Here is a 144,179-nt window from a genome sequence, read left to right as displayed (position 1 = left end):
GGGTAAGTTTCATATGGAAGGGGTAACCGTTGTTCTTTTTGCTCAACTCGTTCTTTTATATTTCTTTTCCGTTAGTGATTTTGAGTTCTCGACAACAGAGAATTGTGGGGAACGAGGGTTTTCTTCTTCAGAACCGTGATCTAAATCGTTCGAAGGGTTGAGGTAAGTGTTGGTTGTTTGAATGGAGTTGTTGTTCTCTTCTGGAGTTCGTTTTAATTGAATATTGAGTCTGATTTCGAGTGTTGTTTGGTCGATTTTAGGCTTCGGGAGTGTTCGGGGGATGTTTAAGCATCAAAATGATATAGGTGTGTACTTCATTGCACAGAAAATGAGGTTTCGACGAAAGCCAAAAACCTCACTATCGACGCCACACGGGCGCACGGTCCCCTGTGTGGTAGGCCGTGTGCCCTAAGACGGGTATTTGTTCTACGAGGCCAGGCCATGCGCGTATGACACGGTCGTGTATGACATACGGGCTGGACTGATTTGGGCCGTGTGGGCCACACGGGCGTATGGGTCCTCACGGGTAAACCACACGGGTGTGTCAGCCCACACGGGCAAGCTATATGGGCGTGTAAGCCCATTTATCTAAAATGATTTCTAGGGTTGCACGGGTCACCCAAGTCGACTATGAACCTACTGTAGGGTCGGTAAGTGTTACCTAAACCCCTAAATGTATGATCTGAGTGTATGTGATGTAACAGCCCAGTTTAGACCTTAATCGGAATGGTGGTTTCAGGACCACAAATTCGAGTCAAAAAAATATTTTAGTATTATTCTTGGTGTTTATAGTATGTGAATTAATATGTGTGAAATTTTCGTGTGAAAATTTTATCGTTTGTGAGCTCAATTTTATAAAAGGACTTAATTGCGTTAAATGTAAAAGTAGCATGCTATAAGTTAAAAGTGTCTAAAAGCTATGGAACTTAAAAGTTAGGGTCCTTATGTGATAAATGGACCATTAATTAGTTAGTGGAAATGTTGGTTTGGCATTATTGAAATATTGAATTTGAAATAAGGTTATTTGAGTAATTTATGAATATATGTTAATATATTAATAAAATAAAAGTTAAATTATCATCTTTGATGGTTCTTTCAACCGAAAATGAGAAAAGAAAAAGGTTCATGGAAGCCATTAGGGTTCGGCAACTTCAAGCTTTAATTAGTAAGTGATTTTGACTCGATTTTTGATAATTTTTATATTTTTGAGACCGTTGCTTCGAATGCTAGTAAACCCATGCTTCAATTTTTGGAATTTATGTTGATTTTGTGTTTTGCCATTGTTGAAAGTTTGATAATTTTTGTGTTTGATGATAAAAAATAAATATGTATTAATAGATTTTTCATGTTTTGGTTAAATAATGATTCGGTTGATGAATGTGTTTTCGGTTGTGGCTTAATTGGATAAGCTAAGTGATGAATAAATCATTGCTTGTATAATCGGATTTATTGGTGCATTTACGAAGGCAAGAATATTCATGAATTATAGTTGATTTGTTAATTATTAAGTTAAGTTTAAGGTGTTTAGTTAATATGACTATTTGGTTATGAAATTGGTATAAAATATTTTTTTATATAATTTGCTAGCTGAATAGATGAAAAACAATTTGGTTTTGAAAATGATATTTAGCATGATTCATAGCATGTGAACTTGACATATTTTGATTCGGCATTGGTACTTAGTAAATGACTATTAATAGTTAAATGAGTGGTGCATGAATTATTTTTAAAGACAATGGAGATTCGGTCATTTGGTAATGCTTGTATATACTTGTATATTTTTGTCTAATAATCCGTGTGGAATAACTTGACCATTCAGTAATGGTTGCTAATATTTCATGTTTGGATGTATTAATGTATGTGCATTATATGTGCTGAATCAAGTTGTAAATAAATATATATATGTTACCGAATTGAATTGAGCTTTGGATAATTTGTTCCGAGTGTGAAATAAATTGAATAAATGGGCTACTAAGGCCTAAGGTAAATTCGGTCTAACGCGGGTTTGATGAGATTTTGTGTATTTTGTGCTATTTGGAAATAGGGACTAATTTGTGAAAATGTGAAATATTAGGGGCTAATGTGCAAATTGCCCTTTTTATGTGTTTTTGGGTGAATTTGAGTATATGTAAGATTAAATAAGTTTAATTTATATTAATTTAGATCAAGAAAAGAGGAAATCAGAATTGGATCGGAAGAAAAAAAAATCTAAATTTTTCGAATAGCCGTTCCGGTTCGTTCATCTTCGTCCATGGTAAGTTTTAAGTAGTCACCTTTAGTATATAATTGATGATGCCTTGATATGTATACATTAGATGAATTGTGACCTTTTGGTTCTACTTGAATTAAGTTTTGTGATAAATAATTTATATATATGACATATAGTTGAGTGGTCACTATGGGTTAAGCTTGAATGGTGAAATGGATAGGTGATATTTATATATGACTTTTGAACCGAAATGTAAATGATGATGTTCATATGGGACTTGTATCCGAATGTAGCAAATGACTATTAATGTGATATGTTGAATGAGATGTGTTAATATATGATTAAATATGCATGATATTTGATGTGTATCCGGGTTAAATCCCGCAAGCTTAGTGCTGGTATTATATTCGAGCTTAAAGTCCCGCAGGTTTTGTGCTGGTAACTGGATTCGGGTTCTAAACCTAGCAGGCTTAACGCCGGTGATTCAAGTAAGCTTATGAATTCGAAAGTTCGAGGTAAACTACTATTGATTATGTATGATACATTATGATAGTCAGGTACGTATTATGTTCTCGCATGTGAATTGATTTTTAAGGTGAATTATTAGTATCAAAGAGCGATATATGTGATTTTCGTGTAAGACCATGTCTGGGACGTTGGCAGCGATATACGTGATTTCGTGTAAGCCCGCGTCTGGGATATTGGCATCGATTAGTGATTTTCGTGTAAGACCACGTCTGGGACGTTGGCAGCGATATACTTGATTTCGTGTAAGACCGAGTCTGGGATATTGGCATCGATTAGTGATTTACGTGTAAGACCATGTCTGGGACAGTGGCATCGATATTTGATTACACGTAAGACCATGTCTGGGACATTGGCATTGTACGAGCTTCCAGAGATATCCGAGTATCCTCTTTGTTTCCGAATGGTTCAACTGGTAATCTAAGAAGTAAATGAATATATAAATGTGCATCCGATTCAGGTATGTTGTAATGTTTATGAAATTGAGTAATGAAAGTGAATATGATTATGATCTATGGATATATAATTCAGGTACGTGTGTTTCGATTATGAAATTCAGAAATGAAAGGTGATTATGTTTCAAGTGATAATATGTGAAATATATGACATCAAATGATGTGAATGTATAAATAAATGGTGTGATACATATATGTTTGTTATACGAATTGTGGTCCTATGTTTTGAGCATGGGAATTATGAAATGAGAAACATGGATTTAGGAAATGGAAAGTAATATATATGTGTAAGATAATATGTGATTTATAAGAAAATGAAATGTGAATATGTGCTATATATATATATGAAATGAAATGTAGCCAAATGAATAAGTTATATATAAAGTGGTTAGTGAACCATTACATGTTTTGATTATTCATGTAATGATTATGTGCAAACTTGATTTATATGATTGAGTTAACGGTTGTTTTTCGAATGTTAAAACGTGATATATATATACATTGATAAATATGATAAGAGAAGCTACTTAATGTGGTTATATGAATTTACGAGTACAAGATTGTATAAGTGATTGATGTTTGTTAAATTTGGTTTAATGATAATGATTTGAAATATCATTGAAAGGATTTATTTGCTTATGACTTACTAAGCTTTTTAAGCTTACTCTGTGTGTTTTTCCTATGTTCATAGAGTTTCAGAGACTTGCTCGGGTTGGAAGTCGTTGGAGACCACATCACACTATCTAGTTATCACTTCGGTAATTAAAAGCTTTAAGCTTTTGGTTATGTGGCATGTATAGGCTAAATTCAATATGGTTCATTTTGATTTGTATACGTATCCATGCGAGAATGGATTGTTAATGATTTAATGTTTGTGTATATTCAAGCATGGTATAAGCTTATTTTTGAGAAATATGTCTTCATGGTATGAATGAATGTGTGAAAATTTTAAATTTGTATGCAAGATTTATCTTTTGAATGTGAATGAATATTAAAATATAAGTCCGGTAATGTCTCGTACCCTATTTCAGCTTCGGATACGGGTAAGGGGTGTTACATGTGATGCATGATAAATTATGCATGACTACTGATATATGTATGTATACGTATGACTGATGGTTGCATAAAAGCATGACATATTGTATGTTTGCATTGCATTGGGTTGGGATGATGATATTTGGAAGAAGTGTACTGAAAGGCTTTAAGCCTAATATCTGGTAGCTTAGCTACAAATTACTGTTTATGTGCCGTATCTGGTACTACCTGGAGTGTAGGGATGGGTGGGTTGATTTAATCCCCACATAGAGTGTAGGGTTGGACGAAAATGGTGTGTAGAAGCTGGCTGGGTAGGACTTTACAACTGAATAATTATGACTGATACTGATACTATGATGGGCTAAGGCTCTATTGAATACTTAATACTATACTGATATGGGCTAAGGCCCAAACTGTTACTTATACTGGAAAGGGCTTAGGCCCAAAGCTGTTTTGGCTGTACACTGTGCTTTGCTATTGTTTGTTTCTGGGGGATTGCACACTAAGTTTACATAAACTCACCCTTTTGTTTAATGTGTCAGGTAATCCTCAGACCTAGACGAATCGGTACAATGGAGGACTCTACGGTGACCACATGACTATTAAACGATTTTAATTTCATTTATGGTTTTGATTCCTTATTTTGGTTGTAATTTGGGACATTTTGGACTGTTTGACTTTATGTTGGATTTTTAAACTGGTTTATGGGTTTTTAAACTGCAAAACTCAACGAAAACTCGATTTTTATTAAAAACAGTTTTCTTAAAAGCGAACAGACTTCCTGAATATCACTGTTTTAAAAGCTTCCACTACGGAACATGTTTACTCAAAGTGAACCAAATTAACGAGAAAATAAGTTTGTAACTGTCGAGAGATAAATAGTAGTTGATAAACAAAAATGGTTTTAACTTGGATAATTCGATTATAAAATTCCATTCCATGTGACATCGCCAGATTCGGCCATAATGTCTAGGCCGGGTTTGGGGTGTTACAAGAAAATACTCTCCACATCAGAGGGTTTGTTTACAAGACAATAGTTCTATAACAAATGAAAACTATACTCTGTCTAACATAGAGCAAAATGTATGCTTCTGGAGAAAGCATTTCTTCAACACTAGTAACCTACAAAAGATAGAACATGACAACTAGGTCCAAGAAAATATGTTTTATTGTCTTTATAAGGCTAAAATACATGCCAATATTATATTATATTATGTTATATTATATTATAATATTATGATGAATCAACCTAGAAACAGAAATTGCACAACCATAACATTTGACTAAAAGATAATATTTAGCTTTTAGTGGAATTTTACGGCCAGTAGGTTGCTTGTGTATCTTATACATTACGTATAACAGCATTAAAGTTTTCTTTACTCCACCTCAACCACCAAAAAATTCTTATTAGTCGTACTTTTACTAGTCAAGAACTCTCCTTTATCCCATACAATTAGCATTCTGGCATCTTTCCTCTTATGGTTGTTTCAATATTTGATTTTCTTTTTAATATCTCTACAGTAGTGTATCAATGTGATATCAGAGTGAACTTATACTAATTTTGAAATAGTTGTTTTGATTATAAACATCAACTACTAGTAGTAGAGGACGTGGAAGAGGACACTAATCCAACAAACAAAATTAGCTGAGTCAATGAATATGAGCAGAGCAAACTTTATAGTGATAGGAATCAATGAGACTGGTAGAAAATCCAAAATGCAACCATGATCTTTGGAAAAACCAAAAAGTGGTATCTTGATGATGATACCATTTATGGATTGGAAGCAAATAAACCTTTTCAAGATATTGGACCAGCAAATCCTATTCTTTATGTGAATTAGAATGGAGTTATTTATTCTGGGTAATGACTTGTAGGAAAAGATGCATGCAACAGAATGTAACAACTTGCCAAGAGAACAGCCCACAAGTTTCTTATATCACTGTACTAAACATGTAATACTACAGGTATGCTTATGCCAAAGAACCAATGTTTAGAAATTTTGTACTAATCCATAGAAGCTAATATGTGCTTTACTGTAAGTGCAGAATAAACTTTCATTCAACAATCCAATTAATAACTTCCATTATGCCACAGTTCAAGCAAACCTTAAAACTTCATGAGCAAAAAAAAGAAAAAATAAAAAGAAATGTTTATTGGATTAATGACAACTAGGAAAATTTTCAATCAAGCTTTATCACTTTGGAAGTGGTGTAACAGTGTCATAATTTCCACAGCTAAAGGCCTCAACAGTGATGTGAACAATTTAACAATTTAACTAAATAACAGCAATACCAGTCTTGTAACAACCCAAACCCAGCCTAGACGTTACAACCTAATCTGGTGATGTTATATGGAATGGCTTTGAAAACAAAGCTAACTTGATAAAAAACTTAAGCTTATAAACCCTTATTTGCTTTTATTTAAACATTTATTCATTTGCCTTAAAATCCTTTAGTGCATAAGCTTATAAAAAACTGTGATGTTTAAGCAATACAGTCCGTGATTTAGAAAACCTTGTTTAAGTAAACCATCATTTTAGAAGAAATCATTTTGTTAAAGCATGCATAAATTGAGCAACAAAAACAAAATCGTAGTTAAAGTCCATACAATCTAGAAATTACAAAATCTCCAAAAACAAATAACGAAACTTAAATAAAATCATAAAGTAAAATAAAACAGTTTTATGGTGAGTGGTCACCGTCGAGTCCTCTACTACACCGATCCGACTAAGACTGTGGATTACTTGAACAGAATAGATAGAAAAGAGTGAGTTTACGTATAACCCCACAGAATTAAGCATGCACAAAACCAAAAATCAGAATCATATACATATTGGGCTTAAGCCCAATATAGTTACAGATACAGAAGTACAAACTAGAATCAGAATCAGATATCCTACCCCATCCTCTACACACCATCTCCGACCATCCCTACACGCCATGTGGGGTTTAAAACAGCCACCTAGCCCTACACACCATGTTGTACCAATGCAGCACATAACATATATAATGCAGCCATGCTGCCAGTTAATAGGCTCAAAATGCCTTTCAGAACACTTCCTCCAATATACATCATCCCATACCCAATATCATATAACATAACATACATATAGAACTAATAGATATATCATACTTAACATGCTTTTATAAACAGATAACAGATGTACAAATATAGGCAAGCTCCTAACCATATTTCAATCTAACATATCAATTGGTTTTAGGGTTAGATAGTGTATACTGACCCTACTTAGGCCCACAGTCCATTAGGATGACTCGATTGACCCTACAAAAAATCTCAGTATAGTAGGCCCACATGCCTAGATTGGCCTTTCCCGTGTGGGCCTTGTGCCTGGCCCAATAATCAACACGCCCGTGTGCCATGCTCGTGTGGCCTACACGCCCAACTTGACCTAGCTCGTGTCGCTCACACTGCCCCACTCGAGCCACTACACGGCCGTATGCTGCGCACGGCCATGACTTCATCATCATACGACTGTGTCCTTTCATACAGCCTACCACACGAGTGACCACACGCCTGTGTGGCATCGACAGTGGCCTTTTTCAATTTTTTTTGAAACCTCGTTTTCTATGTTTTGGGTACACGCCTAGTATCATTTCGATGCGAAACCACTCCTGAGCCTCCAGAAGCCTAAAAATCGACAAGCCAACACTTAGAAACAGACTTAATTCACAACTAAATAGTAATTACGAAACCAATACCGAAATCTAACACTTACTCTAATCCCTCAATGATTCGATTAAAATTCTGAATGAGGAAAGCCTCTACTTTCCTGATTTGCTAAAGCCCCTACTTTCCTGATTTGCTACTATCAGTACACAAGTACTGCGTTAACAGAGCATTCGACAAGTTTAAAAAGATTAACAGTAACTCCCTAGCATACAATCAGAAATATCGCTTCAATGAAGCATGATTTTGTCAAAACGAGTAACAAAAGGAGAAAAATATTGCTCTTGGAAAAGAAAAAGGAAAACGGCAGTGGATAAGAGAGAATTTTGAAGAACGTCAGAATTGGGAAAGAAAATCAAAATATTTGAAAAAGATTAAAATAAAAAAAAACAAAAACAAAAATAGAATCTGATAACTTCTTAAATCCCTTAATTATCTCTCCATTAAGCCATTAACGCCCAACTCCTCAGAATTTAAATTCCATCGAAACTCTGATGTAAAACCGAGTAAAATATCACCCACACTCACGCAGGATTCAAACTCAGGACCTCCATCACACCAATTCCCTTACCACCTGAACCAACAAACTCATTCTGATATGGTTACAAATAATTAAATATAATCCCACTCCCTCGACGCAAGGCTTAGGTCAGAAAATATCAAAATTTGCCAAAGGTAGGGCTTAAACTTAGGACCTCACACTCACACCCAGAACACTTAACCACTTAAGCAAACAGATGTTTATGTCAGTTTTTCACGAAAATAGAGATATAAAACTTGGGGCGTTACAACTTTACCCCCTAAATGAAATTTCAACCTCGAAATTTACCTGATCAGAACAGATGAGGATACTACTGTCACATCGAATCTTCAGGTTCCCATGTGGCCTCGTCAATGCTATGATTCCGCCATAGAACCTTCACTAATAGAATGGACTTCCTCCTCAGAATCTTAACGTCCCGCTGCAGAATCTAAAACAGCTCCTCCTCAAAAGTCAAATTCGGCCTAACCTCGATATCCTCAATGGAGACTATGTGAGATGGATCAGATCGGTACCACCTCAACATCGAGACGTAAAACACATCATGAATACGGTCTAACTTTGGAGGTAGCTCCAACTGTTAAGCAACAGGTCCCACTCATTTCAGAATCTGATACGACCCAATGAACCTAGTACTCAACTTGCATTTACGACTGAACCTCAGAACTTTCTTCCATGGAGATACCTTAAGGAATACAAAATCCCCCACAGAGTACTCAATCTCATGTCTCTTTAGATCTGCATACAATTTTTTCCTATCAAAAGCCGCTTTCAGATGGTCCCAAATCAATTGAACCTTGTCACCTGTCTTATAAACCAGCTCAGGACCCAGAACCCGACACTCACCCAACTCAGTCCAGTATAGTAGAGTATGACATTTACGACCATACAGAGCCTCGTAGGGTGCCATCTGGATACTAGACTGGAAACTGTTATTGTAGGCGAACTCAGCTAGCGGCTGATAATCCTCCCAACTACCTCGAAAATCAATCACACAAATATGAAGCTTATCATCCAATATCTGAATCACTCTCTTAGATTGACCATCTGTCTAAGGATGGAATGCATTACTGAAGTCCAATATCAAACCCAAAGCCTCATGTAACTTCTTCTAGAACCAAAATGTAAAACGAGGATCTGTGTCAGAAATAATCGACACAGGTACCCATATAGTCTAACTATTTCAGAAATATGCAACTTCGCTAGCTTCTATAGAGAATAATCAGTTCGGATCGAAATTAAGTGAGTAGACTTGGTCAATGATCCACGACTACCCAAACAAAATCCTTCTTTGTGGGTGTCAAGGGCAACCCACTAACAAAATCCATCGTCACTCATTCCCACTTCTATAATGGAATCTTAACTGGCTGCAGGAACCCCGAAGGCAACTGATGCTTAGTATTAACCTGCTGACATGTCAAACAACGAGTAACGAAATCAGTAACTTCACACTTCAAACCCGACCACCAGTACAACACACGAAGGTTGTGATACATCTTATTACCACCAGGATGCATAGCATAAGGGCTACTATGCGCCTCCCTCAAAGTCGACTGTCTCAGATCTGAATTATTTGGCGCACAAATTCAACTTTCGAAAACACAAAACACTATCACTATTTAACGCAAAGTCAGAAGTAGTACCACTCTCAATCTGACGAAACCGTAAACCTAGAGTCTCATCCACTAACTGTTTATCTCGAATCTACTCAATCAAGTCAGCTTAACCTGCAACTCGGCTAATATACTCCTATCATTAAATAAACTAAGGCGAGCAAACATCACACTCAAATCAGACATCGCTCTTCGGCTTAGAGCGTTGGCCACCATATTGGCCTTACCAGGATGATACTCGATAGTGCAATCATAATCTTTGAGCAGCTCAATTCATCGACGCTATCTAAGATTCAACTCCTTCTGATAAGGAGATACTTGAGGCTTTTGTGATCGGCGTAGATGATACACCTCTCACCATACAAATTATGCCTCCAGATTTTCAATGCAAAGATTATCACAGCCAACTTAAGATCATGCATCGGATATTTCCATTTGTGTGTCTTAAGCTGACGGGACGCATAAGCTACAACCTTACCATCCTCCATCAGAACACAACCCAATTCAACATGTGACGCATCACTGTAGACCACAAACTCCTTACCAGATTTAGACTATATCATAACAGGAGCATGCGTTAAAACAGTTTTGAGCTTCTTGAAGCTCGATTGCTGTACATCAGTCCAAACAAACGGAACACCTTTACGTAGAAGCTTAGTCAACGGTGCAACAATCAAAGAAAATCCCTTAAAAAACGTCGATAGTATCCCGCCAAACCTAGAAAGTCACAGATCTCAGATACACTCTTAGGCTATTTTCAATCCAACATAGCCTCGATCTTTTAAGGATCAACACAAATCCCCTCAATAGAAACCACGTGCCCCAAAAAAGTTACTTCACGTAGCCAGAACTCACAGTTACTTAAATTAGCGTAAAGCTGCTTCTCACGTATAATTTGAAGCATTACTCTTAGATGCTCATCATGCTCATCCTCAGTCTTAGAGTAAACCAAAATGTCGTTGATGAAGACCACGATGAACTGATCCAGATAGGGCTGAAACACTCGATTCATCAGATCCATAAATGCAGCCGGTGCATTTGTCAAACCAAAGGCATAACTAGAATCTCATAATGCCCATAACGAGTCCTAAATGCAATCTTGTGAACATCAGCCTCCTTAACCCTCAACTGATGATACCCCAATCGAAGATCAATCTTGAAGAACACAGAAGCCCCTCGGAACTGATCAAAAAAGTCGTCGATCCTTGGAAACAGATACTTATTCTTTACAGTTAGCTTGTTCAACTACCGATAGTTGATGCACATCCTCATGGTCCCATCCTTTTTCTTAACAAACAAGACTGGTGCTCCTCACAGAGACACACTAGGATAGATGAAACCGTGGTCCACAAGCTCTTGCAGTTGAGCCTTAAGCTCAGTAAGCTCTTTCAGTGCCATACGGTAGGGGCAATAGACACCGAAGCCATACCCTGAAGAAGCTCAATCCCAAACTCCACTTCCCGATTAGGAGGTAATCCCGATAACCCTTCAAGAAAGACGCTTGGAAAATCCTTTTCTCTTCTGATATTTCTAACAGAAGAGTCCCCAAAATCAGAAACACTTACGTAGGCCAAGTACGCCTCACACCATTTTTGGACCAGTTTCTCAGCTACTAGTGTGGAGATCACATGCGACAGATAGTCTTGACGCTCACCAATCATAACCACCTCCACATCATCCTTAGTCCTCAGAATTGGCTCGGTGCTTCACAACTAGTCCATACCAAGAATTTGGTCGAACTTCCCAAATGGAAGCTCTATCAGATCCGCCGAAAAAATAGTTCTTTGCACCTCTAATAAAACATCCCTATAGAGTTTACTAACCCGAACAGACTGCCCTAACGGACTAAGTACAGTAACCTCACTTGTAATACTTTCCATAGAAATCCTCAAAGTTTTAGATACAATACTAGCTATGTATGAGTGAGTAGACCCTAGGTCTATCAAAGCTAATAAGGTACATCAAATGTAAAGAATGTACCAATGATAACGTTAGGAGCATATCTGTCCTCTTAGTGACATGTAGCAAAAACCAAAGCAGGCTGCCTCGCCTCTGTCTGACCACACCTCTACCCGGTTCTCTCTGCCCTCAACCCATGCCATTACCATCCCTAGCCTGGCCACGGCCTCCAGGTGGTTGCTGAACTGCCTTTTGAGGCTGCACAAAACCCAAAGCCTACATCTGATCTACCAGCTATCGAAAGTCTCTGATACGGTGCTCTAAAGATCCACATCTCAGACAGGCCCTAATCCTCTTCCAACACTTGCTCAGATGGCCCCTACCACAATCACCACAAGGCTGCAACCTAGTTGAAGCAGCAGGAGCCCCAACTCTAACTGGCCCATTAGATCTAGCCCTTTTTCTTAGGCCTCTACACAGAACTCGAAGGCTTCAAATCCCTCTTGTTCTTACCTCTCTCCCTCTCTTTATTTTGACGCTCCGCGCGCTTAACATCTTTGGCGATCTTCGCCTTCTCAACCAAAACATAAAACTCGCGCTCCCTCTGTGAAGATATCAAGACTCTCAGATTATGCCTCAGTCTATCCTCAAAACGAACACACCTCTCATATTCTGATGCCACTATCCTCGAGCATAGTGGCTCAGCCTCAAAAATTCAGCCTCATACTAGACCACAGATTGGTCACCTTGTGTGAGGTTCAGAAACTCACGCCTACGAGCATCGACGTAACTAGCTCCCATATACTTGCTCTGAAATGTAGTCTTAAAGAATTCCCAAGTCAGGGGATCAGGCTGAGTGCCCTCCTTAATCGTCAACCACCGCTAATAGGCCTCATCATGAAGCAAGGAGACTGCACCCTTCAATTTTTGCTCGGGGGTACAGTCTAAATCATCAATAATCCTCTTAATGGCCTCCAACCAATATTCAGCCACATTAGAGGCGACTCTTGTGACACCCTTAAAAAACTCAACTCCATTAGACTAGAGTCATTCAGGTACCGACCCTCTGCCTCTAGATCCAGAATTAGGTCAAATGACCCTCTCTAATATCCTCAGCATAGCTTGGGACAGTGCATCGTCCCCAACCAAACGACTCTGAGACCCAGCCCCAGTAGCAGGTGACACAGGTGTCTCATTAATGTCCAGATTTGGCATACTACCTAGAGATGATGACTCAGCTCGAACCCCTCTACAGCCTCTACCAATGCCTCGAGTACCTCGTCCACGAATACCTCGTGCGCTCATTGTATAATCAAGTTTATCTACATTAAGAGTTTTATGCATCTGTTCAGTATTTATTAACAAATGTTTTATATAGTAAATTTCAAAAGTTTAGTAATGTTTCCAAAGTTTTCAGTCTCTATTCATTTCGCTACAGTTTTAGAGAATACTAACTATAATGTTTTTCAGAGTATGCTATTTACAGTATTTCAAAATAACTATCTAAAGTTTAGAATACTTATAGGATTGGCGCCTAGACATTACGGCCGAATCTAGTGATGTCACATGGAATGGGTTTGAAAACAAAGCTAACTCGATAAAAACCTTAAGCCTATAAACCCTTATTTTTTTATTTAAACATTTATTCATTTGCCTTAAAATCCTTTAGTGCGAAAGCTTATGAAAAACTGTGATGTTTAATAACATAGTCTGTGATTCAAAAAACCTTGTTTAAGTAAATCGTTGTTTTAGAAGAAATCATTTTGTTAAAGCAAGCATAAATCGAGCAACAAAACCAAAATTGTAGTTAAAGTCCATACAGTCCAGAAATTACAAACTCTCTAAAAATAAATACTGAAACTTAAATAAAATCATAAAGCAAAATAAAACAGTTCTATGGCGAGTGGTCACCGTAGAGTCCTCCGTTGCACCGATCCGCTTAAGATTGTGGATTACCTGAACATAATAGACAGAAAAGAGTGAGTTTACATAAACTCAGGTGTAACCCCACAAAAATAAGCATGAACACAACCAAAAATCAGAATCAGATAGATACAGATTCGAGCTTAAGCCCAATATAGTTACAAATACAGAAATACAAATCAGAATCAGAATCAGAATCAGATATCCTACCCCCATCCTTTACACACATCTTCGACCATCCCTACACACTATTTGGGGTTTAAAACACTCACCCAGCCTTACACACCATGTTGTACCAATGCGGCACATAACAGATATAATGCAACCCTGCTGTCAGTTAATAGGCTCAAAATGCCTTTCAGAACACTTTCTCCAATATACATCATCCTATACCCAATATCCGATAACATAACATACATACAAAACTAATAGATATATCATACTTAACATGCTTTTATAAACAAATAACAGATATACAAACATAGACATGCTTCTAACCATATTTCAGTCTAACATATCACTTGGTTTTAGGGTTAGATAGCGTTTACCGACCCTACAGTAGGCCCATAGTCGATTAGGATGACCCGAATGACCCTAAGGAAAAGCTTAGTATAATGGGCCCACATTCCCAGATTGGCCTTGCTCGTGTGGCCCACACAGCCTGGCCCAATAATTGACACACTCGTGTGTTATGCCCGTGTCGGCCCATACACCTAACTGGACCTAACTCGTGTGGCTCACACGGCTACACTCGAGCCACCGCACAGCCGTGTGCTGCGCACTACCATGCCTTTGTCAATCATACGGCTGTGTCCTCTCACACGGCCTACTACACGGGTGAACACACGCCCGTGTGGTGTCGAAAATGGCCTTTTTTGGCTTTTTTTAAAACCTCGTTTTCTGCGTTTCGGGTACAGACCTGGTATTGTTTTAATGCGAAACCACTCCCGAGCCTTCAGAAACTTAAAAATCGACAATCCAACGCTTAGAAACAAACTTAATTCACAAATAAATCATAATTACAAAACCAATACTGAAATCCAACACTTACTCTCATCCTTCGACGATTCGATTACAATTCTAAACGAGGAAAGCCCCTATTTTCCTGATTTGCTACTATCAGAACACAAGTACCGTGTTAACAGAGGATTCGAGAAGGTTACAAAGATTAACAGAGACTCCCTCTTTGATAAAACTCACCACCACTTACTAAACGAAAAGTGCATAATTAGAAATATCGCATCAATAAAACACGATTTTGTCAAAATGAGAAAAATATTACTCTTGGAAAAGAAAAAGGAAAACAACAGAGGAGAAGATAGAATTTTAAAGAACGTCAGAATTGGGAAAGAAAACTAAAATTTTTGAAAAAGATTAAAATAAAAAAAAAACCAAAATAAAATCTGATAACTTCCCAAATCCCTTAATTATCTCTCCATTAAGCCACTAATACCCAACTCCTCAGAATTTAAATTCCACTGAAACTCTGATGCAAAACCAAGCAAAATTTCACCCTCACTCATGTAGGGATTCAAACTTAGGACCTCCAGCACATGAATTCCCTTACCATCTGAGCCAGTAGGCTCATTCTGATATGGTTTACAAATAATTAAATATAAGCCACTCCTCCGATGCAAGGCTTAGATCAAAAAAATATCAAAATTTTCCAAAGGTAGGGCTTGAACTTAGGACCTCACATACACACCTAGAACACTTAACCACTGAAGCAAACATATATTTCTGTTTGCTTTTCACGAAAATAGAGATATAAAACTTGAGGCGTTACAAGTCCATTGTTTCTGCTAAACCAATACCTTTTATGATATGAAACACAATAACAAACAACAAGACAAAAAACAAAAATCAAATACAGCAGAGTTATGCAGAGGTAGAAGGTAGAAAAATCAAACCGAACCATAACTAAAAAATCTCATTACTCAATACTCAAGTAAAAACTTAAAGGCCAAAAATAAGAAAGAAAAATGCATTATGTTAATGACAACTAGGAAAATTTTCAGTCACCATAGAACCAAGACTGAAAACCCAGTTAATGTGAAGGAAACCTTTTCCATCTGCTTAAATATCCAGATCAGACCTCTTTGACCAAAAAAATAAACGGATTGGTTTTCACGATTATTCTAAAATTAATTAAATTCACTTAAAAATTAAATAGAACCATTTTGAATGAAATAACCTTGATAAAAAGAAGATAGTGATATACCTTGATAGGATTGGAAAGACATATTTTTTGGGTTTTTTCAAAATGCAGACTTGGTAAGGATGATGGTCGACCGACAGAGATGATGAGGCAGAGATAAGGAGGTGAGACCAACAAACTGAGATGATTGTCACGTGTGAAATGTTATGCGAATTGTGCAAGTATACACGTCGAATCAAGTAATAAAGTGATAAGTGAGATTGTCTCTATAGGGATTGGATAGGTTTAATTTTTTTTTAAGTTATTATAGTAAAGCAAGATTAATGCTAAGGCAAAAACAATAATAAAAAAGCAGTGGCAATTAGGAGAATAATGATGTATAAAATGTACAAAACAATCAAGTAAACAATTAGAGCTGTAAAAATAAAGATGTTATGACAAAGATTAAAAGATCTATGATGTTGAATTGAAAAGATGGGATTACTAAGATTCTACCCTTATTAACCAATAATGTCTCGGCAATATCAATCTTATCCGACTGCTCAGAATAATTATACTATGGTCTACTTTTTTAGAGAGGTAAACCTTTAGGGCACTATATGTCTCTAGGCTTTGAGTCTGGTTCCTACTTCTATTCTTCTTCTTCCATACGAAATGTTGCTCGATGTCTAGAGTTTGCTATAAGTATTTGTTCAAACATTCACTCATATCATTCAATTTCAATCTAACTAACCTAACCTTGTTAGTATCAGATTAATTTTATAAACATGTTGCACATTCATCTATGTCTAGAGATTACACACATGCAATTCATAAATACCATTGAATGAAACAGTAAATTAAAACTAATCTACGCTTTAGCCATTAAGGGAAATAAATGCTTCATCAAGCAATCCCAACCCTATGAGATTAACTCATGGGCTGGCAAATAACATCAAAACTCAGAATAACATTCAACATCATTCTCTCTCGATTTAATTCTCAAAGCAGTAAATAAAGAAGTAAAAGAAGAACTTCAAGAAGATGGCTTTCACCTATCCAGCCTACAGCTTCAGTGTCGCAATATCTAATAGTGGCCAAGAGGGACTGCCTTCCTCTTCTTCCTTTCTATTATGCCTTGCTCTTAACTGTTATCCTCTATTCTTATCCAAGGATTTTTTCCCCCAATTGTCTCTCTAATCGTCCACTCCAAAAAATCCTCCCTATTTTCAGTTTTTATTTTTAGGTTTTATATTTCTTTCTCTAGAGTAGGCCCATGATCCTATGATCCCATGATTTTTTTCCTCCTTTTTAGGTTGATTATTCTGGTACACATACAACAAGGTTGATAATGATTAAATGTTGACTAGGTCTCTTCCTAGCATTGCAACAGCATTCATATTGGTAAACTGTCTAACCTTTTGCCACAACAAACCTTCACTTATTTACTTCTTTTCCTCATTTTTGCACTTGCCACTAACAAACAAGTCCTTCCCGTAAACAATTAAAAGTAACATGTAATAACATTTAGACACAGTCTAAGCCTTTTAATGTAATTCCCTAAAAACACTATTGGAGAATACTAAAATGCAACTAAACCTACCTAAGTACAGGCAATTAACCAAGTCTAAAGTCTTGAAATATAACTCTTTTCAAGAGTTATTAATGATGAGGAGAGGTGGAGGTTGACGGACAGAGAAGAAGGGATAACCACTGTGATGAGAGTGAAGAGAATGGAAAATGTCTTACAAGAATAAACTTGGTAAGACTTTTTCCACAAGAAAACATTTGATTTACTTGTGTTTTGGAGAATGTTTTCTTATATGAATTCATTTTCCACCAAACAAACACCATAAAATAAGTAAAATATTTTACGGAAAATGTTTTACTGGTAAACAAACGTAGCCTAAATGTAAATACAAAAACACATAAAATTAATAATACTAAATGAATATAATTGTTTATCATTATTTTGTCCAGTGCCAGTGTAACACCCTTCACCCGTCCTCATTGTCGGAATCAAATTACGAAATTCTACAGTACGAAAATGGAACAGTTATAAACAATTACTAGTCCAAAAGTTTAATTATTTTAATCAATTCAATCATGAATTACCATTTAAAACTTTTCCCGAGTCTTATATGAGCTTATATGAACTCTAAAGTGGACCCAAGAACTAATAAGGATCAAACTGCAATACTTTCAAAAGATAAAGGCAATTATGACAAACATGAGGCACGTGACCATGTGTCCAGGATGTGTAACTCTCTGAAGCCGTGTGGATAAAAATATTAAAATTTCATCAAAGTTACACGGTCGTGTGACTAGGCCTTGTAACAAACTAATATCGTCTGAATGACCAAATCTACAGTACTCACACAGGTGTGTCGATAGCCCACGTGACAATCAAGAATTCTATGGTATAAATGCTTCCTAGTTTCCAATAAGCACACAGTCGTGTCACCTGGCCGTGTATCAGCCTGTGTGGTGCAAAAATAGGTTATTTGATCCTTGTTACAAATCCAATTGTTAAAAGTGACCTAAAATTTGTTTTTGGCCATTATGAACATGTTCAAAACATTTCAATACCATGCCAAGACATACCATACAACATTTTCTAAACATCTAACCAATATGCCACATTTGACACCAAATCAAAATACTGAAACATGGTTTCATACCAACCATTCCACCTCTATATAACATGATATAACACCTATACAATTCATACCACAAATTAATTCATATGCACATAACCTATCATATTTGGTCACCTAAATTTGCACAAACATAAACCAAATATGAACATAAGCAATTCATCACATTCATAATTTACCATGGAAGCTCAAAATTCAACCATGCCACAATATGCCACAAAACATATTTAATATTACAACCACTTGACCATCCTATGTACATGCCACATATAATCGAGTTAAATGACCAAAAGTATATCGAATTAAGAGATGGATAGCGTGACTTCTTGTAAATCTAATTGAAACATTTCAAACATCCAAAATCTACAAAGAAAGTAATGACAATGTGTAAAACTCGTTTTCTAGTTGTGTCGAAAATAGTGATTTCGAGATCACAAATCTAACGAATAAGCCCGTAAATATTATTATTTAATACTTAAAAGTCAAATATAGTATTATATAGAATTTTGATCTGATAATTTTTTTACATTTGAATATATAGTTAAGTACAAGTGGTTTATCCCTAAAGTCAAGTGGTTTTAGAAAATGAGGTATCGAGATCTCGTTTCTATAAATCAAGCCTGTAAATATTTTTATTAAATATTTACGTAGTGATTATATAGGTGTGTTGAAATTTGGTCTAGAAATTTTAACGTTTAGATAGTTAATTAAGTAAAAAAAGACTAAATCGTAAAAGTCACTAAAGTCAATCATTATTAGTTTAAAAGGGCTAATTGAGAACAAAAACATAATTGAATAGATTTATATAGTAATTTAACCATATTCAAGATATTGGCTGTATGTGTATGTGTTTTTAGTTTAAAATATGAATGATTAAAGGTATTTTGGTAATGATTGTAACAAATAAACAAATGTAAAATAAGTAAAAACTAAGTCATCATCTTTTTAATGTTTTTCTTCCATTGAAAAACAAAAAAAAAACCCAAACACCACTAGAGAACTTGAAAGTTAGGCTAAATAAAATTAATGCATGTAAGTTAATTTTGAATATATTTTTAATGATTTTTATGTTTTTAAAATCGTTGCAACTAGGTCTAGATAACTCGTATCTCCGTTTTCAAAATTGTTAAAGATTTGAAAACTTGCCATTGATGTTTTTGAAGCTTTCTTGATTTTAATGCTTTGTTTGGAAGCTTGATGATGGATTGGAACTATCTTGTAAAGTAAGTTTGATATGTGATGAGATGATGATTCTTGACTTTTTATTATCCATTGAATATAAGGGAGTCTAGCATTTGTTGCAGACTATCATTTTATATTTACAGTGATTCTAGCATGTTACTGAGGGTGGATGTAAAGCTTACAGGCTAGGCACTTGGTGCCCAGGCGTGTTCTCTGTTGGTTTGGCTCATCTGAGCTTTTTGGCATGTCTTGGATGGATAATCGCGTATCTGTATCTATTTATATCATTCATTGGGTTGAATTTTTAATGGTTAAATAACTTAATGATGATATGTAACTGATATTTTGTTATGATTTCTTGTGAAAGACTTGAACATGTGTACACGGTTTCCGATATTATATTATGACTTGAGAATGGTTGACACTGTATAAATGAGGTGATTAAATGACTCGTATTTATGAAACTCACCTTTTGATTGGTTGTGATTGACATTGTAACATCCCAAAATTGGGCCTAGTAAGAATAGTGGTTTTGGGACCACAAATCTAACATTGAAATATTTTTATGATATTATGAGTTCTAGGATATGAAATTAAGCATGTATTAAAGTATCATGAAGAAATTCTAAGTATAAGGTGTCCAGTTGGAAAATAGGGACCCAATTGAATAAATTGTAAAACTTGGATTCTAGAAGCTATGAGCATAAAATTGCATTGGATTATTAATTAGGAGGTCTTAAATAGCAATTTTCCTAATTTCTAAGTTTTTGGACAAAAATGAGAATGCATGGAAAAATTTGAAAGTTTTGGAAGGAAGGACATTTTGGTCATTTGGTAATAAATGAAATAAAAAGGGAAAATGAAGCAAAAATTAGCCATCTTCTCCCTTATACCAGCCGAATTTCTCAAGGACACCATAGCTAGGGTTTTCAACATTTCCAAGCTCAATAGTAAGTGCTCCCTAGCCCCGTTTTTAATGTTCTTTGTATTTTTGAGATCCTCATAACATGTTCCCTCCATTTCTACCCATATTTCAAGCTAGGGTTCATGAATGAAAAATGACCCATATGTGACATGTTTGTTCTTTGATGTTTTATGGAGGAATATGAAAGTTAGATGTGTGTTAAACATCTTTTCCTAAGTGATTTTCATGAAAAACTCCTAAAAGGACCTTTTTGTAAAAAAGTGTAAAAAAGTGTGGTAGAAATGTGAAATAGAGGAAAATTTCGGCTGGTATGAGCTTAGGATACATTCGACCAGGCTTGGGTAACCAAGGAATCACATGTATTTCATTTTATGAGCCCAGGGACTAAGTTGTAAAATTTTGAAATGTTAGGGGCAAAATGGTCTTTTTTCCCAAGGGTGTAATTTAGGTTCGATTTGAATAATATGATATATTAATGATTCAATGTTGCTTATATAGACCCCAAGAGGCAAATTCCGGAGGTCAACCGTGGAAAACAAAAAGTTTCAGAGTAACCTTAATTAGATTACGAAAACATTTTCCAAGTAAGTTCGGGTAACTCGAATATAAACTATTTTAAATACATTAAAGTGTATGTTCATTTATGAATTATAATAATGATATTCAATGTATGATAATTGATAAAAAAAATTATGTTATGAGAAAATGTCCCGATTGAATAAAAAGGATTCTGATGGGTTATCCGAAAATGAATTGACGGTAAAAAGGATCTAGCCCGGACGGGTGATCCTAATGTGATCTAGCCTCCTGAAGAATATGTGTGCTAAAATGGATTTAGCTCAGACGGGTAATCTGATTAGGGTCTAAATTTAGCCTGGACTGGTAATTCATATTTGAGCTCATTAGAGTCATGTCCTTGTAAGGGATTTAGCCTGGACTGGTAATCCCGACATCTACTCCATGAGTTGTACTACAGGGGATTTAGCCTGAACTAGTAATCTCACTGTAAGAGCGAGGTTCACGGGAGTGCATACTTGAAAAGATCACTGGCATGATTTGACGGTAAAAAGGATATCCATTGAGAACCCGAGAAAATTCAATGGGACTAAAATGAGAAATGGAAATAGAAATTCTTGGAATGGATGAGCTCGTCAAATGTTAATGATATAATGTATTGACATGAACTAACTGTTTGAGTGGATATGATAGGGGAATTATTCTATACTTGTTGAAATGAATACCTAATATGAATGTATGCTTAATAATCGATAAAATTACTTTCCCGTTACCGAACTTACTAAGCATAATGCTTACTCCCTTTTCTTTTCCCTATTTTACAGAGCTCATGAACTCGTGAAGATTGGAAGACGATTGGAGTATTGTCAACTTATCAGCTTATCTTGCTTTGGTATATAGATACTTTTACTTTGTTACAATGGCATGTATAGGTTTTTGGTTATTTTGTTATAAGTGTCATTGGTTAGCCAATGTAAAGGCTTGAATGATATGCCTATTCATTTTGTATATGGCCATAAGACATGGCTCATTTTGATGTAGGTTGTAACCTACTATTTGTGCATATTAATGTTTAATTATTCATATGATGGTTAAATGTGGTATATCATGAATGGACATGTGGAATGTGGCCAAATCACTTGGAGATAGTTAGGTCATAATTTGGAAATGAGTTATAAAATGAGCCTAGATTAAGTGTATCATATGATATGGTAATCCTTAATTCAAAGAGGATAATTTAGTATGTACAAACCGATGGCATATTTAGGCCATGTTAAATGCCATTGAAGTTCACAAATATGTGTGGATGTTGAGGGTGATCATTGGCTTGGATTGTAGCCTCCAAAAAAATCCACACGGGTAGACACACGGGCGTGTCTCTAGGCCGTGTGTTACACACAGTCAACCCCATGGGCGTGTGGTACAACCATGTGTCCCCTGTACCCCAAACTTGTAGGTCAGTATGCATGGTAGTAAACACACGGTTAGAGACACTACTGTGTGTCTCAACCGTGTGGAGGGCACGGCCTAGCACACGGGCGTGTGTCTTGGTCGTGTGCCCCTAAATGCAGGATGACATCACAAACAAAATGCTCATGTTTTTGGACACGAACGATGACACAAGTATGTCTAGGCCGTATAAAGGACACGGGCCAGGGACACGGGCGTGTGCTCGGCCGTGTGAAAACCCCTGTAGGCTCAAAATGGAAAATAAATTAAATTAATTCCACACGGGTAAGGGACATGGGCGTGTTCCAAAGCGCACGGGCGTGTGCATTACCTCCACATAGGCGTGTGAGGCTTAAACCTAGGAATTTTCCAAAGATTTTTTTAAGCTCCTGGTTTAGTCCCATACCATTCTCAATACATATTTTGGGCCTCGTAGGCCCATAATAGGGACACTATGAATATGTTAAATTGGTTTTAATTTGGAATGAAATTTATAACTCGAAATTTTTCAAAAATGTCATGTTTGTGTACGGTAATACCCTGTGCCTTGTCTCGGTCTCAGGTATGGGTAAGGGGTGTTACATTTAGTGTTACCAGAGCTACGGTTTAGTCAGTTCTAGGACTAACGTAGCATGTATCGAGTATAGCTATACATGCCATTATACAAGTTATGATAGTGTGACATCTCCTAACCATTTTTAATTATATTTGAGTATTGTAAATGTCCTCTAATCAAGCCCAAGATGGGTCCAAGGGAGCTGAGAGCCATGCTCTAGCTTCCGTCCAGCGAGCTACTACTAGTAGTAGTAGAAGGCCTGTGTCTGAAGGACGAGAAGATGCAAGAGCTGCCTTTTTCGAAATGATGGATGAGTGGTTTAGTGACTATCTGAGAAACCGCCCAAATATACCACAACCTCCTCCACCCTCTGCTTGACCTGAAGAAGAAGTACCATAAGGTGTGGTACCCGTGAGAATTGGTAAGGCCCTAGTGGACAGACTTAAGAAATATAGAGCTGAAGAGTTTAGGGCCAAGATTGATGACGATTTAGAACGTGCCAAATTTTGGCTTGAGAATTCCATGAGAGTTCTCGAAGAATTTTCATGTACTCCTGAGGAAAGTTTGAAATGTGCGGTGTCGCTAATGAAGGACACTGCATATCACTAGTGGAAGACTGTATCCTCAGTGGCACCGAGGGAGAGTATCACATAGGAATTATTCTAAGTGGAATTTAGGAAGAAGTACATCAGTCAAAGGTTCTTGCATCAGAAGCGAAAGGAGTTCCTGGAACTCAAACAAGGAAATAGAACCGTGTCAGAATATGAAAGAAAGTTCGTAAGACTAAGTTAGTATGCAAGTGAGTGGGTCCAAACGGAAGAAAAAATGTGTAAGCTCTTCGAAGAAAGTTTGAATAAAGACATTAAGCTGTTAATCGGGATCCTTGAGATAAGGGAATTGGCTATATTAGCTGATCGAGCCAAGAAGGTTGAAGAGCTAAATAACGAAAGAAAGCGAGCAAAGAGGGAAGCTAGAGCTTCGAGTAAGAGATCTAGCGACAGAACACATGTAACACCCCTTACCCGTACCCGAGACTGGGATAGGGTACGAGGCATTACCGGACAAAAATACAAACATCCAACTAAAATACGGGCTATAAAATTTCATTTTAATTTTGAAACATTCATTAACATGCACATGATCCCTTATTTGGGTCTACGAGGCCCAAAACAGACTTTAGAAAGGTTTCGAGACTAAATCGAGAACTTTGGAAAGTTCTGGGAAAACGTAGAAAATTTTACCATAAAACAGAGTCACACGCCTATGTGCCTTTGACACGCCCGTGTCCTCAAGCCGTGTAACTCTCTGCTTATGACGTCAGCACACAAATTGAACCATACGGCCAGGCTACACGTCCGTGTCTCCAGTCCGTGTCCCTCACAAGGTTGAGACGCACGGCCATGTCTCAGCCCTTGCAATTAACTCTTAGGCTGTTTTCCAAGCCTTTTTGTCACCCTACATGCACCCATATGATTTTAATAACATTCAACATCTTCTATTTTGATACAAATATATCATTTGCCTACCATCATGCATGTAATACACATTCTTACATTAACTAGAACTAGACATACCAGATCTTATTCTCATTTTATACCAAGCCTAGACTTACCATCAATTCACTACATAGAACAACGTGCTTGACTAAGACGTTCCACATCAATTTCATGTTTAACAATGGTATTACTTATTCTTACCTTACGCCTTTACATTAAGAATATGGTCACATCTATTGATCATAATCTATCCACCACATAAGCATGACATATCATACATTTGACCGTATCAAGACATCACCACACACATATCATAAAACAATGGATCAAGCATGCATAATCAATTAGACTTACAACCTAATAATCGAATATAAACCATATCACATGGCTATATATGATTTAACCATAATAAGCCAATACGTTTGGCCAAATCATACTAACAACTATCATACAGACTAAATTTCTATACATGCCACTCACTTGAAAACACTTGAAGTTTATCAACGCTTCACATCAACATTTTGATAGTGTGATGCTGCCTCCGACAATCTCCAACCCCGAGCTGACCTGCCAATACTAAAAGAAATGGAGATGGGGGTAATCTTTACGCTTAGTAAGTCCATATGAAATTAATAAGCAATTTACCAATATGTTTCCTTAGGTAAAACAACTATAATTACACTTTTATTCATATACTGGTCAAGCTGTCTACTCGAGTCATAGTCGGTAATTTATTTATAACTCGAGCTATAGGATTCTAAATTAAGATCCGTTAATTTTCCCAAAAATTATACTCACATATATTCTAACCATAAAATTTTTAGAATTTTTGGTTTAGCCAATAAGTACAGTTTATTCATTAAATTTTCCCCTATTTTGCTGTTCAACAGTTCTGACCTCTATATTTATATCATTATATTTATATAAAATAGGATAAATAATGATTTTAATCATATAAATTATAACTCACAATTATTTTTTTACAATTTTTAGTGATTTTCTAAAGATAAGACAGGGGAGTCTGGAATCACTCCAACTCCGTCTCACAATAACTCAAATATCTCATAATAAAAAATTATTTTGCTTACACCGTTTCCTTTATGTGAAACTAGACTCATTAAGATTTAATTTCATATATTATTCAGCCTCTAGTTCGACTTCTACTATTTATGGTGATTTTTCAAATTCGGGCTACTGCTGCTGTTCAACACTGTTTCGGTGCAATATCACAATAGCTATCATAAATTCATTGTTACTTTTGTACTCATAGGCATGCTTTAATATCATACATGTATCTTTCCACAAATCCTCATACTTTCATCAAATCATATAACATTACCGTTCATACATAATACACAAGGATATATATATCACTATGAATCATCATAGTCATATGAGCACATAATGGCAAATACATACCTTTGCTTTCTTGCACATATACATGCAAACGTACCTGAATCAAATCTAATTTCACAAAATCATTTACTTTCTCGAAATGCTTGTTTGAACCATTTGGAAACATAAGGATACGCGAATAGATCGGAAATCGTATACAATGCCAATGTCCCAGACGTGGTCTTACATGTAATCAAACATCGATGCCACTGTCCCAGATAGGGTCTTACACGAAATCAGATACGATGCCAATGTCCTAGACATGGTCTTACACGTAAAACAAAAGTCGATGCCAACGTCCCAGACGTGGTCTTACACGATATCACATATCCAAAATCCTATGTCATGACATATTTATTCTAAGTATTCCTAAGGTTCATACGGGGCTTTTCGAACGTTGGAACTTTGTCGATACTTTCTCGGATGTCTCATTTTTCTCAACTCATATATTCATTCATCATAGTTCAATGGAAAATAAGCATAAATAAACCATTTCAAATACATTTATTTGTATATAGACTTACATCTCATATACTATCAAAGCAATAACATTAAAATACACATTGCATTATTAAAAATCATATGAACTTACCTCGTATACGAAAATGACCATTTTTACCATTTAAGTCCACTACTTGGTATTTTCTCGATTTTAGCCCGAATCTCATTTTCCTTGATCTAACATTACAAATATAGCTCATTTATTACTCACATTATTCAAATGGGTCCATAAATCATATTTTTACAAATTTGCATTTTGACCCCTAAACTTTTGCATATTTGTACTTTTTCCCTAAGGTTCGGAAATTAAAATTCATCCTATTTTCTTATGTTTTATGACATTCTGATCATTTTTCCCTTCTATAACAACATCAAATTCTCACTCTAACATGTACTTATGAACATTAGGTATTTTTACCGATTATGTCGTTTACTCGTTTTCACGTAAGATCGCTTAGCAAAAGTTATTTATCTAACACCCAACACGCATTTTCTACCATTAGACATCAAAATGTATGCATTTCATGTATGGGTCAATTTTTAAACATGAACCCTAGCTCAAATTAATTGTAGAAATGGGTAAATCGAGCTACGAGGATTTCAAAAATGCAAAGAACATTAAAAACGAGGCAAAAATGGACTTACAATCAAGCTTGGAAGTTTTAAAAACCCTAGCCATGTCTTCCATCTCCATATACAGTTATGGCATGAGAAAAATGAAGAAGATGACATCTTTTTCTTAGTTATTTTGGCTTTATTTGCCAAATTACTAAAATACCCTTAATGAAAAATAAATAAAAACATACCATGCCATGCCCATTTTTGTCCACCAATTACAAAATGGGCTATTTCCATTTAAAGATCTCCAATTTAAAAACCCATTACTCATAAGTACTTAGTACCTTTGTGAACTAGAACACACATTTTGCAACCTTTTACAATTTAGTCATTTTGACTAAATTGAGTGCCTAAACGTCAAAATTTTCGAACGAAATTTTCACGAAATTATTCCGTGAAATCGTAGACCATAAAAATATAATAAAAATAAAATTTTATTCGTCAGATTTGTGGTCCCGAAACCACTGTTTCGACTAGGCCCAAAATCAGGATATTACAACACATTCTTTTCCCACGAAGAAATCGAAGAGTCAATAGGAACGCTCACTACATCGGTGGGATATTCGGGCAAAACAAGAAGCTTTAAGTGACATAACCTAAAGTCTTCCTCCCCTAAGGTAACTAGTGTGGGGAGTGTAGATGATCAAAAGCCGAGATGTAAAAGCTGCAATAAATTTAATTTCAAAGAGTGCCGAATGAAGAGTGGAGCATGTTTTAGATGTGGTTCTCTTGACCATTTTCTTAAAGATTGTCCGGAGCGAGCCGATAAAGAGGTGGATTTAGCCGCAAATTCTAATGCCCCTAATCCTCAAGGTAGACTACCACGACATCCAGGAAGTGCAAGTGGCAATCAAACTATTACTAAGGATCCTACTACAAAATCTGAGGCTCGAGCCCCGGCGAGAACTTACGCGATACACGCTAGAGAGGAAGCTTCAGCCCCCGATGTCATTACGGGTACATTTTCTCTCCATAATACTCATGTTATTGCCTTGATTGACCCCAGATCAACCCATTCATACATTTGCATGAAATTGGTGTCTAACATGAATATGACTGTAGAACCTACGGAATTAGTAATTAAGGTGTCGAACCCTCTAGGCAAGTTTGTTTTAGTCGATAAAATTTGTAAGAATTGTCCTTTGACGATTCAAGGTCATTGTTTCTGACAAATCTTATGCTTTTGCCATTTAATGAATTTGATATAATACTTGATATGGATTGGTTAACCATGATGTGATTGTTAACTGCGGTAGTAAGTATATAGAATTGAAATGCTCAGATGGTGAAATTCTCCGGGTTGATTCGAATGAGTTGAATACACCACCGACTGTGATTACTTCAATGATGGCTCAAAGGTACATGAGAAAAGGGTACGAAGCTTACCTTACCTTCATATTGAATACTAAGGAATCTGGGTTGAAGATTAAGTCGATGCCAATAATGAGTGAATATCTCGACGTGTTCCCAGAAGAGTTACCTAGATTACCTCCTGTTAGAGAAGTCGAGTTTGGTATTGAGCTAATGCCAGGAACTACAACTATATCTATTGCCCCATATAGGATGGCACCAACCAAGTTGAAAGAGTTAAAAGCACAGCTGCAAGAGTTAACGGATAAGGGCTTCGCAAGACCGAGCTTTTCACCTTGGGATGCTCCCGTACTATTTGTAAAGAAGAAAGATGGTTCAATGAGATTATGTGTAGATTATTGCCAGCACAACAAGGTAACTATTAAGAATAAGCATCCATTACCACGGATTGACAACCTATTTGATCAATTAAGGGCAGCCACCGTGTTCTCAAAGATAGATCTGAGATCTGGTTACTACCAATTACGAGTTAAAGAGTCGGAAGTGTCGAACTCCATTGTATTGGATAGAACTCAAAGAACACCAGATGCATGGGGTTGATTTAATCAAAGAAACAGAAGAAAAGGTTAAAGCGATACGCGACTATTTGAAAGAGGCATCAGATAGGTAAAATTCATATGTTGATTTGAAAAGAAAAGAGATTGAGTTTCAAGTCGAAGATAAAGTATTCTTGAAAGTGTCTCCATGGAGAAAAGTTCTGAGATTTGGCCGTAAAGGCAAACTGAGCTCGAGGTTTATTGGACCATACGAGGTTACTGAACAAGTTAGACCTTTGGCCTACTGGTTAGTATTGCCATCCGAATTGGAAAAGATACATCATGTATTTCATGTGTCCATGTTAAGAACTATAGCTCAGACTCCTTTCAAGTAATTTCACCGACAGAAGTTGAGATTAGATCAGACATGACTTATGATGAAGAACCGGTTATGATTTTGGCTCAGAAAGTCAAACAATTAAGGAACAAGAATATAGCCTTGGTGAAAGTTTTATGGCATAGACACGGAGTGGAAGAAGCTACATGGGAACCTGAAGAAGCCATGAGAAGTCAATATCCGAACCTATTTACTGGTAAGACTTTCGGGGACGAAAGTCCCTAGGGGAGAGAAATGTAACATCCTAAAATTGGGCCTAGTCGGAATAGTGGTTTCAGGACCACAAATCTGACGTTAAAATATTTTATTATGATTATTATGAGTTCTAGGATATGAAATTAAGCATGTGTTAAAGTGTCATGAAGAAATTCTAAGTATAAGGTGTCCAATTAGAAATTAGGGACCCAATTAAGTAAATTGAAAAACTTGGATTCTAGAAGATGTAAGCATAAAATTGCATTGGATTATTAATTAGGAGGTCTTAAATAGCAATTTTCCCAATTTCTAAGTTTTTGGACAAAATAAGCATGCATGGAAAATTTTGAAAGTTATGAAAGGAAGGGCATTTTGGTCATTTGGTAATAAATGAAATAAAAAGGGAAAATGAAGCAAAAATCAGCCATCTTCTCCCTCATACTAGCTGAATTTCTCAAGGACACCATAGCTAGGGTTTTCAACATTTCCAAGCTCAAGAATAAGTGCTCCCTAGCCCCGTTTTTAATGTCCTTTGTATTTTTGAGATCCTCGTAACATGTTCTCTCCATTTCTACCAATATTTCATGCTAGGGTTCATGTATGAAAAATGACCCATATGTGACATGTTTATTATTTGATGTTTTATGGAGGAATATGAAAGTTAGATGTGTGTTAAACATCTTTTCCTAAGTGATTTTCATGAAAAACCCCTAAAATGACATTTTTGCAAAAAGGTGTAAAAATGTGTGGTAGAAATGTGAAATAGAGAAAAATGTGGGCTAGTATGAGCTTAGGATACATTTGGCTAGGCTTGGGTAACTAAGGAATTACATTTATTTCATTTTACGAGCTTAGGGACTAAGTTGTAAAATTTTGAAATGTTAGGGGCAAAATGGTCTTTTTGCCTGAGGTGTAATTTAGATTCGATTTGAATAATGTGATATATTAATGATTCAATGTTGCTTATATAAACCCCGAGAGGTGAATTTCGGAGGTCGACCGTGGAAAATAAAAAGTTTCGGAGTAACCGAAATTAGATTACTAAAACATCTTCCAGGTAAGTTTGGGTAACTCAAATGTAAACTATTTTAAATACATTAAAGTGTATGTTCATTTATGAATTATAATAATGATATTCAATGTATGATAATTCATGAAAAAATTTATGTTATAAGAAAATGTCCCAATTGAATAAAAAGGATTCTGATGGGTTATCCGAAAATGAATGTGTGTGGATGTTGAGGGTGATCATTGGCTTGGATTGTAGCCTCCAAAAAGGTCCACACAGGTAGACACACGGGTGTGTGTGTAGGCCATGTGTGACACACAGTCAGCCCCATGGGCATGTAGTACGGCCGTGTGTCCCCTACACCCAAAACTTTTAGGTTAGTATGCATGGTAGTAAACACAAGGCTAGAGACACGGTCGTGTATCTTGGCCGTGTGCCCCTAAATGCAGGATGACATCATAAACACAATGCTCAAGTTTTTGGACACGGGCAATGACACGGGCGTGTCTAGGCCTTGTGAAGGACACGGGCGTGTGCTTGGCCGTGTGAAAACCCTTGTAGGTTCGAAATGGAAAATAAATTCAATTAATTATACACGAGTAAGAGACATGGGTGTGTCCCAAAGTGCACACACGTGTGCATTACCTCTACACGGGCGTGTGAGGCTTAAACCTGGAAATTTTCCTAAGATTTTCTTAAGCTCTCTGTTCAGTCCCGGACCATTCTCAATACATATTTTGGGCCTCATAGGCCCATAATAGGGACACTATGAATATGTTTGATTGGTTTTAATTTGGAATGAAATTTATAACCCGAAATTTTTTGGAAATGTCATGTTTGTGTACGGTAATACCTCATACCTTATCCCGGTCTTGGGTACGGGTAAGGGGTGTTACAGATAGGGTTAAAGTTAGCTATTGCTTTTGTTAATTATAAAACTGTGAATATACAGTAAGTTATATCTTTTCAACCTGTGAACTTACTAAGCTCATTGAAGCTTACGTGTGCCATTTCACGTTTTCTTGTAGATATCGTTTTGCGAATCTAGGTATTCGGGTCATATTGAAGACCACACTATCTAACTATCTTTATGTAGACTTTGAAAACATTTATTTTGGGATGTGGCATGTAATAAGAGTGTCTTGTAATTTGTATATAGGTGTTCATTATAAGTGGCTTATTTTGTACTTGTTTATAAGTTGAATGCTTGTGGCAATAATATGGTTGATCATAGCTTTATTTAGAGATTTAAATCTGATATTGAAATTGATATGTTGTGGATTTAGCTTGATGAGATGAAATGCATATAAATGTGTTATATTGTGATAGGGAATTCATGAATAGGTAAACCATGGTTGGAGTTTGATTTGGATGGTATAAAATGATTTGTACCTAGTGTTTTTCTTATTGTAGACAAGTTTATAAATGTGTTTAGGTAAAGGTATAATGCTTGGTGAATGAATTATGACATTTTGGTACCTTAAATAGCCATGTTTGGTTAAGTGTGAATTTGATAACAAATAAAGTTGATCATTATATTTGATTGTTGTTTGTGATAGTGCCTTATGGCATATTGGTTAGAAATAGATAAATAACATGTTTTGGTAATTTTTTTATGTGAATTGAATAGGTTGAAAGTTTGATTAATTGGATGCTTGTGGTTTTAGTAAGCATGAATCGGTAATCTTTCATTTGAAGGTACATTTAGGCACACATGGGTTGTGACACGATTTTGACACATGGCTACATGCCTCACGCGAGCATATGGCACGGCCGTGTGCTCTGTTGGTTTTCGATAACAATTTTGTTCACACGGTCACAACGAGTTACAAAACCTGGCGAAACAACCATGTGACGTAGCTTACACAGTCTGAGTTATTTCACATGGTTAGATGGTTAACACGACTTAAAATTGTCATATGGTTTGGCCACACGACCGTGTGACCCCTCTTTCCTATTTTTTCCTTGGTTTATGATTTGTTCCAAATTAGTCCCTGATTATTCCTGAATTGCTTTTAGAGTTTCTTAGTCTCGATTTAAGCCCTGATTTTAATTGAATAGCATGTTTATTGATTGATTGCTTGATAATGATTTTTTAAATGGAAATTTGTTTGAAATTGTAAATTCTTGTCTCGTTAATTGTCGTTGATCTCATACAATATAAACAATTAACTTACCTTAACATTTAACATATACAAATCATTATGCAAAAATAATTTCACCTAACATGGCATAACACAACAACATTAGTAAGGTGAGATTTAAGATATGATCACACTTATAATTCTCAAATTGGTAATATATCAAGTTCAAACCGATATACTTCCTTCACATGTGAATTTCAATTCATCAGTTGCCTATATTGATATCTTAATTCCACATTTCATATATTTTATATTACCCGATGAAACATCATTAAATAACTCAATACACAGGTGCAATTCACATCTGATGCTCATTTAAGCTAATCACATACATTAATGTCAGGTTACCCATCCTGGATAAACCTTTATCGACGTAATAAATAGCTTGGTCAGGGCTGTATATACATGTGAGGTTACCTCTTCGGGCTAAACCTCTAAAATGACATCAAGTTACTTGTTCAAGCTAAATCGTGTCACATGTATCTTCGAGTCCGCAACAAATGTTGGATCTAGAAATTGTAGGAAATCAACCTGTAACCATGTGTACGATACTTTTACTAAGTTCATCAAGACTATCTCAACATTTAAGTTCAATAATAAGCTCTCACAATTTAGTCCAATTACAACTTAAGTACCAATTTATAAATAATCCAAACCTTCAATTGAATTTATATCTATGCATTTAGAAACAATTTAACTACGTCTTAAAATAATTTATATCATATTAACTTACCTAGCAAAATAGCAACAGATAAGCATCAGGGACTATTCAAGATTTTTCCCTTTTTCGCGTATATCCTCTGGTTGTTGTAAATCTCGATCTAAACCATGATTTAATTCAATTATTAATTTCAAACATCATTTATCAGCATACTAAATTTATGTGAAAATTTAATTTCATCTATCGAATAATCCTTTAAGTTTTACATTTTATTCAATTTAGACCTTAAAACCAAAAATGCCATAAGATTCAAATTTGAGATTCAATTTTGAAATAAATCTTAATTTCATCCTTCTACAGTCAATCAAAACCTATATTTATAGAAATTTCATGCCAAATTTGAAATTATTACACTTTAGTCCCTATGTTTAAAACTAACAACTTTTACTTTACAAACTAGTCATTTGCATATCCAAGCTCCAAATAACCACAAAATCTTCAAAAATGAATCAATGATAAAATTTTAAAACTTTAATTGTAGCACCCTGAATTTTGGGGTTAGAAGTTGATGAGTTTTGTGGTTAGGATCAGATAGAAGGGTGTGCTATTGTGTTTAGTCGCGCATTTGAGTATCAGAATGAGGTTGTTGGTTCGAGTGGTAAGGGAGTTAGTGTGTTAGAGGTCCTGTGTTCGAATTTGTGTGGGTGCATTTTGGGAGAGATATTTTTATTTTTGTTTTGTTAAATGATTTGTTAAATATTTCTTCTACTTTACTTTACTTTTATTTTATTTTTGAGGGATTTATTTTCTTTTTGGGCATGTTCTCCTCTCCCTCTCCCTCTCTGGGTTTCCTTTTTTTCCTTTTTCTTTTCTTTTTGGAAAAAGGGTTGTGTGGTGGTATCCGCGGAGTTTCATTTTTCTCTATCTTCAAGTCGGATTCTGGACATTTTTTATCATGATACAGGTGTTGGTTTTGAATCTCTGTTTAGTTTTGAATGCTGAATTGATTTTGGGTAAATCACCATAACGAGTGTGTTGTGCACTGTATAATTTGGTATTGAATTGCTTGAAATTCGACAACTTATTTTGTATGATTTGGTTATGAGCAATTGAGGCTTGTATTGGCTTTATTTGGCATAAAATTTGGCTTGTTATGGTGTGATTCTAAAATATTTGATTAGAGGTCATTTTTACTGATTGAAAAATAAGATTTTGGGTCAATTTTAGTGTGGTTTTGTGACCACACGGGTTGCCACACGGGTGTATGCCCCTACACACGACCATGTGCTCTTGGCATTTAGGGTTTACAAGCTAGTTTGGGTGTAACATGGCCTGGCCAAACGGTCATGTGGTCTATTTAGGGAAATTAGTCGATTGTCACACGGCCGTGTCCCCTTGGCACACGAGCGTGTTAGTTTGGGAATCAGGGATTGAGTGATTTAGTGCCACACGACCATGTAACTAATTGGAGATTTAGGGATCCCACACGGGTGTGTGTTTTGGACATACGGCAGTGTCTGATGGGCACACGGACGTGTAAGACCCTCACACGGTCGTGTCTGCCTTATACCCTATTTTAGTACAAATGGACAAAGAGTTGTACGGCTTGTTCCCACGGCCATGCCCCTGGTCCACATAGGCGTGTGCCTTAGTTACACGGTCGTGTGCCCCTCTTCATATAAGCTTTGGCCTCCCACACGGCCTAGGCATTTCCACACTGCCAAAGCACACAAGCGTGTGGTCCTAAGACACCAAATTTTAGCTTGTGTGCGTTTTTGTTCTGAAAATGAGTCTTTGCACTCCGACCCTTAACTAAGCTTAGTAAGGGTGGTTAAGTCTCGATATCTATGACGATCGTATGTGATGTCTAATTCTAAATCTGGTCTGTGGGGTGTGTTTGTATATCTGTTTTGTCTGGCTATCTGTTAAAGTGTCATTGTTCTATGAGTTTGTGTACATGCATACACTTGCATAAAGTTTTGGGTGGGATTGAGAAGAGAAGGGAGTCTAATTCTAATCTTATTTGGCAGTTTTACTACAACATATTCGTACAGTAATTTATCGCATGATACTATATGTACGTCAGCTTCACTGCGTACTAATATCTGATCTGGCAGTTCAAGATTGCAGTGTGTCTATACAGCGGATTACCGCATTACAATGTATAGCACATACGCCAGCTCTATTGCGTATTGATATCTTAGTGGCTTAGTCCATATATATAATGTGTGGGGTTGGATGGGCCTTCAAGGTCCTAAGTGGTGTGTTTCGGTTGGATGAGCTTAAGCAGCTTTTATGGGGTGTGATCAAGGGACAGAGAGGTGTATTGGCCGGATTGTTAGGTTTTATCACTTGACTGCATGTCATATGAATCTACTGGTTTGTTCTAGATGCTAGAATATTTGACTGTATTCTAACTGTTTGTGTGTGATATGGTGTGCTTGAGTGTTATGTTCTGTTGGGATGTTAGTTCCAAGATTTCTTTCTGTCTCTGTGAGTATTCGTAAGTCTGTTGATTTAAATTCTGCAATTCCGCTTTTAGACTTGATTCAAACTCACACTGAGCTAAAGTAGCCCACCACCTCTTAGTGTTTCCCTTTCAAGTATCTTTCTTGAATTCTGACGCTAGGCTCGGTATGCGGAGGTCTCAGACAATCTCGGAGAAAAATAAATTATCAGTTTGTATTTCTAGTTTCTATTTGTTATTCAGTTTTTGGACTGTAAGATTTTATAAAACTATGGTACAAGCTTTGTTTCAAATTTTTATTCGTTCATTTAATTCCAGTTTATAATAAACTTAACTGTAATTTTTACTGACTGAATTTAAACGATTAAATGTTTCGGTTGGATGTGATATCTTATTTTGTAAAAATTTACCTATTATCACTTTTTTGATCAATGTAACATCTGAGATTCGGTCTAAACTTCTAGGCCGGGTCTAGGGTGTTACATTTAGTGGTATCAGAGTAAGGTTTGCAAAAACTCGGCTTGTGTTTTTATGTATCCATGTGCGCACGTCGTTGTTTTAAAAAGAAATTTTTGAGAAACTTTACCATAGTAAGTTGAAATGATTGTGTTTTGGAAATGTTTTACGAAAATAAAATGTTTGAGACTCCGATGCTGGTCCAAGTGAAAATTTGAAACTGTAAGATTAGAAACATAAATTTTTGTACTTAAATTGTGTTCATTCTTTGAAAATGTAAATACTCTAAGTTAGCGACAAGACTGATATAGATTCTGAAGGTAAGCTAGGTCGCGAGGAGTCGTCAGCTTCTCTGGAGCATGTGTCTGTTCAGGAGTCGGAGGACAGTGCAACTTTACCAACTACGGGTAGCGATAACTCAGATCTTGGTACTGAGGCATTGACTTGAGTAATGATGGAAGTACTAGAGAAAGTGTTTGAGGCTGGGATAAGGGAGACTAGTGAAATGCTTCAAGCTAAGTGCGTGGATTGTAAGAAAGAAAGAGATCGCAGTCCTCCGAGGTTTGAGCCTCATTTTGCAAAGCATGTTAGAACGCATTTATGTGGCAATAGCGATTTTATGGAGGGTGCTGGTAGTAGTGCTAGCGCTCCATTCTGTGAGAACTGTAAGAAGTATCATCTGGGAAATTGTTGGAAAAAGGTGAGAGCATGTTTTAAATGCAAGTCCACCGAGTATTGGATCCGGGAATGTCCTCGATGCTTTTGTGATAGGTATGTTTGTAAATGTTTCGACGTTTAGATTAGAGTATTGAAATTGTGTGTGATAGGAAAACTATGTATTTACTTCACTGGCTAAGTGTTCTAGGTGTGTGTATGAGGTCTTAAGTTTGATTTAGTTCTGCTCGGGCTAGAGTGCGTAATGGGAGCGTAGTGGTGTAGCTCGTGTTATACCACTATTCTGATAGTTGGAAATTTTGGGGACGAAATTTCTTTAAGGAGGGGTGAGTTGTAACACCTTGAATTTTGAGGTTAGAAGTTGATGGGTTTTATGGTTAGGGTCAGAGAGAAGGGTGTGCTATTGTGTTTAGTCGCGCGTTTGAATGTCAGAATGAGCCTGTTGGTTCGAGTGGTAAGGGGGTTAGTGTGTTAAAGGTCTTGTGTTCTAATCGCGTAGGTGCATTTTGGGAGAAATATTTTTATTTTTGTTTTTTTAAATGATTTGTTAAATATTTCTTCTACTTTACTTTACTTTTATTTGATTTTTAGGGGATTTATTTTCTTTTTAGGCACGTTTTCCTCTCCCTCTCCCTTTCTGGGTTTCCTTTTGGTCCTTTTTTCATTTCTTTTTGGAAAAGGGTTGTGTGGTGGTATCCGCAGAGCTCCATTTTTCCCGTTTTCAATTCGGGTTCTGGACATTTTTTATCACGATACAGGTGTGGGTTCTGAATCTTTCTTTTTAGTTTTGAATGCTGAATTGATTATGGGTAAATCGCCATAACGAGTGTGTTCTGCACTGTATAATTCAGTATTGAATCACTTGAAATTCGACAACTTATTTTGTGTGATTTGGTATTGAGCAATTGAGGTTTGTATTGGCTTTATTTGCCATAAAATTTGGCTTGTTATGGTGTGATTTGGAAATATTCGATTAGGGGACGTTTTTACTGATCGAAAAATAAGATTTCGGGTCAATTTTGTGTGGTTTCGTGACCACACGGGTGGCCACACAGGCGTGTTCCCCCACACACTCCATGTGTTATTAGGATTTAGGGTTCCTGGGCTAGTTTGGGTGTAACACGGTAGTGTGGTCGATTTGGGGAAATTAGTCAAGTTTCACACGACTGTGTCCCCTGGGCACACGGGCGTGTGTTTTTGGGAATTAGGGATTGAGTGATTTGGTGCCACATGACTATGTAGCTAATTTGGGGATTTAGGGATTCCATACGGTCGTGTGTTTTGGACACATGACCGTGTCTGATAGGCACACGGACATGTGAGACCCTCACACAATCGTGTCTGCCCTGTACTCTATTTTAATACAAATGGACAAAGAGTTGCACAGCCTGTTCCCACGGCCATGTCCCTGGTCCACACAGGCGTGTCCCTCAATCACATAGCCGTATGCCCCTTTTCATACCAGCTTTAACCTTTCACACGGCCTAGAGCACACAAGCGTGTGGTCCTAAGACAGCAAATTTTAGCTTGTGTATGTTTTTGTTTTGAAAATATGCCTGTGCACTCTGACCCTTAGCTAAGCCTAGTGAGGGTGCTGAAGTCTTGATATCTGTGACGATTGTATGTAATGTCTGATTCTGAATCTGGTCTGTGGAGTGTGTTTGTATAGCTGTTTTGTCTGACTATCTGTTAAAGTGTCACTGTTCTATGAGTTTGTGTGCATACATACACTTGCATAAAGTTTTGGGTGGGATTGCGAAGAGAAGGGAGTCTGATTCTGATATGATATGGCAATTTTATTGCAACATATTCGTACAGCGATTTATCGCACAATACTGTATGTACGTCAGCTTCGCTGCATACTAATATTTGATCTGGCAGTTCAAAACTACAACGTATCTGTACAGCGGATTACCACATTATACTGTATAGTACATACGCCAGCTCTGTTACGTATTGATATCTGAGTGGCTTAGTCCATATATATGGTGCGTAGGGTGGGCCTTCGAGGTCCTACGTGGTTGGATGAGCTTAAACAGCTCTTATGGGGTGTGTCGGGGGACAGAGAGGTCTGTTGGCTAGATGGGTGGGTTTTATCACTTGACTGCATTTCATATGCATCTGATTGTGTGTTCTAGATGCTAGACTATCTGACTGTACTCTGACCGTTTGTGTGTGATATGGTGTGCTTGAGTGTTATGTTCTGTTGGGACGTTAGTTCCAAGATTTCTTTCTGTCTCTGTGAATATTTGTAACTCTGTTGATTTAAATTCTGAAATTCTGTTTTTAGACTCGATTCAAACTCACACTGAGCTTGAATAGTTTACCGCCTCTTAGTGTTTCGCTTTCAGATATCTTTTTTGAATTCTGACGTTGGGTTCGGTATGCGGAGGTCTCAGACAGTCTCGGAGAAAAATAGATAATCAGTTTGTATTTCCAGTTTCTAATTGTTATTTGGTTTTTGGATTGTAAGATTTTATAAAAACTGTGGTACAAGCTCCGTTTCAAATTTTTATTCGTTCATTTAATTCCGGTTTTATAATAAACTTAACTATAATTTTTATTGACTGAATTTAAACAATTAAATGTTTCGGTTGGACGTGATATCTTGTTTTGTAGAAAATTACCTATGATCACTTCGATGATCAATGTAGCATCCGAGATTTGGTCTAAACTTCTAGGTCAGGTCTAGAGTGTTACATTAACAATTTTGCAAAATAGTTCCCATACTAGCTAAATCAAGCTCTCGGAATTTCAAAAACATAAAAATTAAAAGAAAATAACTAAATTATGCTTACCAATCAAGGACTTGAACTTCAAAGCCCTAAAAACGACTCTCCCCTTTGCATAAATGGTGTTTCCCTGAATGGAGAAAAAGGTGAGAAAGTGTTTCTCTTTCTTTCATGTTTTGTTATATTTTATTACTTTAATTTTTTAATTTTAAAACATAAATTAATAATTTTATAAGTTTAATAAGTTGCCAACCGTCCACTCACCATCCAAAAATGGTCTAATTGCTATTTAGGCCTTAATTTGTTTACTAAATAAGCCCTTAAGGTAATAAAAACCTATAGCGATTCACTTTTACCATTTTTACGATTTAGTCCTTATACCTTAATTGACTATCTAATCAAATAAATTATTGTCCCAAATTTTAATATATTTCTAATATAAACTTAATTGAAACTGTGATTCCAAGCCATTCTTATTCCTTTTCAATACGATAATGACAAATCAGATTTTTTCTCCTGATTTTCAACTTTTTCCTCCTGAAAAAATTCAAACCCAACTAAAAATGCTAAAAACCAGGACGAAAAATCTGATTTGCCATTATCCTAATAGAAAGGGATAAGGATGACGTGGAATCACAGCTTCATATAATGATTTCTCTATAAACAAAAAATTGCTTTAGTTCAGATGATAAATTAAAAAGTTTAATATTTATATTGCTCTAAGTTCAAATCTTATTATTGGACAAATTTTTATTGATTTATAAAAATAAAAAAAAGACAAAAATATCCACATAATCATATAACTTATTGCAAAAAATTGATTTTTTTTATAATTCTCTAACTGAATTGAAACTCGATTAATGGGTGACACCACTTCAATAAATGGTTTAATAAATAATATAGATATCATTTGGGATTACAAGAAACCATGGGAAAAGAAAAAAAAGAAATGTAAAAGAATTACTTAAATGTAATTTGCAAGCTTTAGAAAGAGAAGGTTGGATTTTATATATATACCTTTTTCAGTGTTGGGAAAAAGAAGAGGGAACCCACGGAAGAAGAAAAAGAGAATAGAACTATTACTCCAATGCAATGGCCATATTTAATACATTAGATCTTTTAAATCATTTTTATCATTTTTCATTTAAAAATTATTTTTTTACTTTTAGAAATAGAATTAAATTGATGAATTTTATAAATGTTTAGGGATAAATTTATTGAACTTTTTTGAATTAGAATTAAATAAATTTTTTTAAATATTGAGAATTAAATTTGTTGAATTTTTAGATTTAGAATTAAATTGATAAAAATGTATAAACATTGAAGAGTTAAATTTGTAAATAAAAAAAAAACTAATGTCAGCTTTTCATTACTTATTTAGAGGAGGGTGACTGAAATTTTAATTTTGAATAATGTTGACGATGAAATTGAAAATTTTTTAAATTGAGTAACTAAAATAAAATTGGGTCAACATTTTTTTTCACAAACTTTCGCAAGTACTCTTTCGCTTTTTCTTTGCTTACTCTTCATAATATTTTGTTCAGACCTTTTATGTTCCATTTATATATAATGTATTACAATCAAAGGAATGGAGAATCTATTAAAAATAAAGTTGAAAAAAATATTAGAAAACCATATGAAAAATTAATTGAGAAGAAAGAAAAATTATGATCTTGAAAATAAGAGCCCACAATCTAGTTGAAATTGGAGTTGGAGGAGCTTTTTTTTTTTACATATTTTACAATTCACGAAAACACATTTTATAATTACCCTTTTGTTATACCTTTTCCTCAACTTGTATAACAATATTGATTTTATGTGACAAAAATGTCTTGTTTAACTATCCATCTAGATTGGAGGATTGTCAATCTTTTATCTTCTCCACAATCCACTTGATAGTTCTCTTGGCAAGTCATTTCACCTTTTTTAGATAGAACAAGCACCCGCTTTTTAGGTGTGAACACTTTTCAAGTTTGAAAACACTCTCAAGGCAATAGGAATCTACTTGGGCATAATAATCTCATATTGATCGAAGACATAATAGAATTGATCCCACGAGGCATGTCCTTCACTGGCAACTTCCTTCATAACAACCTATCACGTCAGGTTAGTGGACAAGAGGACATCTTCAATAATTGCCCCTCCAATAAATATCAAGTCAGGCTAGCGGATAAATTTATTTTTAAAAAGTAGTTTTTAATGAAAATTTGGATCAATCAAATGAAAGTTTGCATGTTCGTGAGAATGATGAAATTAATGATCTAAATGAGCCTAATGATGTGCCAAATGTATCCAATATTGAAAATCTTGATCTTAATGAAGAACAAACAATTCCTTATGATATTGGCATTGATGAAGAACAAATAATTCCCTCTTTGAATATTTATGATTCTAAAAATTGGGCTAATCTTGATAACAAAATAAGGGACATTTTAGTTGAAAAATAAGAGAAATGAATCTTGATTTTCCTCTCAATAATAATAATAGACATTTTTCATATACTTATTTTTCTAGGAAGTTGAGCAATAGTGAGATTAGCAATAGAAAATGGTTGGTTTATTCCAAACATGTTGACAAAGTGTTTTATTTTTGTTGTAAGTTGTTCAAATCTATTATTAACAAAAATTTGTTAACAAATGAGGGTTTAAGTGATTGGAGGCATATTAGTGAGAGGCTCATATAACATGAAAACAGTGTTGAGCATATGACTAGTATGAATACTTGGAATGAAATGAAAGTAAGATTGGATAAAAATGAAACAACTGATAAAAGTTTGCAAGAACAGATTATGAAAAAGAAAGAGAGATGGAGGCAAGTTTTACTATGAAATGTCTTGCTACTGATAATTTGGTTTTTCGAGGATCTAATGAAAAACTCTACTAATATAGAAATGGTAATTTCTTGGGATTGATTGAAATGATTGCGGAATTCGATGTAATAATGCAAGATCATGTTAAACACATTCAAAACTGTGAAATTCATTATCATTATCTTGGGCATAAAATTCAAAATGAATTGATTCCCCCTTTGGCCGATAGTGTTAAAGGTTCTATAATTAAAACCATCAAAGAGGTGAAATATTTTTCTACAATTCTTGATTTTACTCTTGATGTTGGTCATCAAGAACAAATGATTCTAATAGTACAATGTGTGAACATGTCAACTAATAAAATAAAAATTGAGGAGTACTTTTTAGAGTATTTAAAGGTGTATGATACATCTGGATTGAGACTTTTTTAATGAATTACAAGATGTTTTGAAGTCTCTTGATCTTAGTGTTGATGATGTAACAGGTCAGGGTTATGATATGGTTCCAATATGAAAGGGAAGCACCAAGGTGTTCAAAAGTGATTGCTTGAAACCCAAGAGCATTATATATGCCTTGTTCTTGTCATAGTCTAAATCGTACTCTTAGTGATATGACACATTCTTGCATTAGAGCTATTTCATTTTTTGGAACTGTTCAACACATATATTCATTATTTTTGAGTTTTACAAAAAGATGGAAAATTTTGCTTGACAATGCCCCTGAATTAACTGTGAAATTTTTATCTCGTTGGGAGAGTTGAATTAAAAGTGTTAATGTAACGCCCAAATTTTTGCTTATGTACTTTATTTTGTTAAATTATATCAAGTTAGGTGATTGGTTCTAGAGGGTGGCTATTTCAGTGTAGAGGTTGGGGCCGCGGGTTTGAGTCCTGGTGAGACCATTTTTAGTGTTTTCGTTTTGTGCTAGTCAATTAGAAGGGGTTGAGTTAGAAGCTAACTCTTGGAAGTTATTGGATATGGATAGGATTAGGGGGTTAGTGAGAAGTTGGTTATGATTGGAATTAAGTTAATATTAGCTTAATTATAGGGATATGTGTTATTTTGTTTTTATTTTTATTTCATTTTTCACTTTTCCTAATTTTACTCCACAAACCAATCCTACGTCCTTTATTTTTTTTCCTCACCTTTCTTAATTTCCTTTCTTTGTTTTGGCTCATCGGTTCTTGGCGTTTTTTCTTTTATTTTTCTCAAGCAAAATTAAGTTTAGCCTCAATTGCAATTCTTTCAATTTATTGGAGTTCCTTTGTTCTTGACCTGTTGTGTCTTTTTGGAATATATTCTTATGGTTTGTTTCAGTTTATACTCGGGGTAAGTAAAGAGGCTACTTTTGGATAGTGATTAGTTGTTGGGGTTTGTTTACTCATTGTACAGAAAGAATGTTGATTTTGTGTTCTTTTTAATGCTTGAATAGGGGTAAATCAAGAGGCTCAACATTGTCCCCCAGCGAATTAATTGCATTAGAAACTATTGCGGACGTTGGGTATTCGCTATCTCATAGTTGCGTTCATGTCACAATCAAACTAGATGTGTAACGAGAAACCTAAAAAACAATGAACGTTGAAAGTTGAAATTGGGTATTATCGACGCTACACGGTCATGTGGTTCGCCATGTGTGACACACAACTGTGTGCAAGGCCGTGTTGGACACACGAACTAGGCCAATATGGGCTGTGTGGACCACATGGGTGTGCGTAGGCCATGTGGGCCAAAATGGGCGTCGGGCCTAAAATTTAGAAATTTTCCCTAGGGTTGTACATGTCGTCCCGATCGACTATGGGTCCTCTGTGGGGTTGGTATGTGGGTATATAAGCTATAAAGCATGAACTTTGTTAATCTGTTAGTACAAAACTTGACGTAAATAACATTTAAATTCATGTATTATGATGAGATATGTATGATCTGTTATGTATAAATCATGTTCTACATCTGTTAAATGAGCATGTATGATAAGTAAATTCTGGTATCTAATATTTCAATTATTTCTATTCATGTCTGATTATGGGGTGGGACATGTATTATGTGGAGGAAGTGTTCTGTGTAAGGTGATATCTTGCCATTATACTAGCAACAGTGCTGCGATTATTCTGGAATGTGTCATAAGGACACTATGTGGTGTGTCAAGTTAGGTGGGTGTTTCATACCCCACATGGTGTGTTAGTGTGGTCGGAGTTGGTCTGTAGAGGATGGGGGTAGGATTATATAAATATATGCATCTATTCTACTCTGATATGATTCTGATTCTATATAAGATGTATGTCTATATCTGTTCTGCCATGTGATTAAGTTTGAAACTCTATTTTCTTTCGAGTTACACACTAAGTTATAAAAAATCACTCTCTGCCTGTCTGATAATTTCATGTAACCCTCAGACTTAGGCAGATCGGTCCGACAGGAGCTCAGTTATGTCCAATCCTGCGTAAACTATTTATACCTAAAATTTGACTTATTTAAAATTCTATTTTGAGAGTTTTGTATATTTTGGACTCTCTAGACTTTTGGGATTTATATCTGGTTTGGATTTTATTTTGGGATTTCTAGCATGACGTTTGATAAAACGACTGTTTTTCTGCAATCAACTGTTTTTGAGAAAACAAACTTTATTTTCCAAAATGCAACGTTTTTTGCTGCAAAATATTCAGTTTAATTAAAAGATGTAAACAAACAACGGTTTTTTATTAAATAAGTATGACAACATGTTTTCCAAATAAGAAACAGGTTTTCTAAGTAACAAAGGTTCATGATATTTTTCAAAAAGCGAAGGTCAGATTTATAATTATTTTTCGTAACAGTTCTAGATTCGGCTATAACGTCTAGGCTGGATTTGGGGTGTTACAGTTAAAGCTATTAGATTTCAAACTCCCCAAATAAGATTGGCTTTGTCGAAATTATATGAATCTTGTAATGATGCAAAGTCAAATAGTGAAGCACAGAATTTGGTCAATGCACTTGAGAGTTTTGAGTTTGTGCTAGGTATGGTAATTTGGTATGAAATTTTATTTGCTATAAATATTGCTAGCAAGAAATTGCAATCTAAGTCTATGAGCATTGACACTACCATAAAGTAATTAGAAGGTGTATTGTCATATTTTGAAAAGTATAGAGATGAAGGCTTTACTTCTAGTATGAATATTACTAAAAGTATTGCACATGATATGAATGTAGAGCCTACCCTTCCAACAAAGTGTCGTGTTATTAGAAAAAAATAATTTGATGAGAATAACCAAGAGGATAAAGAAATTTGGTCGACTGATGAATTATTTAGAGTTGATTATTTTTTTAGTTATTGTAGACATGACAATTACTTCTTTAAAGAGCAGATTTGAGCAACTAAAGATATTTGAAAGTATTTATGGGTTTTTTTTTATTCAAGCAAGTTAAATTCATTGGATGAAAAGGAATTTGAAAGAATGTTGTGTTATTTTTCATTCTACCTTTTCTCATGGTGATTAATCAGATGTTGATCTAAATGATCTTTTCACTAAATTAAAAGTGTTGCAATTTACTTTATCAAAGGAATTAATGTCAGGCACTAAAATTCTTGAGTTTGTCAAATCTATAGGTTGCTATCCAAATGTTTCAATCACTTATAGAATTTTTTTAACGATCCCTGTGACTGTGGCATCAACTAAATTTTTTTTTCAAAGCTAAAGTTAATCAAAACCTACTTAAAGTCGTCAATGTCACAAGAACACCTAAATGGTCCGACAATTTTATCAATCGGGAAGGATTTTTTTGAAAACATTGATGTTGATGTTATCATTAATGATTTTACATCTCGGAATGCTCGTAGAACCCATTTTTTTATGATTTTGTGTTTTTGTAGTTGATGACATTGGAGTAGATTGAATGAAAAATGTTTATTTTTTAAAATTTTGTTAGAAAATACCTTATTTTCTCAATGTCATAAAACGTATTATTTTAGTGAAATAACTAGTATATGTTTTTATTTTATTGTATTATATTTTATAATTTTTTAAAAGGGGCCCAATTTATTGTTTAGCTTAGAGTCCCAAAAATATCAATAACAGGCTTGTCCACCTCTTTAGATGAATCGATCTTTTCAACATCAGCACTTACACATTGTTTGATATAGATTAATTGACAAATGATGAGGTTGTTGGTTTTTTTTTATAAAAGAAGAATCCAAAAACAAAAATGATTGTACTGAGTGAAGTGACATGTAGGATCAAAAGGGCAATTAGGAAACATATAAGAAACGTTGATAATTAAAAGGAAACACGACATTGAATATAAATTTCTTTTTTTTTAATTTTTGCTTTTGCCATGTGTGATGACAAAACATTAAAAAAAAGGCATATTTGTAATAGTTATTGGATGTGATGCACTGTGTTAGTTTATTATTCAAACACATTGCTAAAAGAGAGAAATAATTTTAGGAGATTTTTTACCCTAATATTACATTTTATAATATTAAATTCGAAAAATGGGCTGGATGCGGGATTATTTATGAGAATGGAATAAATTGGCTGGTGGAGGGTGGTGCATAGGCAGCACCACCCCTAAATTCTAACAATCATTTTTTAGAAAATATATATTTTAATAGGTCATAACTTGTAGATAGGTGGCACCAAAGAAATACAGGTCGAATATGACTCGTATACTACCTAAACCCAACCCAACCCCGTAGCGTAAAATACAAAAATACAAAGTGGGTGATGCCACATATATAGGCAACACCAATCATGCCTCACTGACAAGTGGCAATGGTGACCACTCCCGAGAAGGCGGCACTAGAGATTTGCAGTTCCTTTTAACCATGGTCCCCTTTTTAGAGAAGAAGAAGAGAAACAGTTAAAAAAACAGCAGTGGAGAAAAAAGAGGGAGAAGAAAGAAAGAAAGAAAGGAGAAGAAAAAAGAAGGATAAGGTATTTTTGTTTTTTTTTTTTAAGAAAAAGGGATTATGATAAGGATAAACTATTTTGTTAGTATTGTGTAATTTATTTATTGTTATTTTTATATTGTTTTTAATTTATTTTAAAGTTATTTTGTTAGTAATTATTATAAATAATTTGTTTAGTTTAATGTTTATTGTGATTTGTTAGGTTATGAATGTAATTTTTTTATTTTTAATTTATTTTAAAGTTATTTTGTTAGTAATTTTTGTGATTAGGTTAATTGTTTGTTTAGTTTAATGTTTATTGTTATCTTTTAGATTAATAATGTAATCTTTTATTACTTTTTTAATTTATTTTAAAGTTATTTTGTTAGTAACTAATATAAATTTGAAAAAAAAATTTCTGTCATAGATATTAGTAGAAATGGCAATAAATCTGATATTGCCTGATAAGATAACAACTTCAACATAAAGGGAGAAAGTTGATAAGCTGATGAGAGAATTACAAGATTATAGAATGAAACCAGAAGAAGACATCGTTCAACACCTTATTACCATAAACCAAAAGATGCAAGAAGTGTTATGGAAGGGTCTTGAATTGATTAGAAAGAATAAAATGCAATACTTGACCCTTAGAGGGACATTAATAGAATGGGAGCATCAAATTATTTTAGACCAACTTTGGAAGACATTGGTACCACGAACCTATTGAAATGTAGTTATATACTTCGTGAAATTTATAATCTCTTATGGAGCAAGGAAAATAGTGAGAGAAAGTGTAGGTTCGCGAAAGTTGACCGGGAAGCAAACTGTCTTTGACATCCCATGGATGGATAAATTAGTTGTTAGAAAATTACCAAGAGAATTTATAAATTCAATACTCGTTATAAAGATTGAAGAGGAAGAAGATCCTAAGAAATTTCCAAATTGGATTGTAGAAGATGAATTTGAAGAGAATTTGGAATTTAATATAGAGAATTTCCCGGAAAAAGATACAAAATTGGAGATGGAAGAAAATGTAGAAATGAGTTTAAGTGGTTAAATGTAAAGATAAAGTAAACGTTAGTGAGCAGAGAATGTGAAAAAATGAGTTAATATGGTTGTACATGTACGAAATGATAACTGAAAAAGTCTGAGCTAATGAATGAAAAGTTTTGCATATTGATATAATGTTGGGTTTTCTTTTCATTAAATTTTTTATTTAAGTAATTTTTTTGCTATTAGAAATTGTATTGAGAATTTTTATTTCTTTTTTAACAGATTTAGTATTGAAGATGGATAATCAATTTTTCGTATGCGTTTATTTCGATGGATTAATTTTGACAATAACAATTGGATGTATATTTGAATGTCGCCAACAAATAGCAATGAGATTTAATAGAAATGTCTCGTTTGATGATATGAAGGAAAGAATTAGTGCAAAAATTGTTAGATGTTGTGGGAGAAGGATCTCGAAACTTTTCTACAAGTTTTCAGTTTCGACAGATCCAATCAAATTCATCGAGATAGAACTTGTAGACGATGAAAATATAGAGACAATGGTTGCTCTTTATTGTGGGAATTGGAGCGACTAAAATGCACCGATTCAGTTATTTGCTGAGTTAGCTAGTGTGGAGCCAACTGATATCTCACACCATTAGGTGAAGAACATGGAGCTCAAGAGTCATGTACTCTGGCTTGGGTTCGGGTTCAGGCTCGAGCTCTAGCTCTAGCTTTGGCTCGTAGGCCCCAAGTTGATGCATGTGCGGGGGGACTACAATTGATTGCCCACCAAGTAAATATGGTTTTCCCGTATTAGAGTACCTCTATATGTACTCTAACAAGGGTTGTAAATCTAAAGAAATATCCAACTGAGGTCTCCATGCCATTCGGTTGTCGCACACTGCAATATATAATTGATGCACAACCCCCAAATTTTTTTCATGTTTTCCCCTCTTGTATGCTCGAACTATACGAGTGGACATTATGCATACATTATGCTTGAACCCCAACTATACGAGTAGACATTATGCATACATTATGCATAATGTATGCTCGAACGGCGCACATCACCTCCCGCTCAGTGGCATTAATTGATAAATGCCCAAAATTGGCTTTCAGCCTTGAAAATCTCAAACTCGTAAATTTCAACTCAGCATCACCGAGCGAGATGCCTAATAGGTTATCACAAAGGGCGGCGGGCTCAGAGATCGTACTTATGCCCGTTACCGAACTCCTGTCGATTGGGAGCCCAAGTTGTAGTGCAACATCCTCCAAAGTGACAGTGCACTCCCCATACGGCAAGTGAAAAGTGTTTTGCTTATCATTAATCCAAAACAAAAAACTTAAAGACAAACATAAGTCCAAAAACACCATACAAACACAAACAAATCTAAAACACACATGACAAATAAATTACATAAAAAAAAACATAGAGGATTCTACGTAAATACAAATGTTGTTATTTAAATATAATAAAAATATAAAAAATTACAAATGAAAATAAAAAATAGAAACATACCTTACCAAAATAATACCTATAAAAAATTTTCCCTTTTTACCGAAATAATACTTTATAAAAATAAAATAAAATTTGAAATAAATAAAAAACAAAAAAATTAACATTTATAACAAAAAAACCACTAAATTTAAAAAAATATATATTTTCTGATTTTTTTAAAATACTAAACCCTTATAGCCCCAAAATGCAATCTCTTAAATTTTTTTAAACTCTAAACACAACCCCAAATTAAATCCATTTTTCCTTCCCTTTCTCCTTTCCTTCTATTTTTTTCCTTCTCCTTCTCCTCTCGTACCTATTCTGCTTCTTTTTTTTTCTTTCTTTTTTCCCTTCCTTCCCTTCCCTCCCCGCTCTCTTCTTCTTCTTCTCTTCTTCTAAACTGGTTTTTTTCTTTCAAATCAAAAAATAGAACTGGGGTCCCCAAAACATAAGTCACAGGACCGGTGACGGTCTCGTCCCAATGCTGCAATGCGGTGCAGCGTCCCATCACTACTGAAGAGACTAGACTGGCTGTCAGGTGGGCTTCACCAGCTTGGTGCTGCCTATCAGGTGGCCTTCACCTTCGACTGTCACGGGGTTGGGTTGGGTTGGGTTTGGGTCGTATACGGGTCGTATTCAACTCTTATTTCTTTGGTGTCGCCTATCTACAAGTTATGACCTATTAATTTAGTAAATTTTTAGGATGGTAATTAATTATAAAAGATTAAATCAAAATATTATTTTTTATGAATATTTTATTCCAAGAAAGGATGTTTTAATTAATCAAGCTAAACAAGCAAAATATTTTAGTAAATTTGACTGTAAATCAGGATTTTGACAAATCATGCCACATAGGATTGATGATTTAAATAAGAGAAATGTGGCCCAAGGAGGAATATATTTAGACTTAACTAATATTCCAATATCAGACTATGAAAAAGCTATAGATGATTGGGCACAATCTATGACATGGAAGAAACAGATTAAAATTTGATATAATATGTTATATTAGGAATTTAATAAAATAATTAGTTAATAATAGTCCTAACTTTATAGTATAATTTAAAACGTATATAATTAATTAAAACATATTATTAAAAGATGTTTATTTTAAGATAAAATAATGAGTAAAATTTCTATTAAAAATTAAATATAGATTTATTTCAATATATGATTAAATATAAATAAAAATTATTTTCTTAAATAATCAATTAGATATACTTATTAATATATTTATTAATATTATTTATTATTATATGGAAAATTATTATTAATAGATAATAACAATAATAACTAATTTTATTTATTATTCATTGTTTGGATATTGAAATAATAATTCCATTGGATAAGGAATATAATATCCTTGATTAGAATAAAATGATGACTGTGGAGATGTCTTAATAAATCCTTGAATAGGAGTTATTGACTTCCCTTTGTTGGGTTTTTATGGACAATAGTCCATTCTCCAACTTGTTCTAGAGGTTTTTTACCTCTATCTATAAAGCCTGCTAAGATATTCAGTAATAATATTATTAGTACCTTTGACATATAAAACTTCAAAATTAAAGGTACATAATTCATTATACCATCTAATTCTTCTAGGTACAGTTTCTAAACTTTTGTTAGTTAAAAATTGTTTAACTGCCTGATTATCAGTTTTTATGATAAATTTTTCAGGTGCTAAATATATAAGAAAAGTTTTTATTCCTTTTTTAATAATTAATAACTCTTTTTTCATATATAGCATAATTAATTTCATTTGGTTTAAATTTACCTGAACTATATCCACATACTAATTCTTCATTACAGTATAAAATTCTAATAAAGATAACAAAATAAATCTATATTTAATTTTTAATAAAATTTATTAATAATGATAAATAAATAATATTAATTAATATATTAATTAATTATTATATTTAATCATAAAAAATTTATTATTATACTATGAAATTATCAATTAGATATTATTATAAAATATATTAATAAATATTAATATATTAATAATTTTATTTGTTGAATAATATTAATAAATATATTAATAAATATGTTAATAATTTATTTAAAAGGAAAATAATTTATTTATTATTTGAAATAATAAATTTATCTATTAATTTATTTTCTAAGTGTAATGAATCTAAACAACATTCAAGAAGGATAAAGACAAAATAAGCTAGTCACGTGGAAGCACACCAAGAAATTCAAGATTGGTGGTAACTTAAACAACAAGGCATCTATAAGCAAACAAAGAGTTGATGTGATGTTGATGTGAAAAATGCCAGGCTACGTGGAAGCTACAATCAATTCATCCTTATTAGAAATACTGTGCGCAATTGAAGAAAAAATAAATAGAGTTTAAGAATTTTTGTTAACACCCCAAACTCGGCTTAAACGTTATGGCCAAATCTGGCGATATTATATGGAATGGATTTTAGTATCAAACTCATTAAGTAAAAACAATTCTGGTTAAGTAACATTTATTTAATTTGAAAGAATCGCGCACTAGATGTTTTGTTTCAAAACTTGTCCCTTTAACCAGAAGCTGTTGTGATCAATTAATTTAGGAAAAACCGTTTTTGTTGAGTTGCAGTTTAATATCCATAACACAATATAAAGTTCCGAAATAAAAACCAAACAATCCAAGTCCAGAATTACATCAAAAACCCAACTAAGTAATAAATCTGAAAATTTGCAAAAAACGGTTTAAGATTTTACGTATGGCCACCATGAGTCCTCTGCTGCACCGATCTATCCAGTCTAGGGATTACCTGTACAGATTAAACAGAGATGGTGAGTTTTCGTAAACTCGGTATGTAATCCCCACAAAAAACATACAAACAAAATTGCATCAGATCATAGTCATTTACAATCCGGGCCAGAGCCTATTACAGAATCAATTTGGGCCTTAGCCCATTCAGATACAGTCCAAACATTTTATTAGGGCCTTGGCCCATGTCAAATACAAAATGCAGATATAACAATCAGAATCCTACCCACCATCCTTTACACACCATCTCTGTCCAGGCCTACACACCATGTGGGGATTAAATCAACCCACCCATCCCTACACACCATACTGTACCGAAATGCGGCACATAACCAGAAGTTTGCAGCTGAGCTACCAGATATCAGGCTTAAGAGCCTTTCAGATACTTTCTCCAAATAATAACAACCTACCCTGATGCAATACGAATATACAATAAATGGCATGTTATTACATGGTTTCCAGTATATATATATTCAGATCAGTATACATGCAAAATATTAACATGCTCAGTACGAAAATCAGACAATCACTTCACACATTTAAGGGTCTAAGTAATGCTTACTGACCCTACAGAAGGTTCACAGTCGACTTTGGCGACCCACACACCCCTAACAATCATTTTAGAATAATGGGCTCACACACTCATGTGATCTGGCCGTGTGGCCCAAAAAGCCCACACGCCCGTGTGGGCCCACATGCCTGTGTGTCACACACAGCCTACCTGGCCATCACACGGTCGTGTCATGCACACATAGCCTGGCTCATCGATCACACGCCCATGTATCGTCACACAGCCTACCACACGGCCTACCACACGCTTGTATGGCGTCGACAGATTGGTTTTTTAGCTTTTCGTCGATCTTGTTTTCTACGTTTTTGGTACACACATGGTTTTGTTTGAAGCTAAGCTGAACTCCGAACGCCCCAGAACCTAAAAAATCGATAATCCAATTTTGATTTTAGAGATAAAAGAACTTGAATCGAGATTATAACATTGTGAAAAACTCACCAAATTAACTAGCATTAACACCCACTTACCGTCAATGAACCGTAATTCCTAATGCTCTAATCGCTATGGCGCACTAACATGTCATTGACATTCGCCTAACGAAAACAACAAAACAATTCTTCATCAACACTTAGTCCAAAAACGTCAATGCTTAAGAGAAAACCCAAAACTTACCGAGCACGCCGACGTCGAACAAAACCAACAAGTTAATAGAAAGGAAACGAACCAAAGATCAAAAGAGGAAAATGAGCAAAATTTTGGCAGAGGGGAGGAGAAAGTCAGAAAAAATTGGAGAAAGAGAGAGTGTCGAAATTTTGAGGATAAAAATAATAATAATTTGATAACCCCCTATCCCCACTCCCTTGAATTTTCTCTATCAAAGTCCCCACCACTCAGAATCCAACCTCCACACAACTCTCTCTCTCAGAACCAATCAAAAATATTACCTACGCAGGGATTCAAACACAAGACCTTCAGCAGACTAACACTCCACTTAACCACTAGACCAACAGGCCCATTCTAATATGAAATTACAAATAACTTAATATAAGCCTGCTGAACTAGTAGCTAAGGCTTAATTCAAGAAAAAGCCAAAATTTTCCAAATACAAGTCTTGAACTTGGGACCTCCCACACACACTTAGAACACTTAACCACTGAAGTAGATTTAGATTTGTCAATTATTTACAGAAAAAATTTATCAAGTTTTGGGGCGTTACAACTCTACCTCGAAATTTACCTGATTAGAAAAGGTGAGGATATTGCTGACGCATCTAATATTCAGGCTCCCACATGGCCTCTTAAGTGTTATGGTTCCACTACAGCACATTCACTAAGGGGATAGACTTTCTCCGAAGGACCTTAACATCACACTCAAGAACCTGAATTGGCTCCTCCTCGAAGGTCAAGTCTGGCCTAACCTCCACCTCCTCAACAGAAAAAACGTGTGTGGGATTAAAGCGGTAGCGTCTCAACATCGAGACATGAAACACATCGTGAATGCGGTCTAACTCCGGAGGTAGCTCCAACTGATAAGCAACCGATCTCACATATCTCAGAACCCAATACGACCTAATAAACTTAGAGCTCAACTTGCCATTGTGACCGAACCTCAGAACCTTCTTCCATGGTGAGACCTTCAGAAACACGAAGTCCCCTATAGAATACTCAATCTCGCATCTCTTCATATTTGCATAAGACTTCTGCCTATCAGAAGCTGTTTTTAGTCAGTCTCTAATCAGTTGAACCTTATCTTCAGTCTCGAAAACCAACTTCGGACCCAAAACACGTGACTCCCCCAACTCAATCCAACATAAGGGAGGTTGACACTTACAACCATATAGTGCCTTGTAAGGTGTCATCTGTATGCTAGATTGAAAGCTGTTATTATATGCGAACTCGGCTAACGGCAGATAGTCCTCCTAACTACCTCAAAAATCAATCACACAACTCCTCAACATGTTCTCCAGTATCTGAATCACTCTCTCCGACTGACCACTGTCTGAGGATGGAAATCAGTACTGAGGTCTAATCTTGAACCCAGGGCCTCATAAAGCTTCTTCCAGAACTGAGACGTGAAAAAATGATCCTTATCAAAGATGATCGAGACAGGCACCCCATGTAGTCTCACTATTTTCGATATATAGAGCTTATCTAACTTCTGAAAAGAGAATTTTGTCCTCACCGGGATGAAGTGAGCAGACTTGGTCAATCGATCCACGATGACCCTGACAAAATCCTTCTTAGTGGGTGTTAGAGGTAACCCACTAACAAAGTCTATTGATACTCGCTCCCATTTCCATAATGGAATCTTAACAAGCCGCAGCAACCCCGAAGGTAACTGATGCTTAGCTCTAACTTGTTGACAAGTCAAACAGTGAGCAACGAAGTCAGTAACCTCACACTTCAACCTTGGCCACTAGTATAATTCTCGAAGATCTCGGTACATCTTATTCCCACTAGGATGTATAGCATAAGGACCACTATGCGCCTCCCTCAAAATTAACTGTCTCAAATCATCATTATTCGGTACACAGATCCGACCGCGAAAACAAAGTACCCAATCACCTTTTATCCCAAAATCAGTAGTATCACCATTCTCAACTTGACAAAAACGCAGCTCAATAGACTTATCCCCCTACTGTTTACCTCGTATCTATTCAATCTATGTTGATTTAACCTGAAGTTCTACCAACAGACTCCTATCGTCGAATAGGCTGAGTCGAGCGAACATCGCTCTCAGATCGGTCATAGCCCTACAGCTCAACACGTCGGCCACTAAATTGGTCTTTCCTAGATGGTACTAAATGATACAATCATAATCTTTAAGCAACTCCACCCATCTACGCTGCCTAAGATTTAACTCCTTCTGAGTGAAGAGATACTTAAAACTCTTATGATCAGTGTAGTTAGTACACTTCTCATCGTACAAGTAGTGCCTTCATATTTTCAAAGTGAAGACTACTGCAGCCAATTCCAAATCATTCGTAGGATAGTTCACTTCGTGAGTTTTGAGCTGACGAGATGCATACGCTACCACCTTACCGTCTTGCATCAATACACACCCTAAACCGACGTGTGAAGCATCACTATAAACCACGAAGTCTTTACCAGGCTCAGGTTGTATCAGAATAAGAGCTTGAGTCAGAACAGTCTTGAGCTTCTCAAAGCTCTCTTGCTGTGAATCAGCCCAATTACATGGCACACCCTTACATAGCAGCTTAGTCAAGGGTGCGGTGATCAAAGAAAACCCCTCTGCAAACCGTCGATAATACCCTGCCAATCCTAGAAAACTGTAGATCTCAAATACAGTCTTAGGCTGTTTCCACTCCAAGACAGTCTCAATCTTTCGATGATCGACTCTAATCCCCTTTGAAGAAACTACATGGCCTAAAAACGTTACTTCACGCAACCAGAACTCATATTTACTGAACTTAGCGTATTGTTACTTCTCTCGCAGAATCTGTAGAACCACTCTGAGATGTTCATCATGCTCACGCTCGATCTTCGAATACATCAGTATATTACTAATAAATACCACCACGAACCGATCCAAATAGGGCTGGAGCACTCAGTTCATCAGATCCATAAAAGCTGTTGGTGCATTAGTCAGTCTAAATGGCATTACTAGGAACTCATAGTGACCATAACAAGTCCTAAATGTCGTCTTATGCATAACAACCTCCTTAACTCTCAACTGGTGATACCCTGATCAAAGATCAATTTTAGAGAAAATCGTAGCTCCTCGGAACTGGATGAACAGATCATCTATCCTCGGAAGTGAGTACTTATTCTTAATCGTTAGCTTGTTCAACTATCGGTAATCGATGCACATCCTCATAGTCCCATCTTTCTTTTTAACAAACAAAATAGGTGCTCCACACAGAGACACACTGCGACGTACGAACCCACGATCCAACAATTCCTGAATCTAAGCTTTAAGCTTCGTAAGCTCCTTCAATGTCATTCGGTAGGGGGCGATAGACACTGGAGCTGTACTCGACATGAGCTCAATCTCAAATTCCACTTCTCGGCTCAGAGGCAAACCCAGTAGTTCCTCAGAGAAGACATCCGAAAAATCCCTGACAATTTTGATGTCCTTTATCGAAGAATCCCCAGAATAAAAAACTCTCACATAATCTAGATATGCTTTATACACTTTCCTAACCAACTGTTCTGCCACTAATACTGAAATCACATTAGACAGATAATCTCGTCATTCCTCAATCACAACCACCTCGTTGTCCTCCTCGGTTCTTAAAATGACCCTCTTAGTCGTGCAGTCTAGCCTCACTCGATGTTTAACTAACCAATCTATCCCCAAAATCAAGTCGAACTCCCAAAATGGGAGCTCCAATAGATCAGCCAAAAACACTATCCTTTGGACCTCTAACGAACGTCTCTATATAATTTGCCAACTCGGATGGATTGCCCCAAAGGACTCACAATAGTTACTTCATTATCAGTACTCTCAACCAGAATCCCAAAGTTTTAGACACAGTACTAGCTACGTATGAGTGTGTAGAGCTTATGTCTATTAGTGGAAAGTAAGGTACATCAAAAATTAAAAATGTACCTGTGATGACGTCCGGAGCATCTTTGTCCTCACGACAACGAGTAGCATATACTAAAGCAGACTGTCTCGACTTAGTATGCCCAGCACCTCTGCCCAGTGCTCTCTGTCCTTGGCCCAAACTGTTACCACCCCTAGCTTGACCACGGCCCCTAAGTGGCTACTGAACTACCTTCGACGGCTGTACAGTACCAGAACCCGAAGCTTGCACCTGATCGGTCCTCAACGGAAACTCTCGAACACGATGCTCAGTAGACCCACATCTCAAACACGTCCTAGTCGTCCTCTAACATTCGTCCGGATGCCGTTTACTACAATGCCCACAAGGCAAGATCCCAATAGGTGCAACAGGGGCCCCAACTCTAATCGGCCCATCAAATTAGGCCTTCTTCTTAGGCCTCATCACAGAACTCGAGGGCTTTAAATCCCTCTTATTCTTGCCCCTCTTCTTATCCCGATTTTGGTGCTCAACATGCTTTACCTCCTCAGCTATCTTCGCATTCTCTACTAGTGCTGAAAAGTCTCGCTCCCTCTACGAAGCTAGCAGAACTTGCAAGCTGTCTCTAAGTCCATCCTCAAAATAGACACAGTACTCATATTCAGTCGCCACCATGCCTCGCGCAGAGCGACTCAATCTTAAAAACTTAGCCTCATACTCGGTCACTAAATGGTCTCCTTGTGTGAGATTTAAAAACTCACGTCTTCTAGCATCAATGTAGCTAGCACCCGCATACGTATCTCAGAAAGCAGACTTATAGAAATCCCATGTCAATCATTCAGGCTGAGTGCCATCCTTCACAGTTAACCACCACTGGTATACTTCGTCGTGAAGCAAGGAAACAGCGCCTTTCAACTTCTACTTGGGGGTAAAATCCAAGTCATCCATGATTCTTTCAGTGGCCTCCATCCAATACTCGGCCACGTTAGGGGCGACTCCAGTGACACCTCTAAATAGCTCAGCCCCATTGAACCAGACTCATTCCGTAACTGACCCACGACCCCTAGATCCAGTATGGGGTCTAGCGACCCTCTCCAAAATCCTAAGTATAGCCTGGGACAATGCGTCATCCCCAGATATGCAATCATAAGACCCAGTCTCTATAATAGGTGAAATCGGTGTCTCACTCGTATCCAAATTCTGTATATTGCCAGATGACGAGGACCCAGCTCGAGCCCCATTATGGCCTCTACCTCAACCTCTAGTACCAGACCATAAATACCTTGTGTGTTTATCGAAGATTCAAAGTTTATCTATATTAACAGTTTTATGAATCAGTTACAGTTTCGATATTAATTAATAGATATTTTATGCAGAAAACTATCAGAAGTTCAGAGTTTGTTATCGCGAATTGCAGTCTCTATCAATTTTCCCTACAGTCTCAGCGTATACTAACTATAGGGTTTTCACAACATACTGCGTATATTAGTTTCAAAGGTATACTAATTAGTATTTATAAATTAGAGTTTCAAAACACTTACAGGATCGACGCCAGAGACTCGGTGTACCACAAACTAAGTCAAATAATTTAGAATCATTTATAAATCAATTCTTTAAAGCCCAAAATCTACAACCGAGTTTTGTAACCCCGCTCTGATACCACTAAATGTAACACACCAAATCCAACCTAGATATTATGGTCGAATCTGACGATGTCACATGGAATGGATTTTAGTATCAAACTCAGTAAGTAAAAACCATCCCGGTTAAGTAACCTTTATTTAATTTGAAAGAATCGTGCACTAGATGTTTTGTTTCAAAACTTGCCCTTTAAGCAGAAGCTGTTGTGATTAATTAATTTATGAAAAACTATTTTTGTTGAGTTGCAGTTTAATGTCCATAACACAATATAAAATTCCGAAATAAAAACCAAACAGTCCAAGTCCAGAATTACATCAAAAACCCAACTAAGTAATAAATCTAAAAATTTGTGAATAACAATTTAAGATTTTACGTGTGGCCACCGTCAAGTCCTTCGCTGCACCGATCCATCAAGTCTGGGGATTACTTGTACAAATTAAATAGAGAGGGTGAGTTTTTGTAAACTCAGTGTGTAATCCCTATAGAAAACATACAAATAAAATTGCATTAGATCATAGTCATTTACAGTCCAGGCCTGAGCCCATTACAGAATCAATTTGGGCCTTAGCCCATTCAGATACAGTCTAAACATTTTATTAGGGCCTTGGCCCATGTCAGATACAGAATACTGATATAACAATTAGAATCCTACCCACCAGCCTCTATACACCATCTCCGTTCAGCCCTACACACCATGTGGGGATTAAATCAACCCACCCATCCCTACACACCATGCTGTACCGAAATGTTGCACATAATCAGAAGTTTGCAACTGAGCTGTCAAATATCAGGCTTAAGAGCCTTTCAGATACTTTCTCCAAATAATAACAACCCACCCCGATGCAATACAAACATACAATAAATGGCATGCTATTACATGGTTTCTAGTACATATATATTCAAATCAGTATACTTGCAAAATATTAACATGCTCAGTGCAAAAATCAGACAATCAGTTCACACATTTAAGGGTCTAAGTAATGCTTACCGACCCTACAGAAGGTTCACAGTCGACTTAGGTGACCCGTGCACCCCTAACAACCATGTTAGAATAATCGGCTCATAAGCCCATGTGGCCCACATGGCCCAAATTGGCCTTGGCCGTGTGGATCACACGGAGTGGCCCAAAAAGCCCATACACCCGTGTGGTTCGTCCTTATGGCCCATACGACCCAACTCAGTTGAGACCGTCTGTCACATACGATCTATTTGGCTGTCACACGATCGTGTCAAGCGGGCATGGTCTAGCTAGTCAATCACACGCTCGTGTACCGTTGCATGGGTAACCACACGCCCGTATACCGTTATACGGCCTATGACATGGGTGACCACACGCCTGTGTGACATCGATAATTTGGTTTTTTAGCTTTTCACCGCCTCTTTTTTTTACGTTTTGGGTATACACATGGTTTCAGTTGAAGCTAAACCAAACTCCAAGCGCCCCAGAACCTAAAAATCGATAATCCAATTCTGATTTTAGAGATATACGAAACTTGAATCTAGATTATAACACTGTAAAAAACTCACCGAATCAACTAGCATTAACACGCACTTACCGTCAATGAACCGTAATTCCTAATGCTCTAATCGTTGTGGCGCACTAACAAGTTACTGACCTTCGCCTAACGGAAACAACAAAACAATTCTTCATCAACACTTAGTCCAAAAACATCAATGCTTAAGCTAAAACCCAAAACTTACTGAGAATGCCGACGTCGAACAAAACCAACGAGTTAATGGAAAGGAAACGAAACAAAGATCACAAGAGGAAAAAGAAGCAGAATTACGGCAGAGGGGGAAAATGTCAAAAAAAATTTGGAAAAAGAGAGGGAGTGTCGAAATTTTGAGGATAAAAATAAAAAAATAAAAAATAATTTGATAACCCCTATCCCCACTCCCATTAATTGTCTCAATGAAACTCCCCACTACTCAAAATCCAACCTCCACACAACTCTCTCTCTCAGAACCAATCAAAAATATTACCTACGTAGGGATTCAAACACAAGACCTTCAGCAGACTAACACTCCACTTAACCACCAGACTAGCAGGCCCATTGTAATATGAAATTACAAATAACTTAATATAAGCCTACTGAACTAATAGTTAAGGCTTAATTCAAGAAAAAGCCAAAATTTGCCAAATGCAAGGATTGAACTTGGGACCTCCCACACACACTTAGAACACTTAACCACTGAAGCAGATAGAGATTTTTGAATTATTTACAGAAACAAATTTATCATGTTCTGGGGCATTACAATTTTGTTATAAATAGCAATGTATGAAGCCTAAACAAGGCATTGAAAAATAGTTCAAAAATCTTTTCTTTTACTTTCAATATTCTCTCTTTGTAAACACTTTCTCTTTGTAAAAACCATTCTTTACTTCTAATAAAATAACTATCTTCCACATCTTTTGTACTGTAATTGGTATCAGAAGCCCTAGTGTAACGATACTTGGAGAAATAATATCATAGTATTCACTGTAAGTCTTTATCTTTAATTTACAAATCAGTTTATTTTGTGGTTATTTATCTTAAAACTTATATATCTGTTATTTTGTCTAACTATTGCCTGTTTGTGTCTTGGTGAAGACTTTAGGCTTTTGAGTGTTAAGACAAAAAGGATAACAGACGGTTTTAGGTACCAGAGATAAATAATATGGAAGAAACAGATTGTTTATATAAAGATAAAATTTGCAACCATACTATGCATATTGATTCAAAGATTGAAAATAATATTTCGGCCCTTAATAAAGGATTTAATAGTTGTATAGATATAACTACTACATAATTTAATAAATTATATAATAAAGTTAGTAATATAGAAGAACAAGTAAATAATTTAGGAGTAGTTACGGAATTAGAGTTGAATAACAAATCTAAAGAAATATTATCCGAAGTTAATAACAAATTAGAGCAGGTTATTGTCAATAAAAATATAGAACTAGAAATAGATTTAGGTCCTCTATATTATGGAAATAGTAATATAATTTTTACCTTATCTGAAGAAGAAGACACTTCTTCAGAAGAATCATCTTTTATTATTAATAGAAATAAAAAATCTAAAAAACAGAAAAAAAAATATACTAGTCAACAAAAATATGATTTCCAATCCTATAAAGAGCTTATAGAACATTGAAAAATTAGATTCACTAAAAGTAATGATAAAAATGAATGGGTAGAATATTTACAATTAATAAAGAACTTTATGAAAAACATAAAGATCTATTTACTTTATTTAATTATCATTATATGTTAAATTATGATACTACAGAAAGTAGTGGTTCTAGTAATTCTGATAATTTAAAAGATTTAAGGATTACTAGTTATAAATCTGATGAAGAAAATACTTCAACAGATAAGGAAGAAAATAAAGAAATTTCAAAACCAATGGATACTGAAGAAACAGATCCTTATGGAAAAAGAAAATTAGAGTCAGATATTTAAAATGATGATTATCTAAGAGCTTTAAATAAAGATTTTAAAAAAGTTGAAGATACAATTAGAATTTTTGGTAATCAAACTGAAAATATAGCTACTAATGAAATTAAAACTGAATATCCAGGACAGTCATCTAGTCAACCCAGTCAACCTATATCACATAGGATTGATGATTTAAATAAGAGAAATGTGGCCCAAGGAGAAATATATTTAGACTTAACTAATATTCCAATATCAGACTATGAAAAACCTATAGATGATTGGGCACAGTCTATGACTATTGTCGTAAACAACAACAATACTTGGTCAAAAAAAAATTCTTAAATTATTTTGTAGGAACTTTTCAAGGTGATGTTTTACAATTTTTAAGACGATGGGAAGAATCTGATATAGGAAAAATCCAAAAAGGACAATTAATTAATCAGATAAGAACCCCTAAAGATCTTTTAAAAGGATTAACTAATATTCTAAAAATAGAATTTTATGGCTATTTTGATAAAAAAAAAGATCAGGATAGTGGATCTAGTTATATATTGTCAAAAATTAAATTATGTGATATTAGATATTTAAATCATCAATCCTATGTGGTATAGGTTGACTGGGTTGACTAGATGACTCTCCTGGATATTCAGTTTTAATTTCATTAGAAGTTATATTTTCAATTTGATTACCAAAAATTCTAATTGTATCTTCAACTTTTTCAAAATCTTTATTTAAAGCTCTTAGATAATCATCGTTTTGAATATCTAACTCTAATTTAATAATCATGTTTGATTTTTATTTCAATTTATATCTTTATAGATCATCTATTCTTAAAATATTGTGTTTTCCTAAAATGCGTGGAGATATATTATTAGGAAATAATTTTATATATCATCATTTACTATTCTCTATAGATAAAAACTTAGTAATATTATCAATAGAAAAAACTTCTGTAGAAATTCCTTTAGTAGAAAATCATAAATTTGTGTGTGACAAAGGATTTACACTAATAAGAAAAGAACAAATTAAACAACTTGGAACAAGTCATTGGTTGTTTAAGATGTTAGAAAATAATTTTAGTGAAGAACCATTAAAATTATGGCAAAATAGTCCTAGATACTATGAATTAAAATTGGAAAATCCTAATAAAATTATTAGAGTTAAACCCATGATATATACTAAACAAGATATAGATGAATTTGATATTCAAATCAAAGAATTATTAGAAAAAGGATTAATAGAAAAACTAACAGTCCACATTCTAGTCCAGCTTTTATGATAAGAAACTATGCTGAAATAAAAAGAGGAAAAGTTAGGATGGTAATTAAATATAAAAGATTAAATCAAAATATTATTTTTGACAGATATTTTATTCCAAGAAAGGATGTTTTAATTAATCACGCTAAACACGCTAAACAAGACAATTTTTACTATTATTTTTATATTCAAATAAGTAGCCTTATTGGTATTGCTGAAAAAAAAAAGATTTTATCAGTTATATCAAATTTGGATTATTCAAAGAATGATTGGAAGTCCCAAGTTATCACTGTCAAAGAAGACAAAGAACACTTGAAAAAAAACATTGACAAGTGTTATAATAATTTTAATTATTATCAGATCCAAGCAGGAATTGATTTAATAACAACAGCTCAGCACGTACTTCAACATTAGAATTATAAACTTTGGACTGATGGAAGAAGTATAGTGGCTGATGATACTGAAAATATCCAGAAAGATAGAGACGAAGAATCTCTGAAGCTGTTATAAAAGATAGCTGATATAGAGATTGATGATTTTCCGTTAGAAATAATAGAGGAAATCGAAAAAACGTGGGAGTCTTGGAATTCACCAAGACTGTCATCAGATTTATTACACTTAGATGAAATAGAGTTACTGAATCTAGACAACATCCAAGAAGGATAAAGACAAAATAAGATAACCATGTGGAAGCACACCAAGAAATTCAAGATTGGTGGTAACTTAAACAACAAGGCATCTATAAGCAAACAAAAAGTTGTTGTGATATTGATGTGAAAAATGCCAGGCTACGTGGAAGCTACAATCAGTTCATCACTATCAGAAATATTGTGCGAGATTGAAGAAGAATTGAATAGAGTTTAAGAATTTTACTATAAATAGCGATGTATGAAGCCTAAACAAGGCATCAAAAAATAGTTTAGAAATCTTTTCTTTTACTTTCAATATTCTCTCTTTGTCAATAATAAATATATTAATAAATTATTTAAAAGACATTTTAATAATAATTTTAATTATTATCAGATCCAAGCAGGAATTGATTTAATAACAACAGCTCAGCACGTACTTCAACACCAGAATTTTAAACTTTGGACTGATGGAAGAAGGATAGTGGCTGATGATAATGGAAAAATCCAAAAAGATAGAGACGAAGAATCTCTGAAGCTGTTAAAAAAGATAGCTGATATAGAGATTGATGATTTTCCATAAAAAATAATAGAGGAAATCAGAAATACGTAGGAGACTTGGAATTCACCCAGACTGTCATCAGATTCATTAAACCTAGATGAAATAGAGTTAATGAATCTAGACAACATCCAAGAAGGATAAAGACAAAATAAGCTAGCCACGTGGAAGCACACCAAGAAATTCAAGATTGGTGGTAACTTAAACAACAAGGCATTTATAAGCAAACAAAGAGTTGATGTGAAAAATGGCAGGCTACATGGAAGCTACAATCAATTCATCCTTATCAGAAATACTGTGCCGGATTGAAGTAAAATTAAATAGAGTTTAGGAATTTTGCTATAAATAGCGATGTATGAAGCCTAAACAAGGCATCGAAAAATAGTTTAGAAATCTTTTCTTTTACTTTCAATACTCTCTCTTTGTCAATAATAAATATATTAATAAATTATTTAAAAGACCTTTTAATAATAATTTTAATTATTATCAGATACAAGCAGGAATTGATTTAATAACAACAGCTCAGCACCTACTTCAACATTAGAATTATAAACTTTAGACTGATGGAAGAAGGATAGTGGCTGATGATACTGAAAATATCCAGAAAGATAGAGAAGAAGAATCTCTGAAGTTATTAAAAAAGATAGTTGATATAGAGATTGATGATTTTCTATAAAAAAATAATAGAGGAAATCTGAAATACGTGGGAGACTTGGAATTCACCAAGACTGTCATCAATTCATTACAGTTAGATGAAATAGAGTTAATGAATATAGACAACATCTGTAACACCCCAAAAATCTCATATTTGCACTCTGTTAAAATATGACATAATTGTTTATCTGCTTCAGTGGTTAAGTGTTCTGGGTGTGTGTGAGAGGTCTCAAGTTCAAGCCTTGTCTTGAGGAAAAATTTTTGTTTTCTTATGAGTAAAGCTTTAACCTAACCTTTAGGGCTTATGTTAAATTATTGGTAATTTCACATTAGAATGGGTTTACTGGTTTGGTGGTTAGGAGGAGTGTTGAGCTGCTAGAGGTCCTGTGTTCGAATCCTTGCTACAGCAAGGGTGTTTTATTTTGCTCGGGTTGGTGGCAGAGTTTTGTTTGCATCAAAATTCTAAGTAGTGGGATAAGTGGAGAGATTTGAGGGATTGAGAGTTGGGGTTTATCCTGGGTATTTTTTTTTCAAAATTTTGGTTGTTTCTCCCAAATTCCTGACGTGATTCTCTGTTCTCTGCCGTTTTCCTCTCTATTCTTCCCTTGCTGCCGAGTTTTCCCTTTCTTTTTACTGAATTTGCATTTTCCTTCTTTCCCCTTTTTAGCTTCGTTCCTAATTAGTCGTATTTGTACAATGTAGTTCACACGTTCGGTTAGTGATAAGTGAGTTCTTTCGATTTATTCAATGAATATTCATTTGACGAGAGTCACTGTCTATTTAGGCACAAATTAATGGGCTGGTGGATCCCTTTTGATGCGATGGTTGTGCGGAATCAGGTTGCTTAAGCGAGGTAAGGTTGTCGATGGTTTTTGAGAATTGTCTGTTCATAGCAATTTAGATTAAGTGACTAAAATTGGGCTTTTTATTGTCGAATATAGCTTCTAGAGTGCTCAGGAGTGATTACGCGTCGAAATCGAACCAGGTGCGTACTTAGAAACGCAAAAAATGAGGTTTCGATGAAAGCCAAAAACCATTCTGTCGACACCATACGGACGTGTGGTCACTCGTGTGGTAGGCCGTGTGATGGAACATGGGCGTGTGATAGACGAGCCAGGTCGTGCACATCAAACACGACCGTGTGTTGGCCAGGTAGGCCATGTGTGACACACGGGCTTGACTAATTTGGGCCGTATGGGCCAAATGGACATGTAAAACTCTAGACCAGGCCATGTGATCCATACGGCCAAGGCCAGTTTGGGTCGTGTGGGCCCACATGGGTAGACAACATGGGCATGTGGGCCTATTTTCACTGTTTGACTGTTAAGGTTACACGGGTCGTCCGAGTCGACTGTGAACCTACTGTAGGGTCGGTAAGCTTACCTAACCCCTGAATGAATAAAATATCTTAATGTCTGTAATACCCGTATATGATATATGAAATATCTTAATGACTGTAATACCCGTATATGATATGTATATAGATATATAACTGTATACTGAGCATGTTGTTAATACCGTACTGAATATATGCATGATGTCATGATTTGGCATGACATGACTGTATGATGCATTGCATGGGGATGGGCTAGTATTGATTGAAGGAAGTTTACTAAAAGGCTTCGAGCCTAAATTACTAGCAGCACAGCTGTAAATCACTGTCTAGTGCCGCATTCGTACTATTTGGAGTGTAGAGATGGGTGGGTTGATTATATCCCCACATAGAGTGCAGGGTTAGACGGAGATGGAGTGTAAAGGCTGGTTGGGTAGGATTTTATGATTGCATGTCTATTACTGTTACTGTACTGTGATAGGCTTGGGCCCTAATGCTTACTATACTGAGATGGGCTAAGGCCAAACTAGACTGATACTAATACTGAAAAAGGGTTTAGTCCCAGATTGTGATTATCTATTTACTGTCTGTTTGTTTGGATAGAGATTACACACTGAGTTTACGTAAACTCACCTCTTCTGTTTAATCTGTACAGGTAATCCCTTGGCATAGGCGGATCGGTGCGGCGGAGGTCTCAGCGGTGGCCACACGATCTCTTTTAAAATGTTTGTTGCATATTTATAATTTTAAGTTTAATTAGGTATTATACTGTAATTATGGCCTCTACGTGTAACAGCCTAATTTTCGTGGTGTCGGAACAGTGATTCGAGATCACTAAATCTGACAAATGAGTAGGAAATATTATTAATTTAGTGAGTATAAGTTAAATGTGAAGTTAGGAAAAATTTTGAAATAGTGAAATGTACAAAAATATATATATATATATTAAAATAATTAGAATTGAAAACGAGGTATCGAGACCTCGAGAATTTTAAATCGAGCCATAAATATTTTTATAAATATTTATGGAGTGTTACTAAGTTAGTATTAAAGTTTCGTCAAGAAATTTTAAAGTACTGATAGCTAATTGAACAAAAAGGACTAAATTGTATCAAATGTAAAATTGTGGAAAATGATTAAATAGCTTAAATGATAAAAGAAAGAGGGTTTAAAAGGAAAATAGACCCAATGTATATTTGGGCTGGACGGTAAGAGCATGAAATCACCAAGAAAATAAGGACAAAATTGCAAAATTTACTTAATAAAGCTAGGACTAAAGTGGAATTATCTAGATTTCTCTTTATTTTTCTACATTCTCATCAGCAAAAACACCATGGAAGAGTTCCCTTAAGCTGGTTTTTCATATTTTTACTACAAGTAAGTTCAATTCTTGATTATTTCTTGAAATTTTGTGTTTTTGTGACTTTTACAACTAGGTCCATTTGTTGAATTCATTAGTTCTTGATTCTATGAAAGAAATTGAAAGTTTCTATGAATATGTGCTGGAAGTATACGATGATTTGATATAGAATTAGAGCTTTAAATTGTTTATATGCTGATTTTATTGAAAGAATTGAATAGAAAGTGAATGTTTGGGACCTAAATTGTAAAAGAGTTTGAAGTTAGAGTTTTATGTGGAAATTCTGAATTTCAATAGTTATTAAATAACTTATAATGTCTAGGAAAAGTATTAATTGAGAAAATTAGTTTAATTGAGGGGTTAATTAAGTAAGGACTGAATTGTATGAACTGTGAAATTTGGGGCAAAATTAAAATCAACATTTTGCACTAAAACAGTTTTGGACAGCAGCAATAGTCTAACTTTGAAAAATCTCCAAAAATTTTAAAAATTTAATTAGAGGATGAATAAAATATGAAATTAAAGCTTATTGAGTCTAGTTTCTTATAGAAGAAACGGTGTAAGTAATGGAATTGTAAATCATGAGATATAATAAGTTTTGTGAGACAATGTCAGAATGATTTCGGGTTCCCCTGTTCTGAATTTGGAAAATCATCAAAAATTGGAGAAAAATAATTAAGGGATTAAATTTATATGTTTAAAATCCTTAAAGAGTCTATTTTCAATAGAAATAAGCGGAAACATCATCCGAATCTTGTACGATGAGATAATTAATTCTTAGTGAAGAAGGGTCGGAGCTGTCAGACAGCAGAACAGGGGAAAATTTAAAGAATAAACTGTACTTATTGGATAAACCAAAAATTATGAAAATTTTATGGCAATAAGATAAGTAAGTCTAGTTTCAGGGAAAATTAGCGGATCTTAATTTCGAGTTCTGTAGCTTAAGATATAAATAATTTAGTAACTATGACGCAAATGGACAGTTTTGAATATACATAAGTAAATAGTGAAATTATTGATAATGTTACTTGTTGCATGTTATATAAATTAAGGATGTGGAATAGAGAGGAGCAGGAGGAAAATATGTATGAATATTCAACTAGCATGGCTAATTTGTATGTTTTAGGCTCATGGACTAAATTGAATAAAAGTAAAATTTTATGGGTAATTTTGTAAAAAAAATGTTAGAAATGTCCAATTTGCATGAAATGGATTATTTTATTATTTAAATTACAAAATTGAATGAAATTATTAATTTAGCTCAAGATCAGGGAAAAACATGTTTTAAGGATTAAATTGAAAAGTGTTGAAATTATGGAAAATTCTGACATTTTATAGAATTCATAGGTTGTTATCAATTTGTGTGAGAATAACGGTTGGAAATAAGGATTAAATTGCAATAATTTTATTTTATTTAACCTAAGGATGAAATCGTCATTAATTAAAAGTTTAGGGGTAAAATGATAATTTTGTTTAGAGCATTAGTTGAATATATTATAACATGAAATAAATGAAAACGGCGATCAAATTTCTTTATAAAGATCCGGATGACTTGAATACGAGACTTGAACGTGGAAAAGAAAAGATATCGGATTAATGAAATATCTGATAAATGAATCGGTAACTCCGGTAATGCTCCGTAACTCTATTCTGGTGACGGATTCAGGTTAGGGGTGTTACATTTATTGGTATCAGAGCTAAGGTTTAATCGGTTCTCAGACCGAACGTAGCATATGTGAAGTCTAGAAATACATGCCATTATATAACTTGTAATAAGATAATTTAATATCTTCCAGCTCTGATGAGATTTATTTTACTTAAAGATAGAGATATTTTCCCAACCGAGCTAATTACGATAATGTTGAAAGCGATACTCAAATATGTGAGCAAAAGTAGATTATGATGAGTCGGAACTCATAAAGGTATGAATAAATGTTATATTTAAATTTATGTGTATAGTAAGTAAAATTTTAAGGTAAGTATCAATATTGAATTAAATTTGTATGGATATATGTGATTGATGTGAAAATAGAATTTTGGATATATGTTATATTTGAAAATTTTATTGATTGGGAATGTGATGAAATTGATATGAATATGTGATTAATTGAAATGTGTATTGATTGGAAACTGGAAAGTGAATTGAATACCCTATTAACTGTACCGGACTGAGTTGGATATAGTTGGCATGCCATAGGATTTTGAGAAGGGATTTGGAGATGAGATTTGGATATGCTGATGTTTATATCCTTCGGATTTATCCGAAGAGGCACTTTGTGCTATTCTGGTGTGTTTTGGATGGATTATATTATTCTGGTGTGTTTGGGAGGATTATATGATACTGGTGTGTTTTGGAGGATTATACTGGTGTGTTTGGTTGGACATTTTAGTGTGTTTGGATGGAATCCGTGTATCCGCCAAAGTCCGAGTCTTGTTAATAGGGGTAAATATGAATAATAAGTGAAATTGAAATGAGAATTGAATTCCCTATTAACTTGTCGGACTAGTCGGATATAATTGGCATGCCATAGGAAATAGAAGTGTACGGGATTTGTCGGCTTTACTGATCAGGCACTTATGTGTCGTATGTCAGGCACTTATGTGTCGTATTCTGATCAGGTACTATGTACCGTTTTAGGCACAATGTGCCTTACTGGTGTGTTTGGTTGGATCCGTGTATCCGTCTGAGTCCGAGTTATGTTAATAGGGTTGAGTAAATGAAATGAGAAAATCGAATGAATTTGATCGATTAAACTATAGAAATTGTGAAAAAGTGGAATTATGAAAAGAAATGTGAATTGTGCATTGAAATAGAGATATGGATTGAAAGCTTGAACCAAAGGTTCATGAATTGATTAAAGATAATATAGATGATATATGATGCCATTTGATGAAAGACTATTGCCGAGATATGAAATTAAAGCATAATTAACACATATGACTTATATTGTTACATGTTTGATGTCTATTATTTATTATAGTATTTATAATTTGAATTATGGTAATACCACTGAGTACAAACATACTCAACGTACGATTATATTACTATAATTCAAATTATTTATTATTAAATGTTAAATTTAAATTATGTATATGGTAAGAGAAGTATGAGTTAGTGATATTGAGATATTTGAAATGTGTTTATGATGAGAAGGAACTTAGAAATGTAAGAATAGAAGTTCATGATATGTATGTGACAATGTACGAAATGAGATAATCAAAAGTTGAGAAATGATGAAACGTGAATGAAATGAAAGTTTATATTGTGATAAACTTATCTATGTTTGTGTGGCATTCATATGATATTATGTGTCTGACTTGTTTGGTTAAGTAAATGCTATGAGTAAATTTACTCAAAATTCATGGAATGTATGTTTAAGTACACTAGTTTGAAATAGATAATTGAAAAGTTCGTGTAACATAATCATGTATGTTAATTTGTTTGAAGTAAATTATGTAATTGTGATGATATGATGTTGATGATAAACGCTAAGTTATATGTGTGTATTTATGAGAACTCAGTTAGAGGCTTTACGACCTCACCCTCTTACCAATGTAGTATTTTATAATGAAAATTTACAAAAAAAATGATAATTGAGTAGTAAAGATGTCTGTGTGTGATAGTTACAGTTGAAACGAATATGATCATCTTTTCTGGGTATTCTATATATTCTTTTATCCTCAGAGATATGTGTGTGTGGTTGTTCAGTCTCTAGTGGAGTTCTGATGTTTTGAGAATGCTAGTTAATTATGATGTTAGACGAAAGCCCTATTGGTCTGGTCAGTTTATGATCGTCATTTCTTCATCTTCTTGGAATTATATTTTAATATGTTGGAAATGAAGTTAATGGTAAAAATTTATGTGAGACTATTCTTATGTTTCTATTGATTATGATTTTGTTTTATACATGCGGGAAATATATTATCTCTGTTATGATGGAAGTCCAGAGTCGGTAAGCAGTGTTTTTCTTCTGGCTTTCTTTGAGAAATTATCAAGATCTTTATTATCTTCTTGTGAGTTAGATGTACTAGTGATTGCATGAGCGTTACATAATATATTTGAGTTCATGTTCAGATGTCTATTTGTTAGCAAGTAAGCCGAACATTAAGAACATTTAGGATTATTGCGGTCAATGATAATACTAGTGTGTTATGAGATAGAATGTCTATAGATTTCGAATTGGGATTGTCATTAACATCGGAAAGGAAAATGTTATTTAGTTTATGGTTGTTCATTTGAAAAAGAAAGATCTGTATGATCATTTCAGTAGGTACAGAGTTTTCATTTGACAGATCAGCTGAGTATATGTATCCCTGAGAGGGTAATTTAGAATTTTGACAGTATGTTCCAACATTGTGTTCTAGAGTTCAAAGGTGAATGGAAAAAGATATTTGAGGTTAAATCAAATTGTGATTCTGAGAAGTTAGTAAAGGTGTTTTATGAGTGTTGAAAGCAACTTTTTCTGGTAAGATTTTCGGGGATGAAAATCCCTAAAGGGGGGAGAGTTGTAACAACCTAATTTTTAGTGGTGTCGGAACAGTAAATCAAGATCACTAAATCTGACAAATGAGTAGGAAATATTATTAATTTAGTGAGTATAAGTTAAATGTGAAGTTAGGAAAAATTTTGAAATAGTGAAATGTACAAAAAATATATATTAAAATAATTAGAATTGAAAACGAGGTATCGAGACCTCAAAAATTTTAAATCGAGCCATAAATATTTTTATAAATATTTATGGAGTGTTAATAAGTTAGTATTAAAGTTTCGTCAAGAAATTTTAAAGTACTGATAGCTAATTGAACAAAAAGGACTAAATTGTATCAAATGTAAAATTGTGGAAAATGATTAAATAGCTTAAATGATAAAAGAAAGAGGGTTTAAAAGGAAAATAGACCCAAGGTATATTTGGGCTGGACGGTAAGAGCATGAAATCACCAAGAAATTAAGGACAAAATTGCAAAATTTACTTAATAAAGCTAGGACTAAAGTGGAATTATCTAGATTTCTCTTTATTTTTCTACATTCTCATCAGCAAAAACACCATGGAAGAGTTCCCTTAAGCTGGTTTTTCATATTTTTACTACAAGTAAGTTCAATTCTTGATTATTTCTTGAAATTTTGTGTTTTTGTGACTTTTACAACTAGGTCCATTTGTTGAATTCATTAGTTCTTGATTCTATGAAAGAAATTGAAAGTTTCTATGAATATGTGCTGGAAGTATATGATGATTTGATATAGAATTAGAGCTTTAAATTGTTTATATGCTGATTTTATTGAAAGAATTGAATAGAAAGTGAATGTTTGGGACCTAAATTGTAAAAGAGTTTGAAGTTAGAGTTTTATGTGGAAATTCTGAATTTCAATAGTTATGAAATAACTTATAATGTCTAGGAAAAGTATTAATTGAGAAAATTAGTTTAATTGAGGGGTTAATTAAGTAAGGACTGAATTGTATGAACTGTGAAATTTGGGGCAAAATTAAAATCAACATTTTGCACTAAAACAGTTTTGGACAGCAGCAATAGTCTAACTTTGAAAAATCTCCAAAAATTTTAGAAATTTAATTAGAGGATGAATAAAATATGAAATTAAATCTTATTGAGTCTAGTTTCTTATAGAAGAAACGGTTTAAGTAATGAAATTGTAAATCATGAGATATAATAAGTTTTGTGAGACAATGTCAGAATGATTTCGGGTTCCCCTGTTCTGAATTTGGAAAATCATCAAAAATTGGAGAAAAATAATTAAGGGATTAAATTTATATGTTTAAAATCCTTAAAGAGTCTATTTTCAATACAAATAAGCGGGAACATCATCTGAATCTCGTACGATGAGATAATTAATTCTTAGTGAAGAAGGGTCGGAGCTGTCAGACAGCAGAACAGGGGAAATTTTAAAGAATAAACTGTACTTATTGGCTAAACCAAAAATTTTGCAAATTTTATGGTAATAAGATAAGTAAGTCTAGTTTCAGGGAAAATTAGCGGATCTTAATTTCGAGTTCTGTAGCTTAAGATATAAATAATTTAGTAACTATGACGCAAATGGACAGTTTTGAATATACATAAGTAAATAGTGAAATTATTGATAATGTTACTTGTTGCATGTTATATAAATTAAGGATGTGGAATAGAGAGGAGCAGGAGGAAAATATGTATGAATATTCAACTAGCATGGCTAATTTGTATGTTTTAGGCTCATGGACTAAATTGAATAAAAGTAAAATTTTATGGGCAATTTTGTAAAAAAATGTTAGAAATGACCAATTTGCATGAAATGTATTATTTTATTATTTAAATTACAAAATTGAATGAAATTATTAATTTAGCTCAAGATCAGGGAAAAACATGTTTTAAGGATTAAATTGAAAAGTGTTGAAATTATGGAAAATTCTAACATTTTATAGAATTCATAGGTTGTTATCAATTTGTGTGAGAATAACGGCTGGAAATAAGGATTAAATTGCAATAATTTTATTTTATTTTAACCTAAGGATGAAATCGTCATTAATTAAAAGTTTAGGGGTAAAATGATAATTTTTTAGAGCATTAGTTGAATATATTATAACATGAAATAAATGAAAACGACGATCAAATTTCTTTATAAAGATCCAGATGACTTGAATACGAGACTTGAACGTGGAAAAGAAAAGATATCGGATTAATGAAATATCTGATAAATGAATCGATAACTCCGGTAATGCTCCGTAACTCTATTCCGGTGACGGATTTGGGTTAGGGGCGTTACACTACGGATTTTTGGTTTAAATTTTGGATTTTAAACATTTTTTTGTTTTATAACTGCTAGTGGTAGGTAAAACTCGGGTTTTCAAATTAGATGAACGTTTTATCAAAATACCACGTATACGTAAACTACTTTAAAAACTTCTGCAAAGTATAACGTTTTGGAAATGAATAATGATTTGTAAAGTATGACGTTTTGAAAATGAAGAACAGTTTGAAAACAAAGGACATGATTTAGAATTAATATAAGATAATAAGTGGTTGTTTAAACGGTGAAATTGTTTTAGCATCGTTATGATTTCAAAAGCACTATTATGTGACATCGCCAGATTCAGCTATAATGTTTATGCCAGATTTGTGGTGTTACAACATTCAAGAAGGATAAAGACAAAATAAGCTCGCCACATGGAAGCACACCAAGAAATTCAAGATTTGTGGTAACTTAAACAACAAGGCATCTATAAGCAAACAAAGAGTTGATGAGATGTTGATGTGAAAAATGCCAGGCTACGTGAAAGCTACAATTAATTCATCCTTATCAGAAATACTGTGCGGGATTGAAGAAAAATTAAATAGAGTTTAGGAATTTTGCTATAAATAGAAATGTATGAAGCCTAAACAAAGCATCGAAAAATAGTTTAGAAATCTTTTCTTTTACTTTCAATATTCTCTCTTTGTAAACACTCTCTCTTTGTAAAAGCCATCCTTTACTTTTAATAAAATAACTATTTCTAATATTAAAAATAAATTTAATGTTAAATTTTAATAAAATTTAATATTCCTAAAATATTATTGAATAGATTCATTGTAAATTTAAATTTAATAAAATTTTATTAAAATAAATTAAACATAATATTTGTAATAAATAGAGATTCTTCAGTTAGCATGATTTGCCAAAATCCTGATTTACAGTCAAATTTACTAAAATATTTAGTTTGTTTAGCTTGATTAATTAAAACATCCTTTCTTAGAATAAAATATCCATAAAAAATAATATTTTGATTTTATCTTTTTATAATTAATTACCATCCTAGCTTTTCCTCTTTTTATTTCAGCATGGTTTCTTACCATACTAGTTATAAATCTGATGAAGAAAATACTTCAACAGATGAGGAAGAAAATAAAGAAATTCTAGAACCAATGGATACTGAAGAAACAGATCCTTATGGAAAGAGAAAATTAGAGTCAGATATTTAAAACAATGATTATCTAAGAGCTTTAAATAAAGATTTGGAAAAAGTTGAAGATACAATTAAAATTTTTTGTAATCAAACCAAAAATATAGCTACTAATGAAATTAAAACTGAATATCCAGGAGAGTCATCTAGTCTACCCAGTCAACCTATATCACATAGGATTGATGATTAAAATAAGAGAAATGTGGCCCAAGGAGGAATATATTTAGACTTAACTAATATTCCAATATCAGACTATGAAAAACCTATAGATGATTGGGCACAGTCTATGACTATTGTTGTAAACAACAACAATACTTGGTCAAAAGAAAAATTCTTAAATTTTTTTGTAGGAACTTTTCAAGGTGATGTTTTACAATTTTTAAGATGATGGGAAGAATCTGATATAGGAAAAATCCAAAAATGACAATTAATTAATCAAATAGGAACCACTAAAGATCTTTTAAAAGGATTAACTAATATTCTAAAAACAGAATTTTGTGGCTATTTTGATAAAAAAAAAAGAGATCAGGATAGTGTATCTAATTATATATTGTCAAAAATTAAATGATGTGATATTAGATATTTAGAAGAATTTTCTAAAAAAATTCTTCATGAATATCAAAAATTAAAAAATGAAAATATAGAATTTTGAAAAAACTAATATTTTCATAAATTACCTCCACCATGGGATGAGATATGTATAAAAAATATGTATCTTATTTAGATAAACATAGTAAAGAAGCAGGAGTAGCGAAAGAAAATATAGATTCCATATGAAATAGAATAAATTTTACAAAAGAAAGAATAATTTTGTATTGTTTACAAACTAAAGCTTCTAAACAAGTAAAAAATAAATTAAGTACTAGTCACTGTTCAAAAATTTTAGAAAATGAATGGGAGTTTGGATGTAAAACAATACGTCTTAATACTTATAAAAAATATAGAAAGAAAAATAGAAGATATAAGTTAGTTTGGTGGAAACCAGGAAATAAAAAATATACTGGTTATAATAAGAAAAAGAAAAAATTTGTTAGAAGAAAAACTTCTAAAAAATCTAAAAAACAGATATGTAAATATTTTATATGTGATGTAAAAGGTCATATAGCACCAAATTGTCCTAACAAAAAAAAAGTGCTAAGAAAATGATTAAAAGTCTTGAAGAACAAGATTTAGAAATATGTTCTGAAGAGGAAATAAATCTTGAAGAAATATTATATGAATTAATATAAAAAACAAATTCTGATTCGAATGAAGAATATATATTTATGTTTAATGTAGGAAGTAGTTCTAAAAATCAAATAGAAGAAATTCCTAGTTCTGAACAACAGGATATAAAATTAGGAAATTTAATCGAAGAAGAAAAAGACTTTTCTGATGAGATGATAGAAAAAATAAATAAAAATCATATTTCTGAAGAAAAAATATATAAAATATCAAGTCAAAGACACATAAAGAAAATTACTGGTAATACAGTTGCTAAAGATACTAGAGGAGGATTAACAGAAATCCCATTATTTACTAAAAATAAAATTAAGAGGATTAAAAAGAAATACCCTCAAGTTAGATATATACATTTAAGTATAATTATGGTAACTATTAGAGTTTTATTTAGAAAAGGACATGATATACCTATAATAACAGTATTATTAGATAAAAGATTTGAAAATCCAATAAAAGCACTTTGGGAGGAATTCAATCTAATTTACATAACGGTGTAATAGGATTTCAATTTAAACCAAACTACTTTATATCTATTACAGATCCTCTAATAGAAGAGTGTTTATGTTTAAGAATTTAGACAAAAAATTTTAAAATTAATGATTTAGCAGAAGGTCTAGCAATAAGTTGGACTTCTATTAATGAATATACTAATACGGCAGAACTAGAAATTAAAGAAACAATCAAAATTATTTATAATTATTAATACTGCAAATTGGTGCTTACCACAATATTAATAATATTAAAATACAATCTTGTTTATATAAATTTCAAAATTTCATAAATTTGATTAAACTATTTCTTCGACTAATAACTTCTGTTGTTAATGAATCTAGACAACATCCAAGAAGGATAAAGGCAAAATAAGCTGGCCACGTGGAAGCGCACCAAGAAATTCAAGATTGGTGGTAACTTAAACAACAAGGCATCTATAAGCAAACAAAGAGTTGATGTGATGTTGATGTGAAAAATGCCAGGCTACGTGGAAGCTATAATCAATTCATCCTTATTAGAAATATTGTGCGGGATTGAAGAAAAATTAAATAGAGTTTAGGAATTTTGCTATAAATAGCGATGCCTATTTATTTGTTAATAACTTAAGTACTAGTTATTCTAAAAATTAATTAGTTAAATTAAGTATCTATTATCTTTATTAAAATAAACGTATTGTACAACTGATAATTTATTTTCTATTGTACAAATTCTGTTTTTAGAATATTAGTTAATCATTTTAAAAGATATTTAGGGGTTCCTATCTGGTTAATTAATTGTCCTTTTTAGATTTTTCCTATATCAAATTCTTCCCATCGTCTTAAAAATTGTAAAACATCGTCTTAAAAAGTTCCTACAAAATAATTTAAAAATTTTTGTTTTGACCAAGGATTGTTGTTGTTTACAACAATAGTCATAGACTGTGCCCAATCATCTATGGTTTTTTTCATAGTCTTATATTGGAATATTAGTTAAGTCTAAATATATTCCTCCTTGGGCTACATTTCTCTTATTTAAATAATCAATCCTATGTGGTATAGGTTGACTGGGTTGACTAGATGACTTTCCTGGATATTCAGTTTTAATTTCATTAGTAGCTATATTTTCGGTTTGATTACCAAAAATTCTAATTGTATCTTCAACTTTTTCAAAATCTTTATTTAAAGTGTAACGCCCTGAATTTTGGGTCTAGAAGTTTTGGGTTTTGAGCATAGGGTCAGTGAGGAGGTGGCACTTATGTATTTAGCGGCGCAATTTAGTGGCAGAATAGGCTTGCTGGTCTGGTGGTTAAGTGTATGCTAGCTTGACTCAGGGTCCTTGGTTTGAGTCTCTGTGTGGGCGTTTTGGAAAAAAATTTATTTATTTTTGTTTTAAGTTAAAATAGTTATTTAGTTTATTTGTTTATTATTATTATTATTATTATTTATTTTTACTTTTATTTTTTATTTTTATTCTTCTTCCTTTTCATGTTCTTTTCTGTTCCTCTTCCCCTTTTCATTTTTTTTCTTTTTGCTATTTTCTTTCTGTGCAAACAGGTTAATTGCGGATTCTGGAGTTTCACTCCTCTGTCGTTTCTTTCATCGTCAAAAACGGGTGTAGGATTCAAACTTTCTCTGCATTATTTTAGTTTTCTCGAATTCTGATTTGACCAATCGTGTATGAGTGTTTTTAACGATTTAGATTTGGTTTTCTGAATGCTGAAAGTGAGAGAAATACTCCAATTGTTGATATGTTTTCGATATTACTTAAGTTGAGATAGTTTGGTGGCTAAAGTAGAGTTTTCGAGGCTGTTTTGGGGTAGTTTCGTGACCTTTCCGATGGCCACACGGGCGTGTGCCGAGGCACACGACCGTGTGGATTTGGGAATTAAGGTTCTATGCCAATTTTGGTGCCACACGGCCTGGTCACATGACCATGTGGTCAATTTGGGGATTTTATCGTTTCTCACACAGTCGTGTCCCTTGGTCTACACGGGCATGTAAGTTTAGGGATTAGAGTTCTAGACATTTGGGGTCACACGGCTTAGCCACAAAGTCGTGTGACTGATTTGGGAATTAAGGATTCCACATGGGTGTGTGTTTCGAAACTCACGATCATGTCTGGTAGGCACACGGGTGGGTGAGACCCTCACACGGTTGTGTCTGCCCTGCATCTTATTTTGGCGAAATTAGACAGTAAGCAACACAGCCTATTCATATAGCCGTGTCCCTGCTTCACATGGGCATGTGCCTCTGTCATAAGGCTGTATGCTAACTTTCACACGAGCGTTTGGACCCCTACACGGCCTAGAATGCTCCACACGGCCAGAGCACACAAACGTGTGGCCCTATCTTGCCAGATAATGATTTTAGGTCAAATATAAGTGTAATCACAACTTTGTGTGTTCTAACCCTCGACTAAGCTAAGCTTACTGAGGTAGATACGACTCTGTTCTGACTTCGGTTTATGTTTTAGTTGTGATTGGATGTGTGATATGTTAGGCACTGAATCTGAGTGTATGGGTGTATATACTTCTGTAACAAATTAATTGGTTGTGAATGATTGTCCGGAATTGCTTTCTGAATTGGTACATCTGCATACATACATTTGCATACATACATACATATACATAAACTATTTTGGGTGGGATTTTGAAGAGAAGGGAGATTTATGAAACTGGCAGTTGATCGGTTGGTGACTGATAGCCCTATTACCCAGAGGGTCATGGTCGGTCCCAATACCCTGAGATCGTGGACAATTTGATTGTACTGCGGACTACCGCACTGCACCGTACAGTACATACGTCAGCTTCGCTGCTTATCATTGATTGAACTAACAGTTTTACTGCAACCTATCGGTATAGCAGATTACCACATTGCACCGTACCACATGTACATTATCTACGCTACGTACTACTATCTGATCTGGCAGTTCATACTGCATGTCTGTACTGCTGTTTACCGCATTGTACCGTACAGCTTATACACTAGCTTTGATACGCAATATATGTGACTGGCAGTTTATCTGCATACTGTTAGCCCCAATACCCAGAAGGTCGTGGGTAGTCCCAATTCCCTGAGGGTCGAGGACAATGCTGATGTCCATCATTGTCGGGCAACCCCGGATGACATAATATGGAGTGTAAGGTTGGATAGGCCTTATGAGATCAAGTGGAGTGTTTGACAGGACGAGCTTAAAGCTCTGATGAGGAGTGAGGGAGGACAAAGAGGTGTGCTGGCTGGATGGGTGGGAATTTTATAACTCATTTGCATTCATATACATCTGACTGATCGGTTTGACTGAATTGGAACTTGCGAATGGTTGAGAACTACTGATACCATGACTGAATATGATATTATGACTAAATGTGTTACTGATCAACTGAAAGGCACTAGTGCCTATGCGAATTCTGTAGACTTTGTCTGAGATTGCTTGACTGTACTGTTATTGTGACTGTGCGACTTACTTGTGAATTGTTGCCACTGTATCTAAATGGCACGTGTGATTGTGTGTGTTTGCTTGTTCCATGTGATCGAAAGGTACCTATGGTAATTGATTTTGGGTGAGTATGCTCAGCGGTCATCTGTCGGTAAGTTTGCTTTGCATATAGCGACCGGTGCTGATTAGTTCTGTAAGTTAGCTCTGCTTCACATCTGAAGTTGAACCGCGTCCAGGCTTTCAGTTTTTGTCCCTGTTCCAGTTTCTGTGGTTTATTTAATTTGGTCTCACACTAAGCTCGAGTAGCTCACCCCCTCTTCTATTTCCCCTTTCAGGTACAGTTATGGATTCTAGATGCTGGATTCAATACGCAGAAGTGTCAGACAGCTTCGGCAGATTGAAGTATTAATTTATGTTTACTAGTTTTTTTTTTATATTCGACTTTGGCGGTTTGGTTTATAAACCTGTGGTACAAATTTCGATTTAAGTTTTACTCATTTTTATTCCTGAAGTTTTACTGATTCGAGTTTTTATAGAAGTAAATGTTTTGATTCGACATGGTAACTTGTTTTGTAAAATTTACCTACGATCACTTCGGTGATCAATGTAGCATTTCGAATTCAGTCTAAACTCCTAGTCCGGGATTAGGGTGTTACATAAAGCTCTTAGATAATCATCGTTTTGAATATCTGACTCTAATTTTCTCTTTCCATAAGGATATGTTTCTTCAATATCCATTGGTTCTGGAATTTCTTTATTTTTTTCCTCATCTGTTGAAGCATTTTCTTCATCAGATTTATAACTGTAACCTTTAAATCTTCTAAATTATCAGAATTCCTAGAACTACTACTTTTTGTAGTATCATAATTTAACATATCATGATAATTAAATAAAGTAAATAGATCTTATGTTTTTCATAAAGTTCTTCTATTAATTATAAATATTCTGCATACTAATAATTATCTTAGAAAGTAGTAGTTCTAGTAATTCTGATAATTTAGAAGATTAAACGGTTAGTAGTTATAAATTTGATGAAGAAAATACTTCAACAGATGAGAAAGAAAATAAAGAAATTCCAGAACCAATGGATACTGAAAATATATAAAGTTATAATATTGGTAACAATATTAAAATTCCTAAACTCTATTGAATAAAATATAAAGATATTATTTACCTAAACAGTAAATTAGAACATAGGTTAAATCTTGTTCATTTTAAATTTAAATACCAATTGGTTCAGTTAATAAAGATATTTAACTTTATTTTCATATAATAAATTTAGTTTGTAAAATTTAACATAATAATAATAATTTTGAACAAATTATTATTAACACTATTTAATTTTTATTATTAATTTTTTAATAAAATTTTTAATATAATAGATGTTTGTTATTTGAAATAATTTATTTATTATTTGAAATAATAATTTAATCACCAAGACTTTTCACATCAACAAATGAAAATTGGATATTAAGGAGATAAACAATCTTCTTAATATATTTCAATATTTTGTTCATAAAGGAACAAATAGTCCTATTATGAATAAAGTATTAGAATCTGTTTATATAATAAAGTCAAGAAAATTTTACCAATAGAAATTTCTACAAAAATTAATAGAGCTATTTGCAATCAGCAAATTCAATTTCCAAAAACTTTTTCTGAATACTTTTTACAAATAATTTTTTTTTTTACAATGACTATCATAATTTAGGGGTTGTTAGAATTAAGTGACTTGAATCCTTATTTAAATAAAATACAGTGGTAAAATAAAATAAAAGTAAAATCCATATATTACTACACTTCTTTATTTTATTTTAGAATAAGGTTTTTTTAAACTTTATTAAACTTCATCTATTTGATATTGATTAGAATAAGGTATTTCAATCTTACTACACTCCTATTAGAATTAGGTTTTACAAGAATATAAGTAGACATAGTCTATTCCTCTTGTAATTATTCAAATTCGACATAGTGAATTTTCTTCTCCTCTCCCCATGGTTTTTTCCCGAAAGGGTTTCCACGTAAAAACTATGTGTTCTTTATTTTTATTTCTCTTTTCTTTGCAATATATATTGTCATTACCGACATTTTTTTTTACAAATTGGTATCCGAGCTTCCGGGTGGTTTATCTCGATCTTGGTAATGGCGTCTTTGAAATATGAAATTCTACTATTGGATTGCAACACTAGATTGCGTTGTGGAAAATTAAGATGCAAGCAGTTTTTGCGCAGATGGATCTGGAGGATGCCCTGCTAGGGATAAATAAGATGCCTTCGACATTAATGGATAAAGAGAAAAAGCTTTAGGACCGAAAGGCGTTAACACAATTACATCTGCATTTGTTTGACGGAATTTTGCAAGATGTGATGAAGGAGAAGACCACCGCTACATTATGGAAGAGGCTGGAACAAATATGTATGTCGAAAACTCTAACCAGCAAGCTATATATGAAGCAGTGTCTTTATGCTCATTGTTTGGAGGAAGGTGCATATGTGCATGAACACTTAACAGTTTTTAAAGAAATTCTCTCAAACTTGGAGGCCATGGAGGTTCAGTATGATAAGAAAGGTTTAGGGTTGGTTCTACTTTATTCGTTGCCCCTGTCTTATTCAACCTTTAGAGACACAATTTTATATAGCCGTGAGTCTCTCACAGTTGATGACATTTATGATTCTTTAACCTCGTATGATAAGATGAAACATCTTGTGGTTAAAACTGACTCTTAGAGAGAGGGTCTCATTATTCATAAGAGACAAGATTAGAATGCTGATAATGATCGTGGAAGGACACATGAACAGAATCTTCGCGGTAAATCTAAGTTTAGATCGAAGTCTTCAAACAGAGGTAAAACTTATAAATTCTACAAGAAGAAAAGGCACATTAAATCTGAGTGCTACAAGCTACAGAATAAGATCAAAAGGAAGGCTATGAATCAAAAGGGAAAACAACCAGAAAATTCTAGTGAAGCTAATATTGTAGAAGACTACAGCAATGATGAACTTCTAGTTGCTTCTGTCAACAATTATAAAGTGATTGAGGAGTGGATTATTGATTCAGGATGCATTTTCCATATGAATCCCAATTGGAATTGGTTTACAACTTACGAAACAGTATCTGAATGTGTTGTTTTGATAAGAAATAATGCTTCATGTAAAATCGCAGATGTTGGAACACTTCAAGTTAAGATGTTTGGTGGAGCTGTCAGAACACTTAGTAATGTACGACATGTTCCAAAATTGAAGAGAAACTTTGTAACGCCCCAAATTTCCCTAATTTCGGCTTTTGTAAACTTGTAACACAAGTGTGTATCTACTTCAGTGGTTAAATGTTCTGGGTGTACCTGAGAGGTCCTAGGTTCAAGCCATAACTTGGGTAAATTTTGGCATTTTTATGAATAAATTGGGTTCAGTAGGCTTATATTTTATTGTTTGTAAAAGCATATTAGAATGGGTCTGCTGATCTAGTGGTTACGTGGAGTGTTCGAGTGTTGGAGGGCTTGTGTTCAAATCCCTACGTGAACAATGATGTTATTTTTGCTCGTTTGACTGAGAGAGTTTTGGTCAAACAGAAATTTTGGGTAGTGAGATTAGTGGAGTGATTTGGGGGATTGGGCAGTTGTCTGAATATTTTCTTTTTGGAAAAATTTGATTTTTCTCTCTTTCCCCAAACTCTCTAACGCCGTTTCTTCCTCTTTTCTGCATTCTCAATTTTTTCTTTTCTTTTCCCCCATTGCTGCCAAAATCCTTATTATTTCTCCTTTAATCCACCATTTTCTTGTGAATCTACATCTTAGTTAGCAGTCACTCGAGTTCAATAAGTCTTCTCTTTTCTTTTCTGTCGTTAAATTTATAACAATTGATTAGTAATTTGGTTCTCTTGTTAATAATGGCGTAGGAGAAGCATTCATCAGTGACTTCCGTATCTCTTGTGTTAGCAACTCTAACGAAAGATTTTCGTCGGCGGTAAGTTGGGTCTCCGTTAGTTCCTAATTGACGAATTCATATATTAATCCACTAAATCAATGATTGGATTCACTAATTATCGATACTGGAGTGCTCAGAAGTGGTTAGGCATTTAAAACGATACAGGTGTGTACCCAAAACACTAAAAATGAGTCTCGACAAAAAGCCGAAAAATCCTACTGTCGGCGCCACACAGGCGTGTGGTAGCCCGTATGGCAGGCCTTGTAACTAAACACGAGTGTGTGAATGATAAGCCAGGCCGTACACGTATAACACGGGTGTATGACACGGCTGTGTGATTACCGACGGGGCCATGTGTGAGACACGGGCTTGACCAATTTGGCCGTGTGGGCTCACACGTGCGTGTAGGATTTTTGGGATAGGCCGTGTGATCCACACAGCCAAAACTAATTTGGATCGTGCAGACCACACAAACGTGTGGGCCTACACGGGTAAGCCACATAGGCGTGTGAGCCCATTTTTATGAAATATTCTGCAAGGGTTGCTCGAGTCACCCAAGTCGATTAGGACATACTGTAGGGTCGGTACGAGTTACTTTGACCCCTGATTACGTGATCTGACTATGTGATATGTGTTTTAACATGTTACCCTCAGCATGTATATCGATTTGAATGTACGATCTAATAAATTGTGTATTAGCATGTCATACTTGTATGTTGCATTGTATTGGGGTTGAGATGATGTTATTTAGAGGAAATATTCTGAAAGGCTCTTAAACTTGATATCTGGCAGCTCAGCTACAATTATCTGATTATGTGCCGCATTTCGGTACAGCATGATGTGTAGGGATAGATGGGTCGATTTTATCCCTACATGGTGTGTTGGGTTAGACAGAGATGGTGTGTAGAGGCTAGTGGGTAGGATTTTGATATTCTGTCTGCATACTGTATCTGACATGGGCTAAAACCCTAAGTTGTATCTGATTCTGTAGCTGATGGGCTAAGGCCCTAACTGTTTTTGTAAAGGGCTCCGGCCCCAAATTGTTTATTTATGACACCAAATATGTATTATGTATGTGTGATTTGTGGGGATTACACACTGAGTTTGTGAAAACTCACCCTTTCTATTTAATCTATAACACCCCTTACCCATGTCCGACGCCGGAACAGGGTACGAGGTATTACCAGACTTAAACATTCACAAACATGCAAAAATTGGGCCTTAAAATTTCTTTTAATTCAAAACATTTCAAACAAATGTATGTCATCCCTTATTTGGGTCTACGAAGCCCAAAACATACATCGAGATTGATTCGAGACTAAATTGAGAACTTTGAAAAGTTTCAGGAAAACTTAGGAAATTTTCCCATGAAATAGGGTCACACACCCGTATGCCTTTGGCACGCTAGTGTCCTCAGGCCGTGTAACTCTCTGTTTATAATGTCAGCATGCAAGTCGAACCACACAGCAGGGCCACAAGCCCATGTCTCCCGGCCGCATCCCTCACACGGTTGAGACACATGGTCGTGTCTCAACTCGTGTGGCCAACACTTAGGCTATTTTTCAAGCCTTCATGTTACCCATAATTTCTTACAAGTAATATATCTACTCATGCAATACCGAGTCTAGATTCCTTATTTCACATTCATAATACCTGTCATTTTGATGACCACTTTTACCATTATGCTATGGTTACCGACTTATCCATCGAGCACTCATGTTCAATCATTATCACATAGTGTTTATAACGTGCAATTACTACATGGCTATGACCACATCAATTGGTCATAGAGAATACATCCAACACACATGTCATATTACTAACCATGCATGGCAAACAAACATAATCACATTATAAACATTAGACATGACATGAATAGCTAGGCTTACAAGCCATAATCAATATGAGCCACATCTCATGGCCATATACATATAACTCAATATAAGCTAACACATTTGGCCAAAGCAAAATAATATATGTCAATCAACTAGATCCCTATACATGCCACTCACTTGAAATTTGTAATAAATGCTTCAATATTCCAAAGGTAGAGACTTGATAGTGTGATGTTGTCTCTGACGATCTCCAACCCCTAGCTAACCTGAAAACACTAAAGGAAGGGATTAAGCTTTATAGCTTAGTAAGACCGTATGAAAATAATAAGCGTTTTATAGCTTAGTAAGACTGTATGAAAATAATAAGCAATTTATCAACTTGCTTCTCAAGGTACTACAACCCTATTTGCATTTTCACTCATGTTCCAGTCAAGCTGTTTTCTCGAGTCATAGTCACTAAATCATTTATATCTGGAGCTACAGAACTCCAAATTAAGTTCTGATAATTTTCCCTGAAATAAGACTCACATATCTTCTTACCATAAAATTTTTAGAATTTTTTGGTTTAGCCAATTAGTAGAGTTTATTCCTAAATGTTACCATTTTTTCTGTATGACAGTTCTGACCCCTCTTCACTAAAAATTAATTATCTCATAATATGGGACTCGGATGATGTTTCCGTCTATTTCTCTTAAAAATAGATCATTAATAATTCTAAGCATATAAATTATAACTCATAAATATTTTTTTACAATTTTCAATGATTTTCTCAAATCAGAATAGGGGATTTTGAAGTCATTCTAACTTTGTCTCACAACAATTTAAATATCTCATAATATGAAATACTTTTGCTTACACCATTTCTTCTATGTGAAACTAGACTCATCAGGGTTTAATTTAATATTTTATTCATCCTCTAACTCAATTTCCAAAATTTTTTATGGATTTTCAAAGTCGAACTATGGCTGCAGTGTAATTTAACGATACTAAGTTTATCAGACCATATTAATTCATTTTTACCACATTGGTAAGGTTACATATTCATATATCATAAGTATAGACCTATAATCACAAGGTCATCACAAAATCATTCTCATAGGCATGAATTACCTATTTACATCTTCACTAAATGTGCATCATAAACTGAAATCATTTCTCATGAGCTTGGCAAACATACCTTTGTTACTCAATATGCTCATATTCCTTCCTTACAAATCATATAACATGAATTAAATTCACATCTCATCAATTTCATGTAAGTACCTGTACCACTCACAATATGGTCATAACCTTTTTCATTTAACTTAAATCGTAACTCTCACCGTTGAACCATTCGGAAAGCTATCGGATATTCACTAAGCCTTAAACATAGGGTATAATGCTGATGCCATGTCCCAGAGGTCTTACACTGACTATCGAAGTCGAGGCTGACGCCATGTCCCAGACATGGTCTTACACTAGCTCTCACATATCTGTACCGATGCCATGTCCCAGACATGGTCTTACACTAACACATCTCGTAGCCGATGCATGTCCCAGACATGTCTTACACTAGCTCTCGTCTCAATGCCGATGCCATGTCCTAGACATGTTCTTACACTGGCTCTCATAATGTGGCCGATGCATGTCCTAGACATGTCTTACACTAGCTCTCAATAACCCATACATCATGGCATGAATATCCGATTTATTCCCTATGGTTCAAAGAGAATTCTACTATCTCAATTATCATCATGCATTCTCATTTCCACAATCAAGCATTTCATGCTATATCAATTCAACACATATAATAACTATGTAATTGTATTATTTACATGCAACTTACTCATTTCAATGGAATATCATATTTCATCAAATCTCCAAGCATTCGATCAACACATAAAGGTTTTTTACATTTGACATCTCTTTTTTTATATTCAATATCATCAACATAAAATTTAATACAATTATGGAAAGATAGGTTTTCAAGTTAATAACAATGGCATAAATACCATGCTCATTTAATCACACAGACTTACCTCAAATGCAATTTTGGCTAATTCTTCTCTTTTTGTCCTTAACCACGCACTTTCTCGATTTAAGCCCAAATCTCAATTTCTTGATCTAGCATGATGTAATTCACTCATTTAATCACTAAATAAATTTAGACAATCAAAATTTCACATCTTTGATAAAATGACCATTTTGCCTCTAGACTTTGACAAAATGACCATTTTACCCTTAGGCTCAAAAATCGATTTTCATCACATTTTCTCACTACCCAAGCCTAGACGAATTCTTTTTATACTAGAATCAGCCCACAATTCTCATTATTTCATACATTTATCACCTATTTTACAAGCTTTACAAAATGATCCTTTTAGGGGTTTTCATGAAAATCTATTCACAAAAGTTGTTTATTACTCAACCATGACTCATTTTCTCTCATAAAAATTCAACAAAAAACACAAATCCTTTCATGGCAAGTCCCTATACTATCACTCATTTCACAAAATAGTCCCCCACATAGCTAGATCATGCTACAAGGGTTCCAAAAGTACAAAAATTATCAAAAATAGGCATCTAAATCACTTACTTGCAAAGAATATAAGTGGTTGATATTTTGAGCTCTCCAAGCTCCCCTCTTTGCTACCATTTCAGTGAAAGAAGAAAAAAAAGATGAAAGGATGACAACTTTTTCTTTTTGTTTTATTTATTACCAAAAAAAGTCACCTAACTTTGACTTTTCAACTCCTATTTGTATCTATGGCCGGCCAATCTTGTGAAAGGGGTCTATTTTCACTTTAAACACCCTCAATTATTTCTCTAGCAATTTAACATATTTAGCTAGCAAATCACTACTTTTGCCCTTTATGCGATTTAGTCCTTTTTCGAAATTAAGCTCACAAACACTAAAATTAATTCACCAAAATTTTCATGCACTCATATAATCATGCTATAACACATAAAATAATATTAAAAATAATTTCTCTGATCCCGAAATAGTGGTTTCAAAACCACTGTTCCGACTAGGCCCAAAATCGGGCTGTTACATAATCCGTACAGGAAATCCTCAGACTTGACGGTTTGGTGCAATAAAGGACTCGATGGTAGCCACACATACTTAGACTGTTTTAAACTCAATTTTGGTATTTATTTCTTAATTATATTCTGGGTTGTTTTGATGTAATATGGGGACTTTATGGACTGTTGGACTTTATTTTGATTTTTAAACTATTTATGCGATTTTAGTCTTAAATACGAACGGTTTTCCAAAAACGAACTTTATCAAAAGCTTCCGCAAAAAAGAAATGTTTAAAAGCAAATCAATTAGTCCATGTTTTCCTAAACTAAGTAAAAGATAATAATTGGAACTATTTTAAGGTCAATGCATTTTCAAAAATACTCTCATGTGACGCCACCAGATTCAGCCAGTCCAGGCTGAGTTTGGAGTGTTACATTTAGTGGTATCAGAGCCAAGTTACAAAACTCAGCTGTGGATTTGGGTTTTGAAGATTGGTTTTAAAGAAATGATTTGTAAATAATTTTGAAATATTTTTGGAATAAATATGTGGTACACCGAGTCTTCAGCGCGATCCTGTAAGTTTCTCAAACTCTATTTAGCATTTTTTAAAAGTATGATTAGAGTATTCTAAAACTACTTTAGGTAGTATACCGTACTGAAAACATTTTAGGTAGGGTTAACTGAAAACTATAGTGAGACTACTACTCGTGATAACCGACTCTAAATATTCTGCTACTGTACTACATAAAATATTTATTAATAAAACATCAAAATTTTAACTAATGCATAAAACTATTAATACAGATAAATTCTCTAATTTACAATGAGCGCACATGGTACTCGTGGACGGGGTACTAGAGGACGTGGCAGAGGTCGTAGAGGGGCCCAAGTAGGGTCCTCACCATCTAGGAATCTGCCCAACTTGGATACTAGCGAGACATTGGTGTCGCCTGTTACAGAGACTGGGTCAGGGTCTCATGATCGTACGTCTAGGGACGATGCACTATCTCAAGCCATGCTATGAATTTTAGAGAGGGTCGCTAGGCCCAACACTAGATCTGAGGGCAGTGGGTCGGTTACGGAACGACTCCGATCCAATAGGTCTGAGTTATTCAGGGCTGTCGCTGGAGTCGCCCCTAACGTGGCCGAGTATTAGATGGAGGCCATGGAAAAAATTATGGATGACTTCGACTTTACTGCTGAGCAAAAGCTTAAGGGGGCTGTTTCTCTGCTTCGTTACGAAGCATACCAGTGGTGGCTTACGGTTAAGGAGGGCACTCAGTCCAACCGATTGACCTGGGATTATTTTAAGACTTTGTTCCAGGGTAAGTATATGGGGGCTAGCTACATTGATGCCAGGATGCATGAGTTCCTTAATCTCACCCAGGGAGATCGTTCAATAGTTGAGTATGAGTTTGAGTTCCTGAGATTAAGCCATTATACACGAGGCATGGTAGCGATGAGTATGAGCATTGTGTCCAGTTTGAGGATGGTCTCAGGTGCAGTTTGCGAGTTCTGATAGCTCCACAGAGGGAGCGTGATTTTTCTACTCGAGTAGAGAAGGCGAAGATTGCTGAAGAGGTAAAGTACACTGAGCGCCAAAACTGAGATAGGGAAAAAACTAAGAGGGATTCGGAGCCCTCAAATTCTAGGATGAGGTCTAAGAAAAAGGCCACATTTGATGGGCCAGTGAGAGTTGGGCCTCCTGCTACATCTTATAGGGTGGCACTTTGTGGACACTGTGGTAGACGTCATCCGGATGAATGTTAGAGGACTACTGGGGCTTATTTAAGGTGTGGCTCTACTGAGCATCATGTCAGAGATTGTCCGCTAAGGACCAATCAAATGCAAGCTACGGGTATTGGTACTGCGTAGCCATCGAGGGTAGTTCAGCAGCCACTTAGGGGTCGAGGTCAGGCTAGGGGTGGTAACGGCATGGGCCAAAGATAGAGAGCATCGGGCAGAGGTGCTAGATCTTCTCAGGCGAGGCAGCCTGCTTTGGTTTATACTGTTCGTCGCTGTGAGGACCGAGATGCTCCGAACATCATTACGGGTATGCTTTTAATATTTGATATACCTTATTTAGCATTGATAGACATAGGCTCTACGCACTCATATGTAGCTAGTACCGTGTCTAAAACCTTGGGCATTCCGGTTAAAAGTACTTCTAGTAAGGCAACTGTTGTGAGTCCATTTGGACAATTTACTCGAGTGAGTAAACTATTTAGAGACGTCCCGTTGGAGGTCTAAAGGACAGTAGTTCTGGCTGATCTAATGGAGCTTCCGTTTGGAGAGTTTGATCTGATTTTGGGAATGGACTGGCTGGTGAAGCACCAGGTGAGTCTGGATTGTGCGACAAAAAGGGTTGTCTTGAGGACCGAGGAGGACAACGAGGAAGTCATGATAAGAGAATGATGTGACTATCTGACAGCGAAAAAGTTAGCGAGGAAAGGGTGTGAGGTATTCTTAGCCTACGTCAGTATTTTTTATTCTGGAGACTCTTCAGCTAAGGACATCAGAACCGTGAGAGACTTTCCAGACGTGTTTCCTGAGGAACTACCGGGGTTGCCTCCAAGTCGAGAGGTAGATTTTGGGATTGATTTGATTCCTAGTATAACTCCGGTGTCTATCACTCATTACCGAATGGCACCGAAAGAGTTGATGGAACTTAAGGCTCAGATTCAGGAACTGTTAGATTGTGGGTTCATTTATCCCAGTGTCTCCGTGGAGAGCACATGTTCTATTTGTAAAGAAGAAAGATAGGACAATAAGAATGTGTATTGACTACCATCAATTGAACAAGTTAACGATCAAGAATAAATACCCACTTCCGAGAATAGACGACTTATTCGACCAATTCAGGAGGGCTTTTGTGTTTTCTAAGATCGATTTACGATCAGGATATCATCAGTTGAAATTAAATAAGGATGACGTGAATAAGACGACATTTAGGACTCGATATGGACATTACAAGCTCCTAGTTATGCCTTTTGGCTTGACTAATACACCAGTGGCATTTATGGACTTGATGAATCTTGTGTTTCAGCCTTATCTAGACCAATTTGTGGTGGTATTTATTGATGACATTTTAGTGTATTCTAAGACAGAGGATAAGCACGACGAGCATCTTAGAGTGGTGCTACAGACCCTCCATGAGAAACAGTTGTTTGTAAAGTTCAGTAAGTGTGAGTTCTGGCTTCAGGAAGTAACCTTTTTGGGTCACTAGTTTATGCTGAGGAGATCCGAGTCAATCCTTTTAAAATTGAGGCTATGTTAGAATGGAAACCACCGAAGAATGTGTTTGAAATACGTAGCTTTCTGGAGCTGGTAGGATATTATCGACGTTTAGTAGAAGGATTCTATTTGATCATGGCTCTGATTACTAAGCTGCTGCGTAAGGGAGCTCCTTTCATTTGGACTGATGTACAAGAAGAGAGTTTTAATAAGCTTAAGACTATTCTGACTCAAGCCCTTTTTTTCTGATACAGCCTGAGACTAGTAAAGATTTTATGGTATACAACAATGCGTCACATGTGGGTCTGGGTTTTGTTCTGATGTAAGACAGAAAGGTGGTTACTTATGCGTCTCGTTGGAAACACAAAAATTTATATACTTTTTCATACCTTTTTAACTTAAAACCAGGCTATTCCGATTAAATTCTTGTCAAAAAATAATTAAATATATAAAATAATTAAATTATGTTAAAAATATGAACATTATGAATTTTAATTAATTTCATAGTTAATTTTGATTAAATTTGGTTATTTTTGACAGAATACACAATTAGAGAAAAATGGCCCTGTGAACACTGCGAGAAGAACAAAATCGAGAGTAATTTGAAGTATCGAGGCCAATTAGTTTCCAGCCCAAGACGGCCCGGAAATGTGTATTAATTCACAATTAAATTAATTTTAATTTATTTCCTATTTAATTTAGGTTAAATGAATTAATTTTAATTAATTATGAAGAAAGGGCCTAGTGAACCGCACTGGTTGAACCGAATGGAGTGAGCCGAACCAGCCACTAATTGGGCTGACCAGAACCGTCCATTGGCTGACCCAAATCAAAAAATTAGCTGATAAAATATGCTTGCAAAAAGGCCCTTGAAAAACCTCCAAATTACGTTCAAACCCCACCTTTATTTTAGGCTTTGTAGATTTGCCCCAGCCTATTTTTAGCAAGGTTAAAAGCTTCAACCTTGCCATGTGTGTGGCCGGCCATGGGAGGGCTCTCTTGGCTGCTGAATTTTCTATTTTTAGCAGCCCTCTTTAGCTATAAAAGCCACCCTATGCTGCCCATTTCAAAGCATCCCTCAACATCCCTCATTCCACAACATTCTCTCATCCTCTCTTCACTTCTCTCAAAGTTTCCTCTCCATTTTTCCATCCCATTTTCCCTTCCTCTTGTGCCGATTTCCTCTCTTGAGAAAGAGGTGTTATTCAGCCATCTTGGGCAGCAATCAAGGATTCATAGAAGCCTTGCTCGGCGAAGACAACGGAGACTAAGAACGGACCAACAGTCAAGTTGCAGAGAAACACTGGATTTGCTTTCTGTTCCCTATCTTTTTAATTTCTGTTGTTTTTATGATGAACATATCTATGAAAAATATTGTTGTTGGAATGGTTATTTTAATCAATTTAGCTTGAATTTAATTCGTGTTGGGTTGATTATATTTTTCCTACTTGAATTATTAAATTAGTGTTTATGCTGTTATAGGCCTCAGTGAAATGCTTGATTAAGTAAAATCATGCTTAGGTTATCTGGCATTATAATTGTTTAGATAACTAAAGAATTAATTGTTTAAACGAATTGAAATTTTAATTAATGGACTCAGTACTTAATCAGTGCATGTTTAATTCTTCTAAGGTAACTGAAAATTAAATCAGCATTGTATTTGGCGATACATATGCCTTGCATAACTGGCAAGATTGTTGTGATTAAATTGTTTCAAGGTATGGCTACTTTGTTACTTCACATGATCTTTTACATGTTTATTAAGTTGAATTAATCGGTTGAATCGACATAGGAATATGCGAGAGATAATTTAATTCAATAAGTATGTATGTGCGATAGCATGCTTACTTTATTAAATCTGTTTAGTCGGTTGAATTGGCATAGGGATATGTTCAAGAGATAAATGGAATTCTTTTAATTAGTAAATATGTTCATAAGTTAGCAAATTACTGGGTTGCCATAAATTTATTCATAACAGCATAAGCATGAATTTAATATTTCTAAGTTAAACAGGTATAATTAACCCAACACAATTAGATCATCTTGATTAAATCTTAATTGAAATCGTGCACTAGAACTCTTTTATTTTATTTAAATTTTTTGCTTAGTTTTAAAATCTTAGTTTATAAATCACTCTTTTCAAACAAAAATTATTTTTACCTCACCAAAGTGTTTTATTTAATTTCATAAACATTGCTTTTTACAGTCCCTGTGGGTACGATAACTCGACATTTACTTGTCACTTTATTACTTGTTACGATTGTGTACACTTGCACATTTCCACTGTTTCAAGTTTTTAGCGCCGTTGTTGGGGACTATTTTTTTTTTAAAACATTATTTGTGAATTTATTTTTACATTTTGGTTCTTTTATTTTCCTGTTCAATTTTACTTACCTAATTAATTCTTCTCTGATTATTTCAAGTGTTTATGAGTATTGACCAAAGTATCGACTTACTCCCAGTGGACCCTGAAATAGAACGAACCTTTCGCCAACGAAGAAGACAAGCGAACCAGAGAAGGACCGAAGAGATGAATTTCGAGAATATCAATCAAGGAAACAGAGCAAACCTTGCTCAAAATCCTATCCTTATTGCTGATGATAGGGATAGAGCTTTACGACAATATGCCATGCCAGTTTTTAATGACCTTAATCTAGGTATTAGAAGACCCAAGATCGAGGCACAACAATTCGAGCTGAAGCCAGTCATGTTCCAGATGCTTCAGACAGTGGGCCAGTTCAGTGGAATGCCTACTGAAGATCCTCATCTTCATTTAAGACTGTTTATGGAGGTGAGCGACTCTTTCAAGCTAGCCGGAGTACTTGAAAATGCATTACGATTAAAACTGTTCCCGTACTCGCTGAGGGACAAAGCTCGAGCCTGGTTAAACTCACTACCACCGAACTCGATTTTTACATGGCGAGAGTTAGCAGAGAGATTTCTTGTGAAGTATTTCCCTCCTACCAAGATTGCTAAGCTGAGAAATGAGATTACTGCTTTCCAACAAATGGATGATGAGTCCTTCTATGAGGCATGGGAAAGATTCAAAGAGTTATTACGAAAGTGCCCTCATTACAGAATTCAGCATTGCATCCAACTTGAGACATTTTACAATGGTCTCAACACTCACACAGGGATGGTAGTAGATGCTTCTGCTAATGGTGCTATCTTATCTAAGTCTTACAATGAGGCTTATGAAATCATCGAGAGGATCGCCAGTAACAATTATCAGTGGTCAACCAATCGAGCAACGTCATAAAGATGAGTTGTTGGAATCCATGAAGTGGACTCTCTCACTTCACTTTCATCCCAGGTATCTTCGATATCTTCAATGTTAAAGAATTTTACCACTAATGGGTCTAACAGTTTTGCAGCTCAACCACCTAACCAATATGAGAATATAGCCTGTGTCTATTGTGGGGAAGGACATGTGTTTGAAGAATGTCTCTCAAACCCAGAATCCATGTACTACATAGGTAATCAGAACCAGAACTGAGGAAGGTAAGGGCTGCAATCCAAGTTTTACAACCCATCGTGGCGAAATCACCCCAATCTTTCCTAGAGTAACCAAGGGGCTGGAGGCAGTAACAACTACGCCTAACTTAGACCAACCCAGCCGCCTAGTTTCTCACAGCAAGTTCAGAAACCAGTTCAGGCTGAATCGTCCAATAGCTTAGAGAATTTATTGAAGGCATACATGGCGAAGAATGACGCCACTCTAAGGAATTTGGAGAATCAAGTGGGCCAGCTTGCTACTGAACTTAGGAACCGTCCACAAGGTGCTCTACCTAGTGATACAGAAAATCTGAGAAATCCAGGGAAGGAGCATTGTAAAGCACTAACATTAAGGAGCAGAAAAATAGTAGAGCCCAACATCATTGAAGCTGAAAAGGAGCATGCTGAAGCTCAAGATTTGGAAGAAGTTCAACCGAGTGTTGAAGTTCCAGTTCCACTAGAACCAGAACCTGCAAAACCTGAAAAGGTAACCTCAGAACCAGCCAACTCTGATCAGCCAACCACTCCGTTAGCAGCAGAATTGCCACCAAAGACAAATCAACCAGTACCAACTCAGCATATAAACCTCCACCACCTTACCCTCAAAGACTCCAGAAGAAAAAATAGGAGGTCTAATTCAAGAAGTTCCCTGACGTACTCAAGCAACTACATATCAACATCCCGTTGGTTGAAGCACTTGAAAAAAATGCCAAATTACGTAAAATTCATGAAAGATATCCTGTCCAAAAAGCGAAGACTTGGAGAATTTAAGACGGTAGCTTTGACGAAGGAATGCAATGCATATCTTCAAGACAAATTACCTGCTAAGCTGAAGGATCCTGGGTGTTTTACCATACCATGCAACATTGGAGCAGCTTATTATGGTAAGGCACTATGTGACTTGGGCACAAGTATCAACTTGATGCCTATGTCGATATTTAAGAAGTTGGGGATAGGTGAAGTTAGACCTACTACGGTTACACTTCAGCTAGCAGATCGATCCTTAGCATATCCAAAAGGAGAAGTCGATGATGTATTGGTATGTGTAGATAAGTTTATATTTCCTACTGATTTTGTAATTTTAGATTTCGAAGCAGACAAAGAAGTACCAATTATCCGAGGGAGACCGTTCTTAGCAACCGGAATGACACTTATAGATGTGCAGAAGGGCAAACTTACTATGCGTGTTCAGGACGATCAGGTAACATTTAACGTTTTCAAGTCAATGCGATTTCCTGATGCGATAGATGATTGTTCTGCAGTATCCGACTTAGAAGATTTCATAGTGGAAAATGAACTCAACTCTGTTGAGGATCCTCTGGAAAGAATTTTGACATCAGACCCTCCAAGTGATGAAGAGAAGGATGAAAATTAGCTTTGCTAGAAGCTAATCAAAAGGGATTTAATCCACAATCCCGTTTTGAATCTTTGGATTTAGAAGAGAGAGATTACACACAGCCAAAACCATTAATCGATGAGCCACCTAAACTAGAACTCAAGGTATTACCTTCTCATTTAAAATATGTTTATTTAGGTGACGTTTCCACTCTGCTTGTGATTGTTTTAGTAGAGTTAACTACTGAGCAAGAAGAGAAACTTATCTTAGTTCTAAAACAATTTAAGAAGGCTATCGGATGGACCATAGCCGATATTCACGGTATTATTCCATCTATATGCATGCATAAGATCATCTTGGAAGATGGTGAAAAAGGGATGATCGATGGACAACGAAGGCTAAACCCCATCTTGAAGGACGTAGTGAAAAAAGAGATTATCAAGTGGTTAGATGCGGGTATCATTTACCCTATTTCAGACAGTTCATGGGTAAGTCCGGTTCAGTGTGTACCAAAGAAAGGAGGTATCACAGTCATGGAGAATGAGAATAACGAGTTGATACCGACTAGAACAGTTACGAGATGGAGAATTTGCATCGATTACTGAAAGCTGAACAAGGCAACTAGGAAGGATCACTTCCCTTTGCCGTTCTTAGACCAGATGCTGGATAGACTCGTGGGGCGAGATTACTACTGTTTTCTCGATGGATACTCAGGGTACAACTAGATTACGGTAGCACCGGAAGATCAACACAAGACCACATTCACTTGCCCGTACAGTACATTTGCATTTAGACGCATGCCATTTGGTTTATGTAATGCACCTGCTACATTTCAAAGATGTATGATGTCTATTTTCACTGACATGGTTGAGAAATTTTTGGAAGTTTTCATGGATGACATTTCAGTGTTTGGAGATACGTATGATGATTGCTTAGCCAATCTGGCGAAGGTACTTAGGCGATGCGAAGAAACGAACCTAGTACTTAATTGGGAAAAGTGCCATTTTATGGTACGAGAAGGTATCGTTCTGGGGCATCGGATAACAAGACATGGAATCGAGGTAGACAGAGCAAAAGTAGATGTTATTGAGAAACTCCCACCTCCAACATCTATAAAAGGTGTTAGGAGCTTTTTGGGCCACGTCGGGTTCTATCGAAGATTTATCAATAACTTCTCCAAAGTTGCTAAACCTTTATGCAAATTATTGGAGAAGGACACGATATTCAAATTTAATAAGGAATGCTTAAAAGCTTTCAATGACTTGAAGAATCGATTAGTCACGGCACCCATAATTGTCACACCAGACTGGGACTTTCCATTTGAATTGATGTGTGACGCAAGTGACTTCGCAATAGGAGCTGTCATGGGCCAGCGAAGGAACAAAGTTTTTCATCCCATCTACTATGCAATCCGAACTCTGACAGGAGCTCAGTTAAACTATACGGTAACAGAAAAAGAGTTACTTGCTATCGTATTTTGCTTTAGACAAGTTTCGATCTTATCTTGTAGGTACCAGGGTAACTGTCTATATAGACCACTCGGCAATTAAATATTTACTTGCCAAGAAAGACTCTAAGCCGAGGTTGATCCGATGGGTACTTCTACTTCAAGAGTTCGATTTGGAAATTCAAGATCGAAAGGGAGTACAAAGCCAAGTAGCAGATCACTTGTCCAGATTGGAGCTGCAAGAAGGGAATTCTCCACTTGTACCGATTCAAGAAACATTTCCAGAACATATACTGAAGGTAAGTCATGTCCATAATACCCCTTGGTTTGCTGATATTGCTAACTTTTTAGCTTGTGGTTTAATGCCGTATGATAAGACATATCAACAAAGGAGAGTTTCTTCACGATGTGAAGTACTATTTCTGGGAGGAACCATATCTGTTTAAAAAGTATAAAGATCAGATGATTAGGAGATGCGTGGCAGAAGAAGAAATACCAAAGATTCTATACCACTATCACTCAGCCCCAAGTGGAGGTCATTTCGGAGGAACTCGTACTGTAGCCAAAGTATTGCAAGCCGGATTCTTTTGGCCAACACTATTCAAGGATGCATATGCATACGTAAAGAGTTGTGACCAATGTCAAAGAGTTGGAAATGTCACCAACAGAAATGAGATGCCTTGAACAAACATCATTGAGGTCAAATTATTCGATGTTTGAGGTATTGATTTTCTTGGGCCCTTCCCTTCGTCTTTTGGTCACAAGTATATACTAGTAGCAGTAGATTATGTGTCCAAGTGGGTTGAGGCAGAGGCATATCCTACAAACGATGCTAGGGTCGTGATGAAGTTATTGCAGAAACATGTGTTCACGAGGTTTGGAACCCCGAGAGCCATCATTAGTGATGAAGGGTCCCACTTTGTGAACAAGTGGTTAAAATGGTTACTAGACAAGCACGGGGTGAAACACAAGGTTGCAACGGCTTACCATCCGCAGACGAATGGACAAGCTGAACTAGCAAATAAAGAAATCAAGGGCATATTGGAGAAGGTAGTTTGCCCGAACCGACGAGACTGGTCCAAAAGACTAGATGATGCTTTATGGGCCTATAGGACAGCGTACAAGACACCTTTAGGGATGTCACCCTATAGGCTGGTTTTTGGTAAAGCATGTCATCTACCTTGGGAGTTAGATCACAAAGCTTACTGGGCTCTTCGATGACTCAACTTAGATCCTAAGCTCGCAAAAGAAAGACGGATGTTCCAACTCAACGAGTTAGAAGAATTTCGAATGTTCTCATATGCGAATGCCAAATTACTCAAAGAGGGACTCAAGAAATGGCATGACAAACACATCCGAGTTCGAGAATTTGAAGCAAGTCAGAAAGTATTGTTGTTCAACTCGAGATTGAAGTTCTTTCCAGGTAAGCTAAAATCACGTTGGTCCGATCCATTTACAATTCACAGAGTCTATCCATACGGAGTTGTTGAACTCCAAGGTAAAAAAGGTAAATTTTCAAGTTAATGCTCAGCGTTTGAAACACTATTGGGGGAATAAAACCGAACGGGATAACGTCTCGTTCATTTTATCATATATTTAATATTTTTTCGTGTTTTGTTTATAAATGATTTAGGGTCTATTTTTCGGGTTTAGTATGTTTAAATAAATTCTGTCTAGGAGGTTGGAACTTAAGCGGGACCATTTGTGACCCCTCCAATCTTTCTTGGGAATTTATTTTAACATAATTTTCCAAGAAATTTTTCCCTAATCAACAAAATAAATTTTTGTTTTTTAAATAAAAGGGTCAATTTGATCCAATTTTTAATTTGCAACTCAATTTTTAATTTTCATTGAGTCTAGAGACTTAAATTGAATTATTTTTAAAGTTTGATTGCTCTTTTTGTAAATAATGAATATTAGGTGCCTTTGTTTGTAAATATTTTTAAGGCATCTAGAAGAAATATTTTTTATTTTTTTAACATTATTAATAACTTCATAAACTTTAATATATAATTATATTCATTATAGTTTATATATTAATTTTTATCAACTTATATTAGAATTAGGATTAATTTAATTTCAGTTTTTATTTTATGTTTATCTTAATAATTAATAGCAATTGATAATTCTATATGCTTATATTTAATTATTAATTGCTGTTAAATTTGAGTAGGATTAGAATTAAACTCTTATCTTAAATTATTAAATTAGACTAAGAGTTCTATTTTAAGTCCTATTACTTATGCTATAAATACCACATTATACCTCCCATCCATGCATCAACCAAAAACCAAAACACCTTGTGCCGCAACACCCCTAGCTCTAGCAGCCTAGTCGGCAAACACCCAGCAGCATCACGATGCGCGACCCAATCAGCACCCAGCTCCCACTCGTGCGCCTACTGCTTTAGTCCAGCAGCTGCCCAGGTCGCATTCTGCTGCTCTAGCGCCCCACCTGCGCGCCCTTGCTGCTGCTGCCCAGGCCACGTCCCAGCTCCCGCACAAGCTCCAAGCCTGCTCGACGAAGTGTCGCACGCTTCTTGCTGCACACCCTTGCGTGCTGCTGCTTGTTCTCTAGCCTTTGCGGCACCCTCTTTGCACACCAAGCCTTAAGCCAAAATTCTTCAACCCTCCTCCTTTTAATTTGCCATCTTTTTCTTACATTAATTTTCTTTGAGTTCTTATATTTTTGCAAAAAGGTCAATTATGCCTCGCAAGAGAACTCGTGCCTCTGCTCAAATCAACAAAACACAAAGCAAGTTCCATTGTGTTGAAGCTAAAGTGAGATACGAAAGTACCTAAAAAAATCAACAGATGCATCCTGAGAAAGGTTTCATACTGAAGGAGAGCAACTACAGAGACTTCATGGCACGTATTCATCAAATTGCTGAAGCTCTCAATTGGGAACTGTTTTGTGAAAAGAGACCTAGTGTTGATGAGGAGCTACACAGACTGCCAAGTTATATGTTCTGTAGAGTTTTACTATAATTGGTGATGTAGCTGTCGTTTCCTCTTCCTTGTCAGATGATGATATTACTAAACTTTGGCATATGTACCTAGGGCATATGAGTGAGAATAGCATGGCAAAATTGAGCAAAAGAGGACTTCTTGATGGGTAAGGAATTTGCAAACTAAAGTTCTATGAGCATTGCATTTTTGGGAAGCAAAAAAAAGTTCGATTCACCAGAGGAATCCATAACATAAAGGAAACGTTAGAGTATATTCATTCTGATCTGTGGGGGCCATCAAGAGTGCCTTCGAGGGGTGGAACTAATTATATGCTAACTTTTATTGATATTTTTTTGAAAAGTTTGGGCGTTCTTCTTGAAGCAGAAAGTGATGTGTTTTTCGCATTTAAGTCTTGGAAAACTATGATTGAAAAATATAGTGGAAAACAAATAAAATACCTCTGCACAAACAATGGCTTAGAGTTCAGTTCTAGTGAGTTTAATAAACTGTGCAAGTCAGAAGGGATCGTGAGACACTTGACAGTTCATCATACTCCAAAGTAGAACAGCATTGCAGAATGAATAAACAAAATGATCATGGAGAAGTTTGGATGTATGTTGTCAAATGCCAACTTACCAAAGTCGTTTTGGGCCGATGTAGCCTCTACTGCATTTTTTTGATCAATCGCTCTCCATCAGTTACCATTGAGAAAAAGACTCCACAAGAGGTATGGTCTAGTAATCCTACTGGCTATTCTATTTTAAAGATCTTTGGGTGTCCTGAGTACACTCATGTTGATAATGGAAAATTAGAACCGAGATCTATTAAATGTGTTTTTCTTGGTTATAAAGTTGGTGTAAAAGGGTATAAGTTATGGTGTCTTGAAAATAGAAAAGTTGTGATTAACAGATATGTTGTTTTTGATGAAACTGTTATGCTATCTAACTTATCTCTTAAAAACTTCCAATAAAGAAAATCAAAAGTAAGAGGAGCATCAGATTAATCCAGAATCTACAATAGAGTCGACTCCTTAAGCTAGTACAAAATTCATAATAGAGTTACTTCTTCACCACAATACTCTATGGCCAAAAACAGAACTAGAAGAGAAATTAAACCTCCAAAGAAATATGTCGAGGCTAATCTAGTTGCTTATGTTTTAAATGTGGCTAAAGATATAGATGCAAACCAAGAGCCATCTAATTATTCTGAGGCAGTTAACTGTAAAGACTCAGAAAAGTGGATGTTTGCTATGTAAAAGGAGATGAAATCACTCCATAAAAACAGAACATGTGATCTTGTGAAACTTCCTAAAGGTAAAAAGGTTGTTCGTTGTAAATGGGTATTTAAAAAGAAAGAAAGGACTCTGAGAGTTGAAGAACCTAAATATAAAGCAAGGCTTGTTGCAAAGGGTTACAGTCAAATTTCAAGAGTGGACCTCACAGATGTGTTCTCCCCAGTTGTAAAGCATAGTTTAATTCGAGCTTTGCTTGGTATTGTGGCCATGCATGATTTAAAGCTTGAGTAGTTAGATGTAAAAACTGCATTTTTACATAGAGAACTTGAGGAAGATATTTACATGCAACAACCAGAGGGTTTTATAGTCTCAGAAAAAGAGGATTATGTTTGCTTGTTGAAAAAGTCCCTTTACGATTTGAAACAGTCACCAAGACAGTGGTATAAGAGGTTTGATTCCTTTATGACTTCCCATGATTTCAAAAAAAGTAGCTTTGACAGTTGTGTTTACTTTAAGAAAAATAGTGATGGTTCTTTTGTGTATCTACTCCTTTATGCTGATAACATGTTGATAGCAGTGAAAGATAAATGAGAGATAACAAAGGGTAAAGCCCAACTAAGTGAAGAATATGAGATGAAAGATTTGGGGCTAGCAAAGAAGATACTTGGTATGGAGATTCTCAGAGATAGAAAAGCAAGTAAATTGTACCTAAGTCAAAAGGGGTACGTTGAGAAAGTTTTTTGCGGGTTCAATATGCAGAGTGCTAAGCCTGTTAGTACTCCTTTAGCAGCCCATTTCAGACTTTCATCGGCTTTGCTTCCATAATCAGATAATGAGATTAAGTACATGTCACATGTTCCATACTCTAGTGCAGTGGGATCTCTCATGTATGCTATGGTTTGTTCACTTCCAGACTTATCATATGCAGTCAATGCAATTAGCAGATACATGGTGAATCCCGGTAAAGAACATTGAAAAGCAGTTCAGTGGATTTTAAGATACTTACGAGGTACTGCTGATGCTTGCTTACAGTTTGGAAGAACTAGAGATGGAGTTATTGGATATGTTAATACTAATTTTGCTAGAGACCTTGATAGAAGAAGATCTCTCATAGGTTATGTCTTTACAATCGGAGGTTGAGCAATTAGTTGGAAAGCCACTTTGCAAACTACAGTCTCTTTGTCTACCACTGAAGCTAAGTACATGACAATTATTGAGGCTTGTAAAAAAGCTATTTGGTTGAAGAGACTCTTTAGTGAACTCAACGAAAACTTCAAATTAGTACAGTATTTTGTGACAGTCAAAGTGTCATCTTCCTTACAAAAGATCAAATGTTTCATGAGAGAACAAAACACATTGATGTTCCATATCATTTTGTTCGTGATATTATTGCTCGTAGCGATACTATTGTGAGCAAAGTTAGTACTCATGAAAATCCTACAAATATGATGACTAAGTCACTTCCTATAACCAAGTTTCAGTATTGCTTAGACTTGGTTGGTGTTCATTGTTGAAGTTAAACCCTTAAAGGGTTTTATGAAAGAGGTGGAGAATTTGTTCGTTGAGAGTTCGCGATGAAGAACTTATTCATTGAGAATTCGTGTCAAGGTGGAGATTAGGGGTGTTCAATCGGTTAACCGACCCGAAATAACATTAACCAAATTAACCAACCTTTCAAATTTTTTAACCGTTAACTGTACCAAAATTTTTTCAAAAAAATTAACCGAACCGAAAATTTTTCGGTTAATTCGGTCGGTTAACCAAATTAACCGAAAATTATATGTTTTTTTAATTTTTGGTTAAAATAAGTATAAAATTAACCGAATTAACCGAATTATTTGTATAAAATTATATTTTTTTATTTTTATTTTTAGTTTTAGATTTTATTTATTTATTAAATTATTTGTAATTTTTATGATTGAATTGGGTTGGGTACTTGGGTTAATATATATTAGATTGGGTATTTGAGTTTATGTTGGATTGGGTTTGAGTGAATAGTGGGCTATTTATATATTATAATTTTTTATTAATTTTTTCCAGTTAACCTAATTTTTTTCAAACCGAATTAACCGTTAACTGAAAACTCAAAAAAATTTTAACCGACCCCCAACTGAATTAATTCGGTTAACCGACTGATTAACTGAATTCGGTCGGTTAACCGAATTTTTCGGTTTTACCCGAATTTTGCACACCCCTAGTGGAGATTATTAGAATTAAGTAACCTGAATCCTTATTTAAATAAAATATAGTGGTAAAATAAAATAAAAGTAAAATCCATATAGAATTACACTTCTTTTATTTTATAAATCCATATAGAATTACACTTCTTTTATTTTATTTTAGAATAAGTTTTTTTTAAACCTTATTAAACTATATCTATTTGATATTGATTAGAATAAGGTGTTTTAATCTTACTACACTCCTATTAGAATATGATTTTAGAAGTCTATAAATAGACATAGTTTATTCCTCTTGTAATTATTCGAATTCAGTATAGTAAATTTTCTTCTCCTCTGCCTGTGGTTTTTTTTCAAAAGAATTTTCACGTAAAATCTATATATTCTTTATTTTTATTTCTCTTTTCTTTACTATATATATTATCATTACCAACATATTTTTTTTAACAAGGATAGTATCACTTATGCACCACCTTCCACCAACCAATTCATATCATTCTATTAAATAATCCACATCCAACTCATTTTCGAATTTAATATTATAAAATGTAATATTAGATGAGAAAAAAAAAGCCTACTTTTAGGTGTTGGAACACTTGTGCAGGCCAAGACACAGTGGAGCCCCCTAGTAGTTGGTGAAGTGCATTCTATTATACTACAAATTCATTCATGACGCAGCCTGAATTCATGCATTCAAACAATTGATTCATTTAATTTATTCAAAGAAATTGAATTGGTTACTTGATGACAACCACAGTTAAAAAGATTCGTTCCCGGTCAAAACTCAAAAGCACCCTGAATTCAACAATGTAAAAACTTCTTTCATGACACGTATGCTTTTTACATTTAAATTTTTCTCTCAATAACAATAGCTTAATTTGTAAACACCCTCCAATTTTTTCGAAATATTTTTTTAATTCTTAAATTAATTTCATAATTCCATAATATTTTTAAGATTTTTATTTCAAAAAAAAATCACTTTTTTTGTGTTTTTACCATGTGTTGTGACACGTCAATATTAAAAATTAACTATAATTAAGATACTAATAAATAAATTATTAGAATAAATATAATAATTATAAATTTGAAGTAAAAAATATTTTTTTAATTAATCTTTAATTTTATTTGAGAAAAAATATTTTTTTAATAAATATTTTTATTAAAGTAATAAAAACAAGTTTGGTTATACTTTTCAATTTGCAAATTTTACTTCCAAGCTATCATAGTCTATAAATAGCATATTTAGTGGTATGTTAACTCAAAGCAAAAAAAAAACTTAGCTAATCAATATAAAAAAAAAACTTAGCTAAGATAGATATGGGCAATGCCAATGGGGAGCTTGATAATGAGCTAGTTCAAGCACATGCTCACGTTTGCAACCATGTTTTTATATTCATAAGTTCCATGTCTCTAAAATGTGCAGTTGATTTAGGTATCCCAAATGTTATTCAAAACCATGGCAAGCCCATGACAATTACTGAGCTGTTGGCTGCACTACCGATGCTCAACTCTACCAAAGCATGTCACATTTATGGGCTCATGCGCATTCTAGTTCATTCGGGCTTCTTTGCACATCAACAGTTAGACGGTGATGCCCAAAAAGAAGGTTATGTTCTTACCAACTCTTCTCGTTTGTTGCTCAAGAATAATCCTTTGAGCATAACACCTTCTTTGAAAGCGACTATAGATCCTATTTTCACAAAGCCTTGGAATTTTTTAGCGGCTTGGTTTCAAAATGATGATCGTACCCCATTTGAAACCGCACATGGGAAGATATTGTGGGATTATTGTAGCCAAGATCCACAATTAAATGACTTGTTTAATGAAAGCCAAGCTTGTGATTCTCGATTGATTTCTAGTTTTTTGGTTGACAAGTGTAAAGGGGTGTTTGAGGGATTGAACTCCCTTGTAGATGTTGGGGGTGGCATAGGAATCGTGGCCAAGGCCATTGCTGATGTATTTCCACACTTGGAGTGCATTGTGTTTGATCTTCCTTATGTTGTTGCTGGCCTGCAGGGTAGTAAGAACTTGAAATATGTTGGAGGTGATATGTTCAAGACGTTTCCAACTGCAGATGCGATTTTATTAAAGGTTAACTTTTACTATCTTTATTCTCATTCATCTTTTTCATGATATTTTCACTATTATAAATAATGCACAACAAATTTAGTTGCACATATTAATTCAAAAATTAAACTGTAAATGTAATCACAGTATTTGGCTTAGTTAATAATTTATGTATTTGAGCAGAATGTATTTCACGACTGGAATGATGAAGAATCCGTGACGATCCTAAAGCGATGTAAAGAGGCCATTTCAAGCCGAGATAATGTAGGAGGGAAGGTGATTATAATAGAGATGGTTTTGAGGGAGGATGATGATCAGGTGTTTAAATCAAGTGAAACAAAGCTCTTCGCCGACATGGAGATGTTGGTGTTGGTGAATGGAAAAGAAAGGCTTGAAGAAGAATGGAAGAAGTTTTTAGCAGCTGGTTTTAGTTACCACAAAATTACTCCTATTGTTGGTTTAAAATCTCTCATTGAGGTTTACCCCTAAGAATCTTCGATTCTTGCCTTATGAATAATGATAACAGAGCTATAGTTAGAAGGGTATAATTGCCCTACTTTACTCCTATTGTTGGTTTAAAATCTCTCATTGAGGTTTATGAATAATGATAACAAAGCTACATACTCTGATTGAACTTTTTCTCTTATTGTTGTCACTACTTATATCTCTATTAATAATAATTTTCCTACTATTATTTCATAATATAAATTCTTTTGTTGATTGTTAACCGTGAGTTTGGATGTGCAGTGAGATGCGGTGCATTTAATTTATTTTTTGCCTCACGCTATGGTATCTAATCTCACCGCTACCATTGTTTTTATACTAACTGCTAATAAACACACCAGTCCATTTAAACCCACCATTTTATACAAGCACTACAATATGCACACAAGGAGTTAAATTATTATAAAAGTTTTAAAATTCGAATAATAGTAGGAAAACAAATGAAAGAAAAAGTAAATTTGTTTTATCTAATTAGAGTCATTTTTTTTTGTCATCCAACTATAAATTTTTTAAACTGGTCACCCAATTATGTACTTATTTCTTTTTTGGTTTTTTAAATCGATCATCCAACTAATTGAGATTATTTTTTTGTCCATTTCCATTAATTGCACTAAAAGGAGGATGATGTGGCAGTTAAAAATCAGTATAATAACAAATTTAACCCTCAATTTTTATATATTAAATCAATTTGATCATAATTTTAAAAAATTAACCTTCAGACTTTACAAATAATCTCAATTTTATCTAATTCTAAAAAATTCAAAGAAATATATCATAATAATTCAAAAAATCTTTTGCGTAACAATTAACCCTCAAACACTAATTTTTTATTTTTCCTGTTAGATCGGCTCTAAAAATTCCGATTTCCAATTTTATTCCGAATCGAGATAAATTCAAAATCTTTTTTATAATAATTTATTTTAGAAAATTCTAATGAAAGGATAAAATTCAGATTTTTAATATTTTTTAATCATAGGTTATTTGAATTTTTAGTTTAAATTTCGTGTTTAAATTGAAGTTCGATATTCTTTACTTCTAAATTATTATATCTTAACTGTAACACTCAAACACGACCACGTTATGACCAAATTCGAGAGTGTTACGAAGAAGGGTTTTGAAACTGACGATACTTCGATAAAATCATGTTTAATTATTAAATAAAACGTCCAGGTATTATAAAACATATTTATTTATATATATACATTACTAAACCGTTATAAGTTGTTCTTAAAAGTTAACCATTTATTTCGTAGTAGAAGTTTGAAAATCATTTAAAACAAAACCAAGCTTGTGTTTCAAAAAACCATCTGTTAAAACCATTTGTTTGCGTAATGATTTTGTCAACGTTGTGGAAAAGAAAACAAAACGAAATCCAAATCCAAAAGTTAAAACCATACAGTCAAGCAGGGGTGTAGCCAGGGGGCTGGCATCGGCCCTGGCCCCCCCTAAAATGGAAAATTCTATTTTAGGTCCTTGAAATTTTTTAAAAATTTTAAATTAGTAAAGGTAAAATTACACTTTGACCTCCCCTAAAATTATAAAAATTTAATTTAATCCTTTACAAATTATAAAAATATAAACTATAAAAAATTAAAATTTCATCTGACTCCCTTAAAAAAATTTTCTGGCTTCACCCTTGTAGTCAAGAGAGTCCTAAAAATTACAAACTCTCAACAAACACCTTTATACCCTTACCATTAAGTAAACTGTAACCCCGCGAATTCATGATGATGAAAGGAACGCCAAACGTGACACGATCATCACCTAAACACAATGAACTAAATAATTAACGAATGCAAGTAAACCACACCTTTTTACAGCCTAAACCCCCAAATTAAATGATTGAAGCACTAACTCGAACATTACCTATGAATAGTGAAATTAACGCAGCCAAAAGAAAGAATAAAACGAAGGTCCAATGAACAGCAACCCACAATTGCAAAAAGTAAAGCCAAAGATCAAAACAATACCCAAAAGAAAAAGAAATAAAATCGCTCAATTTCTATGTAGCAGTGACGCAAGAAGGAGAGAAGAAGAGAGAAGAAAAAAAAATAATAAAAGAAAGATGGAACGTGGGACTTGAGGGCGTTGGGGGGGGGGTGTTTAACAGAATTAAAATTTAAAGTTGAAACCAATTGTAACTCCCCACCTGCCCAATAACATCCAACCACTCCCTCAACTTAACAGTTTGCCTTTTAAATCAAACTCTAAACATGGAACAACAACAAACAAAAACTACAAAAAACCACCTTTCACCAAGACTCGGACCAGTGACCCACACTCTACACCCTAACGTCTTCAGCCACTGAAACAGTTACTCAATTATTCTTAAGTTGAACGCCAGAAGACTTAAGATTGTTATAAAAAAAAGTCTATCTTCAAATTATTTGACCAAACTCACTTTACTTCTAAATTAAAAATACAAAATTTTAAAGGTGAAAGAACACTAAATGTATTAAAAAAGATAAAATAGTAATTGTTGAACATCAATTCATCATTCTTTTTTATCGTCAATGTAAAATTTATATGATTATTTCGATAAAAACACACGACACTGTACCAAAACAATTACAGCCCTATCAATCTTCTTTGGAAGCACTTTTTAGTAATTAATTTCAATTATTACATATTTACTACTTTTGAACCTTTTTTTTTGTCTATGAAATTACAACAAAATCAATCATTTCTAACCTAAGATTTCAAAGTCTCATCCTTGCTAGTGAGCCAAAACCATCTAAATCATTTTAATTTCTAATTCCTTTTATATGAAAATCACGTTTTGAATGAATTCATATCCTCTTGAGCATTAGTACAAAAAGAGAATGGAAAAGTCATGCTTTCATATTTATTTTTTATATATAATGTTGTCTAACAAACATTTATCTGGAAGTGAAAAAAGAATAAAGAAAAAATGTGTTGAAGAGTTAAAAAAATCATAGCAATGTGTTATGGATAATTTTATTTTTATTTTTTTTTAAAAAAATAGTTTTTAATGAAATTTTGGATCAATCAAATGAAACTTTGCATGTCCATGAGAATGATGAAATTAATGATCTAAATGAGCTTAATAATATGCCAAATGTATCCAATATTGAAAATCTTGATCTTAATGAAGAACAAACAATTCCTCATGATATTGGCATTGATGAAGAATAAATAATTCCTTATTTGGATATTTATTATACTAGAAATTGGACTAATCTTGATATTTTAGTTGAAAAGAGGCCTATAAGATAAATAAATCTTGATTTTCCTTCGATAATAATAATAGACATTTTTTATATGCTTCTTTTTCTAGGAAGTTTAGCAATTGTGAGATTAGCGATAGAAAATGGTTAGTTTATTCCAAACATGTTGACACAGTGTTTTGTTTTTGTTGTAAGTTGTTCAAATCTATAGTTACAAAAGTTTGTTAGCAAATGAGGGTTTAAGTGATTGGAGGCATATTAGTGAGAGGCTCAAACAACATAAAAACAGTGTTGAGCATATGACTAATATGAATACTTGGAATGAAATGAGAGTAAAGTTGGATAAAAATGAAACAATTGATAAAAGTTTGCAAGAACATATTATGAAAGAGAAAGAGCGATGGAGGCAAGTTTTTCTATGAAATCTCTTACTACTCACAATTTAGTTTTTCGAGGATCTAATGAAAAACTCTACCAAGATAGTAATGGTAAATTCTTAGGATTAATTGAAATGATTGTGGAATTCGATGTGATAATGCATGATCATGTTAGACGCATTCAAAACCGAGAAGTTCATTATCATTATCTTGAGCATAAAATTCAAAATGAATTAATTTCCCCTTTTGGCCAATAGTGTTAAAAGTTCTATAATTAAGATCTTCAATGAGGTGAAATATTTTTCTATAATTCTTCATTGTACCCCTGATGTTGGTCATCAAGAACAAATGACTCTAATAGTACGATGTGTGAACATGTCAACTAATAAAATAAAAATTGAGGAGTACTTTTTAGAGCTTTTGAAGGTGTATGATACATCTGGATTGGGACTTTTTAATGAATTACAAGATGTTTTGAAGTCTCTTAATCTTAGTGTTGATAATGTAAAGGGTCAGGGTTATGATAATAGTTCCAATATGAAAGGAAAGCACCAAGGTGTTCAAAAGCGATTGCTTGAAATAAAACCAAGAGCATTATATATGCCTTGTTCTTGTCATAGTCCGAATCTTACTCTTAGTGATATTGCACATTCTTTCATTAGAGCTATTTCATTTTTTAGAATTGTTCAACGCATATATTCATTATTTTCGAGTTCTAGAAAAAGACAAAAAGAAATTCTTGACAATGTCCCTGAATTAACTATGAAATTTTTATCTAATATTCATTGGGAAAGTCGAATTAAAAATGTTAAAGCTATTAGATTTCAAACTCCCCAAATAAGATTGGCTTTGTCAGAATTATATGAATCTTGTGATGATGTAAAGTCAAATAGTGAAGTGGAGAGTTTGGTCAATGCACCTGAGAGTTTTGAGTTTTTGCTTGGTATGGTAATTTGGTATGAAATTTTATTTGCTATAAATATGGTGAGCAAGAAATTGCAATCTAAATCTATGTGCATCGAGACTACTATAAATCAATTAGAAGGTGTATTGTCATGATGGCTGTCGATTCCACCAATATAAACCTACACCTAGTTTGCAAATTAAAGCAGTATAGGGAGTAGGGTCGATCCCACAGAGACTGGAATTACTGAAAATTGTTTGTTTCTTAACCAGATTAGTGTCTGGGCAGTTGTCGTGCCCGCGACGTTTAGGGGGAAATAAAATATGAAACCTGAAATAAACACAAGAAAACGTAAAAAGTAAAAAGTAAAAGATGAAATAAAAATAAAAAGATGAAATAAAAATAAATAACAAAATAATTTAAAGGAAAATCAATAAAACTTAGCTCAGCCTTAAGCACGGGTTTTCCCGTCTTTGACCCGTTCCTCGAAATTAGGTGAACTCCTCTTTTTCGATAAGCTAGTTATAGCTACCAAGGACGCCTCGGACACCAACTCTTCTTTGTGTAAATTAGTTATGGAACGTCCTATAACTAACCCTTACCGATCGAACAACCTACGAAACGTTCGTGATTTAAAACTCCGGCAGCTTTGCGTTCCAAAAGAGCCTAGCTCGAACCAATGTCCTCAAACGTTGAGACATTTAAATCGGGTTACTACTTCCCTTGACGGAACCAAACAGCAATCCTCAATTGGCACGCCAATGTGTTCACGGAAGACCAATTAGACAATCGATCCTTTCGGAATTCCAACTGTATGTCTAGCCACACTAACTCAAACGACGTCTTTTTTGACTTAGTATTGACTTGACTTTGTGAGTTGACAAAGTCATACTCTTAATCCGGAGAAATAATAAATATCGAAAGTTGGGAGTTAAACAGCTCGGGTTCATAACTCACGGGTATTTTGACGGGGTTAACACCGGCTTAAAGCTGAAAGGGGTTTAGTGTGGCATGAATTTAATCATGCTTGAAGGTTATGGAAATGATAGAAATTATATGAAAAAGGTAGTGGAAATGGATAGGAAAAATTGCAAAGAGAATTAGACAAATTTTGTAAAAAGAAGACAAAATAATCTAATGCTCAATTGAATTAAGAAAAAGAAAACAAAGTGGATAATGGAATTCCAAAATGAAATAGGAATGTAAAGACAATTGATTAATGGATGATTTCCTAAGAACTAAAACCCCCTATTTATATAGATAGGGTTTACTAAAAATAGCTAAAGAAAATTAATATAAAATCTAAAATAATAATAATTAACAATAAATAAAATTAAAATAAACTTAAATAGAATTTCCTATTTTTGGCTTTTTACAAAGTCAAATTTATGACTAGTCCTTGGCTTGCTCCATCTTTTCGCTTTGGCCCATTCCAATGATTTTCTTCTAATTTGGCCCCTTTTCAGCTTGCTTTTGATCAATTGCATCCCTGACAAGAATTAAATCATAAAAACACTTAATTAGCAGGATTCAGTTCATCAATAAACCAAATTAAGCATAAAAAATATGCAATTTGACATGTTTATCAAATCCCCCCTACTTAGCTCATGCTTGCCTTCAAGCATGTTGTTCTTTCAAACATTAGAATCAATTCCACAATTTATTAAAAATCGAGCCCCTTTTCCATATCCTCAATCAATGCAAACAACATAGGCAAAAAGAAATAAATGTTCAAAATATACATTTTAATCAACAAGTGTCATAAAATTGAAATATGTCAACTAAACAATTTCGTTAAATTGAGATTGAATCCCATAATTTGCATGGCATTATTAATAAACTATGCATCAGAAAATTAATAGACAAGATCAAACCTTTTTACGTGAACTAGGATGACAACCCAAGCACCCTATCCCGGTTACTCAGTTCAAACAGTCTTTATTTATTATGTTTTTTTTATGGGGTGTTCAACTAGCGGAATGTTTGTAAGTTATCGACTTGTCACTCGAACCTTTTTACGCGAAACAAGATAACAACCCAAGCACCCTGCCCCGGTTACTCAATTCGGTCACGTTTTCGAAACTTTATTCATAGCCTGAACCTTTATTAATTTATTTATGCACAAGCAAACATATTTTATTCAATCAATCAATTCATGCGAAAAAAATTCTAGCTACATATACCAATTTTAAAACCTAAATGTTGACCAATCTATATACTTAAACATTTAATTCGAAATTTATCCAATTGCTTAAATCGACTAAGTATGAGGTTTTAAGGCTCAAATGTTGAATAAATTGTTGAAAGAATTCATCGTAAGATTGAACACATGCAAAAGAGAAAGACATGTAGCAAAAATTAACATATCAATCCAACCCCCCCACTTAAACTATGCTTGTCCTCAAGCATGTAAAATAAAGTCAGCAGCTCAAAATAAATTAAAAATGAAAAAGTTCAGAACACTCCCTGTGTATTTTAATGAAATCATTGGTGTTGAGCGTCGCGACTTTGCAGGATATTGAGGATGGTGGCGACTTGTGTTTCCATTGTTTCAAGTCTAGCTTCGATTCGACTTAAACGGGCCTCCACAGTCAAAGGGTGTTCCTCTTGCTCTCTCATATTAGTGTGCGGATGTTTGCGAAAAACTCTATTTTCCCGAGTAGCCCGTGTACCTGGAGGAACAAAATAACACGAAGTAGGGGTGCCGGCAAGCAATCCCATAGAATCCAAACAATGTTTATCTAGGTGGTCCATACGATATGCACATGTGAAGGTTGCGAAATCAATTTCAGACTCAAAAAGTTGAGAGGCTAAATTTGAAATGAATGATCCAAGTATAAGTGGACTGTTGTAACTTAAAACGGCATGAAAATTTCGTGCAAACCAATATCCTAAATTAACTTTAATACCCGAATGCATGCACCACAAAAAGAACAGTTCAGTCTTAGTTAAAGCAGCTGATGCGTCATTTCTACCTGAAAAACAAAATGCTAAAAATCGGTGTATGTATTTTAAAGTAGGCTCATGCACCCATAAATCTTTTGTGGTCTTTGGATTATAAAGTTGGCCAGAATTAGTTAAAACACGATAAACATGTTGAGCATCGAAGTCATTGGGAACATCTAAAAGAGCAGAATGATAGGCATCGGATTGAATGTCATTAGGGTCGATGAAACCCATGGCAATGTTAAATTCTGAAACAGACATCCAAAAGTCTTTACCAAGCAAACGAAAGCACACTATATTTTGTGTTTCAACAGTATACAATGCATTTATATTGAAGCTAAATGTGGTATAAAACTCATATACTAATTCATAATCTGCATCACAAGTAATATTAGCAAATAGAGTCCAACCAATAGCATTAAAATAATGGAGTACTGCATCATGAATATCTAGAAGTTCAAGAGTAGGGAAATCGATTTGCTTACAGACCGGAAGCGAGCGTTGTCGGATGGCGTTGTATCGTGTTTGCTGTTCGGATGTCGAAAACTCTAGAAATCGTTGCAAATGACTATCGGCAGGAATAACATTTGCTCGACTACGTCTGTTGCGTTGATTTGCTCGGGGTGGTCTAACGTGCTCATTAGGCGAGTCGAGCGGGGGATTTTGTTCAGCAGCTTCAGTACTGCTGTGTGGAGGCGTTGATGGCTCACGTGTCGACCGTCGATGACTTTGGGTTTGGCGTTGAGAGACTTGTTCAACAACGGTGTGTGTAGGCTCGACATGGATGTTAGAAGTTTCGACTTTCTCTAGACTGCCTGAAGTGCTTGTGTCGACCAGAGTTAGACTTCATCATCGACGGGCTCTTGGTTGCGCGGCTGTTCGTCTCAGAGGAGGTGGAGGAGGGTCGTCGTCGGCTAACTCAACGACAGGAGGGGCAGAGAAACGGTGTCGATGTCGATTAAGTGAAACCGGGATATTGTCTGCCATTTGGTTCTGAGTTCGAACCATGGTCCCAGGGTTATTTTCAAAATTAGATGTTTCAGATGGCCTCGACAGTGACGAGATGCTGCGGCGCACGACGGTAGTAACGGCGGCGACGGTGGCGGTGAGGATGAGTGATGCGTTTTCGGTCAACTCTTGAATGGTGATGGTGGAGGTGTTGATGTTGGCCTTGGTTAATGTGGTAGTTGGGGGTTTGGGTGTTTGTTAAGTTTGGTTTTAAGTGTTTTTGGTGATGGAGAAAAGAAGGCAAAATAAATAAAATGGAGAAGTGATAGCGTGGTGAAGGTTAAGGCCGTTTAAGGTGCGATGGTGGAGCAAAGGTTTTTCGGCGGTGCTTCGGTGGAAAATAGGGCCGTCGAATGGTGGTGTTGTATTGGGGTGTTGGCTACGAAAAAGAAAAAGGAAGTGGGGGTGGTGTGTTGGTGCTTTCGACGGTGGTGGATGGTGGAATCGGTGAAGGTGTGGTGTGCGACGGTTAAGGAGGACGACGGTGGTGATAGACGATGAGCGGTGTGACGACGGCGGCGGCGTAGCTTGCTTGGGTTAGGGTTTCTTTTGGTATTTGGAAAGGATGGAGATGAAGAAGATGAGAAGATTTGGGAATTTTGGGATTTTGGGTGTTTGAATTTATTTTTGTTTAATTTTTATTTTGGGATATTGGGTATGGTAATTGGGTTAGGTGTAGGTTGGGCCAACTTTGGGTATTGGGTTTAGATTTATGTGGGTTTAAAGGAAATGGGTAGTTTGGTATTTGGGTTTGGGTTTGGGTTATTTTAGTTTGCGGGTAAATGGGTTAGGATTTGGGTATTGGGTTTGATTTTGGGTTTTGGTATATGTGGGAAATGGGTTTGGGTAGGAATTTTAGTGGATGATGGTTGTTCTTTTTTTTTTTCACATTAGCAAGTCGTGCCCACGCCACCTTCATTACTCGTCTTTTTGAAAATTAATTACTTCCACAGTATTCCTGAAAACATCAAATTGACTAAGTTAAATAAGAATTTATTTATTTACATCCTAATTTACTTAAACTAAAAATTTAAATAAATGAAAATAAATTTGGGTTGCCTCCCAAAAAGCGCTTTTGTTTAACGTCGTTAGCTCGACGACCTGTTATTCAGACTTTTGGCTCATCGAGAACAATCTCCTCAACTGTGTGTGTTTGAAAATTCTCGAAAAAGGGTTTTAGTCGTTGACCATTCACTTTAAATCGCTTTCGTGTTTCTTCACTTTGAATTTCCACTGCACCATTCGCAAATAAATTAGTAACAATAAACGGTCCAATCCATTTGGATCGAAGCTTACCAGCAAAAATCTTTAAGGTAGAGTCGTATAGGAGCACTCTTTGTCCTATTGAGAACTGCTACCTGGTGATAAACTTGTCATGAAATGCCTTCGTATTTTCTTTATAAACTCGAGCATTTTCATATGCATCGTTTTTGATTTCCTCGAGTTCTTGGATGTCTAATTTTCGAGATTTTCCCGCAGACTCCATTTCCATATTGCATTGCTTAACTGCCCAAAAAGCCTTATGCTCTAACTCGACCGGGAGGTGGCACGGTTTACCGAAAACGAGTCGGTAAGGTGACATGCCTATTGGTCCCTTGTAAGCTGTCCTATAGGCCCAAAGTGCGTCATTCAGTCTCAAACTCCAATCCTTCCTGTTAGGTTTAACCGTCTTTTCCAGAATAGACTTGATCTCTCGATTTGACACTTCGGCTTGCCCGTTTGTTTGTGGATGGTAAGCAGTGGCAATTCGTTGAGTCACTCCATATTTTTCCATTAATGCACTTACGGGTTTATTGTAAAAATGTGTTCCTCTGTCACTGATTAATGCTCGGGGAGGGCCATACCTGGAAAAAATAGAACTTTTAATAAAGTCAACTACGGTCTTAGCATTATCATTGCGAGTGGCCTTTGCTTCTATCCACTTAGAGACATAATCAACAGCTAAGAGTATATAAAAATTACCGAAAGAAGAAACGAAGGGACCCATAAAGTCGATGCCCCATACATCAAAAATTTCACAAATATGAATAGGAGTAAGAGGCATCTCATTTCGACGACTAAGGTTGCCAACTCTTTGGCATTTTTCACAAGCTTTACAGAAATAAAAGGCATCACGAAATATGTTGGGCCAAAATAATCCACATTCGAGAATTTTGTCTGCAGTGCGTTTAGGTCCAAAATGCCCTCCGCATGCATAAGAATGACAAAAAGTTAAGATAGATTGTACCTCTGTTTCTGCTACACAACGTCGTATTACCTGATCCGAGCAATGCTTCCAAAGGTAAGGATCGTCCCAAATGTAATATCGTGCATCCTTTCTTATCTTATCTTTTTTAGACCTTGGCAAACCTGAAGGAATAGTACCTGTGACGAGGTAATTTACTATGTCTGCTTACCAAGGATGCATTGCCTTTGCTGAAAACAGGTTTTCATCTGAAAGTTGTCTTTCAATGGTGTGTCGTCTACTAGAATCGGTAATCGACTCAGATGGTCAGCTACTAGGTTTTCGCTTCCCTTCTTATCCCGAATTTCAAAATCAAACTCTTGTAGGAGTAGAATCCACCTGATTAGTCGGGGTTTTGCCTCCTTCTTCCCTATTAAATATTTCAAAGCTGCATTATCAGAAAAGATAATTACCTTAGTTCCCAATAGGTAAGATCTAAATTTATTTAAAGCAAACACAATAGCTAATAATTCTTTCTCGGTCGTTGTGTAATTGCTTTGGGCAACATCCAAAATCTTCGAAGCATAGTAGATAACATGAGGCTCTTTCTCTATTCTTTGGCCAAGAACAGCTCCCACACTTTGGTCGCTCGCATCACACATGATTTCGAACGAGAAGTTCCAATTTGGTGGCTGCACTATGGAAGCGGAGACCAATTTCTGCTTCAGCACATCAAACACGTCTTTACAAGTCTGGTCAAATTCAAATTCTTTATCCTTTTGTAACAGACTACAAAGCGGTCGCGCGATTTTCGAGAAATCTTTCATGAATCGTCTGTAGAATCCTGCATGGCCAAGAAAAGAACGAACTTCCCTCACTGATGAGGCGTAAGGTAACGAGTTAATAATGTCTGTTTTTGCCTTATCGACCTCAATTCCTTTCAAGGAAACTATATGACCCAAAATTAATCCTTTGTCAACCATGAAATGGCATTTCTCATAATTTAAAACAAGATTAAATTCTAGGCATCTTTGTAATATCTTAGGAAGATTATTGAGACATTCGTTAAAAGAGTTACCGTATACCGTGAAGTCATCCATAAAGACTTCGATGATTTTCTCGACGTAATCAGAGAATATGCTCACCATGCATCTTTGGAAGGTGGCCGGAGCATTGTAGAGTCCAAATGGCATCCGTCTATACGCAAATTTTCCGAAGGGACACGTGAAAGTCGTTTTGTCTTGATCCTCCAGAGCCACTGGAATCTGGAAAAATCCTGAATACCCATCGAGACAACAATAATGGGACTTACCGGCTAATCGCTAGAGCATTTGATCGATGAAGGGGTGTGGAAAATGGTCTTTTCGGGTAGCTGCATTCAACTTCCTGTAATCGATGCAAACCCTCCATCCATTCTATACTCGTGTAGGGACCAGCTCACCTAATTGGTTTTTCACCACTGTCACGCCAGTTTTCTTGGGCACGACATGAACTGGGCTAACCCAATTACTGTCAGAAATCGGATATATCATTCCAGCATCTAACAATTTTTAGATCTCCTTCTTTACTACCTCCATCATGGGTGGATTAAGGTGTCGTTGAGCATCCCTCTTTGGTTTCGTGTTGTCTTCAATGGAAATTTTGTGCATACAGGTGGATGGACTTAGCCCTTTTATGTCGCCTATCGTCCAACCAATAGCTTCCTTATAATCTCTCAGAACTCGAACTAGACTTTCCTCCTCGTCTTTGGTTAACTTGTTTGACACTATTACCCTCTCTCCCAAAAAGACGTACTTAAGATGGTCCGGTAATGCTTTAAGCTCTAGGATCGGTGGCTGTAAAACCGAGGGTAACATTTTAGTTTGGGAAGGTAATAGTTCAAATTGGTTACCTCAGTTTGTCAACGAAGGTTGCATATCCAAGTGATTGACGATTTCTTGCAATGAATCTTCAATGACTGCAAATTCCTCGAGGTGATGTAAAACTTCCATGTCAATGTTTCTGAAAAGGACAGTTTCCAACTCATCAAAGTCATGATATTCATAATAAGATTGAGTTAAACAATCTAAAATATCAATGCTAGAAATATTCAATAGTGAGTTAGGATGACCCATAGCCTCGTAGACATTGAATTTCACAATTTCGCCATCAAATTCCATGGTCAGCGTCCCACTTCGAACATCTATTTTTACGCTTGCGGTACTTAGAAACGACCTTCCAAGCAAAATGTCAGACGAATTAGTTGAATTATCATCTTCCATACTAATAATGTAGAAATCTGCAGGGAAAACTAATTCGTTAACTTTAACAAGGACGTTTTCAAGCAGCCCTTCGGGATAGACGACTGACCTGTCCGCCAACTGGATTATTACTCCTGTCTCTTTTAAAGGGCCCGTGTTAATCAACTTATAAATAGAATAAGACATAACATTAATAGAAGCCCCTAAATCACACATGGCTTTCTTAATGCCTACATTACCTATCTCACAGGAAATAGCAAACATACCTTGGTCCTTCTATTTGGGCGAAACTTTCTTTTGCAGTACTGCGGAGACATTTTCTCCTACATTTACTCTTTCGTTACCTATTAACCTCCTTTTGCTAGTACACAATTCCTTGAGGAATTTTGCATAACGGGGGATCTGTTTGATAGCGTCGAGTAAAGAAATATTTACCTCCACCTTCCTAAATGTCTCGAGGATTTCTTTTTCCTTCTTCTCTTTCTTATCCCTTGCAAGCCTCCCTGGAAAAGGAGGTGGCATTACAACTGGTCTCTGAATTTCTGACTCTGGCCTAATTGTTGGATCGGAGATCTGCTTTTCCTGTTCCTTTTCTTACCTATGACTTTTAGTTGGTACTGTTTCCAGAACCTTTCCGCTACGAAGAGTGATTGCACTGGCATTCTGCCGAGGGTTCGGCTCTGTCTGGGAAGGTAATTTACCTTGAGACTCTAAGCGATTAACTGCCATCGAGAGTTTACTAACTTGATTAGTTAACTCTTGTATTGATGCGTCTGTCCTTTGTTGATATTTTGCAGCATCGGCGGCAAGTCTTTCCACAACAGCTTCTAGAGATGTGCTCGGCTTGTGTTGTTGTTGTGGTTGCAGAAGTCTCGGTTGGTATGGTGGATTATATTGGGGATTAGCTCCGTAATTCAGGTTAGGATGATCCCTCCATCCGGGATTGTAGGTGTTGGAGAAAGGATCATAACGTCTTTGCGGAGGTTCTGGAAAACCTCCGACAGCATCTACATGTGTCGTTGAATTATCGTTAAGGATTGGGCACAAATCCGTCGGGTGTTCAGACGTAGTACAAATTCCACATAATGGGGTCAAACTCTTATTTTCTGTAAGCAAAAATTGAACAACATTCGTAAGCTTATCCAATTTATCTTCTAAAGTTGAAATGTTTACCCCATTAACCCGTCTTATCGGTTCTGAATTTGGCCGATATTGTTGAGAATTTGCCGCTATGGTGGATATTAGCTCTCTTGCCCTTTGAGGGGTCATATTGACAAGCGCTCTTCCGCTAGCAGCGTCGATCATCTTCATTTCCATAGGGAGCAAACCCTCGTAGAAATATTGAAGAAGTGATTGTTCGGTCAACCCATGTTGAGGACAACTCGCAGACAGTTTTTTGTACCGCTTCCAGTAGTCGTAGAGTGATTCACTCTCCAATTGGTGAATGCCCACTATGTCCCTCTTAAGCTCAGCTGCTCGTGACGCTGGAAAGAATCTGTCAAGAAACACACGAGATAAGTCATCCCACGTTGTAATAGAACCAGGAGGTAAGTAAAATAACCATTCTTTTGCTGTATCAACTAAAGAAAAAGGAAAGGCCCGAAGTTTGATCTCATTTTCGGGTACTCCCTGGGGTTTCATGCTTGAGCAGACCATGTGGAATTCTCTCAAGTGAGTGTGTGGATTTTCGTTCTTCAAGCCTCAAAAAGTGGGAAAAAGGTGAATCAAGCCGGACTTCAATTCGAAAGGGGTTCCTCCGGTTGGATAGTTGATGCATAACGGTGTTTGCTCGTTGGGAGCAGCGGCTAGTTGAGGAATGGTTCGGTTTTCCATTCTTTCTAGTTCACCGAGGTTGTTTTTATTTCAAACAGTGGTTCGGTCTCAGGTTCAACCTCTTCGACTTGTTTCCCACGTTGAATTGCCTCTGCGCGAATTACTTCACTCAATTTTTCAACGTCGGACTCTAAGATCCCCTGTCCTAGCTCAATTCCTGATTTACTTGCACATTTAAGAGCTTCTGTCTCTTTTCGTCGAGCTCGCGCTGATTTCTCGATCTCTGGGTCGTATTCAAGATCTCCGGATGAAGATCTGGTCATGAAGACAATTTAAACAATTGTAAGTGTTGCCAGTCCCCAGCAACAGCGCCAAAACTGATGGCTGTCGATTCCACCAATATAAACCTACACCTAGTTTGCAAATTAAAGCAGTATAGGGAGTAGGGTCGATCCCACAGAGACTGGAATTACTGAAAATTGTTTGTTTCTTGACCAGATTAGTGTCTGGGCAGTTGTCGTGCCCGCGACGTTTAGTGGGGAAATAAAATATGGAACCTGAAATAAACACAAGAAAACGTAAAAAGTAAAAAGTAAAAGATGAAATAAAAATAAAAAGATGAAATAAAAATAAATAACAAAATAATTTAAAGGAAAATCAATAAAACTTAGCTCAGCCTTAAGCACGGGTTTTCCCGTCTTTGACCCATTCCTCGAAATTAGGTGAACTCCTCTTTTTCGATAAGCTAGTTATAACTACCAAGGACGCCTCGGACACCAACTCTTCCTTGTGTAAATTAGTTATGGAACGTCCTATAACTAACCCTTACCGATCGAACAACCTACGAAACGTTCGTGATTTAGAACTCCTGCAGCTTTGCGTTCTAGAAGAGCCTAGCTCGAACCAATGCCCTCAAACGTTGAGACATTTAAATCCAGTTACTACTTCCCTTAATGGAACCAAACAGCAATCCCCACTTGGCACGCCAATGTGTTCACGGAAGACCAATTAGACAATCGATCCTTTCGGAATTCCAACTGTATGTCTAGCCACACTAACTCAAACGACGTCTTTTTTGACTTAGTATTGACTTGACTTTGTAAGTTGACAAAGTCATACTCTTAATCCGGAGAAATAATAAATATCGAAAGTTGGGAGTTAAACAGCTCGGGTTCGTAACTCACGGGTATTTTGACGGGGTTAACACCAGCTTAAAGCTGAAAGGGGTTTAGTGTGGCATGAATTTAATCATGCTTGAAGGTTATGGAAATGATAGAAATTATATGAAAAAGGTAGTGGAAATGGATAGGAAAAATTGCAAAGAGAATTAGACAAATTTTGTAAAAAGAAAACAAAATAATCTAATGCTCAATTGAATTAAGAAAAAGAAAACAAAGTGGATAATGGAATTCCAAAATGAAATAGGAATGTAAAGACAATTGATTAATGGATGATTTCCTAAGAACTAAAACCCCCTATTTATATAGATAGGGTTTACTAAAAATAGCTTAAGAAAATTAATATAAAATCTAAAATAATAATAATTAAAAATAAATAAAATTAAAATAAACTTAAAATAGAATTTACTATTTTTGGCTTTTTACAAAGTCAAATTTATGACTAGTCCTTGGCTTGCTCCATCTTTTCGCTTTGGCCCATTCCAATGATTTTTTTCTAATTTGGCCCATTTTCAGCTTGCTTTTGATCAATTGCATCCCTGACAAGAATTAAATCATAAAAACACTTAATTAGTAGGATTCAGTTCATCAATAAACTAATTTAAGCATAAAAAATATGCAATTTGACATGTTTATCATGCCATATTTTGAAAAATATAGAGATGAAGGTTTTATTTCTAGTATGAATATTGCTAAAAGTATTGCACTTGATATGAATGTAGAGCCTGTCCTTCAATAAAGCGTCGTGTTATTAGAAAAAAAACAATTTGATGAGAATAAACAAGAAGATGAAGAATTTTGGTCGGGTGATGAATTATTTAAAGTTGATTATTTTTTAGTTATTGTAGACATGATAATTACTTATTTAAAGAGCAGATTTGGGCAACTAAAAATATCTGAGAATATTTTTGAGTTTTTGTTTGATTCAAACATGTTAAAAGTCATTGGATGAAAAGGAATTTGAGAGAATGTTGTGTTACTTTTCACTCTACCTTTTCTCATGGTGATTAATCAAATGTTGATCTAAACGATCTTTTCTCTGAATTAAAAGTATTGCAATTTACTTTATCAAATGAATTAATGTCAGCCACTGAAATTCTTGAGTTTGTCAACTGTAAGTTAATCAAAACCTACTTGAGGTCATCAATATCGCAAAAACGATTGAATGGTCCTTATTAATGATTTTGCATCTCGAAATACTCGTAGAACCTAATTTTTTATTATTTTCTTTTGTAGTTGATGACATTGGAGTAGATTGAATGAAAAATATATATATTTTTAATTTTATTAGAAAATGTGCTCTCCAAAGAGGTAAACGGCTTGTAACAAAATGTACTCTTCATTCCCATAAGATGGAATCGAATCCCTGACCACATAATTAATGGACAAGGTGCATAACCACCATGCTTCACTTCATAATTTGAAATATATTTTTTTAATTTTAAGATTAACTTTTTTTTTTTGAATTCCATCAAATAATTTGATTTATGCTATTTGTTTTCAATCTATAATTACCAAACATACATCTAAATATTTTTGTGTACAACTAAAAAAAGAAGAAAGAAATATGTTATTTGTTGAACTATACAAGAAATGCTAGGATCTATACATCATATCAACGGCATAAAGAAGTTGTGACTACAGCCCATTGTTAACCAGGATTAAATAATTATTTTTATTTTTATTTAAATAAAAACACTTACATGTTTGAAGTAATGGGTAACGATTCATATTATATTAAAAAAAATACATCAAATGATGTAATAATACAAAACTTAGAACGAATTAGAAATTATGAAGCCAAAAAAAGACAACACCAGAAACACTAAATATACAGAAAACGACAACTTTCTCTAAATTTAACACTAAATGAAATAAATACCATTCCACTTCTTATTTTCAATGTTTAATTATTTAAAATTAATTTATTGAAAATGAATAAACTTGAAAAGAAAAGGGTTCTTTTTGGGGTTTAATTTCTTGGTTCTTTCATTTTCATGGAAAATAAAAGATTAAGTACTAAAATTCAAATTAAAAAATGCTAAATGCCATATTTTGCAGTCGACTGCATGAATGAACTAAATTGAGCTTTGAGTTCAAATATAACTTCCACTGGATAATAAATGTTCTAAAAGAAATAATGGAAGGATGACATAAAAAAAAATGAGCAGAAAAAGAGGGTTCAGCCAATTATCAATGAAACAATCGACCATTGCATTCTTTTTCTAAAACTCCGAAATGGGAGAAAGAAATTCATAAGATATAAAAATGGCAGTTCCATATGAATCATATACTATTGTGATACAGTAATCAATCCAATGATGAACACAAGTTTAAATGATTGTAACATGTAATCAAGAATTTGTCTTCCGGTTTATGATTAGAGGCCCAAACCTTAGATGCCTCGAGCTCACTTCTTTGTTTCTCACTCGTGATCTTTTCAGTGAGGAAGTATGGGAGGGGCAATTGTGCGTGTGTTATATGATTTACAGTGACTGCATTTCTGCCCTATTATGTGGAAGTAAACTTCTGTAGTGTCATTGCAGTCATTGCATAGGATCCAAACCTGCATTCGTTTGTTAAATCAAGATATACGTGATTCGGATATAAAGCAACAGGTTGTTCGATATGAACAAGAATCATAGTATGCACACACCTTCTTGTGCCGGTAGTCCTCTGGCATTACAGTTGCTTCTATCTGACAACAAACAAGATAATTATGTTGTGAATCAGTGTGGACAAAAACAGAATGAAGCAACTAAATCAAAGACAAGGCTGTTAATTACGAGTTTGATGAGCTTAAAGTCGAAGAATATGTACCTCTTCGTCTATCCTCTTCCAGGTTCTAGACATATCGATTACTGACTTCGAGCATATAGGACAACAATATCTGAGCAAACAACACTGTTTTAAATTCGGAAGAACAACTAGAACAGTTAAGATTATACAAGGAAGAACTCGTTGACACTCACTTGTTTCGCTTTATCATCTCATAGTAACATTCGCAGTGCATCGTGTGACCGCATTTCATCACAGTGGTATCTTTCAACGAATCGAATAGGTACTGGAGATGCAATACGATCCACTATTAGCGGATACAAATATTTACTAAATATAATTGCAGGAAGTAGAAAAGATGAACCTCATAACATATGGGGCAATGATGCCGCATCGAGTTCTCCACGCACAAATGATTATCTCGCAACGCAATGGCATAGCAAGACCCTGCCCAGTGGCATAAGTACGTGTGGTTATTGTGCAAAACAAATAGATGTACCATTGAATAAAAGAGATACTGTAAGCAGGGGATGGAATTCAATGTTTAAACTCCTCAAAACACGATTGACTGATGTTTTCGGTGAGTTCACATCAAAATAGTATAGTTCTAAATTAAAGTAGAAGAATATAAACATGAAAATGAACTCATAAGTATAGTGTACTGAGAACAACGACGAACAAAAACAAGAACGATTATGAAAGTGCATGACAGCAAAATCCAGAATAGTTCGAAACAACCCAATGAAAAATGCAAATTATTGAATACGACTGAATATGAAATAAAAAATCAGCCACAAATACCATTTCAAAGTAAAAAATGGGATTGAATCTAAGAACTTTGAACCAAGCATGATAAGGTAAGAAATGGGATATAAAGGTGTTAAGTACATACCGCACTTTTTGCAATGAAAAAAGTTATCACGACCTCCGACTCTGTATCAAAAATCATTCGATTAAGTCTCATAGCTTGAATTCAAGCAATCAAGACGAAAATAACAGCCATATATACTTAAAACTTGGTAACTAACCTGCAGATCCCACAATCATGGCAATGAAAGTGCTCCTTCTCGGTCTGCGTTAGATGTAACCGAACGGTAAACATTAATGGAAAAAATAAACATTATATAGTAAAACACACAAGGATCAAACGCCCATCCATTCCTTATATCTTAAGCTAATGTTTATCAACTATTTCATTAGTTATATCTTGAAAAAACTTAAGTACTTACATCATCATCAAAGAACATGCAAATTGCACAGAAATATTCTCCCATGTTGACGCCACAATTTGAACAAAGTTGAGCGACCTACACAACATAAAAAACCAACACCCAAAGTGAAAACATAAACCAAAGAAAAGGGTCCTTTTGTGTCTTAAAAGATACAAATCTGAAACACAAACCGGCTGCTCTGTGTCACAAACCGAACAAATAACCTACACAGAAACAAATTGGCACAAATGATTAACTTGAAAAGAGAAAGACAATAAATTGAAAGAAAAGAAAAACACAGCGATTTTCAATTTCGTACTTGTTTAACGCCTTGGCGAACAATCTCGTGCCTGTCCATGGGGTTCTTTAACAAGCTCTGAAGAACCAATAAGTGAATCCAAATACAATGAATACCCAGAACAAGAAATTGCATAAACAGTCAGAAACGTGGGAGCTTTCAGCTTAAAACATAGAAAAAAAAGGGGGGGGAATGCAGAAAAAATGCTGAAAACGAATACCGAAGCCTCATTGTGGCAATGGCGACACCAGAAAACCTCGTTGCAACATGGAGCTCGAATCTTACATCTCCTCCTATAATGTTGGCATCTATAAAAGGAAAAAAACAAACAAACCCAATGAATCATTGATGGAAAAGACCCCCAAAAAAACAAAAAAGGGATAAGAAGAAAGAAGAGATACCCATATCCCATCTTCCCAAAATGAAGGCGTTCATTGGCTGAAGAGGCCTCCATCTCCAGGAGAATTGGAAGACAAATTTTGTTCTTTTCTTCTTGGATTATCCAGAGGAAACCAAGAAAGAAGAGGGGGTTTCCTGAATTGGGAAGATGGGATTTAAATTTTCTTGGATTGTCGTGGATTCTTAAATGAAGAGAAAAGAACCCCAACCCCGCCTTCAAAGGGCCACTCGTTTATATAAAAATATAAAAATATAACAATAGCTATCTTACATTAAAAGGCAATAGTAATTGAATACCCAAAAAAAGAAAAAGGCAATAGTAATTATTGAATAATAGAAATAATGAGATTCTGTTGGGAGAGAGAGACAAAGGATAAGGTGGGGGGAGTGCCTGCCAGTGATGACTAAGAGAGAGGGACCAGTTGCCGCAGTGTCAGCGAATCGTGTTTCAGTCCGTAATTTTTCTTTTTGGGGGCATTTTAACAATCATGTGCAAGTCGCTTTTTGTTTCCATTCAACTTGAAGCTGAATCCAAAAATTGTTCTTCCTTCATATCAATTGATTAAACTTAAAACCTGAATTATGGTTTTCCTTATTGCATTATCCAAAGAAAAACATGAATAACAGGTTGAGTATTTTTCAGAAAAAAATTTAGATTCAAAATGTTAGAGATGATATTGTTGAGAGATATGAATAGTAAAATAGAAATTAAGGATAAAAAAATTTAAACTCTACTAAATTAAAATACATTGATTACATTTTCAATTTAATTTGCAATTTAACTTTTCTTATTTATATAATATTATTACTATCATTAATCTCATATTTTAGTTTAATAAGTTAAAAAAAGGAATCTTTTAGTGATAAATTAATGAAAAAAAAATTGATAAATATAATTTCCTTTTTAAGTGACATAAAAAACTTTTGAGCTTTGGATTAAATTAAAAATTACGTCAGCTCGACTAATGAACTTTTAAATATATTTAAATTTAGGCATAATAAACCCTAACTTAAGCATTAAAGTAAAATTAGTTTAATTCAAATTTTATTTATTTTAACAAATTATTTATGAGCAGTAGAGTTCACGTTGATGGTCACAAAACACAATAATAATTATTATTGCAATTCTTATTATATTCTTGGAAACTAATGATTTAGAATACAATTGTATGTTTAAAAATAACATCTAATCTAGAGTATGTTTATATTCTTTCTCTTATTTATATAGTTTTTTATGTTGATGGTACCTAATCTAAAAATTTTCTCTTGAAATTGTCAAGGGTGTGCTAGTAGAAATTTTTTTCAGGCCTTCCGCGAATATAATTTGGAGCATAGTCCAAATATTGTATGTCTGGTTGAACCTAGAGTAAGCGGTAAAAAAACCAATTTTATTATTGAACAATTGGGCTTCAATTCTTCTCATCGGGTTGAAGCTGTATGGAAGGATTCTTTTAGAATTCGCATTATGTAGTAACCATCCTCAATTTATTTCCCGTAGCGTTGACAATTTTATTTTAAATAAGTCTCTTTTAATCACTTTTGTTTATGGTAGCCCTGACAGGTTGAAACGCAAGCTCCTTTGGGATAGTTTAAAATTTGTATCTCTAGTCTAGCCTATTCCTTGGCTCATCATGGGGGATTTTAACGCTATTTTATCTCCTGCAGATAAGAAAAGCCCTTTTAATATAGGTAAACGCTATGAATTTTTTTGTAATTTCGTTGACTCTTGTGCTTTGCAGGATTTAGGGTTTCGTGGACCCTCCTTCACATGACAATGCGGTGGTACTTTTGTAAGATTGGATCGGGCTTTAGCAAATGATGATTGGATGCTAACTTTTCTGCAGTGCTTGGTTCACTCGTACTAAATCTAAACATCAGCCTCTTTTGCTATCCACTAGTCCGAATCATGGCGTTCCTAAAGGAAGACCTTTCAGATTTTTAGCAGGATGGATGCAGCATAAATCTTTCCCCACATTTGTTAAAGATAAGTGGAATTTTGTTGGTAATATGGTTGATTCTCTTAATAATTTTACTTTTTCTGTTAAACTTTAGAATAGGGATGTGTATGGTTTTTTGGGTGTTTGAAAACATCTCCTTTTGAGATCACTTAGTAATATTCAAAAGGCCATTAACCATTTTTCATCTAGTCAGCTCAGAAAGAATTGGAAGTTCGTGATGAATTGGAAAACATCCTTGACCATGAAGACTTACTTTGGAGACAAAAGGCTCATTGTGACTAGTTGCAGTTAGGAGATAAAAACACAAAATTCTATCATAGTCGCACGATTAAGAGAAGGAAATTCAATCGCATTTCTACCTTACATATAGATGGTGGAGATTGGTGTTCTGATCAAGATATCTTACAATCTAAAGCGGTAGAATTCTTTGAAAGGCTGTATGGCGAGACTCCCCCTATTTTAAGAGGTATGCCTTGTTTTGGTTTTCCTAACCTTACTCTTTCAGAAATCTCTTTTTTGGAAGCTGAAGTCACAGATGAGGAAATCAAAAGGGCACTTTTTGATATGGCGCCTCTAAAAGCGCCTGGTAGTGATGGATATAATGCCCTCTTTTTTCAAAGTTAGTGGGATACTCTTGGTAGAGATGTGTGTCAATGGGTCAAAGAGGTCTTCTCTGGAAGACAAATTGATCAGGAACTGAATAACACGCTGATTGTCTTAATTCCCAAAAAAGAGAATCCTGAAGATTTCAGCCAATTTCGGCCCATTAGCTTGTGCTCTGTGCTTTACAAGTTGGTGATGAAAGTGATCGCTAATAGGTTTAAGGTGATTTTTCCCAAGCTAATCTCCCAGGAAAACTGGTTTTATAGCTGGCCGGAATATTTCAGACAACATTATTCTTGCTCAGGAGGTTATTCACTCCATGCGGTGTAAGCGGAAAGGGAAAAACTGGATGGCCGTTAAGTTAGACTTGGAAAAAGCATATGACAGAGTTAGCTGGGAGATACTTCTTTGAATGCAGCCAGAATCCCTATTTTTTTTTTGCGTAAAGTGATCATGTCAGCTATTTCGTCCTCTTCTATGCAGATCCTTTGGAATAGTGTGCCTACTCGTAAGTTTAAATCAGTTAGAGGAATCCGTCAAGGATGCGCTCTGTTGCCATACCTATTTGTTCTCTGCATAGAATGGTTGGGGCACATTATTCGCATGAAAATGGAGTTAGGTAATTGGGAATTAATTCGGTTATCACGCAATAGCCCTAATATCTCTCATTTATTTTTTGCGGATGACCTTGTTATCTTTTGTAAAGCTTATCTTGATCAAGCTCGGCTGTTCGATTCCATCCTTAAGCAGTTTTGTGAGACTTCGAGGCATCGAATTAGCATTAGGAAGAGTAGTATCTTCTTTTCCAAGATTACATCAAGTGATGTTCACAATCAAATTATTCAAATGTTTGGTTTTCAAGAAGTTTAGAATTTAGGTAAGTATTTAGGTGTGCCTCTCCTTCATGAAAGGTTTATCAAAAATACTCTAAGCTTTATGGTGGATAAGATAAGGCAAAAACTACAGAGTTGGGATGCTAGGACGCTATCCATGGCAGGGAAAATCACCTTAGCACAATCAGTTCTTCTTTTTATGCCAAATTTTTTATGAAGTCTCTGATGATTCCGAGAGGTGTCTGCTTGTAGATTGAAAAGTTGGTTAGATATTTTATTTGGGGTCGCACTGAAGGTCATCCTAAAATGTCTTTAGTTGGATGGGACTCCATTTGTCAGCCTCGGGCTTGAGGTGGTCCTGGTTTCAGAAATTTAGAAGATTAGAATAAGCCTTTTCTTATGAAAATAGGGTTTAGTCTTGTCTACAAAAGTGATGTTCTATGGGTTCGTGTCCTTCACTCCAAGTATAGTTGGAAAGATCAGATACTGGATTCGATTAGTAGGAATCAATGTTCCCATTTATGGAGAGCTCTTGCTAAGATATGGTCGTTATTCCATGAAAATTTAATTTGGTCTCTTGGTGATAGCTCTACTATCCGGTGTTGGAAGAATCTTTTGATTCCAGGTATGGGTTCTCTATTTTCTAAAATTCCATCTTTTACTAACCTTGATCTTAACTGTCATGTTAGGGAGTTCATAAATTCAGATGGAAGTTGGAATTTGGATCTGTTTCGTGTTTGGCTTTCTCAAGAAGTGATTTGCAGGATTATTAGTATTCCTCCCCCGCATTCTAACTCTGGATCAGACAGGGTGATATGGGTTCGGTCATCTTCGAGAGCCTTTTCGATTCGTAGTGCTTATTGGGCCTTAAAAGAACCTTACTGGAATTCTCTAGACGAGAATTGGAAGTCTATCTGGAAATATCCGGAGCCACAGAGAGTCAGATTTTTTCTCTTGTTGGCTTCTCAACAAAAACTCCTTACCAATTCCGAACGCGTAAGAAGAGGGATTGGGCACAGCACTTCGTGCGCTTTGTGTGGGTATGAAATTGAAGATTTGTCTCATGTTCTCCGAGACTGCTCCTTTGCAAAGGATGTATGGATGCTTGTTCTTCCAGAGCAACTCAAACAAAGGTTCTTTTCTACCACTTTTTCTAATTGGTTTTCACTTAACCTTTGTTTTCATAAAAGATTGCATGATAGTGGACTTTCTTGGCCATGTTTATTTGGATTAATTGCCTGGCACATATGGAAGAATAGAAATATTTTTATCTTCTAGAATACCACATAGACAGCATATGACGTGGTCAAAAGCTCCAGTTGTTGGGCGCGGCAATACGAAGCAAGCATGGGAATCAATAAAAGGAGTACACAAAGTTCTAATTCAACAAAATTCTCAAATAATACGTGGGTTTTCTTATCCACAGATGGAGCTGTGGTCAGAGACTCTGGATTTGCTGCTACATGAGGCGTGGCTAGAGATCATGAAGGAAATTGGATAGTGGGATTCACTTGTTTTTTAGGAGTTTGTTCTCCGTTTGAAGCTGAAGTCTAGGGCATTCTTGATGGTGGGCATTCTTGATGGTATTCTTATTTTTCTTAATAAGGGATACAAGCGTATCTCGATCTTGAATGATAATCTTGAAGTCGTTCAAACCCTGTTAGACTTGGATTTGGAAGATTCCAGGATTTCTGTTCTCAGAAGGACTCAACGCATCATGAAGGCGGAAGGAGTGTAAAAGATTAAACATATTCCAAGGAATCAAAATTTGGTGGCAGATCGTCTTGCCAAACTCAGTCTGAAATGGAAATCAAGTTCACAGATTTTTAACGAGGCTCCCAAGGATATAATAAACCTGTTACAGGATGATAACGACAATGGTTGTCTTTTGTAGTTGATTTTATTTAGTTTTTCATAAAAAAAATCTAATAAATAATGGAACGTATGGTTTAAAATTAATTAATTATAATGACATATGAAATATGTATGATATTAAAATAAAAAAATTAGATTAAATTGTGAGTAAAATAAAAAGACTAAAATACCCTTAGATAATATAACTTATTTTAAATATAAAATGATATTTTTGTAACTTCTCTAACCGAGTTGATGTTCGTTGCCTCATAAGACCAACCCAAAAAGAGATTTTATTAATAATATAGATAAATGATAGAGATAACGAATTGTGTTTATTAAAATAAAAATGTATAAAATAGATTAAGATAAAGCTTTGGTTGAATAATAAATTTAATACTTTATCAATCTAATTAGCGTGGATTCAAATGCCCACCATATGCATTTTTTATTAAAAATAAAAATATTAAAGTAGTATAGAATAATATAACATACTTTACTTATGGAAAAATATTTTCGTAATTTTCTTAACAAGCTTTCTGTAATTTCCCTAATTGAGTTAATGTCCAATCACTCGTGTCACTAACTTAGTAAGGGACTTAAATAATAGTATAGATAGAGACAACTAATGAAAGTAATAAAATGTGCATGTTAAAATAAAATGTATAAAAATAACAAAATAAAATTTTGGTGAGTGGTAACTTTAAGATTTTACTAATTCAATTGGTGTGAGTTTAAATATCTTGGTATGCATATTTTCATTAATTTTTGTTAAAATAAAAAAATTAAAATATTTTCGAATAATTTTAACTAAAAACATATTTTTATACTTTTTTTAACCAAATTGGTGGGTGATTAAGATTTTATTAGTAGCATAAATGAAAATGTGCCTTGCTTAAGACAATGCAGTGATGACAAGACATTAGTTTTTGCTTTGGACAGCTTGTTTTCCAACTTTATTTTTCTGACTCATCCGTTCAAGGATTCGATCTGTAAGTATCGAAATTTGAATAAAATCAGATTTAAATTGAAAATATTATTTAATTATAAAAATATGATATTTAAAAGAAAATAAAGAATTGTGAAGGATAATTTAGGTGATGTCAGTAGATGGGATCTGGAAGAGTTGCACTCTTGTAAAATTTTCCAACTTTAGAGTTCAATTTGTGTTTTCTTTTAGAGATAAAAAAAAAAAGGAAAAAGAAAAAGAAGCAAGTTGTGCATAGTGTGGAGCGCCAGGTGAATTGGATCTTGGAAAAGAGTTGAGATATATGCATACCAAACCTCAACTTGCACTTCTCTTATTATTCCTAAAACATTTAAATTATGATTTAATACTAATTATATTTATGTTTTTCCGTGATGGATGGTTGGGCTCAACAGCAAGTGGTAGAGGATGACATGTCCTACCTTAGGGCTGCAAATTCCTGCAACACAAACCTCAATTTTGAGGAGGTTAATTGAATGGGAAAGCAAGTTAGATTTCGTGGGAAAAGAGGTAAAAAGCAACATCAGTTCAAGCAATTAAATCGAGAGCTAATTAAGGTCTCAATTTGAAGAAGGGCTTTAAGTAGGTTGATTCGAAGATTGGTATAAATTGATTGAATCGAAATTTTTTAATTTTTTTATGATTTATTTAATTGAATTGAATAAACTAATTAAAATGGTTAAACTAATTTAACCAAAAAACTAGTGATATGACCGATTTAACTATCGATCTAATTTTATAAACGTTGATAAAAAGTATATGTTATTAGTAGTAGATGAGTCTTTTATACCTAATGTTTAGGGTGCTGGATATGTGGCCATTGGTTGTTTTATCTTACAATGTTGGTGGTGCATTAGCTTGGTTGATTTGCCTAGTGGTTAGTTTACTTGCACTTTAACCCTACTTTTTTAGGGTCTTTCCTAATAAAGATGTCGAGTCTTGATAATTACTTTTATGTTAAATAGCTTAGGTTTTAATCAGATGAATGATAAGAATTAAAAGATTAAAAATAATGGTTTATAGTGAGATTAAATTTTATAGATATGGAACTAAACTATATCGTAAGACGTGTTGGGATACAAACGTAATGGTGAAGAGATAAATTATAGTATATAAAAAAGACCATTGAGAATATTAAGTTAATATATAATCATTATATATTTGCATAAAATAAATTTTTTTATACAATGCTTGAAATTATTCAGAATCCCTCTCCAACCATTAAATAAGAGAATAGACGCGTTTTAGCACACTAAACCCTAGCAATATTTATAAAAAAAAGTTATCTAGTAGAAAGTACATTTCCAATGGAAAGAAAGAAAGTTACAAGTATAAGAAATTATACATAACGTGGAAAGAAAGTTACAAGTATAAGAATAGTTATTCAACCTATTTTCATCACTTAAATTTTTTTATTTAGTAATTCAGTTATTTAAATTTAAAGATTTATGTCACTTTTCCATTAATTTAGTAACGGAAGTCTAACATAGTCTAATAATAAATTTAATTCTTCAATGTTTACATATTCTATCAATTTGATCCTAAATCTAAAAAATTCAACAAATTTAGCCCGTGAACATTTTAGTTCTAATTTTAAAAATCATAAAAATATTTTTACATTTAATGTTTAATTTTTTCTAGTTTATATTTAATTTTTTCTCATCAACCATGCTCATTTTCTCATCCACGAAACATGTGAAAACCCCAAAAATTAAAAAACCCAAAAATTAAAGCTATTTTTTATTTAATCTCTTTTAATTTAGTCCCCTTTTTTGCTACATTATTCGCATCAAATGCCTAATTAAAACCTAAAAAGAAACTCAAATAAACAAGTTTATAACCCCTAAAAAATGGTTGAGTTGACGACACCAATTCGCCTTTCTCTTTACTATAGAGATAATACTAGTTCCAGTCGCTAGTGTTATCATGTCTTTATTATTTCTAGCTTAAGCATCGAAAAGAGATTGCATGTTAAGACTACGACATTTGATATTTCCAATTTTATCAATTGAATAAAAGAAAGAACAATGTGAAAGATGCTGTTGAAATATATTTATATTTACTTTTTAAAAGTTTTAATTTTATAATTTACATTTAATTTTTTAAAATTTTAAGGTTTTAAAATATTCTTTTTATAATTTTTTATAATTAGGACTAAAATGAAAATCTGTTAGTGCCAAATTTCGGTGAGGAAAATCTTTAACATTCTAACGAAACATGAACAATAACTCGAATCATTAGGACAAGGCTCCAAGGCGTGTATCAAACCACTATCTTTAAAGTTGTATTCGCCCCTACCTATACTCGGTGTGCAAATGAGGTTCAAGCAAATGAACCTCGAGGAAGCAATGAAGCTCGTTGACTATATGTGTTTTGCACTAACGAAAATAGTCTACTAAGCACTGAGCAGTAAGAAGAAAATCAATTTCTATAAAGAATTTCTACAGTAATCCTTTATAGAACAATCTAAAAATAGTAGAAGATAGAGGAAGAATAGAAAGAACTTCTTGTTATGTCATCCAAATGAAATCCCACTCCTATTTATAGGCATTTTCATGTCTGTTCATAGAGATATAACTTTCAATAAGTGTCTTTTTTTATTAATAATCGTACCTTTAAAAGAGACATAATTATTCAACTATATCTCTTAAATAGATATAACTATTAAAGTAAGAGATACAACTATTCAAGTAACATCTCTTAAATAAACATAAATATTCAAGTAATATTGCTGGAATAGTTATAATTCTTTGTAAAAAAAAATAAAGTGATATAACTCTTCATATTTAAGAAACATAACTTATTATTATGAATAGTTATAACTATTGATCAATAACCAAAATTTAAAACTTTTGGTTAATTACACTCTTTCATTAATAGTCATTGGAACACAATAAATATTAGAAAATATTCTAGAAATCTTCCCTTATTTTCAAAATATTTTAGATTTAGATCATTTTGAAAATCAATTTGCATAAATGAATTGTTTTACAATTGAACCTTCACTTAGTGAAAACATGTTAAAGTTAATCGAAATTACATTGTAACGCCCCAAAATTTTGAGAATTTAATTTTGAGAATTTGCAGTAATTAAGTTTCTGTATTTGTGGCTCTGTGTTCTGCTATTGTGTTTAAGGTTTGGAGTTCGAATCGCATCGTTAAAAGTTTTGTTATTTTAAAAGCAACCCTTAATCATGCATTATATAGTTAAGTTCAATTCAGTGTAAATTTATGTTAAGAATGAGCCTGCTGGTTCACTGGTTAAGTATGTGTATTCCATTAGGTCTTATGTTCGAATCTTTCCCAGAGTATACAATAGGGAAATATTTTTGCTAAACACTGAAAGACTAGTTGGTGGTTAACTTAAATCATTTTGAATTAATTCTATCGTTCTTTTCCTTTTTTAATTTCTTTTTCTAGTTCTTCATTTTTCTTCTTTCTTTTTTTTTTTTATCTTTTTGCTTATTTTTATACTTGATTCTGCGTTAATTGGGAATTCTTTTGTTGCCTGTTGCATCGGTTGTGCAATTGTTGTGTAATTTCCATCGTTATGTCCTTCCGTTTTTGCGAGTTTCATCTTGTTATTGTTTATTCTATCAAAATAGGGTTTTGCTCGTTTTACTTCAATGCTTTGTTTAAACACTCGGTTGATTAATTTTTAGGCAAGGATCTTACGAAAGACGCTCCTCCATTGCGTTAGTCTGGTTTCCTCTATTATGTGCAAGGTAAGCGTGCAAAAATGAGTTGAGGTTTTGTCAAAACTTTCGACATAATTTTGACGAAATGTCGATATTAGCAATGAATTGAGAATAATGGTGTAATTGATTCTTGGATGGTCGTGTTAGGTTATGGGATCCTTCGATGTCGTTTCTGCATCAAAACTACTTCAGGTTCGTACTGGAAACCCCATTTTATATGAATTTTAGTCATCGAAAAGCGTTGTTGTCGACGCCACATGGACAGGGACATGGGTGTGTGCCTAGACTATGTGGATGGTTGTGTAACTCACTGTTCATCAATTTGGAGCCATATGGGCAAGGCACACAGGTGTGTGTCTAAGCCGTGTGTGGCCATATTAGTGCAGGGCTCACACGGGCAAGGACACGGGCATGTGTCTAAGCAGTGTAACTCACTGTTTGTAACTTAGGACCACACGACTAGGGACATGAGCGTGTGCCCAAGCAGTGTGAGTCACACGAGCAAGGACACGAGTGTGTGTCTAGGCTGTGTAACTCACTATTTACATTTTAGAAACACATGGGTAGAGGATATGAGCGTGCGTTCAGGCCATGTGAGGTACAAGGGTAAGGACATGGGTATGTGTCCAGGCCATGTGACATATATAGAAGGTTTGAATCCTGGTTTTGGAGGCTGTGAGTATTGCTTAACACTATTATTGACCTCCCCAATGTATGAATAATCTGAATTTGATTGTACAAGGACTCTCTGATACTCTGTGACTGATGTATGAATAACATAACTGTATGTGTACTGTGATTACTATTTTAGATATTGAACTGTATTATCGAATTGTGAAATGATTTAGAATGACTGACTACTTATTGTGGATATTTGTACTCTGCATTTGTATGAGTTGTGATTTACTGAAGAATGAAGTAATCTGCTCTGAATTAATGGCTAAGCTACAATGCATATATTTCTGAATCTGGCGCTCTGTTGCATTTCGATTTAACAGCTAAGCTGCGTCTCTATAAATGTGTCAGACACCATATGGTGTGTAGGGTTAGTTGGGTATTGAATGCCCTTAACGGTGTGTTAGGATGGCCAAAGACGGTGTGTAGCAGATGGGGGTAGGAATATCTGCATCTGCATCTGATCTATTTTGTATATGAAACTGAAATTGCTTCTATTGCCAAACTGAATCGTGGAATTCAAAAATCATCTTATAAATGTGTTCTAATTGAACAAACATCTTTTACTCAATGAGTTCACAACTCATTTTGTTATTGATTGGATTTTAGGTGGTTCTCAGACTTGGATGGGTCAGGGCCGCGAGAGCTCGATCAAGCTTTTATCTTTCTTTTAAATACTACTATTAGGAATTTTGGTATTCTACGATATTATGATGTTTGGGAATATTATATACTTAGCTAATTGCTGTGATAAATATTATGTGATCAATGGTTCAGTTTAATTGCGTAATAAATGTGGTATTTTTAGTATCAACGATGCAACTTTCTGGACTTAGTCTAGACGTCCAGGCATGGTTAGGGTATTATATTTATTGGTATCAGAGCTAGGTTTGTCAACACTCAGACTGTGTTTAGGCTCATAATATGTGTTAAAAAGTGGTTAAATGAGAATATGATGTCTGAGTCAATCTGAACACTAAAATAATAGTAAATGATCGAGTCTCTGACGCTAAACTTGTAAGTATTTCTGTTCCGTTGTAATTATAAACTAAAAAAATAGTGTATAAACTGTTATATAATTAAATACTCTGATGTGAACAAGTGGAATTATCCCGTTGGAAGTCTGAACTAATCTGTGCACTTTGACATTGTAGATAGATTGCTATTATGAGTTTGTGCGATAGTCGTGGACAAGGAACTTGTGGGCGTCGAGGACGCCGAGGAGGAGCTCGAGCAGATTCATCCTCTATGAGTAATATACCCAATCTAGAGACCAGTGAGACAATTGGTACTCCTACTGCTAGGATGGAGTCTTAGACTCTGACGGCTAGGGACGACGCACTATCCTAGGCCATGATTCGAGTACTGGAAGGGTCACAGGGACCCATTCAGGATTGGGAGGTCGAGGGTCAGTTACTGAATAGCTATAGGGCTAAATTTTTTAGGGGCGTCATAGGAGTCACTTCTACTGTTGCTGAGTATTGGCTCGAAGTTACCGAGCGTATCATGACTGATCTAGATTACACTCCCACTCAGAAATTAAGAGGTGATGTGTCCTTACTTTGGGACGAGGCTTATCAGTGGTGGCTGACAGTTGAACAGGGTACTTAGCCTGAACAGATTAATTGAGATTATTTCAAGAACACATTTTAGAGTAAATATGTGGGGGCGAGTTATGTCAAGGCTCACTGACGTGAGTTTATGAGCCTAGTTCAAGGCGATCGATTTGTGGCTAAATATGAAAACAAGTTTCTACGACTAAGTAGGTATGCACGAGCACTGGTAGCGTTTGACTACGATAAGTGGTGAGGTTTGAGGAAGGGTTGAGATATGATCTGCGGGTTCTGATAGGTCCTTAGAGAAAGCGAGTTTTTATAGTTCTAGTTGATAAAGCAAAGATATTGGAAGAGGTGAAATGCAATGACTGCAAGCAGCGTGACCGCGAGAGAGATCATAGTAAGATTAAGAAGGATTTGTGTCCCTCTAGTTTTAGATAGCAACCTAGGAAACAGACGAGATTTGATAGGCCCCCGAGGCACTAGTTATAGTAACTGAGATTCAACTGTTTAGTAATTGTGGGAAATGCCACCCAAGCAAGTGCTGGAGAAAGTTAGAAGCATACCTCCGTTGCGGGTCGATGGAGCATCGGGTTAGGGATTGCCTATTTTCGACCAGATCAGGTGCCAACTGCAGCATAGACTCCGACTCTAGGTTTTGTTCAGCCTCTGAAAATAGTTCAACAACCACCTAGAGGTCATGGTACTGGTAGATGGGGTAATGGTTTGGGGAGAGGATAGAGAGCACAGGTTAAAGGTATAGGTCAGACCGAGGCTAGTCAGCCGACACTAGTTTATGTGGCGAGACACCGCAAGGATAGTGATGATGCTGATGTCATTACAGGTACATTCTTTGTTCATTCTATTTCGTACTATTCTCTTATTGATATTGGATCTACTCACTTATATATAGCTAGTGTTGTTTCTGCAAATCTGAGTTTAACTGTTGAAAATACTGCTAGAGAGTTTTTTGTGATTAGTCTTTTAGGTCAATCAGTTCAGGTCGATAAAGTATATAGACGAGTACCCCTAGAGACCTAGGGTATGGTATTTACAACTGATCTGATAGAGTTACCCTTTAATGAGTTTAATTTGATTCTGGGAATGGATTGGCTTCTAGAATATCGGGTTAGTCTAAATTGTGCAACTAAGAGAGTTGCTCTGAGAACGGATGAAAATGATGAGGTGGTCATGGTTGGTGAGCGTCGAGATTACCTCTCTAATGTAATCTCCGCTCTTGCAGTAGACAAGTTAATTTGAAAGGGGTGCGAGACATACCTTGCCTACGTACCCAATTCTATTCATGTAAAGCTTTCTGTGGGAGATATCCCCATTGTGAAGGAATTTTTGAATGTATTTCCTGAGGAATTTCCTAGAGTACCTCTAGATAGAGAGTTGGAATTTGGTATTGGCTTGTTACCAAGTACTGCTTCGGTGTCCATTGCACCCTACCACATGGCACCGAAAGAGCTGACCGAACTAAAAGAACAGCTTTAGGAACTTCTTGATAGGGGGTTCATCCGACCGAGTGTGTCTCCGTAGGGGGCACCAGTGTTATTTTTTAAGAAGAAAGACAGATCGATAAGTATGTGCATAGATTATCGACAGTTGAGCAAGTTGACAATCAAGAATAAGTACATGTTACTTAGGATTGATGACTTGTTTAACCAATTTCGAGGGGCGCCTGTTTTCTCTAAAATTGATCTGTGCTCTTTTTACCATTAGCTTAAGGTCAAAGAGACTAATGTGTATAAAACCGCCTTCAAGACTCGTTATGGTCACTACAAGTTCCTGGTCATGCCTTTTAGGTTGATGAGTTCCTAGGTGGGGTTTATAGATTTAATGAATCGGGTGTTCCAACCATACTTAGACCAATTTGTAGTGATTTTTATCGATGACATCTTGATTTACTCTAAACTGAGACTGAGCATGATAATCACATGCGTATTGTACTCCAGATACTTCGAGAAAAATAGTTGTATGTTAAGTTTAGTAAGTGTGAGTTTTAGTTACAGGAAGTTACTTTTCTAGGTCATGTGGTAACTGTGGAAGGGATCCAAATTGATTCGAAGAAAATTGAAGCCATAGTTGAATGGAAGCAACCAAAAAATGTATCTGAGCTTCGTAGTTTCCTAGGCTTAGTCGGTTACTACAAAAGTTCATCGAGGGATTTTCTTTGATTGCATCACCTCTAAAGAAGCTGCTATGTAAGAATGCTCCGTTTGTGTGGTCTGAGGCACAATGGTCTATTTTCAATAAGCTCAAGTCTATTCTGACACAAGCTCCTATTTTAGTTCAACCAGAATTGGGTCGGGAGTTTGTGGTATATAGTGATGCGTCATACGTCGAGCTAGGATGTGTTCTGATGCAAGACGGTAAAGTGGTTGCTTACGTGTCATGACAGCTTAAGACACACGAGGGTAACTACCTTACGCATGATCTTAAGTTAGCTACTATTATGTTTGCTCTAAATATTAGGAGGTACTATCTGTATGGTGAAAGGTGTATCATTTACACTGATCACAAGAGCTTCAAATATCTGTTAACACAAAAGGAGTTAAACTTTCGGCAGTGTAGGTGGGATGAGTTAC

General features: G+C 34.9%; 3 protein-coding genes, 1 long non-coding RNA gene and 1 other non-coding gene across 5 annotated transcripts; 2 read left to right on the top strand and 3 right to left on the bottom strand.

The window, feature by feature from the left end:
- Positions 1-78,940: 78,940 nt before the first annotated feature.
- On the top strand, positions 78,941-82,486 carry LOC121208407 (uncharacterized). Its single transcript, XR_005903425.1, has 2 exons — positions 78,941-79,933; positions 82,091-82,486. It is a non-coding gene; the product is annotated as an uncharacterized lncRNA (long non-coding RNA).
- Positions 82,487-96,725: 14,239 nt separating this feature from the next.
- On the bottom strand, positions 96,726-96,832 carry LOC121209091 (small nucleolar RNA R71). Its single transcript, XR_005904208.1, has one exon. It is a non-coding gene; the product is annotated as a small nucleolar RNA R71 (small nucleolar RNA).
- Positions 96,833-107,648: 10,816 nt separating this feature from the next.
- On the top strand, positions 107,649-109,089 carry LOC107897551 (trans-resveratrol di-O-methyltransferase). Its single transcript, XM_016823039.2, has 2 exons — positions 107,649-108,479; positions 108,639-109,089. The coding sequence occupies exons 1-2, from the start codon at positions 107,706-107,708 to the stop codon at positions 108,942-108,944; spliced, it is 1,080 nt and encodes a 359-aa protein (XP_016678528.1). The 5' UTR covers positions 107,649-107,705; the 3' UTR covers positions 108,945-109,089.
- A 9,647-nt stretch (positions 109,090-118,736) lies between these two features.
- On the bottom strand, positions 118,737-121,402 carry LOC121207961 (uncharacterized). Its single transcript, XM_041078506.1, has 4 exons — positions 121,118-121,402; positions 120,625-120,811; positions 119,779-120,495; positions 118,737-119,566 (listed from the first exon to the last, which is right to left on the bottom strand). Exons 1-4 carry the CDS (start codon positions 121,400-121,402, stop codon positions 118,737-118,739), a joined length of 2,019 nt encoding a protein of 672 aa, XP_040934440.1.
- A 5,596-nt stretch (positions 121,403-126,998) lies between these two features.
- LOC107897553 (E3 ubiquitin-protein ligase MIEL1) lies at positions 126,999-129,718 on the bottom strand. The gene is made up of 12 exons (XM_016823040.2): positions 129,426-129,718; positions 129,245-129,332; positions 129,046-129,102; positions 128,918-128,950; positions 128,745-128,822; positions 128,544-128,587; positions 128,408-128,448; positions 127,880-127,962; positions 127,710-127,801; positions 127,558-127,627; positions 127,394-127,435; positions 126,999-127,303 (listed from the first exon to the last, which is right to left on the bottom strand). The coding sequence occupies exons 1-12, from the start codon at positions 129,476-129,478 to the stop codon at positions 127,178-127,180; spliced, it is 807 nt and encodes a 268-aa protein (XP_016678529.2). The 5' UTR covers positions 129,479-129,718; the 3' UTR covers positions 126,999-127,177.
- Between the last annotated feature and the right edge of the window lie 14,461 nt (positions 129,719-144,179).

The sequence above is a fragment of the Gossypium hirsutum genome, chromosome A10, assembly GCF_007990345.1.
Source record: "Gossypium hirsutum isolate 1008001.06 chromosome A10, Gossypium_hirsutum_v2.1, whole genome shotgun sequence".
In the NCBI taxonomy this organism is placed as follows: domain Eukaryota; kingdom Viridiplantae; phylum Streptophyta; class Magnoliopsida; order Malvales; family Malvaceae; genus Gossypium; species Gossypium hirsutum.
Note: the sequence above shows the minus strand (reverse complement) of the source record. Positions and strands in the feature narration are given on the sequence as shown.

Coding starts and splice junctions, on each gene's coding strand:
- LOC107897551 (XM_016823039.2), top strand. CDS start 107,706: ATGGGCAATGCCAATGGGGAGCTTGATAATGAGCTAGTTCAAGCACAT. Junction 108,480..108,638: donor CAGATGCGATTTTATTAAAG/GTTAACTTTTAC, acceptor GTATTTGAGCAG/AATGTATTTCACGACTGGAA.
- LOC121207961 (XM_041078506.1), bottom strand. CDS start 121,402: ATGTTACCCTCGGTTTTACAGCCACCGATCCTAGAGCTTAAAGCATTA. Junction 120,496..120,624: donor GGATGACTTCACGGTATACG/GTAACTCTTTTA, acceptor TGGGTCATATAG/TTTCCTTGAAAGGAATTGAG. Junction 119,567..119,778: donor GCAAAGGCAATGCATCCTTG/GTAAGCAGACAT, acceptor ATGCATGCGGAG/GGCATTTTGGACCTAAACGC.
- LOC107897553 (XM_016823040.2), bottom strand. CDS start 129,478: ATGGAGGCCTCTTCAGCCAATGAACGCCTTCATTTTGGGAAGATGGGA. Junction 129,333..129,425: donor TTTGGGAAGATGGGATATGG/GTATCTCTTCTT, acceptor TTCCTTTTATAG/ATGCCAACATTATAGGAGGA. Junction 127,628..127,709: donor GAGATGATAAAGCGAAACAA/GTGAGTGTCAAC, acceptor TTGTTTGCTCAG/ATATTGTTGTCCTATATGCT.